The sequence below is a fragment of the Acomys russatus genome, chromosome 25 (genome assembly GCF_903995435.1).
Source record: "Acomys russatus chromosome 25, mAcoRus1.1, whole genome shotgun sequence".
NCBI classification, from domain to species: Eukaryota; Metazoa; Chordata; class Mammalia; order Rodentia; family Muridae; genus Acomys; species Acomys russatus.
In genome coordinates, this window is record NC_067161.1 from 38,898,900 (window position 1) to 39,039,584 (window position 140,685).

Here is a 140,685-nt window from a genome sequence, read left to right on the forward strand (position 1 = left end):
AGAGGCAGAGCCAGGTGGATCTCTGTGAGTTTGAGGCCAGCTTGGTCTACAAAGTGTACCAGGACAGCCAGAGCTATTACACAGAGAAACCCTGTCTCAAAAAACAAAACAAACAAACAAACCCAAAACAAAACAAAACAACAAACAAAAAACAAAAACAAAAAAAGGAAAAAAGGAAGCAGCCTGGGAATTGGGTTGGGTAGAGGAGTAGAGGAGAAGCCCATGGCCAGCGTGGAGGAGATTTGAACCAGATGATGATAAATAGCAAGAATTTAGGATTATGGATGGGAGGTAGCTTGATAGAAATTATTAGAAAATGATGGCATGGGATTGGGGCAGGGATTCCATACCCCACCCACTGTGGGAAATAGTTTATGGGATTGATATTGTCCCTGGCCCTGGTTAACTATAACAGGTGTCTTGTGTTTTGACTGATTCCTAGTAGGTTAGAAATGACTGCCCTAATTGTGGAAGGAATGTGGCCTTGCCTTAGGTAATTACATGCTGTGAGTCAGGTGTGGTTGCACACTCCTGTAATCCCAGCACAGACAGGCAGATCACTGTGAGTTTAGAGCCAGCCTGGTCTACAAAGCAAGTGCAGGACAGTCAGGGCTTCACAGATAAACCCTGTCTCAAAAGACCAAAACAAACTGACAAAAACCAAGTACATGCTGTGGTACAAAGCTTTCCATCCCTTCTGGGGACTGAACTCAGGTCCTTGTGTTTACATGGCGAGTGTTTTATTGAGCAAACCATCGCCCCAGGCCAGAGAGGCTGCTCACACTAGAAGAGACTATTGAAAGATGATTCATTTTCTTTTTTCTCTGACCTTTCCATTCTTGGGAAAACAGATAATAGAAAAAAAGAAAAAGAAAAGAAGAAGAAGAAGGAAAAAAGATGAAATTGAAAACTAAAAATGAAAAAACAAAATCAGAACCCATCTAATCCATAGAAAGTGCTGTCTTTCCCTCTTCTTGGAATTTTTCTTCTCTTCTGTTTTATATATATAATATATAAAAATACATAAATTATATATATATATATATTTTGTTTTTCAAGCAGAGTTTCTCTGTGTAGCCTTGGATATCCTAGACTTGCTTTGTAGACCAGGCTGGCCTCAAACTCACAGCAATCCACCTGCCTCTGCCTCCTGGGTGCTGGGATTAAAGGTGTGGGCAACCGCGCCAGGCCGATATAATATTTTTTCTCTTTTTTTAAATTTAATTTTTTTTCTCAAAATAATATTTTTTAAAAAGTTGCCTTATTGTGGAGCGGGAACCTGTACTAACACCCAAATGCCCGTTTTCCTTGAGCCTCCACCAGACTGCGAGGCCCCTGGGCTTGGGCTCACTAGAATTTTCCTCGGGACTGACTTGCATGGACAGGGCCTCTTGCCTGGAGGCCAGAGAGTAGGGGTAGCTCTGTCAGAGCTGTATCCAGGACACCCCTGCTGTTGCATTGTCTGAAGCTGATGTCCTGTGTCTGACCTTAAAGACCTACGGCCTCAAGGAGGTTTGTATCCCAAGGGGGAGAAAGATGCCATTCTCCAAGGGTTTGGTGTGGTCTGCCCATCTTAATACCCTCACCCCCTACAGGCCATCTCTGCCCACCGTCTCTGCCACCCTGCCTGGGATCACGGGGTGAGAGGAACCCAGGGCTGGGGATTCTGCCATTTGGTGAAGCCCCATGGCAGGAAGGTATATGTGAAAATAAAGTATACGTGTGTGTGTGTGTGTGTGTGTGTGTGTGTGTGTGTGTGTGTGTGTTTAAAGATTTCTTTATTATGTATACAGTGTTCTACCTGCATGCACACCTGCATATCAGAAGAGGGCATCAGATCACGTTATAGATGGTTATGAGCCATCATGTGTTTGCTGGAAGTTGAACTCAGGACCTCTGGAAGAGCAAGTCAGTGCTCTTAACTTCTGAGGCACCTCTCCAGCCCTCTGACTTTTCTTCTCCTTCTCCTTTTCTCCTTCTTCTTCTTGTCTTTCGAGACAGGGTCTCTCTGTGTAGCCTTGGCTGTCCTGGACTCGCTTTGTAGACCAGGCTGGCCTCGAACTCACAGCGATCCACCTGCCTCTGCCTCTCAAATGATGGAATTAAAGGTGTGCGCCACCAAACCCAGTCTGACTTCTCTTCTTCAGCCACCGACTGCCCAGGCTGCCCTGTGAGTGCCAGAGGAGTGGATGGAGGGAGGCTGCTGTGATCAGGAGCTGGGGAGGGTGATGGACTGAGCACACAGACTGGGGAGACTGCATGCTCACCCCACATGGGACCCGGGCAGCACAGGGAGGGTGTGGTCTTTTTGCTCAGTTACTGAGGCTTGTGTGGCCCTCCTCCTTATCACTGAGTTCCTCTGTTGTCCCAAAGGCTGGGACTAGGACACAGCATCCCAGGCTGGCAGGAGCTTGCCTTCTGTCTCTGGACACCTTGGTTTGAGCTCATGCCCTGCCCCACGTGGCCCTCCCAGGCCTGAGTATGTGGGAATCCTGTGTGAGTTCCTGGGACTCAGTTGTGTCCAAGGATATGGGAACAGGGTGTGCTGGAGGATTGGAGGCTTCTCCTGAGTCTGGTATCTGCCCCATGGTGCACCCTTTCCAATAGTGGGCTCCTTCTCCTTCCTTTCCTGTCCCCTTTCCTGTCCCTGCTCAGCCCTATGCTGTATATCCAGCAGCACAGAACCTCAGGGCTTGGAGGCCCAGTGTCAGGGAAGGTGGTTCCTCTTTAGACTATCCAGGCTAGGTTTGCCATCCTGTCCCAGACTCTCCCAGGCCCTCTGAGGGAGGAAGCCCCTTTGGGATGGGAAGACGAGGCTATCATCTCAACACAGGCTGAGGAGGGGTGGGAGTGTGGTTGTGTGTGCGTGCGTGTGTGTGTGTGTGTGTCTGTCTTCTGTTTGTATTTTTTTGTGACATGTTAGGAGTTGACATTGCAGTGTAGTTTACATCTTCATCTTCTGAAGACACTTGAATTTAGGACCAATGTATCTGTGACAAGTATGCCAGGTGTGGCTGGGGCCACCAACACCAAAGTCCAGCTCCGGATGAGAGTTGGGCCCCATAGAAGGGTGTGTGTAAGAGCAATGAGGGAAGAAAGAATCAGACACGGGACACCATTCAATTCTTATGATGAGAGACAGGACTGAGACGAAGCCTTAGTGGCTTTACCTGCTCTGACCACTTGTGTCTCTTTTAAGCTTTATTTATACACAAAATCATTTCCTTAAAAACTTTAATCATTGATGACACAGCTTGAAATCCTTTTGGTTCCATAAGTGTATAGGAACAAGGGGAACAAAGCAAGCAAACAGCAAATTTCCTGAGAACTCAAAATTAACTTTAGGAAAAAAATCAGCTTTCTTTTAACTTAAAACTTTCTTCCTTATGATTGGTATCTTAAAGCCTTACACTTACAAAAGGCATTAAAGCGACTCTATTTGATTTTGTTTTAAGGTGGCATATCCTTAATAGATGAAAGATCAATCCCTCCACCTGGTGCCCTAAACTTGTCCTCCTGATCCTTAATCCTTTCTTTTCCTATTTCCTATTTCAAATAAAGCCATCATTTAAAAATATTATGTAGCCTTTTTACTTGGAAGCAGCTTGTCCTCTTGTCTTCCATGAGAGCAGGAAAGTCCTGGCCTGTGGAGTTTACTCCGAAGGGCAGGCAGCTCACTGAGACAACATGCCTGTCTCTGCGACTCTGTCTTGTGCTCTTGTATCAACGCTATTTCTATCTTTACTGTGGTTTTGTAAAGAACAGAAAATTAGTAGGACTCTAGCACCGCTTTCATTGTCTTCCTTTTTTTCCCCCTAAAGATTTGTTTCTTATGTATATAGTGTTCTGCCTGCATTATGTATGCACTCCAGAAGAGGGCACCATATCCAACTATAGATGGTTATGAGCCACCATGTGGTTGCTGGGAATTGAACTCAGGACCTTTAGAAGACCAGCCAGTGCTCTTCAGCTCTGAGCCACCTCTCCATCGCCTTCATTGCCTTCCTTTAACCTCATCATGAACTTTCACTTCAGTGAAATTTCTATCTTTACTATAATCCTGTGAAGGAACATTAGAATTGTAAAACTTTTTTCTTTTGCTTATAGGTAGGCAGCAAAGTCTGTCAATAATGTTATGATCAGGATCTCTTTTCTTTCTAAACTAGTTTCTTGTTTCCCAAGCTGAGCAGAAAATCCTAGTGATTTTAGTTATAGTTTGCCAGCTTTCAAAGTTTCTCTAAATTTTTTTTCTTTATCAAGTCTTCTAAAATCCACTAAATCATTTACCAAACTCATTTATTAATAACCTAACGATGAATCTGAATACATTCTATAAAAGACTCAATTTTCTGCATAGCTGTATTTTCCCAGGGAATCACCAATAACTTTATTAGTTTTTATTAGTATCGGCTTTTACTAATTTCCAACTCTAGCCTTTGGAGAGAAGCCCCTAACAGGAACTTCTGCAGTAAAGGGTCGATCCAAGGCATCCAGGCAACTGAAACTTTGTCAAGCAGGCCTTAAGGACACCTGGTTGTTGGGGCACTGGAACTTTGTCAAGCAGTGCCCCCAGGATTCTTGGCCTCACCACACCAGAGCAAGCCTCTTCCCCATCACCATCTTCCCATGGGATCTAAGACCTGAGACAGCCTGCCATATGGAACCACCTTCATCCTCTGGCTGTGCCCACAAGGGGGCAGACTGTGATTTGCCCTCTGAGCCTCAGAGAGAATTGGCTACACATGAGAAGGCTGCCTGGCCCTGCTCCAGCCTGCACCCCAGGTTCAGACAGAGGTGCTGAGCCCATGTCAAGTTGTTAAATGTTTCTGCTGTGCAGCTCTTTCCCGCTCCCCTTTGATGACATTTACAAAAGCAAGCTACTTGGAAGGTCTGGAAGTGAGGAGAGGGCATGACGTCAAGGCTGGTGTGTGTGTGTGTGTGTATGGGGGAGCACTAGAGCCTTGGACACCCTGGCCACCTGGGTGGGACCCCAGAGTATCTCTCTTGTTAAAGCGCCCCTGGTTCTCCTCAGCCCCACCCTCTCCTCCAGCCATGGTGATGGCAGAGGCAGAAGAGAACTCTTGGCCCAGTTCTCACAGGAAAGGAAAACTCGGCGTGGGCTTCGCAGAGAAGGTTCCACCTTAACGCTCGTACCTTGTCTTTACCATGTGCTAGGATATCACATTCAACAGGACAAACAATGTAAAATACTTGAATGAGCTTGTATCATACATTAATATTATTGAGAGTGTCTGCTTCCCAGGCTGAAGTGATTCATTCATTATTCTGGTCCTGCTCTAGTCCTTTGTAATTGGTGGTAATTATTACGCTTTTCTTTTTAATACAAAAAAAAAAATGTAGGGGTTGGAGAGATGGCTCAGAAGTTAGGAGCACTATTTGCTCTTCCGAAGGTCCTGAGTTCAATTCCCAGCATCCACATGGTGGCTCACAACCACCTGTAATGAGATCTGGTGCCTTCTTCAGGTGGGCAGGCACATGTATGGACAGAATACTGTATAAATAATAAATAAATCTTTTTTAAAAAATGTATAAAAATAAAAACTTGAACAGGCAAAACACTGTAGGGTGTGAGAGAGGAGGCTGGTGTGTGTCCCCAGATGGAGGAGCCCATGCTCTGCATGTACGTGACTAACGCAGTCTTTGAGAGGAGGCTGCTCTGGCTCATCTGCAGCTGTGTCAGGCAGGGCCCATGGTGCTGCTAGTGCATCCAGTGCTGGGCAGCCTGGACCCTCTTGGCCCTGCATCCTGGGAAGCTGGGGAAAGGGTAGAGTTGGGTTTCCATGGCCCAGGGTACATGTGAGCATTCCCTGTACACTGTTTACTGTCCTCTAAGACCTAACTAGAGTTTCTTACTGTCAGATGGGTGGGTGATCACTGCCACCAGTGGCCTATATTCTGTAGGTGACCAGGTGAGCCAGACTCACCACAGTAACATTCATTAGGAGTTGCTGTGTCAGCTGCCTCCTCAATTGTGTGGCCTTGGATCCCTAGTGTTGTACAGTCAGGGGTGGGGTAGAGGGCACAACACAATCTGCTGTGTTAAGTGGGGCTTTGGTGGCACAGGGCTTTAATCCCAGCACTCTGTGGAGGCAGAGGCAGGTGGATCACTGTGAGTTGGAAGCCAGCCTGGTCTACAAAGGGAGTCCAGGACAGCCAAGGATAAACAGAGAAACTCTGTCTCAAAAAACAAAACATAACAAACAAACAGCACAATCCGCTGTGTTAAATGGAGGTTTTATTTGCATGCTTCTTAGCCATGTTTTTGTGGAGACACTCAGGTCTTAGCGATGTTGGGCCTCTGGGGACAAGCCTTGTATGGTGACAGTCCCTCACAGAGTCCATTTTTATGACTCCCTGTCCCTGCCACTTTTGATGCCACTGCAGAGAGCATTTCTCCAGATGCTGATGGGAGGAAGGCAATGGCTGCCCTGCAGTGATGGTGGTGGGGTGGGGACTGGGTTGGTGTGCGAAGGAATCTAAGGGCACAAGGTCAGAGGAGGCAGGGACTGCAAGTGCTCTGTTACCAGTGGGCACAGTCTTCTGTGGGCTTCTGTGTTATAGGATGAATCCTGCTCTGTGGTTGGTTTTACACAGCTGGTCATGCACACTTTGAGGTTTTGCCTTTGTGCAGGATGCTCTGGGCTGGGCCTATACCACGAGCAGCTGGACTACAGGACTGTGCTATTTGACTGAAGCTATAGTAGAGTTGTCCTGACTAACCTTGAACTGAAAGTGTACAATCAGCACAGTTGTGATAGAACTTAGCAAATGGTGACTGTGGCAGCCTTCCAGAGCCAACCTAGGTGCCAAAGTCTTGGGATGTCAGGGTTCTTAACATGTGCTGCCAGAGTTGGGGTTTGGTAAAACTTTACTGGAGGAGCCTATGATTACAGTGTTCTTGGGCCTGTTTACCATTGATTTACCATTTGCAGGAAGAAGGGCCTGCCTGCCCTTAGTCCATGCTTCCTGAGGCTCATTGTCCCAAGGAGAAGACTATGGTTTGGGCTTAGGGAGCAACTGACCAGAGTCCCCCTCAACATGAGCAGCCCCTGGAGCTCAGTCCTAGTGTGCACTCAGGCTAAGGCACAGGAGCTGATGAGCCTGTCAATTGAGAAGCTCCTGTGGGCTGTCCTAGTTCCTTCTGAGGGACTTGTGTTGTGGAGGGCAAAAGTAACCCAGGCTTTCTTGGAGGAAAGCAGGGACTACATCTAGCATGTCCACACATCTGACCTGTGATTACCTCAGGTTCCCTGGCTTGAGTGTGAGAAACGTTTTTGGAGCCAGAAATCCTCCAGTCCCACTGCTAACACATTCTCTATCCCACTGAGGTCACAGGGGAGCTGTGTGGGGATTGGAAGAGAGGACTAGAGGATTCTCCCAGGCTCTCTGTGATTTTTCTCCCCTACCTATGCTCCAGAAAAAATAGCTAGTTGCTTTTCCCTAAGTGAGTTCCTAGTTCTAAGTGACATGGGAAGTGTTTTGGGGGAAGCCCTGATGCTGTCACGGCTTTGTCCTGGCAGGAAGCCTGCCTTCCCTCTACCCTAATGGGACAGCCCTTAGAGTATGGGGGTCAAAGGTGGCCAGCTGCTGAGGGTGGCATGGCCCCAGGCAGTCACCACATCTTACTTCTGATGGAACAGCCCAGATGGTCCAAGGAGACTCTCTATCTTCTTTGGAGGATCAGGAATACTCTCTGAGAGTGGGGTGAAGCCCAGCAGGATGACATGTCTCTCATAGGCTTTGCTCTGCTTAAACATGATGTCAGTCCCGTGTAGGTGGTCCAGCAACCCCAGTACCCCATAGCACTGGTTGAACCTGAAGGAGGAAAGAGTATTGTGCAGCTTATGCTGGTGGGAAGCTGTGGGTCTCCCAGCCCTCCTCTCTCCTATGTAACACCACCATGCTGTGCAAGCACATCAGTAGAGCCTGGAATATTCCTTTGAATGGTTCCCTTTGTGGGTTGTTTAAGAGGCCTTTTTCCTTGTTATTGTTTTTCCTTCTTGGTTTTTTGAGACAAGGTTTTTCTCTGTAGCCTTGGCTGTCGCAGACTCACTTTGATGACCGGGCTGGCCTTGAACTCTCAGCAATCTGCCTGCCTTGGCCTCCCAAGTGCTGGGATTATAGGCGTGTGCCACCACACTCGGCCATTGAGTTTTTGTTGTTACTGTGTCTAAAAAAGTTTCACCACCAAACTGAACTCATGTGTAGCTGGCTTTGAACTGGTGCCAATGCTTCTGCCTGAACTTCCCCAATGCTGATATTTTAAGTCCACCGTGTTCTTCATGCACCTGGAGTCCACCTCTTTTGTTACTGGGGATATGGTATGCACAAGATCAAGGCTGATAGTCATGTGGCTGCTGCGCTCTCACTGTGTAGTCCAGGCTGGCCTGGAACTCTCTTCAGTGTAGACCAGGCTAACCTCACACTGGGTCCTGGAATTAAAGGCCTCCTAGCATGCCCAGCTGTAGCAATCCCCGTTTTACACTGATGAACCATCTCTGGGTCCTACCTATTCCATCATACTGTGTGTTCTGGAGTGCAGAAGTTAGAACGTCATGCAGACCAGGGACTTGTTCAGGTCGGCTGAGGGGCGCCCCGCATCAGAACATCTTGGAAGACATTAGGAGGCAGATCCCTGTGACATGCTCCACAGGTACTTGACTGGTCTGTTTGGAGGGGGCCATGAATAACTGTTCTAAGTGTGTCTGATGACCAAGGAGTAGACTGGGATGAGGCCAGCCATGTTGTTGAGCCTCAGTCCCGCAGTTAGGAGTTCGAGGCCAGCCTGGTTTACATAAGTTCCAGGACAGCCAGGGCTACATAGAGAAAAGTTGTCACAAAACAAAGAATATAGCCCACAGTGCTTAAGGGTGCCATCGTTTTCTGCACATGGTTTCTGAGGAGATGAATCAAGGGTCACGAGATTCAGCAGTTGTCGAACCCAAATTAAAATTTCCAACTGCAGGAAGGACATAGTATCAGAAAAAAAGAAGATCAAATTGGCCCTGTCCTCTCAGCATCTTTCCCAGCTGGTTCCCACAGTCAGATGGAGGCACCACTGCCCCATGAAGCACTTGAGCAAGGGTGCAGTTGTCTTACTTGAGATGGTGGTAGTCATGGAACTCAGGTGAAGGCAGGAAGGGCAAGTGGTACCCACAGTGGGAGATAGTGGTGACGATGAGAGCCAGGGACAACCACACAGTGATGGAGGACAAATGAGAGCCCACTGCTAGAGGACCCACCATAACTGGCAACATGTTGGAAGCCTGCAAAGGAAAGGATGATTCAGGAGATGGAGGGACCCAGCTGGGTATTCACTCTGCCCTTCGTGGTTGTACTTGGGACACCCTGACTTAGCTTCATATTCCTCTGCAGCCGAGTCAATTTGTAAAAGGTTGTTGGAAAGAATACGATGAGGTACACTAGGCACCTGTTACATCAAGATATGGCGGAGTTGGTTATGAGGAGAAAGCAGAGCATGAAACCAGCAGCCTCCACTACTGTACTTCAGAGTCTGTTACTTACCACGTGTTCTATGGGGTGGGCATATATTGAGATCACGCCAATGGGTGCTGTCCACTCATGATGTTTCTTGTGTATTTTCTTATACAACGTGGGGTGGTGAAGGAGCCTGGAAAAATAATTCATAGATGGGAACTGCCAACGTCCACCTCCCTCCATCCCAAGCAGATCATCAGAAAGTCAAGGTGGGAACGTGGTCCCCATCTGAGGAACAGGCATCTGTAGTCTGCGGATGATAAGTCTGGTTTCCATTGTCTCCAACCCCAGCAGAGAAATAAACTGAAACCCAGGAAGGAATAACAGGAGCTAGATGGAGACTGACCCACTCTCCCATGCAAATAGGGAAACCATTTCTTCCCTGGGCATCATGTCAAGTTGGAGAATCAGTTGTGTCTCTGGTGCTTGTTGGGTAGGGCCTGAGAATAGAGACCACAGTTCAGTGGCCTCTTGTGACCAGGGAGTTGTCCCAGGAGGAGGCCATAAACATGGAAGTAAGGAGCTCACCGGTGTGAGTAGTAGAACAAGATTTCCTCCACAAGGGTGAAAAAGGCCATCTCCAGGAGGAACCAGTGGAAGGTGGGCAGTTCTTGAGAGAAAAGGTCTCCCCTCCACTTCAAGAAAGGGTAGCAGATGGCCAGCATGGGGAGAGAGATCATGGTCTGGTTGAAAATAACGGTGCGGATAGCATGACGCAGCTTCATGGGGTCTACCTGCCAAGACACAGAAGGAACAGGGAGAGGGACATGAGAAGTAGGTCTCTACCTCACGTGCTCAGTGTGGGCTCTCGGAGTGACCGAGGTCTCCACAGTCTGGCGCTGGCCATGGGAAACAGTATAGTCCTTCTTGTCACGGCAGTGTCTCCCCCAGAGCATAGGTTCTGTGGGCTAGGGATTGTCAGTGCTGAGTTCTGGCTCACACAACACCCTGTGCTCTACAGGACAAAGAAGCAAATCCCAGTTAAACACAGGAAGGGATAAGCAGCGATGGTCACTCAACCATCTTGATGAAGGATTCCAGAAGAGGTCTGTGTGACTGAGAGCAGGCTGGCCTTCTGTAGCCTTACAAAGATAACAACACATCTGCATGGATGGGAGTGGCAACCTCCTCCAGCTCCCTCAGCTTGGGGCCAATCCAGTGAGGCTGAGAAGATGAGGATGGAAGCTTTGGATTGTCAACCTTAGAGCTGGCAGCCTCCACCCAGTGCCCTCATGGCTACTCGGTGCCTGCTGGGAAGACACGGCCTGAGAATTAGGGCACTGGTGTGGTCTACAGGAACAGGAAGGAGGAAGCAGCCTTATGGGGAAGAGACTGGAAACAGTAGTCCTCCAACGTCTCAAACTTGCAACCGGTCAGGAGAAAGTTGTAACTTGTACAGTATTTCAATGGATGAATCTGAAATGGCGTGTAGTGAGTCTCATATATTTGTCCCACATTTCTTCTGTCTGTCTGTTTGTTTGTCTGTCTGTCTAAATCTTCCTTACTTTGAAATTCATGGAAAAAGACAGCCAAGAGCAAGGACAGAGGCTGAATATACCACTCTGAGAGGCTGCATCGATGCCTCTGAGACAATACAGACAGCTCAGAGAGACTGCCAGACTGCAGAGATGACTCAGTCAGAGAACTTTGCCTCAAGGGGGAACAAATGGGTGGCACTGTGTACCTGTGTTAAGTGGGCCAAAGGATGGTTTTGGTTTTGGTTTTTGAAACAGTCTTGGGGACTAGAGAGATGACTCAGTGGTTAAGACCACTGGCTGGTTTTCCAGAGGCCCCTGAATGCATGTGGCAGCTCACAACTGTCAATCTGACATCCTCTTCTGAACTCTGTGGGTGCTACTGCATGTATGTTAAACACAGAGACACATGCAGGAAAAACACGCAAACACGTAAAGGAAATAATTGAAACAGTCTCCTGTAGCCCTTCTGAATGATTCTTCTGGCTCTGTATCAGATGCTGGGATTCCAGGTGTATGCTGCCACACCCAGGCAAAGATTGTGTGATAATATTTAGAGATGGAAAAGTTAAAGCATTGATGTGATAATGTAAAGAGAAATGAGCTAGGTTGAGAGAAAGTCAGAATGTTAGGAAAGAGGGAAGAATCCTGAAGCCATTTCCTGGAGCCAAAAGGACAGGAACCAGGAGAGGTGACAGTCACAGCCCAGGACAGACCATGAGACCCAGAGCCATGGGAGCTGAGAGTAAGGGGCCTGGCTTTCATTTCTTCAGTGTGGTGGAGGCCAGGCTAGGAAGGAGGTGTTGAGAGAGGAGAGGTGTGCAGAGGCAAGGGGGAGGTGGGAGGGTGGCTTGTGGGTAGGCCTGGACCCAAGGAATGCCAGCATCCAACAGCTCCCACTGCAGTCAGCTCAGGGATCCTGCTAAAGCCAGCACCTCCTCCAGCTATTGAGGGAGGACATGGTCCAAGGTCCTTCCTGTGGCCTCAGACAGCACTTTGAAGCTGAGACTCCCCAGGATGGTCTGGGACGTGTCTGGATGGGTAGAGTGTGTTCTTGGAGTTCTTGGAGTTGTGCTGCAGCCATCTCTGTGACAGGCTGAGGCAGTCCTTTCTCCTCCTGGTATGTTGAGCACAGTGTCACAGGGCCACCTGGGGTGGGAATCAGCTGACCAGCACTTTGGTCTAGACTAGCTGTGGGTTGAGTGGCCTTTCAATTTCTCTCTTACTTTATGTTGTCATTGTTGAGGTGTGTGTGTGTGTGTGTGTGTGTGTGTGTGTGTGTGTGTGTGTGTGTGTAAGTGCCTTGTGCCCTGGTGTGCATCTGGGGTCAGAGTAAATGGTGTTGGTTCTCTTCTTCCCCTGTGTGGGCTCCAGGGACCAGACTCAGGGCTTCAGGCTTGGTGGCCATGTCCTTACTTGCTGAACCATCTCACTGACAGGGTCTCCTGTAGCCTAAGCTACCTTCACACTTCCTGTGTAGTCAAGGATGACCTTGAACCTCTAATCCTCCTGCCTCCACTTCCTGAGTGCTTAGATTATAGCTGTGCAGCCCCACATGTGCCTTAGTCAGGGCACCCAGGGCTTCTTTCAAGCTAAACAAGCACTGTATGAACCAAATATACCCAGCACCTTCTGGATTCAGGTCACCTCAAGGGTAAGATTTGGCTTGCCTGACTTTGGTCCCTGCATTCCCAGCACGAAGAGCTGCAATGCCACTTACCGGTTCATTCTTGCCAAGTTGGATGCGGTAGCGGGAGATGGAGGAGGGCTTCCCTGTTGTGTCCACCAGCAGCAGAAGGCCATTGAGAACCCAGAAGCACAGCGCAGGTACGAGGCCAGCACCTGAGGCAGAGAGCAGAGCAACTTAGACAATGCCAGGGACACAGTGGCTCACCAGGAAGTGAATGAACAAGTGCAGGGATCACTGTCTGGCTCCCTCTCCACAGTGTTTGTGTGTGTGTGTGTGTGTGTGTGTGTGTGTGTGCGCGCATGTGAGTGTGCGTGTGAGTGTGTGTATTTGAGACAGAATCTCACTGTATAGACTTACTTGGCTATGCTGTGAACTCACAATAGATTGCCCACTGCCACTCAAATGCTGGGATTAAAGGTAGGATTAAAGCACAGCTGAGGTTTTGGGTGTGAGTTTTGTTGTTGTTTTTTACTTGTTTTGAAACAGGCCAGTTTGAACCCAGTGATAGTCCAGACAGACCCCAAACTCACAGCAAGCCCCTTGCCTCAGCCACTTGCTCGGATAACAGGTGTGGCTGCTGTATCCTCTCAGCACAGGTACTGATGACACTTCTGGTCCCCTCACAAGTCTTCCTATTAGGATGAGGAGACCATCTGACCACCTGGTCTATTACCCCCCAGTACTGATGCTCCACAAAATATTTCAGAAAATGCTGATCAAAGTCAGGAGTCTCAGAAGTTCAATGGCCGTCCTCGGCCACATAACTCATTCTTGGACTTCCTGGGATACATGAAAACCTATGCCTAGAAGAAGAAAAATAGGGCTGGAGAGATGGCTAAGAGGTTCTGAGCACTGCATGCTCATCCAGAGGTCCTGAGTTCAATTCCCAGCAACCACATGGTGGCTCACAACCATCTATAGTGAGATCTGGTGCCCTCTTCTGGCCTACAGGTGTACATGTAGACAGAATACTGTATACGTAATACATACATACATATATATACATTCATAACTCTTCTTAAAAAGAAGAAAACAGAGGGTGGCTTAGTGGGTAAGCCTGGTGACCTAAGTGCCAACCCACGAACCATGTCAAAGTGCAAAGAGCAGTAACTGCAGGGTTGTCTGCTGATCCATCCACACAGTGTGGCATGTGCATGTCCCCGCCCACATCACAACACGATAATAGATAAAAATTAAAAAGAACACCCTGACCAAGACACACTTCAGCTGGCGTTTTGTTTCACATCCCACTTCTCATGGCTTTAGTCTCCTACCTACAGCAGTCATCCAAGGGACACCGCAGTGTTATCCTATGGCACTGTAGCTCCTCCTAGATTGGAATCCCTGGGGAACAAGGACACTGTTTCCTTGACCTCTGTCTCTGTCTTCTTCCTCTAGTCCTTTCTTGCCCCATCAAACAGTGTCTGGGGTAGGCAGGACACAGGAAGGACTTGGGCAGTGTGGGAGGACCACTGTTAGAGCCATTCTGCCAGACAGTTGGGTAGAGTCTGAAGAGGAAAAGGAGACAAAGCAAGCAGACACAGGCTTGTGGGTAGAAATGCTGATAGGGAGCCTGGCATGGTGGTACATGGCTTTAATCCCAGCACTTGGGAGGCAGAGGCAGGTGGATTGATGTGAGTTTGAGGCCAGCCTGGTATGCCAAGTGATTTTAGGACTGCCATGGCTACACAATGAAACCCTGTCTTGAAACACCCTCCCCCCAAAAAAAAGAGCAGCAGGAAAAGGCCCTTGCATCCAAGCTTGACAGCCTGAGTTCAAGCCCCAGGCCCACATTCTGGAAGAAGAGGACCCACTTCAGCAAGGTGTCCTCTGACCTCCACATGCATGCTATGGCAAGCCCATGCCCCCTTCACATGCACATGGAGTCAATCCACTTCTACACTACTACTACTAGTTAATAATAATAATAATAATAATAATAATAATAATAATAATAATAATAATAATAATAATAATACCACCAACAGCAACAACAAAAGTGATGATGATGATGGTGATGAGTAGTGCAGGAAAAGAACAAATGTGGAGCCCCACACACAGCCCTCTGTCAGGAATCTCACCTATAATGAACAGGATCCACTCCTTGCCTTCAAATGGAGACAGCAGTTTCTCCCACTGGGTCTGCCAAAAGTGGCCAGAAGTACCCCAAAATGTCTGAAGATGCCTTGGAAGGAAAACCATTCAAGTTTCTGGGAGAAGGCTGAGAAGCCAGCTCTTTCTTGCTGTGCCTCTCACCCCTGAGGTCTGAAGGGAGCACACTCACCATGTGACCGAGTTCCAGAAGGCCCCAAGCAAGAGCAGCCCAGAGCCCAGGATGAGAGCTGTCCTCCTCATGGAGCCCCAGATGTGTCCCTCCTGCAGGAGTTGGGAGTGTCAGGCCTGTCAGGCTCCTACTGGGAGCAGGCTGCTGACCTACCCCACAGCTGTGGAAGGCCCTTCCCTTCCAAAGGTTACTGGCTGTGTACAGAGTCTAGGCTGGGGGAGGGAGGAGGATTGCCCCATCTCCAGCAAACCTGTTGAGTGACATTGCCGCCCACATCTGCATAGGAAAGGCTTTTCCCAGCTGTGTGTGTTGTCAGACCTCATGGCAAAGGGTTCTTCAGCACTCAGTGTGTCCTCTTCAGCACTCAGTGTGTCCTGTAGTCCCCTTCTTAATCATCACAGTTACAGTCAGGTATGGTGGGGGTACAGAACTGTAATCCCAGGTCTTGAGAGGTGGAGGTGGGAAGATTAGGGGTTCAAAGTCAGCCTGGGCTACTTGAAACTGTCTCAAAGAGAGTGGGGTGACTATCGTGGTTCGTGGTTCTTACACATTCTACAAAAACATTTGTTGAAGGTTGGTCTGATGTATTTTGGGTGCTAATTACTGCTTGCCGTCCCCATCCCCCATCTTGTACCTTGCCTAAGAGGTTTGCCAAATAAAAGGTCAGCACACCTGTGAGTTCAAGGCCAACCCAGTCTACATCCAGGGCTGGTAAGATAACAGGGAGAACCGTGTCCCAAAAAACTAAAAAATAAATAATAATAATAATAATTATAATAAATTTTTAAAAAAGGAAGAAGACGATTGTGCCACAGGTGAGGTAGAGGAGAAGCACCTGGCCAGCGTGGATGGAGACTTCGTCCAGATGATGATAATTAGCTTGTATTTGGGATTATAGATGGGAGGTGGCTTGATAGAAATCATTAGAAGCAGATTTATGGGAAATAGTTTATGCGATTAATCTCTGCCCTGCTCCAAGTTAACTAAGGCTATTTTAAAATATAACAGGTGTCAGTGCCTTGACTTATTGCTAGTGGGTTAGGAAATACTGCCCTAATAATAATTATAGGCCTGGTAATAAACATTATTAAGCCATAGTGATAAATTAACCACAACAAACATTCTCTAAATAGAAGCCATAGAAGGCAGCAAGACCAAACAGCAACCCCCCACCCCCTCCAGTTGGCACCTGGGCTCACTCCAGCTAATGACTATGACAGGCATTTGATGACACAGGCCTGAGAGGCACTACCTTCTCTCAGGCTGGTAACCTGAGGGTGTGTGGTTTCTGCTGGTCCATTCCCAGAAACCTGAATCTTCAAGTCAGCCCTCAGCCCTGTCCACTCTACTCAGCCTCAAAAGACAAAGGGTCCTTTTCATGGGCAGTGAAGGTACACACGTCCGTCAGGGTGCTGGACTCAGGAAAGCCTCACTCTCTCGTCTCCCGTTTCCTGTTCTTCTAACTCTTTATCTGCCCTCTGACAAGATTTCCTCAAACCAATGAGAATGTGTGTGTGTGTTTTGTGTATGCATGCATATGCCAAATGTCAGCCTTTGGTGCTTTTCTTCAGGAGCTGTCCACTATGGCTTTTTTTTTTTTTTTTTTTTTTTTTGAGACAGGGTTTCTCTGTGTAGCCTTAGCTGTCCTGGACTCGCTTTGTAAACCAGGCTGACTTTGAACTCACAGCAATCTGCCTGCCTCTGCCGCCCAAGTGCTGGGATTAAAGACATGCACCACCTCCGCCCAGCTCCACTTTGTCTTTTGAGATGGTCTCTAACTGGGACCTGAAGCTCACTGATGAGGCCATGTTGGCTGGCTAACCTCCATAGCTCTCTGACTGTGTTTGCCTCCTGGAGCTGGGATTACAAGTAGATGCTGTGAGTCAGGGGCGGGGGTGGGGAGTGAGGTGGTGGTGGTGGTGGCGCACTCCTGTAGTCCAGCACAGGCTGGGATTAAAGGCGTGGGCCACCACTGATGGATTCTCAAACTTTTGGAGTCAAGAGCTGGAGAGATGGTTCAGAGGTTAAGAACACTGCTCTTCCAAAGGACCTGAGTTCAATTCCCAGTAATCACATGGTGGCTCATAACCATCTACAATGAGATCTAGTGCTCTCTTCTGGCATTCAGGCAGAATGTATCTTTTTAAAAAAATAATAAATCTAAAAAACCCCGCAAAAAAAACCCTTCTGGAGTCAATAAAGTGAATTAGCCAACGAAAAGGTGACCCCACCCCTGTAATCCCAGGATTTAGGAGGCAGAGGCAGGTGGATCTCTGTGAGTTCAAGGCCAGCCCAGGCTATATAGCGAGACTTTGTGTCAAAATTAAATAAGCAAACAAGAACAAATGATAAGAGGCAAATAAATAAATAAATAAATAAGGGGCTCAGTAGTTAAGAGCACTTGTTACTCTTGCAGAGGACCCAGATTCAATTCCTAGGACCCACATGGTGGCTCGCAAGCATCCATAACCTCCATTCAAGGGGACCTGATGCCTTCTTTTGACCTCTATAGGCACCAGGCAAATATATGGTGCATGGTGCATGCAATTACTCATACACATAGAATAAATAATTTTTAAAATTACAAAAAAAAAAATAGGGCAGGCGGTGGCGCTACACACCTTTAATCCTAGCATTCAGAAAGCAGAGGCAGATGGATCTCTGTGCATTCAAGGACAGCCTGGTCTACAGATTGAGTTTCAGGACAGCCAGGACTACACAGAGAAACCCTGTCTTGAAAAAAACATTACAAAAAAATAAAAAGAAAGGCTGGATTTCATTTACAGGATTGGATTCTTTCAGCTGGGTTTTGTAATCTCTTCAGCAGGCCAGATAAAGTACAAAGGTGTCCTTGAAGTGCTGGGACATAACAGTACACAGCTGAGCTGGGTCAAAGGATGCCCCTTCATCTCTCAGTGCATGGCAGTTCTGTTATCTCTATAGCAGTTTTTCTGAAGATAAAAGCTGAGGCAGCAGAGAGCAGAGATCAATGTAGGGCAGCAGTGGCCTTTCTACTCACATAGCCCCCCACCACACACACATACCCAAGTCCTTGTGTACTTATAAATCTCTGCCCAGTCATTAAAATGAGTATATTACCTTGGAACAACCACCCCTAAAACCTTGGGGTGGATAAGAGACATAATAGAATCAGGACATGGTGGTACAGCCTTTAATTCTAGCACTCAAGAGGCAGAGGCAGATAGAACAGATTGCTGTGAGTTCAAGGCCAGCCTGGTCTACATATGTGAGTTTCATGCCAGCCAGGGCTATGAAGAGAGACCTTGTCTCAAAGAACAACAAGTGGGACTGGAGAGATGACTCAGAGGTTAAGAGCACTGACTGCTCTTCCAGAGGTCCTGAGTTCAATTCCCAGCAACTGCATGGTGGCTCACAACCAGCTATAATGGGATCTGGTGCCCTCTTCTGGCCTGCAGGTGTACATGCAGGCCACTGCATAAATAATAAATCTTAGAAAAGAAGGATAAGGAACAGGAGACGATGCTGACCCCGTCCCCTTGACTAGTGGGGGCAGCGGGCAGCTGCTTACCCAGCTGGACTTCTCATGGTATCTTGGGTTTTCTATGCTTCCTGTCATCTGGAAGATAAAATACAGGTTTTGTGGTCACTGTCACATGCAGCTGAAGAGGGGACAGTGGAGGAAGTCAAGGCTGGCACCAGACAAACTGATCCTAAAATTTATACTGCAGTAAATAGCTAGGAAATGGCCAAAAAGGAAGAGTGATAAAAGGGGCAGACACAAGGATGTGAGGTCTTCCAACTTTGAAGGCAGAGCTTCATACAAAACTGATTTGAGGCCAGGCACACGCCTTTAACCCCAGCACTCGGTAGGCAGAGGTAGGCAGATTGCTGTGAGTTTTAGGCCAGCCTGGTCTACAAAGTGAGCCCAGTACAGCCATGGTAACACAGAGAAACCCTGTCTCAAAACAAACAAACAAACAAACAAACAAAAACAAACAAACAAACAAACCAAAAAACTGATTTGAGGGGCTGGAGAGATGGCTCATTAGTTGAGAGCACTGGTTGCTCTTGCAGAGGACCCAGGTTCAGTTCCCAACACCTCCGTTATAGTTCAGAACCCTCTGTAACTCCAGGTCCATGGGATCTGGTACTATCTCCTAGCCTCCTTAGGCACTAGACATAGACGTGGGACACATACACACATGTAGACTAAACAATCATACATTTAAACCTCACAGTATTTTATGTGTGCTGTGGATGTTGCCCATGAGCACAGGTCCCCACGGAGGCCAGAAAAGGACATCAGAGAAGCTGGAGGTGGGGCTACAGGTCTTTGTGGGACACTGAATGTGGGTTCTGGGACCTGAACTGGGTCCTCTGAAAGAGCGAGCACTCTTATTGGCTAAGCCATCTCTGCAGCCCTGCCCTTTATCTTTACTGCACTTGGTGCTTCTACTCTACTCAGTTAGAAGTGTACATAAGTGCTTTCCAACAGTTGGCTTGGAGCCCCAGTTCTGTGGGAGGCACAGCATGCTGAAAGGTCCTCAGGGTCTGGTGCCTGCCTTGCTTTGCCTTTGGCCTTGTTACTATATATCCTTTTGTTTTATGACGGAGCTTTAATGAGCCCATGGAAAGATACTCGGCTTCATTAACTATAAGGACAATGAACCTGCCACCTCACACTGGTTAGGACAGCAGCTGTGAAAACCTAACACAGGGCTGAGGATGTGGCTCAGCACCTGGAGTGGTTGTGTGGCACTCAAGAAGTTCTGGGTTCCATCCCCAACAACAGGTGAGGTGATGCATAGACGCCTGTGATCCCAGCACTCAGGAGTCAGGAAGACAAGGAGTTCAAAGTAGGAAACTTAATTTGGGTCCAGGTGTGCCAGTTCACAGTGTCATCCACTTCTGGGGCATTAGAGATGGAAGGATGCCTGAGGGTCACTGGACAGCCAGCCAGTCTAGTTAAATCTGAAAATGTAGGTTCAGTGAGAGAGCCTGTCTCCAAGATTAAGGCAGATAGTCTGGGACGGTGGGGCATGCCTTTAATCTTAATTACAACTTTGGGAGGCAGCCAGGCTACATATAATAAGGTGAAAAGTAATTGGTGAAAACACCTTACTTCACCTGTAGACTCAACACTCAAACATATACGTGTGTGTGTGTGTGTGTGTGTGTGTGTGTGTGTGACCAACTCACTACCTGCCTCTGCCTCCTGAGTGCTGGGTTTAAAGGCGTGCACCACGGCAGGAAGTTTAATGACAGAAAGAAAAGAGAGACCTTGCCTCAAAGCAAGCTGAACGGAGAGAAACAATTCCTGTTCCTCTTATCACCACACTCATTATCCTGCACACATGTATACACACACACACACACACACACACACACACACACACACACACACACAAGAGTTGGCTAGATAACAGAGAAAGATCCTAACATTATCATCTAAGCAGCAGCTTCCTGTAAAGGGACAAATATTTTTGTCCCCTCAAGAGTTAATCCAAGTGGGCCTATTAATCAATTGGATTCCTGCCCAAAGACTTTAAGAAACAGAGTTGGGGAGTTGGAAAGATGGCTCAGCAGTTAAAAGCACTGACTGCAACTGGGCATGGTGGCGCAGGTCTTCAATCCCAGCAGCTGGGAGGCAGAGGCAGGCAAATCTCTCTGAGTTTGAGGCCAGCCTGGTCTACAAAGCAAGTTCCAGGACAGCCAAGGCTACACAGAAAAAACCTGTCTCAAAAAAACCAATAAACAAACAAGCAATAAAATGTAATGAAGTCTCCCTAAACATGTCCATCCTTACAGTGGTCTTTCTGGCACTGGCCACTCTCCCTTCTTTAAAGTGTTCAGGTCTCCCTCTCCTCCAGAGCGTCCTGATGTCCTTCTGTTATCAACTGTCTCTGTAGGCCACTGCACACCATTCGATTCTTCTCATGGAGATCATGTGGATCAAACATCAACTACGAGGCCGCAGAAAGATTCAGGTTTGACTCAAGTTTCACAAATTTGGTGGCAGAACTTGAATTTGGTGCTCATCATATGTACAAAGTACAGAATGCCATCGTGAGAGTGAGTGCCTCAAACTGAAGGGTACGAGGAGATGAGCCTGCTGGCCACAAACAGTGCATCAGTGTGTGTGTGTTACACTAGCAAAGAACATGTTTCTCTAGCACGTGCATCGGTTTGTCTGAGCAATGTTGCACATCAGGGCTGGCGATGCAGCTCAGGAGATGAGTTCCGGAAGCCCAGTTTTCCATTCCTGGTATTGTGTAAATTGGGTGTGGTGGCTAATGTCTGTAATCTCAGCAGTCAGGAGGCAGAGGCAAGAGGATCAGGGGTTTAGGCTCAGGTTGGGAAGATGGCCCAGTGGGCAAAGTGCTTGCTGCTCAAATGTGATAACCTGAATTCAAATCTTTAGAATCCAGGTGAAAGCCAGGCACAACAGCACACACCCATAACCCCAGAGGCATGGACAGTGAGTATTTCAGAAGCTCATGAGCCAGCTAGCCTGGGGTATGCATAGAGTGGTGAGTGATGAGACAGACCCTGTGCCGGGTAAGGTGGAAGATGAGATACACATCCTTAGATTGTCCTTATTCAGACTCACATACACGTCTAAACACACATTAAAAAAAAAAAAAAAGACTTTCAAGATCAGCATCACCCATAAATTAGGTTTGAGGCCAGTCTGAAAAATACAAGACCCTTTAAATTTAAAGAAAAGAAAGACATTTCTTGTTTCTATCTTTCAAAATAATATTATGTGACTTTTCCAGAGGACACAGTACTCCAAAGACTGAACTGTGTTTAAGATCAAGGATACATTCTGCAAAGAGAAAAGGAGACACAAAAACAAAGTTTCTAGCAGGGTGGTGGTGGCAGCCGTGGTGGCACATGCCTTTAATCTCAGCATTTGGGAAGCAGAGGCAGGTGGATCATTGTGAGTTCCAGGCCAGCCTGGTCTACAGAGTAAGTTCCAGGACAGTCAGGGTTACACAAAGAAACCCTGTCTCGAAAAACAAATAAACAAACAAAAACCAAAAGAGAGGTTTTTGCTATTATGATGAGTTGGTTCTCTCTTAAAGAGAACCTGGCTTGTACTATGATTTTTCCAAATTTAGTACTTTTCAGCTTTGATTTGAGGAAAGCTGTGCTGGCTTGCTTAAACGAACAAGCCAAACAAACCCAATTTAGATAAATTACACTTTAAGAACCTAAATATTAAGCTGGGTTTGGTGGCGCACACCTGTAATCCCAGTGTTGAGGAGACAGAGACAGGCAAATCTCTGTGAGTTCGAGGCCAGCCTGTTCTACAAAGTGAGTCCAGGATAGCCAGGGCTCCACAGAGAAAGCCTATCTCAAAAAAGAAAAAAAATGAATAAATAAAAACATAAGTGTCAGCCGGGTGTGATGGCGCACACCTTTAAACCCAGCACTCAGGAGGCAGAGGCAGGTGGATCTCTGTGAGTTCGAGGCCAGCCTGGTCTACAAAGTGAGTCCAGGACAACCAAGGCTACACAGAGAAACTCTGTCTTGAAAAAAAAAAAAACCCCACTAAGTGTCAGATGGAGGAATAGGGTGAGCACGGGCGGAATGGAGACAGTGTCATATTGAGATTTATAGGTGATCAAATTTTCCAGATTTTCTTTCAAATTCAAGGTTCCTGGGTGTTCTGTGTGAAAGAATGTCTGTTTTACAGGCTGTCAGGTCCACCCCAAACCCTACAAGACCTCCTGGGGAAGCCAGGCCTAACATTCTGTTTCAAGCTCCGTGTTCTTTAGGAGTCCAATGTCACAAGTGAGGAGATGAGAGAACCAGCATGACATTCTGCCCAGCCCACCTCTGCACAGGCTGTTTACATATTACGCACAAACTTTGCGAGACTCCCTGAACAGACCACCCAAGAGCCGAGTCCAAATGCAATCACAGAAAGTCTTTATTGCAGGTTCGAACCTGGGCCACTTCCTTGCATCTGCAGTGTCAGGCGTGGTGGTGTACCCCTGTAATTCCAGCACTGAGAAGGCAGAGGCTGGTGGATCTGAGTTTAAGGTCAGCCTGGTTTACAAAGAGAGTTCCAGCACAGCCAGGTCTATTACACAGAGAAACCCTATCTTGATAAAGAAACAAAACAAAAGAGTTTCTGGTAGCTGGGTGTGGTTGTGCACGTCTGCAATCCCAGCTACTTTGGATACTGAAGCAGGAAGTTTGCAAGTTCACAGTCATCCTGGACAACTTGGCAAAACCTTATCTCAACATAAAATTAAACAAAGAAACAAACAAAAAGGAAAATGGGTGTAGCTTGATGGTAGAACACAGGTTTAGTATCCATAGGCTCTGGGTTCTATCCCTTGTACAAATAAAAAAAAAAAAATTACAATGGCAGTGCATACCTGTTGTGTTTACAGTGGCATCAAAACACTAACCCAAAGCCTGGCATAGAGCCCACATTCAGGAAGCACTTGCTGAGTAAACACAGAGCACAAACTAAGTTTTTTCCCCCCTCCCAGATGTGCCCAGAGCTTGTGGCTGAGCACTTTTGTCTTTCCTTCCTTCTAGTGACTTGCTTGGTAAGGCAGAAGCAGACCTTCCTTGCATTTATTTTATCGAATTGACTTATCTCCCTGTCTCAGCCAGAAACATGTTTGGAATTGCAAGCAAAAGCGATAGCAACTCATAAGCCTCATAAGCACCACAGGGCTCTAGGGCCTCCCCGCAAGCCTCTTCTTCACTGCTCTGTCTCCCCAGTCAGTTTTGGTGGGAGTCCTTCTAGGATTATTGGACAAACTGATAGTCCGAAACCTGAAGCCTCCGTAGTGAAGGTGCTTTGGCCTGCCCAGCTCACAGCCCACACATCCTTTCCAGCAGTTTCTTCCGATTTTACTTCCCTTCTGGGAACAGACGTCCTGTCCTGTTGTGTTGTGCTCCCCACCCCCAACCAATTCATTACAACTAAGTCAGTTTTACAGCCCAAGCACACTTCACCAGTGGAGGACAGGAGAGGACAGGTTGATGGCAGAGGGGCACTTAGATGCAGTCTGGCCTTCCCAACAGTCCCCTGCTCACCTCTGCAGAGGGCTGTTTCCAAGTCTCCCAAGCCAAAGGTAGAGCCTGCAGTGCTTCAGGTTTTTGTGACTGCTGCATAGAAGTAGCCCTGCCTGCAGGCTAACTTTGCTGTCACCAGCTCAGCTTGGGTGGGTCAGGAGGCTGGCCCTGGTGATCACATTACACAGCTGCCGACTGGCTCTGGCTAGGCACGTGACGAGAAAAAGTTTAGGTCTGCGTGGACTGGAAACAGAACGCCTTTCTTTTGGAAGGAAATGTCCTTAATGGGAGAGGACAGCTCAAGAGCTTGGAAACAGGCCATTGGCCCAAATCTGCTTCCCTCTTTCTTCCTTGTCTTCTCTTTTAGAAACTGTTAACACACAGGAAGACAGGCTGAGAAAAAGATGTAGGTGGTTGACAATGGCACACAGTCCAAGCTGACAGAATGACTAGAGGACTGTTTCACTCTAACTTCAAGCCTGCCCTTCCTCTTTTAAAAATAGTGCATGTATTTAAATTTAAAATTTTTCTTATTTAGGGTTATCTGAGACAGAATCTTTCAGTGTAGCCCTGGCTGTCCTGGAACTCAGAGATCCCTCCCACTCACCTTTGCCTCCTAGTACTGGGATTAAAGGTGTGTCGCCACACCCGCCTCTAATTTCTTTAAATTTACCTGTATATGTGTGTATCTGCTAGTCTGTATGTACAGCACTTGACTGCAGGTACCTCAGGAGGCCAGATTCTGATTGTCTGATTACCAGAACTGGACATACAGGTTGTTGTGAGCTGCCCCGTGTGGGTGCTGGGAACTGAATTCTGATCTTCTACAAGAGAGCAAATTCTTGTAATCTCTTGCAATTTCTCCTGTCCTGTTATTATTATTATTTTTTTAAAGACACAGCCTTATTTATGTAGCCCAGACTGGCCTTGCACTCCTGACCATCCTACCTCAGATAATTTTGGAATCACAGGCATTCACTATAATGCTGGGCTACAAATTATTTAAAAAGAGTCAACTATTAGATGGCAGGCTTGCCACTTTATGACTGGGGTCACTCTTTTAAAAGGCCAGATCCTACAGCCTGCAGGGACCAAGGCTTCCTTCAGCTCCCTCTGGGAGAGTTGTGTGACTTCACAGCTCTCAGTCTAGGATACCTGGCTCCTCTGTGCTCTGGCTCCTCTGTGCTCTTTGTCACTTATTCCATGTAAATCCCTTGTTCTGAGACTTCCCATCAGTCCCCACAAACTGGAGGAAGTGCCCTGAAGACTACTTTCTTCTTCTTCTTCTTTTTTTTAAAGGATTTATTTATTTTATTTATTGCATATGAGTGCTTTATCTGTAGAAGAGGGTATCAGATTATATTATAAATGGTTGTGAGCCACCATGTGGTTGCTGGGAATTGAACTCAGGACCTCTGGAAGAGCAGGTGGCATTCCCAATCACTGAGCCATCTCTCCCGCCCCCTGAAGACTACTTTCTAAAGAGGCTTCTCTGGCCTCCCTCTCCCATTCATTTCATACAGCCTTAGCTGGTCTGGAACTTGCTATGTAGATCAGGCTGCCTGTTTCCCAAGAGCTGGGGTTTAAGGTTTGTGCTATAATGGCAGGATATTTTGTTTAGAACTCTGTATGTCTTCGTCCCTTTCTTGCTCTGTGTGTGTGTGTGTGTGTGTGTGTGTGTGTGTGTGTGTGTGTGTGTGTGTGTGTGTGTGACGTGACTGCAGTGCCCTGGATCCCAGAAGAGGCTATTGGATTCCCTGAAGTTACAGGCAGTTGTGAACACTCCATGTAGGTGCTCGGAACCAAACTCTGGACTCTGGTCCTCTGGAAGGGCAGCAAGCATTCTTTTTTCTTTTTGGTTTTTCGAGACAGGGTTTCTCTGTGTAGTCTTGGCTGTCCTAGACTCGCTTTGTAGACCAGGCTGGTCTTGAACTCACAGTGATTCCACTGTATCTGCCTCCAGAGTGCTGGAACTAAAGGTGTGTCACCACCACGCCCCGCAGGGTTTCCTTATTTTTGAGAGACACCAATATACCTTCTTCTATTTTTCAGATGTTTACATGAGCCTGTTTTGTGCACTGATCAGATAGTGTCCAGGATCCTGGTACTAACTGTAATTCAGTGGGAAGGGCACCCACCTACCACGGCAGGTGCCGAGTTCCAGTACTACCTAAACTTACTCTGGTCCTCTCCTGATTCATTACCCGATTTCCCACATGCCAAGGGTCACTGCCAAGGGGAAACTTTCATTGCTCATTTACAAAGATGCACAGGAACTTTCTGCTGTTCTCTCATCTCTGCTTGTACATCCCATTCCACTAGGGCTGTTTCTCCTGTTCTCACCCATTCTTTTTGTTTTGTTTGTTTGTTGATTGTTTGTTTTTTGAGAGAGTGCTTCTCTGTGTGGCTGTCCTGGACTCACTATGTAGACCAGGCTGGCCTCGAACTCACATTGATCTGCCTGCCTCTGCCTTCCAAGTGCTGGGATTAAAGGTGTGTGCCACAACACCCAGTTCTCTTTTAAAATATTTATTATTTATACAGTATTTTAAAATTTTTATTTATTATTTACACAGTATTCTGCCTGCCTGCGCAAGAAGGAACTAGATCTCTTTACAGATGGTCATGAGCCACCATGTGGTTGTGGAAATTGAACTTGGGACCTTGGAAGAGCAGAGGGTGCTCTCAACCTCTGAGCCATCTCTCCAGGCCTCTCACCCACTCTTATGCCTCTAGTTCTTTCTGTGGTTGGAAACTTCTGTGAAGTTCTGAAGCCTCTGGGGTCCCACTGCTACTAGAACTCTAAAAGAGATCCTAACTAAATTACCCCTGGAGACTGGTGGTGACTGGTGACCCTCCTTCCTTATGCCTTGTACAGGGTACAGAATACACCATACAAACTAGGACTGACTCTCTTTGAAATCATGTTTGGGGTGCCCTCCCCATTATCCCCAAACTAAAATCTCAATTGTTAACTGAGTTTGATAATCATGATCTGCTTTTCTCCCTTGATGCTCTGTGGGTAGCCCACAAGGACGTCTGGCCCAAACAAAAGGTGCTATACGAAACTGAGCCACCACCTGAGATACATTGCTACCAGCCTGGAGACTGGGTGTATGTCCGCAGATACCAACAGGGGACATTCCAACTGGAAGGGACCTTACGTCATGATCCTGAGCTCTCAAAGTTGATGGGATTGCCTCCTGGGCACATTACACCCATGTCTGACCAGCAGAAACATTTGCAGTTAGAGAAGACTACCTGCCAAGATGGATAGTCACCAGAGACAGCCAACCCCCTCAAACTCAGATTGCAATGCTCCTAGCAATGGCTCTAACCATATGCACCATTACAGCTAACCCCACCAGCCCTTCAACAGCTCCTGGGTAATAACTAATCCAGAGACAGGACCTGGGGTATGCCTAGCTCAATGTACTGGGCCAGGGGACCCCATGATTTCCTGATCTCACCTTTGATCTTTGTCGATTAGGCAACAACTCTTGGCCAAGTACCCAACAGACACTCAAAGACTCATACCCTAGGTGCCGATGAGAAACTTTCTATGTCTGCCCTGGGGGAAAAAGAACAAATCAATGTGGGGGATCTCAGGCTGATTACTGTGCCTCATGGGGGTGTGAGACCTCAGTGGTGACCTCAAAGGCCATTCAGGGTGCCAAATGGTCAACAGCAAAAAAAAAAAAAAAAAAAAAAAAAAAGCAAAAGAAAAGATCTCATCAAACTGGATAGAAGGGACAACTCGTCTAGGGTAACTATACAGTTTATAGACATGGGGAAAAAAAGGCCTCTGGATGGGAAGTGGGAAAATCTGGGACCTCCATTTACATGTCACTGGGGTATACTATCTGGGTCTAATATTCTTATTAGACTACAGTACCAGCCTTTCCCCGGTCCCACCAGGATAGGCCTAAATTCAGTTCTAGCTCTGAATCTGGTCCTGGCTATCCCCTTCCAGACTACTGCCTTACCCCAGGACTCCCAATGGCCTCTAAAACCTACCGCCCCAGGACTGGAGCCTGATCTGACCCATTATGGCGGCTGATGGGCAATACCTTCAAAGTCTTAAATTCCTCAATGGCAGATCTAACTACCTCCATCTGGCTATGCTATAGTCTAAGCCCTCTATTATGAAGGTGTTGCCGTGAATGGAAATTATACTGAAAGTAACACCCACTCAGATTGTAGATGGGATCAAGGAGGTCTGGCACGACTGTCTAGTCAGTGATTGGGCAAGGGCTATGCATAGGAAAGATCCCCCAATCCACCAATATTTGTGCAACCATACTCAGACAATAAATACTCCTAAGTATCTGGATCCCCCTAGTGACAGATGGTGGCCTGCTCTACCAGCCTGACTGTGTGTCCATGGCACCCTACTAAACAATTCCAAAGATTTTTGCATCTTAGTACAACTAGTGCCCTAATCACGATCACATATCCCATAAATAAGGAAGTTCAAAATGACCTAAGAGGCTGGTTTCCCTGAATAAAGAGAGAACCCATAACGGCCATCACCTTCACAATGCTATTAGGCCTGGGGCTAGTGGGAGCTGGCACAGGGACCTCAGCCCTCGCCATCCAGAACAGAAACTATCCTGACCCGAGACAGGCCATAGACTCAGACATTCAAAACCTAGAACAACCAGTTGCACACCCATGGGAATCTTTGGCTTCTTTGGCTGAGGTGGTACTGAACAACAGAAGAGGATTAGACTTCCTTTACCTCCAGTCGGGAGGCCTTTGTGCAGCTTTAAGGGAAGAATGTTGCTTTTACACAAACGACTCTGTGAGTGGTAAAAGAGTCCCTAGCCAAAGTAAGAGAGAGTCTAGCTGAGTGTAATCTCGAAAGAGAACAAGGCCAAGGATGGTTCGAGTCTTGGTTCAACTCCTCCCCATGGTTCACCACCCTAGTTTCTACCCAGCTAGGTCCCTTATTGATATTGCTCCTTCTAGTAACTTTTGGTCCTTGCATTCTCAAAAGGCTAATTTCCTTCATCTGAGAAAGAATTAACACTGTACAGTTGATGGTCCTCAGGTCACAATACCAACCCATCACTAACAGTGCAATTGAACTCACCTCCATGAACCTATGATTGGGCCCTCGGTTCCTGAGAAAGGAAGCAATGAAGAGTCTGACAAGGCTGGCAGACTCCATGAAAGGCTTCAGTTTTCACTAACACAGCATAAGGCTGAGAGCCTGTTTCCCAAGAAAAGGAACTTCAGTTTTAAAGAAAACCACAGGATGGCCTGATCAGGCATTCCCTAGTAACTGCCCCTAGCAACAGCCTATCAGAGAACGACAGGAAAGGCCTGAAGGCCAGACGGCCTAAAGTCCAGATGTGGCAAAGGACCAGGTGTACTTTTTTTTATAACATTGTGACCAGTTGTGGCTAAGGCTACATTTAGCGGCCAATCAGAAGACAAGACTCACATTAGTCCTACCTAAGCCCTAGCCAGTGATTAACACTCCCCAGTGGAATTTGCCCAGCCTGCTGTAGCCGTGATAAAAACCCTGCCTTATCTGAGTCTGACGCTCTCGTTCCCTAGCCACTGTGTAGGTGATAGGTGAGAGGCCCAGCTCAAGCTTGGAATAAAGACCCTCATGTGTTTGCATCAGAAGTGGCTCCTTGGTGGTCTCTGGGGGTGTCTGTGACCTGGGCATAACAGTGTCTAGCTAGTCAAACAATCTTAATACCTTAAGAGGCCAGCGGAGCTGCAAACCATTAACACTGTTGCAGAGAGAATTCAAGGCAGATACAGTTACTAACTGCTCAGGTCTCTTTCTTCATGGTGGTGGTTATTGCTCTAAGGTTTCATCCTCATCATAGTCTTGAGACACAGTCACCCGTGTGTCTATTTACAGATCTGGGAAGGAAAAGAAGCAAAGGCCGGGGTTCAGAAACTGCCCTTGCAATTTCTATCCCAGAGGCTGGCTGTGGGTTTTTTGTTTTTCACTTCTCCCGAGAATAGTTAATTAGCCAGGAAGTCCTATTTTGGAATCGCTTAAGGAATAAAAGTTTAAAATGAGCAGGGCACGGTGGCGCACGCCTTTAATCCCAGCACTCGGGAGGGAGAGGCAGGTGGATCTCAGTGAGTTCGAGGCCAGCCTGGTCTACAAAGCGAGTCTAGGACAGCCAAGGCTACAACACAGAGAAACCCTGTCTTGAAAAAAAAAAAAGTTTAAAATGAAAAGGGTAAAGTGACTGGGAAATGGTTTGCCAGAAGGGGACAGACACCTATTGTAAGCTTACCTACAGGCCCCTGGAGAGGAAGCATCAGGGATGGAGGCTGGAGCCTAAGTGCTCCTCACTTCCTCCCAGGGAAACGGGAGTTGTTTTGGTGATGATGCATCCCAGCAAGCACGGTCCTGTTCCCCGAGGACAGTGGGCGGAGAGTTCTCTTTGTCTCCCCGACCCCTGGCAGCCCGCTCTCTGACTCGCCCCTAGTGCTATGAGCTAGGGCCCTGGTGAAGCACTGCCCAGGCCATCTGGTTGCCATAGCAACGCTCCGTCAGGTCCTGGGAAGTCGTGCTGAACTGACCTCATCACGACTTGGTTTGGTGGTGCCTTCCCCATCCCCAGCTAACGGTCACCCAGAAGGGGTTCCGTGAGTAGATGTTCTGTGAATGAGGGGGTCCAGGTAGCTAGCGGCAATCGAGGGGTCAGGACACCCCTTGTGCGCTGCACCATCACCTCCAACCAACAGTTTCAATGCGCGTCTTGACTGGAGACTTGGTCAAAGGGGCCACGCCCGCGGGGCTGGCTCTATATTTCGTCTTTCCCGGAGGCGCGACTCAGAATACTCCAGACACCAGCTGGGGTCGTAAAGGCTCAGGCGCGGACGAAAGCTGCGCAGTCTCACACCGTCAGAGGCCGCAAGTCGCAAGTCGTTTTGCGCGCGCGCCCTCCGATCTCCGGTTTTTTTTTTTTTTTCCTCGTTCTGCGCCTGCGCAGGAAGGCGGGGTGTAGTCACCTGAGCGCGCACTGGGGGCGGAGCCGGGGCGGATGGGCCCGCGCCAGCCTAGAGTGATGCCAGAGAGTAGGCGAGTCGGGAGGGCCGAAGGGTAGAGCGGCACAGCCCTTTGGTTTGGTGCACATAGTAGGCCGCTCTGGGTGCTGGGGCTCGCGTCTCATTGGCTCGCTGGGTTCCTGGAGCGGATCCGGGGCAAGAAGGAGGAGAGAGCTCCGGGTCAAGGGCCGCTGCCGTCTGGACTGGGCCGCCAGCCCGCGCTCGGCGGGACCGCCAGCCAGGGTAAGCGGGCTGCATTGCCCAGGGTAGGAGCAAGAGGCGGAAGTGCCTCCGTGACGACCCATCCTACATACGGGAACATCGAGGCACAGAGGCCACGGCGCTCCCGGTTCCCGGAGCCCGGCCTGGAGACTTTAAGAAATGGTGGGGGAGGCAGGAGGCCGCCTTGCTTGGATCTTGGAGTGCTGCAAGCTTTGCGTGGCAGGGCCGCCCCCCGGGGTGGGGGAGTGTAGCCAGCAAGCTGGATGGGGCGCCATCAGAGTTCCGGCCTATGGCCTGGAATGCTCCGGAGGGGACCTGTTGCCATTTCTTCTAACGGGCCTCGGCTTCCTCTTGAGCCCGCCTTGCACGACAGAGCCTTTGTTTAGTCTTCTAGAACAGGGAAGTGAAGCTTATTGTTTCCTACAGGCTCTGGCGTAAACAAAACCAGACCAGCAGGAGCCACTCAGGTGAACTATCTGCAGGGCTGCCTAGGAGAGCGTGCTTCTGGCATTCGCACTACTCGCTCCTCAGAGCTCACCTGGGCGCACAGGGACCTCGTCTCCGAAGTTTGGAAAATCAGCAGCGGTCTGGGCAGATTGCTCTGCAGACTACACAGAGCAAGACTCTGTGGGTGTGTGTGTGTGTGTGTGTCTGTGTGTGTGTCTGTGTATCTGTGAACATCTTTCCCTTTGGCAGTTTCAAACGAAGCTGGTGTGGGTATCAAGTTTTAAAAGCCAGCCTGTGAGGCAAACATTGCATGGAATCAAAATTTTCCTCTAAGGGGTTGGAGAGATGACTGCGCTGCTAAAAGCACATCCTCATGTGGAGGACAGGGTCAGTACCCAGCACCCACAAACCACCCCTAATTCCAGCTTCAGAAGGTCCAACACCCTCTTTCTGACCTCTGCCTCTGCCACTGCCCCTCACATGCACATAACCCCAGCCTTCACATACTCATAAATAAAATGAATAAAAGTAAGTCTTTAAGGAAGACTTTAAGGTTCAATCTCTGAACCTTTTTGAAGAATTTCGAAGGATAACTTTTAGAGATTGATTTTATTAATGTATTGATTAATTTTAATTAATGTCACATGTGTCAAAAGTAGGCCGGAGCTGGAGCTGGAGTTACAGGCATTTGTGAGCTAACCTACATGAGTGCTGGAAGCCAAACTGGTCTTCTGGAAGAGCAGCAAGTGCTCTTAACTGTTAAGCCACCACTCCAGCCACCATCTTGTTATTGTTGTTGTTGTTATCGTTATTATTATTATTATTATATTATTTCATTATGTGCCAAGTTGCTCATGTGGAAGTCATGATAACTTGGGGGCTAAGTTCTTTTCTTCTATCAAGTGGGTTCAATCTTAAGTTGTTAGGTTTGTCAGCAAGTGCCTTTACCACCAAGCTGTCTCAGTGGTCAGTTTTATTTTGTTTTTTTGAGACAGGGTTTCTCTGTGTAGCCTTGGCTGCCCAGGGCTCACTTTGTAGATCAGGCTGGCCTTGAACTCACAGTGATCCTCCTGCCTCTGCCTTGGATTAAAGGAGTGCGCCACCATGCCTGGCTCTCAGTGGTCTGTTTTTATTTGTTTTCTTGTCTTTTAAAAATATGGTCTCGGATCAGCTGGTTGTGGTGGCACACGCCTTTACTCCCAGCACTTGTAGGCTGAGGCAGGTGGATCTCTGAGTTCAAGGCCAGCTTGATCTACATAGTAAGTTCCGGCACAGCCAGGATACATAGAAAGAACTGTCTCAAAAGACAAAAGAGAACAATAAAATAAAAGTAGGGTCTCCCACCATAGTCCTGGCTGGCCTCATATTCCTGGTGAGCCTCCTGTCTTAGCCTCCTGACTGGGATTGCTATCTTATTTCTGAGTGCATCTGAGTATGTCAGTTTCTCTTTGAGTTGTGAAAATCATTAATGTTCTTCTGCTTGTAACGTCAAATAATGAGGTTACTTTAGAGGCTGGGTTATACTAATAACTGTAATAACTGTACTTGTAAGCACAGTTCTCCTCTGTGAGGTGTGGGGGAGAGGCAGAGAAAGAGAAGTCTGTGCTGCTTCTTGGAGCCTGGGCTCCCTGGATGGAAAGTGGAGGCTCTTGGCCTTTGTGAGGTTGCTGTTTTCTCTCCCCGCTGCAACAGCATGCCCAGGAAGTTCACTTAGTTCCTCAGTTAAGTGTACATTATGTGCCCCCCCTCCCCCCCAGTATGTCTAGGGAGGATCCCTTGTAGATCTGTGAATGACAGGGTCCAAAGCTGAGGCTGGTCTGGAACTTGCTAAGTCTTAGCACAGGCTGGCCTCCTGAGGCCAGAGCCACTACTCTCCTCTTGGTTCATCTTCATTTGAAAAGCACTGCCATTCCCAGGTTGCAGTCTGCTCTTCATATTCCTACAGATTTGCTAGGGAAACCTTTGCTGCAGCAGTGTGTTGTGGGTCTTTGCTAGGGTCTGTATGCTCCTGTGTGCTAGTGTTTACGAGATAATGTAACAGTAGCTTTGAAAGTGGTTGGTTTCTTGAAACAAATTCTCTTTAATAAAAAGAGCTTTAGGCAGTTTGTTTCTTTATGCCTGGGTCCCTTTTTGCTTTAATGGAAACATCCTTCAAAAGTCCAGGAGTGACCCCCATTTCCCTGCTCTGTGTTATGGTGTGCTTAGGGAAACAAGGTTGTGGCTCCTGTTCACAGTAACTGGACATGGAAAGTGACTTTAGGAGTCAGATGAAGTGGCTCCTGCCAGTAACTGCAGCACTTGGGAGGCAGAGACAGGAGGATTTTCACAATTTCAGAGGCCAGCTTGGACAACTCTTGAGCAGACATTTTCTCAGTTGTCACAAGTTGAATTTACTGTACATTCATTGGGTAATGCATCTTTCCTGTCCTCTGTTAGTTCACTTGCAAGCCTTCATTAATAGAACAAAAACAGAAGAAATGGATGGTGCTTTTAAGAGGGAGCTGTCGTGTTTGTGTGTGTGTGTGTGTGTGTGTGTGTGTATATGTCTGTGTGTGTGAAGAGTGACCACACAGTCTACTTAAGGATTCAGGTCCAGGGAGGCATCTGTGAACAGTTGACTGCCTTGAATGAATGGTCTTTAAGAAGCAGGCAGCACTGAGGAAGATCCTCTCTTCTGGAGTCTCCACTGCACTTATCAGTTTTTTGGTTTTTTTTTTTTTTTTAATTTATTTACTGTTTTTTGTTTTGTTTTGTTTTTTGGCTTTTCAAGACAGGGTTTCTCTGTGTAGCCTTGGCTGTCCTGAACTCGCTTTGTAGACTAAGCTGGCCTCGAACTTGCAGAGATCCACCTGCCTCTGCCTCCTGAGTGCTTGGATTAAAGGCGTGTGTCACTGTGCCTTGCTGCACCCATCAGTTTTAAAGGTGGAAAACAAGTATTTCCCTTGCTCTGATATTTGGAAGCCCCTCATGCTCATGTACTGTAACTAAAACTCTTTGCCCGTGTGCATTGTAGCCCACAGTTACATATTGTGCTGAGGATCCATACAGTGGGTTTGCCTTATAAGGAAGCCCTTATTCCATTATACCCTGACCCCCATCCCAAGGTTTCCCTATATTACTACACTGGCCTCTAACTTGTGTTTGACTTCCTAAGTTAATATCAGAACTTCGTGTGTGTGTGTGTGTGTGTGTGTGTGTGTGTGTGTGTGTGTGTGTGTGTGTGTGTCTCTCGGTGTGTCGGTGTCCTAGATCAAGTCTGAGGCTGTTAAGCATGAGTTCTACCAGAGCATTTTCTGTTCTGCTAATAATGGGGCCTTTTTTGTGTTCGTTTGCTGTAGTGACAGTGTTATTCTGAGCTCAGATGATGTTAAATTTGGCCCAGCTGACCCTTCCCCCTGTGGTATACACCGTCGGCCATTCTCCTGTTAGAATTATTTTTACTGGCTACCCTCTGTTGTTGTTTTTCTTTTGTTTTGTTTTTGAGCAGGGTTTCTCTGTGTAGCCTTGGCTGTCCTGGACTCACTTTGTAGACCAGGCCAGCCTCGAACTCACAGCGATCCACCTGCCTCTGCCTCCCCAAGGGCTGAGATTACAGGCCTGTGCCACTGCTACCCCGCCTGTTCTTCTTTTTGAATAATTTTACTTTATGGGTATGAATGTTTTGCCTGCAGAACATCTTTGTAGCATGTGTTTATCTGGTGCTTGTGGAGGCTAGAAGAGGGTACAGACCCCCAGAAGTAGAATTCTGAATGGGTGTAAACCACCATTTGAGCACTAGGAACTAACCCTGGATCCTCTTAAGTGCCAGGCAAGTTCTCCAGCCCACCGCCCTCTGTTCCTATTGTGGAGTTACTGTTTAGCTTCTCTGTTAATCGTTAAAAAATAGACATCCCAGGGCTGCAAAGACGGCTCAGCAGAAAATCCAGGTTTGGTTCTCAGCACCCATACAGTGGTTCACAACCATCTTTAAGTACACCTCCAGAGACTCTGATGCCTTCTGGCCTTTATGCATTGCAAAAATAAACCTAAAAAATAGAGATACTAATACCCCAGTTGTCCCTTTTTTTGTTTTTGCTTTTGATACAGGGGTTCTCAGTGTAACACTGGCTGTCCTGAAGTTCACTCTGTAGACCAGGCTAGCCTCAGGGATCTACCTGCCTCTGCCTACTGAGTGCTGGGATTAAAGGCGTACACTACCGCACTTGGCCTGACTTCCCATTCTTAATGTCCTTGCTAAGGGTTCAGGTCAGCAGGTAGGGTGTTTCTTTGTGTTGAAAGAGAACAGATTTGACAAAGGCAAGTGTAAACTCCATAGGTGCTGAATGCACTGACTGTGGTAACGAAGGTATGGCACAACTCTGGTCTGTGTGTGTGTTTTGAGATAGGGTCTTTTTATTTTATTTTATTTTTTTAAGTTTTTGGTTTTTCGAGACAGGGTCTCTCTGTGTAGCCTTGGCTGTCCTGGACTCACTTTGTAGACCAGCCTGGCCTCGAACTCATAGTGATTCCACTGCCTCTGCCACCTAAGTGCTGGGATTAAAGGCGTGTGCCACCACACCAAGTGAGATAGGGTCTTTTTTTAAACAGTTTTTTTTTTTTTAATCTTTTTTTAAAAAATTAACTTATTTATTTTAGTATACAATGTTTTGCTTGTATGCATGCCTACACACCAGAAGAGGGCACCAGATCTCATTATAGATGGTTGTGAGCCACCATGTGGTTGCTGGGACTTGAACACAGGACCTTTGGAAGAGCAAGCAGTGCTCTTAACCTCTGAGCCATCTCTCCAGCCCGAGATAGGGTCTTATTATGTAGCCTGGGCTGGTCTTAAACTCTTCATCCTTTTGCCTTGGCCTCCTGAGTGTTATGATCTCATGTGTGAGTCACTGTATCTGGTTAAAATAGAATTTTGATGTGTTTGGTTTATTGCCATCTTGTATCACTGTGTAGACTTAATGGGATTTCAAAATGTCTTTAAATCTAGATTGGACCAGTGTGGACCATCACATTGAACGGGAGGAGGCCTGCTCTCTTACATAGTTAAAGCACAGTGGCTCCTCAGGTGCCGTCAGGATGCCTGCGGCACTTGTGGAAAACAGTCAGGTCATCTGTGAGGTGTGGGCCAGCAATCTTGAGGAGGAGATGCGGAAGATCCGCGAGATCGTCCTTAGCTACAGCTACATCGCCATGGTGAGTAGACCCGCTCCACCACCGCTGGGAAGGTTAGGTGGGTGGAAACCTGTATTGTTTTTGTGAATCAAGGTAGCCAGTGTCTCTGAGGAGGGCACAACTTCTGATACAAGTGTTCTGGCTTTTTGTTTTGTTTTGTTTTTTGTTTTTTTGTTTTTTGTTTTTGTTTTTTTTTTGGTGGAGTTTTTTGTTTGCTTGTTTGTTTTTTCGAGACAGGGTTTCTCTGTGTAGCCTTGGCTGTCCTGGACTCACTTTGTAGACTAGGCTGGACTTGAACTCCGAGATCCGTCTGCCTCTGCCTCCCGAGTGCTGGCGTCTGTTGACTTTCATATTTTTATTTTTGCTTACTTAAATAGGATCTGGATATGTAAGTCCTGGTTAGTCCAGTGCTTGCTAGGTAGCCCAGGCAGACCTTGTGGGGACCCTCCTGCTTTTGCCTTCTTAGTGCTGTGACTATAGGTATGCCCCGTTGTGCCCAGTGTGTGTGCTGCTGCACAAATGCTCTAGCATTTGACCCGCCTCAGCCTCATCGGTGTCTCTTCACACACATAACTTTTCAATTGTTTGTTTTTCCAGACAGAGTTTCTCTTTGTAGCCTAGGCTGGCCTCAAACTCACAGTGATCTACCTGCCTCTGCCTCCTGAGTGCTGGGATTACAGGTGTGTACCACTGTGCCCTGCCACACATGTGAATCTGAGCGTGTGTTTTATTTTTGAATTTGGAGACATGGTTTCATGTAACTCAGGCTCATCCTGAACTTGCTATATATCAAGAGGATGACTTGACTTTCTGACCTGCCTGTCCCCATCTTCCAAGTGCTGGGACTATAGGCACAGGCATGACTTTCAGACCCTCCTGTCCCCATCTTCCAAGTGCTGGGACTATAGACACAGGCATGCACCAACATGTCTAGCTTCTGTTTTCAAAATAGTCAAACAGTTTTTGGCTAGCACTCAAAAGGCAGGGGATGCCTACTTCCAGACCTGGCACCTCTGGGTAAAGTGGGAAGGTCTGATACTATGTGGCTCACTTTCCTGCCTGACTGGGATGAGGTGAGGCTTGTCTTAGACCAGTCCCTGAGCAAGCAGGTGCTCAGCTTACTGCTTGCCACTGTCTATCTTCAAACCCTGTGTTGGCAAGAGGCACTAGACTCACAAGCTCTCCCAGCAGGCTTAGAGACTTTCATCCCAGTAGTGGGGGTGGGGATCAGGAGTTCCAGACCAGTGAATTTAGGCCAGTCTGGGCTTCACAAAGGTGAAAAGAGTACGTGGCAGAGAGGTGGTCACACAAGAGAAAGAAAGGCTGCATTTGTCCTTAGTGGACCATGATGAGAGCTCTGACCAGCAGACTATCTCAAGGGTCAGTCATAACAAGAAGCCAGTGTGAAGGAGAGAAGCTTCTGTGAGTCACCACATCCACCTACACTGTATTTAACTCATATCAGAAGTTCCTACGTGGGGGCTGCAGAGACAGCTCAGTGGTTATGAGCACTAGCTGCTCTCCCAGAGCACCTGGGTTCAATTCCTAGCACCCAAATGGCAGCTCATAATTCTCTGTAACCCCACTTCCAGGGGGTCTGACAGCCTCACACAGTCATACATGCAGGTAAAATACCAATGCGCATGAAATAAAAATAAATTAAAAGAAAAAAAAGTCTGAACCTACCTGACTTCACATTGCTCTCCAGTTACCCAGTCACCTGTCTTGTGTCCTGTGGTGTCTCAGACATGGGCTTCTGGAAACTCAAGAGCACCCACTGTTTGGTGAGACTTACTAGTCAGAGGCTTTTGTTCCTAGGACACAGAGTTTCCGGGTGTTGTGGTTCGACCAATTGGTGAATTTCGAAGCTCCATAGATTACCAGTATCAGCTTTTGCGGTGCAATGTTGACCTTCTAAAGATCATCCAGCTGGGCCTCACGTTCACAAATGAGAAGGGGGAGTACCCTTCTGGAATCAACACGTGGCAGTTCAACTTCAAGTTCAACCTGACGTAAGTGTCTGAGAGACCCTCAGTGTTATTCTTAGGATGGGTACATTTGCTGGACTGATTGCCATAGAGGTTACTGATCGTGTGTGTGGGGGGTGGGGATGGGGTGGGAGGAGGGAGGGAGGGAGGGAGGGAGGGAAGGAGGAGAGAAGAGAGAGACACAGTGCACTTTGACTGTCCTGGAACTTGCTATGTAGACCAGACTGGCCCCACGGAGATCTGTCTGCCTGTGCCTCCAGAGTGCTATGTATTTGAGGCCCTAGGGTTAGTCCCCAGTACCACAGAAGAAAGGGAGATAACCCAGTTAAAAGTTGGCAAAAGAAGCCGGGTGTGAATCATAACACTTGGGGAGACAGAGGCAGATGGGTCTCTGTGAGTTCAAGGCCAGCCTGGTCTACAAAATCAAGTCCAGGACAGCCAAGGCTACACAGAGAAACCCTGTCTTGTGGGGGGAGGGAGGCAAAAGATAGGGTGTCATGGCACACACCTAATCCTAGGACTCAGGAGGTAGAGGCCAGCCTGATCTACAAAGAGAGTTCAGGACAGTCAAGTCCATAACACAGAGAAACCCTGTCTCAAAAAAAAATAAGGGGAGGGGATGGGGGGTGGGGCAGCTGGATAGATGATAGCCCTGGTTAGGAGCACCAGCTGTTCTTCCAGAGGTCCTGAGTTCAATTCCCTGCACCCACATGGCTGCTAACTTTCTATAATGGGATCTGAATGCCCTCTTCTGGTGTACAGACAAACGCCCATATACATAAAATAAATAAAAAATTTTAAAAGATTCAAAACAAAATAAAAAAGTGGTCTGGATGGGTGGCCCAGTGGTTAAGGCATCGTGTGCTCTAGAAGACCTGGGTGTGATTCCCAGCGCTCAGATGGCACCTCACAATTTTGCCTAAGTCATTCATTTACTTAAAAAAAAAATAAGTGAGAGAATGTAGATTTGTGTAATTAGGAAATAGAGATCTGTTGGTTTGTGGAGTGCCTCAGGGAGGCTGTTTCTGAGGTCTAAGCTAGCTGTAATGTTTCTGTTCTGTCTGCTCCACCAGAGAGGACATGTACTCCCAGGATTCCATAGACCTCCTTGCAAACTCAGGACTACAGTTCCAGAAGCATGAGGAGGAAGGGATCGACACGTTGCACTTTGCAGAGCTGCTTATGACGTCGGGAGTGGTTCTGTGTGACAACGTCAAGTGGCTTTCATTTCACAGGTCAGTCCTGGGAACCTGGCCTCTGTCTCCTCAGTGCCCTGAGGTTCAGGGTTGGCCTGAAGCTGCCTTGTGACACCGCTTCATTCTTCCCTTTAGTGGCTATGATTTTGGCTACATGGTAAAGTTGCTTACAGATTCTCGGCTGCCAGAAGAAGAGCACGAGTTTTTCCACATCCTGAATCTTTTCTTCCCATCCATTTATGATGTGAAATACCTGATGAAGAGCTGCAAAAATCTTAAGGTAATAAACAGCATTCTCCGTAATACTAGCAATAGAACAAGCAAACCCCAAACTCGGAGTAGTTTTGCTTTAATGATGAATTTGGTGTGCTCTCTTTGAGGCCTACCAGGTGCTGGACTTCTCTAGAGTGTTAATTGAGCTGAGAGGCACAGGGCTAGCTCTGTAGCTGTCTTTGTTGGTGATTTGGACATCAAAAAAAAGCCCTATTTTTTGCATTCTGCAGCTGCCTGCCTTCCTCTTAGGCCTTAGACCCTCACAAAGTACTTGGTGACACAAAGCCATGTACAGTATGTGATGACAGTCCTACAATGTCTCATGTTCTCTGAGAGTTGTTGTGTTGTGTCATCACCCACCCTCTCCCACCCTGCCGCCAAGACAGGGTTTCTCTGTGTGACCTTGTCTGGCTTGGACTTTGTAAACCAGGCTGACCTCAAACTCAGAGATCTGTCTGCCTCTCCCTCCCAAGTGCTGGGATTAAAGGTGCGCACCACCATGTCCTGCACGCTTAACTCTTGAAGTTTCAAATTGGGCCTGTGAGATGGCTCGGGGGGGTAAAGGTGCCTGCTGCCAAATGTGTTGGACCTGAATTTGATCTCTGTAACCCATGTGGTAGGAAAGAACCGTCTTGTGAAAGTTGGCTTCTCATCTCTGCATGCACACAGGGCATGCAGCAGTGTATTGTTTGGAAAGAAAAAGAGTGAAGGTCCAAAAAATGGCTACTGAGGCCTGTCAGATGAATGTCCTGTCCCACTGCTAAATGAACTCACTAGCAGCCTTTTCTGAGTCCAGGAAAATAGTGTTGGTATGTGACATTCCAGTTCTCTGTCTCCTAGGGAGGCCTTCAGGAGGTGGCTGATCAGTTGGATTTGCAGAGGATTGGAAGGCAGCATCAAGCAGGCTCAGACTCTCTGCTGACGGGGATGGCTTTCTTCAGGATGAAAGAGGTGATGCTCCAATGAGAGGCTCTCTGAGTGGGAGGCTCTCGAGCACGATGTCTTCCAAGTGTGGGGCAGCTTGAGGATGAGGCCTCTGGGTTTCGGTGTGCTGCCCAGTCCTCCCTGTACTTCCTTCTGCTTTCTACAGTAGGAATCTATCTGTTAGTCTACCCACTCAGACTGAGTTCTTTCTTTCCTTCTTTCTCTTTTATTTTTTATTTTTCAAGACAGGGTCTCTCTGTGTATCCCTGGCTGTCCTGGACTTGCTTTGTAGACCAGACTGGTCTCCAACTCACAGACATCCACCTGCCTCTGCCTCCTCTGAGTGCTGGGATTAAAGGCGTGCACCACTACGCCTGGCTTAGTCTGAGTTCTGTTAATTACTGAATATTACTTCTCTAGGAGAGAGTGAATTTCTCTTTTAGTTTATTTACCAATTCTTTAAGTTTTAAAATATATTTGAAGAGGAAGAACTTGCTTTGAAAAATTATAATGAAAACTGGTCAGTGTTGATGCATGTTTTTGATCCCAGAACTTGGGAGGCAGAGGCAGACTGGTCTGAGTTTGAGGCCAGCCTTGTCTACAGGGTGAGTTCCAGGAGTGTTCCATTGCTGTGACAAGATACCTGAGGCTGTCAACATCAAAGGATCAGATTTTAGCCAGTGGTTGGCTGGCTCTGTTCTGGTAGTCCAAACCCTCAGAATGCTAGTTCTTGGCAGAGGAGGTCTGTTCATCCTCTGGTGGCTTGGAAACAGGAAAAGGCTGAGTCCAGGGGCCAGCCCTGACAGCCTCCTCAAGGTTTTGCCATTTCCTTGTAACTGTACATCTGGCATTACTAGGGACATTTTAGATCTAAATACTAACAAGTGGCATGGTGGCACACGACTTTAATCCCAGCAATCTAGGAGGCAGAGGCAGGTGCATTGCTGTGAGTTGGAGGCCATCCTGGGCTCTACAAAATGAGGCTACCAAGAGGAGCCCTGTCTTGAAAAAACAAACAAAACAAAACAAAAAAACCCAAGTGTATTAGGTCAGTGGTTGCCAACTGGCACATTCGGTGATGCCTTGGAGATGTTTCTTGTTATACTTAGCAGAGGTGGTGCTTCTCTCCAGGGCTGTGCTCAGCATCTTGTGGTGACTGGACTGGACAGCTCCTGCCCATGACATGAGGTTGAGCTGCTTGCTGAGCGCCTAGTGTCCATGATTTCCACAGCAGTCTTTCTGCTTCTGCTTCCTGGGTGCTAGGATCACACGGATGCGCCACCACACCCGGTTTACATGACTCCATGAATAAGGGACTGTGGCGGAATGGAGATGAAGTGACTTGGCGGGCCTGAGTTCTTAGTCACGGCCTTGCTTGGCAGGGTACTTTTGATACAGAACAGCAGCCCAGGATTTCCAGCAGAGATATGTCATAGGAATGCCAAGTCCATTTAGGAAGCGGAGCCAAATGTGGAGAAAGGCACAGGAGAAGCTTGCTTGGGAGGGGCTTGGCGTCTTTGCTGAGGTAGTGTGCAGGCTGTTGAGTGTCAGGCTAAGAAGCTGGGAGGTGGCGTGACTCCTGGCCCCATTCTCAGCTGGTTCTGTCCTGTTCGCAGCTATTCTTTGAGGACAGTATTGATGATGCCAAGTACTGTGGGCGCCTCTATGGCCTGGGCACGGGAGTGGCCCAGAAGCAGAATGAGGATGTGGACTCTGCCCAGGAGAAGATGAGCATCTTGGCCATGATCAACAACATGCAGCAGTGACAGCCATGCACCACGCCACCCGTGCCACCCTCCCCAGCCATCGCCCTGCATCTGCTCCAAGCAGAGACTTTGGGTTTTTGTTTAAAGATGCCTTTATTTTAAATCCAGAAGGAGGGGGTTTGCTCTGAATTTGTAAACAAGTCTTCCTTGTCCTCATGCCCACAGCCCTCTGCTGCCTCCTGCCACCAGCAGCCATGGCTCCATGGACACCTTTTTAAATCTCCAGGATGTCTGAAACAAACCAGTAAAATGTGTATGACTCTTATGCGTTGTCATTCTTCTTCTTTTGGCTTTGCTGCCCTGATGAAGATGCTCACAGGAGCTGAGGCCACCAGGGAACAAGGTGTGTGTTCTTGGGAAGCGGTCTGCGCCTTCAGGCTCTGCCTTGCCTTGTGCTCCTGCAGGCACAGCAGCCCTGAAGTCACAGCTTTGGTGACGTTAAGCTGGCACCTGAGCCTCACCTTGTCACCGTAGTTTTCAGGTAATGAACTGCCCTCTAGCATGCTCCAAGCCCACCTTGTTCTCAGCAGGGTGGTCTCACTCAGTTGCCTGTTCCCCTGCTTTTCCATAGCAAGCCTCAGATGTGAAGATGTGGTAAAGCTGAGCTCTGGAAATTGAGTCTTAGGAAAGCCACAGGCATCACCTGTGAGCAGGGCAGTGTGGGGATTCACCTCAGACCTTGTTAGTCGTTCCCACATCGTGCTCAGAAACCTATGGCTCTTTAAGATTAGGCATTTATGAAGCACTGTTTTAAATGACTACAGAAAGGACAACTTTGGAAGGTGGGGACAGACGGCAGCAGCTCACTGGAGTGGTCTTACATTTTAAAAGCTGGTGGGAAACTGAAATGATTACAAAATGTCAACTATTAAAGCTGATATTTAAGATGCTTGTAAATATTATTTATGTTTTTAATTTTGTAAAATAAAGATTGCTTTTTAACCATTGGCATGAGGTGTGGTCTTTGGTAGCTAGGAACTGATGTCTGACAGGATTGGCTCACTTCAGAACCAATCTGAGCCATGGAAGGTCTCATTGAGGGAGCACACATGTAAAGGATTACCTGTTCACACCACACCCTGCTTTAATTGCAACCCCCGGGCTACTATTAGAGTGTGTTGGGCTCAGTGGAACTTGGTAAGACTGTCTGCCAAATATTGGGGTCCTTTTGAGTCTTGGTTACCGAGGCTGGCCCTGACCTCCCAGCCATCCTCCTGAAGAGCAAGTAGTATTGGTTTGCATCACTGTATCCAAAAGATTTAGAATTTTGTCTGGCGGGTTTGCCTTTGAAAGAGACTCGAGGGTTGTGAAGGCAGCAGAGTGGCTTGTGGTAAAGGTGCCCTAGTGTGCTGCTGGGTGTCCCAGCGGACAGACCAACCTGTCCTCTAGAGTGCTGTGATGAAAAGTGGGGCTGTCTAAGCATTACATAGTGAGGTGCTGGAGGAACGGCAGAGGCGCAAGGGGCGGGTGTCCTCTGATGGAGATGGTGCTAGCGGAGGATGAAGAGAACAGCCTTTGTGCTGCTGACCTTGGACTCTGCAGTTCTGTTAGTTTACAAGGTTGGGTATCAAATCTTAAGCCTCTTGTCAGCCAGTGCTGCCGTATGTGAGAGCTCGTGTTTGTTTCCAAACTACCATTGAGTAGTTTCCTAGTTATTCCACCAATGAGCTTTCATTAATACTAGCTACTCTAGTAGGTGTTGGGGTGTACAAGAGAAAGGACACAGTCCTCACTGCAGTAGTCTGAACTGTATCAAGTCACTGAGATTAAGGTTTAGGGATAGGGAGTGTTTTTAGGGGGAAAAAAAAAAACCTTAAGCTGAGCTTAAGGGATAGGTCAGTCAAAGTGGCAGAAGCTGAGCCAGAATTGATGCAAGGCAAGATGCCACCAACAGGAAGCCAGGAGGTCAAGGTGCAGACAGGGAAGGGAAAGCAGTCATTGCAGGAGGAGTAAGGAAATACCGAGATCCAGAGCATGAGGCAGGCAGTAAGAGGTGGGAGGTGCCTTTAATCCTAGCATTCAGGAGGCAGAGGCAGGTAGATTTTGGAGTTTGATGCCAGTCTGGTCAACTGAGTATGTTCCAGGACAGCCACGGGTAGTGGTTGTACACATTTTTGTTTTGATCCCAAGACATGAGAGATGTTTATCCACTAGATGAACCACCTCATGTGGGGGCTTGGTTTTTGCCAGTTGAAACACATCATAGTACAGACTGTGAGAGGAGATAAACATGTGGAAAACAGGAGAGGCAGGGCTTTTTTTGGGTCTTGGTATTGTTTGGCTGCTCGTCATTCCACTTCGAGACACTTCTAGAGAGACTGCTCCAGAGAACACTTCGGGCACCGGGGTCCAGCAGGAACTTTGGTTGAATTGCTGATCTGCTGAAATCCTGCAGACTACACCAGGGGAATCACTCCCAGGAATTGAGTCCAAAAAGATCTACTACTCGTGTTCCCATTAACCTCTTTTCTCTCCTGTCTAGGGCAGGTGGGTTGGAAGGGAGGTATAAGCCTTAAAGAACCCCAAATAAATAGGTTTGGAAAAGGCTGAAGCCTCCAGCCAGGGCTACACTGAGAAACCCTGACTTGGAGGAGGGATGAAGACGCACGGGAGGAGGTAGCTGGACTGGAGATCTAGACCAAATGGAATAATGACACCCCTCCCCCAAAGCAGTAATTCATGCTTTCTGCTAGAACCTTGAACGAATGCCTTGGCTTCTCTTGACTCTGTGGTTCTCATAACTAGGGATAGAGAAATGATAATATTCAAGTGGTAGCAAGGTGATAGACATTATTGAAAACAGCTGTTTAAAGAGCCAACAGTTGTCATTTTAATTTCCCCTTTGGGCAGTTTTACTTTAGGTTGTTTTCTGTGTGTATGTGTATGTACTGTGTGCATGCCTGGTGACTGTAGAGTCAGAAGAGGGTGTTGGATCCCCTTAGAACTGGATTTGTAAGCCACCATATGGGGCTGAATTTGAACCCAGGTCCTATGGAAGATAGCCAATGCTCTTAAGCCATTTCTCTAGCCTGTTAGGTTACTGTTACTATTTTGAGATAAGGTCTTGCTTCGTAGCCCAGCTTGGACTTGAATTTGGGTTCCTCCTGCCTCTGGGTCTTCCCCAGCAGTAACGGGCAGTGCGCAGGACTGCTCTCAGCAAATCACAAGGGTGAGTTTGTAGTTTACCAACTGTTCTTTATTCCAGTGGAGGGAACCAGCTTTTCTCATGTCTGTAGATGGCGTTGCCTGGAATTATCCAGTCCTCCAAGTAGTCGTGCCTACTCACATCTTTGTCAAGACTCTTGCCTTTAAGACCAATGCCTCTTCCTCGACTTCATATAATGGTACAGTGTTTCCTTTTCGGGGGCTTGGCATCTTTTTAAGACCCCAGAGGTAGGCGCATATACATACTTTAAGATATGTGTCCCGGGAATTTTCAGTTAGGAATATTTCTTGCTGCCCAAAGATGAAGCCTTCATATCGGGCCTCAGGGGAAAAGCAGAAGGAAGGTGTGTCATCATCATCCCCTCTCCCCCTCCCCCCACCGAGCACGTCTACTTTCCATGTTGCAGAAACCAGTGCCGATGGAGGCTTCAGTCTCTGGCCTATCCTGCTGGGTAGGAACGTTGGCAGCAGGCCCAGGGCTGGTGAATAAATAGTGCTTAGGGCTCCAGGGTGTAAAGTGGGGGGCTAATAACCCAGGGGGCACGTGTAAAATGAGGAATGCACCTTGCTCTCCAGGCTACGTTTCAATCAGTTCTCAATAAAAGGGGTTTAAGATCCCAAAGACTAAGAACCACCAACAGTGATTTTTTTTTTTCCTGAGCTTTCTGACCAACCTGGAGGACAACGGATGGCCTCATTAGTTCTGTTCTCAAAAAGCTTTAGCCATTTGTCCATGTAACCAACTCCATAAAAAATAGAATCACCTAGGGTTCTGAGACAGGATGGGCAAAGCTAATTCCTTCAGTCTTCGAGAGCTAGCAATATAATTAAGAACCCCCAGCTCCAACAGTGATAGGCGCATGCCAAGTGTACCTCCCACACAACAAGAAGCTTCCGATGGTGAGGATTTATAAAGGCAGCTGCATCTGGGGAAGACAGACTTTGGGTGAATACAAAGGCTTCTTTTGGGGGAAACCACTTAAGGCTTGAGACAACAGTCTTGGCAGGGGCTAGTTCTGACACTTAGGAGGCACCAGGCAGGCTCCACTGTGTAAGTAGATTCAAGCTTCACCCTCATCTGTCAGCTGGACCACAGCATCTTTCCATTGAGGGGCAAGGTGAAGGCCTGGTGAGCTGTGACTGAGGTGAAAGCTGTCCTGAGTTGTGTGGCACAGCCTTATGGCCTCTGGAAGTTCATGTGTGCAGGGTCTGGCAGTGTCTCCTGTACGCTCTAGTGTGGCCATACTTCTGAAGGAGCTTCTGGGCCTCTTGCTGCATCTCAGGGTTCACGGAGCCAGGATACTGGGATCCGATGTGAAGCAAGACCAGGCAGCACTCCAACACATCTGGGAAAGGCCAGGCCTAAAAATGACAGAACAGACAAGCATCTGTAGGGGCACACACTGACAAGTCTATGGAGAAACATGGATGAAACGGGCTTGTCTGGCAGCATGTCCTTATGGGTGAGTCTTCTAGTGCCCCCAGATCAACTCTCACACGCCACAGCCCAATATGCCGCCCCTCCATGAGTGCTGGGCACATACCACCTAACATTTGAGTTGAATGTTTTACTTCTCAACCAAACATAATTCATTTCGTTTTGCCCAGGACTGAGCTGTGAGCCTACTATGTGCTCAGTACTGCTGCTTTCACCAATCACTTCAAGTGAGCAGAGATGGCTGCCATCTTTTTGTTGTTGTTTTTTCAGATAGAGTTTTCTCTGGGTAGCCCTGGCTTTCTTGCAACTCACTATGTAGACCAGGCTGGCCTCAAACTCATAAGGATCTGTCTGCTTTGCCTCCTGAGTGCTGGGATTAAAGGCGTGAGCCACTGCACCAGCTCCTGTCCTAAAATTTTAAGCAATACAATGACAGTAGATGTAGATGGCCTTCTGGATTTGTCAGGAAGCATCTCCAAATGCCCTTACCTTTACACTCTCTGGAAACTCAGCTATCTTCTCATTTGCTTCTGTGAGCCTTCTGGTTAATTCAGGGAGAGAGACGGGCGCATTTCTTTCCTCTCTGCTAGTAAGAGTAACAATAAACTAGGTCACATATGGTCACCGAACATTTTACCCCAACGGTTTCAACTTTTAAAAAAAAGCTTTTGTTTATTGTACATCTATCTGTGCACTCGTGATTGTACCTTGCATGCCACAGTGTGGATCTTTAGAGGTCAGAAGACAACTTTTGGAAAGTGGTTCCCTCCTTCCATATGGAGGTCATCAGCCTTGGTGGCAAGTGCCTTTACCCACTAAGCAAACTGCACCCCCACTATTGTTTTTACTGTGATAAAACAATAGTTAAAACCATGCCAACCATCTAAACACAGTTCCACTTATCTGCCATGACCATCACTCCCACCCAGGACCTGAGCTTCTGAGTCCTTGTCTGGCTTGAATTTGATTTTTACATCTGGTTAGCCTAACTCTGAAATTAAAGGCATTCCCTACCACACCTGCTCAGGACCAGAGCTCCCTGGAGACTGAGCTTGCCATTCTGTGGCAATGCTCCATTCTCTGCTCTTGGCAGGTCATAATTCCTGTCTCGAGGAATCAGTATGCTGCTTACCTTGTTGATAATGCCACAATTTCCTTCCTTTCAAACACAGAGCAGTGTTTCTGCTAATCTAGTCCCTGTCCTTGGACACAGTCCTGCAGATGTTTACACAGATAGTGGGGTTTCCGCTATTCCATTGTCCCTGCCTTTGTTTATTTAGACAGGATCCTTCTGTGTAGCTCAGACTGGCTTCAAGCTTGAGGTCCTGAGTGCTGGCATTACAGAACCATGCCAGGATGCCCTCCCTGCTTCCAATTCTCCTCGCCCCTCCCCAGACAGGATTTCTTTGTGTAACCTTGGCTGTCCTGGACTCACTTTGTAGACCAGGCTGGCCTCGAATTCAGAGAGATCCACCTGCCTCTGCCCCCCCGAGTGCTGAGGTTACAGGCGGCACATGCCTGGCCCCGCTTTCAATCCTTTTGACACAGGAGTAGAATGGCTAGATCTCAAAGCGAGTCTCAATTTCTAACTCTCACCAAGTCTCATAGTGTTCTCACCAAGGACAAAGGCTCAAGCTGTGCTGCATCATTCTTGGCAGGAGCCACAGGACACTGGGAATGAAGTGGTATCTCACTGTTATTTCATTGTTTTAAATTTTTATTTATTTATTTATGTATATGAGCACTCCATTTGCATATATGCCTGGATGACAGAAGAGGACACCAGATCTTATTACAGATAATTTTGAGCCACCATGTGGTTGCTGGGAATTGAACTCAGGACCTTTGGAAGAGCAGCCAGTGCTCTTAACCTCTGAGCCGTCTCTCCAGGCCTCATTTTGTTTTTTAAAAGGCAGGGTCTAATATAGGATGGCCTTGCACTTCACTGTATAATTGAGGATGACCTTGAACTCTTGGTCCTCCTGTTTCCACCCTACCTGTGTTGGCATTATAGGCACGCATCACCACGACCATTCTATCCGTGTGATGCTAGTGACGGGATCCAGGGCTTCCTGCACATTGGACACAAGACTCTCCTTACTCAGCCATATACCTATTTGTTTTTTACCATGTCTTGGTTTGTATGTCCTCAGTGATGAGTGACAGTGACTGTCTTCCTGGTCATTTGTCTGTTCTTTTCACATTCTCTGTACTTTCTTGAATCCAGCCATTTGTTATGCCTAAGCAACTTTAACTCATAAATACAGAGATCAAAAGAAAGCAACAAAACGGGAGACACACACTTTTCTGCTACTTGAGACATAGAATATCAGGGCTTTAGAGAAAAGACAGCAGAGCAGTGTGAAAGCCAGGGGTCTCCAGGCAGTGGACAGGAATGGTGTCTAAGTCCTCACAGAGGTCCTGTGAGCAAAATGTAAGAGCCGATTTAAGGGCTTTATAGTATTTTGTTTCTAACAGCAAACCTGGCTGGGCATTGTGGTTCACAACTACTATCTGTTTGTTTTTGAGACAGGGTTTCTCTGTATAGTCTTGGATGTCCTGGAACTCTCTTTGTAGACCAGGCTAGCCTCAAACTCACAGCAACCTGCCTGCCTCTGCCTCTTTAGTGCTGGGATCACAGGCGTGCGGCACCATACCCGATGGCGGCTCACATCTATAATCCCAGCATCCGGGAGGCTGAGGAAGGACTGCTACAGGGAAAGATCGTGTCTTAAATATACAAATAAAAAGCAAGCCCGAACTGCCTACAGCAGCAGCTAGGATCTCTAAGTTACAGCAAACCATTTCCTAATTCCTTTGGAGACATTATGACATTTTCTAAGTGACCTTGAACTCCGCCTCCAGCTTTGGAGTGCTGGGATCACAGGCATGTAGTTTTTAACTTTTTGAAGATTTATCATTTCTGTGTATGCATATGTGCCTGTCATCCACCTCCAGTGGAGTCTATGTGACAAGTACTACAAAGGCCTAAGAACCAAGACCCCCAAAAAGGGGAGAGTCTCATGGATGGGGATTGATATTCCTGCCAGCAGAAACTATATTTTAATATTCTCATTGCTGGGAGCCATTTCCTATTCTCTCTAAATTCTAACTGCATTTCACTCCCAAGGTGGGACTCCTCAAGCGTAACAATGGTTGCTATGAGACCCTGGCCCAGGACTGCAGCCAGGGACTGTCTATGGCTGAAGTAATTCTGCTTCACTTCCACTTACTAAGAGACATGACTAGAAATTAATCATTAGTTAATAAGTTATACTATGGCCTACAAAGGAATGGAGTATTTTGAAAGACTCCAGGTAGAAGGGATAAGAAGAATAGAGGAGGAAAAAACATCCTGGCACACAGGTGCTGGGCACAAGCTTTGTTTATGGGAGGACACTGACCCTGGACAAAGGAAACACAGACATATTAATGTCAACCAGTAACTTAGTATGACGACGCCTTTGTCCTTTGTTCTGTACCCTGTATTGTTTCATTCAAAGCTTTAATTCAAAAAATGACAACACAATAACTTTGCATTCTGTACCTGTACTGTGTGTGCTTGAGTGCTCACTGACTTCCGCGAGACTGCTCTGTAAAACTGTAACCACCACACACAGACACACACACTCGTTTCAAAACAAAACAAAACAAAAAACCAACGTATATAAACCTAGACAGCTTGCTTAAAAAATACACTCAGATGAAAACTTTCTCGTGAGTTTCTCTGTCACCATCCCTTATCTCGTGTCCACCGATGTTCCAAGAACTCCTGACCCCAAGGACCTATCCCCGATTGAGCTGGTCCGTGACATGTGCCTATGAGTGATTATGTGCACACAAATGCAGGTGCCCATGGATGTCAGAAGAGAGCACTGGATCTTCTGGAGCTAAAGTTCCAGGCAGTTGTGAGCCCTCATGTGGGTGCTGGGAACTGAACTCAGGTCTTCTAAAAGACTGGGTGCCCAAAACTACAATCTGTCTTTCCAGCCGCATAATTTCTTAAAGTTAATATAACCTCTGTATATTTACTGAGTTTACTGGCATTTTCTAGGCCCTAGTGTTCAGAATGTAATGGAAAGGTACCAGAAGGACAGGGAGGCACAGCTGTGCTCTCACCGATGAGCGCTCCTATAGCAATCTGTAGAGCCCTGGGAGCACCACAAGGCCTGGAACCAGCTGTCTGGTCCAGGTTAGACTGGTCAGTTAGCTGCTTCTCAGAGGCCTAGACTACAGCATCACACACCTATGTGGACAACATGGCAATCCATGCTCCCAGACCTCAACTCACCTTGGGCTCTGAGATGGGGAGGAAGCCTGCTCTGCTTCCTGGCTGGGTTCTTCTCTGTTGGGGCCATTGGCCGTGGCCTTGCAGAGCTGGCTCTTTTGGTGCTGGTGGATCATTTCTGCCAGTGTCTCTTGGACTTCAGCAACAGTCCTCTGGGAGGTCTGTAGGCTGGCATGCCTTTCTGAGAAGAGCTCCTTGCAGGCACTCAGCAAACGTTCACTCTCTCCACTGAGCCTCAGGCCTGGGCCTGCAGGCTTGGAGTCTTCGGCACTAACACTGTCCTCTGGCTTGCTCTGCTCATCAGAGACTGTGCTTTTAGAAGACCAAACCCAGAGGTTTGACTCACGGCCAGGTCCACAGAGTGACCACCAGACTTCATACAGTTGCCCGTAAATAAAAAAGGCCTCCAAGCTTTTGAAAGCTGCCATGGCAGGAGATAGGTCACCAAGTTTGTCTCGTAGGTGGTCACAGCCTAGGAGAAAGGAACTTGGGATATGATATGCACTTCTCTATCTGTGAGAAACCTGGGTCCTCAGCCTTATGTTCTCTCACCCAAGAAGTCAGACCCCAGGAAAAGGGACAGCAATGTGACTCTTGGGATCATAGCCTTCTACCCAAAGCAATGGAAGTAACTTGCTTTCCTGACTTGGGATAATGTCACCAGTGCCACAGGTGACATTACAGCATAGCAGAAGAGTATTATTTTACTTAAAAGCTCCAGGGCCACAAAGATGGGGATGGGGTTGCGAGCCATACTGTGCTCTGAAAATTGAGATGAACTGCAGGGACTAATCACATAGTTAAGGATGGCCTTAAACTTACCGTGTAGCCAAAGATTACCCTAAACTACTGATCTGACCTCACCCCAATCCTACCTGCTGGGATGACTGGGTGCAGCTCAGAATTTGTGGTGATCCTCCTGCCACAGCGCCATCACCTTTTTTTTTTTTTTAAAGATTTATTTATTGTCAGGCGGTGGTGATGCATGCTTTAATACCAGCACTTGGGAGGCAGAGGCAGGCAGATCGCTGTGAGTTCGAGGCCAGCCTGGTCTACAAAGTGAGCCCAGGACAATCAAGGCTACACAGAGAAAGCCTGTCTCGGGAAAAAAACAAAAGAACAACAACAACAAAAAGATTTAACCTCTCCAGCCTGCATCATCACCTTTTAATGTTGCCACTACGAGTACAGTGCCATTTGTGGTAGCTAGGTTGTGCTATAACAGGAAGGCTCCAGGCAGAGGTAGGGGGTAGCAGGGGAGGGAAGAGATGTCACTCACCATCCGGGAGAAAGGCTGAGTAGATTTCCTGCATGAGGGTGAAGTTCCCTGAGGTATAGCTCTGAACCACAGCCTGCAACAGGGACGGCACAGCCTCCTCCCAGGAGGCAGCCTGTAGACTCAGCAGTGCCAGGGTCAGGTCATGGCAGACATGAAGCAGCAGCTGGAAAGAAACCAGAATCCCATTCACCTGCTAATGGTACCTTCCTGTGGCAGACACGTGACAAGTCTGGTCCCATACTAGGAACTGCACAGAATATCTAGCTCTGGAAAGGCTTTTTCTCCCACCCAACACCCTCGGCTGGGCAAGTCTGAGCATGCTGAGATGCACTGACAGCTGGATCACGAGATCAAAAGCAGCTTGGGTTAGATGAGGGCCTGTCTTTAAACGGTAAACAAAATGGTCGTGGTGGGGGAGGGTAGGATGCTTACTGGCAGAGCACAGGCCCTGCGCTCCAGTACCAGCACCACACACACTTGGTATGGGGACACACACCAGTAACCTTAGCACTGGGGAAGTGGAGGCAGGAGGACCAGGACTTCATAGTCATGCTCAGCTACATAAGAAGTTTGGGGCCAGCCTGGGCTATATGACACCCCATCTCAAAATGAAACAAAGAAAATCAACAGAAATAATGGGAATACAGTTGATACCAGAGCATGTGGAAGTCAGAGGTATAACCCTGACCCCTCACACTTTTATCTTTTTTGTTTTTTTGAAGACAGGGTTTCACGCTGGGCATGGTGGTGCACACCTTTAATCCAGCACTCGGGAGGCAGAGGCTGGTGGATCGCTGTGAGTTCAAGGCCAGCCTGGTCTACAAAGTGAGTCCAGGACAGCCAAGGCTACACAGAGAAACCCTGTCTCGAAAAACAAAAAACAAACAATCAAGACAGGGTTTTTGTGTAGCCTTGGTTGGCTTGGACTTACATTTTAGACTAGGTTCGCCTTGGACTCACAGAGATCCACCTGTCTCTGCTTCCTGAGTGCTGGGATTACAGTCATGCACCACTGAGCCTGGCTTGTTTGTTTTTTGAGACAAAGTGTTTTTCTTCTTTCTTTCTTTCTGTAATTTATATTTATTTTATGCACATTGGTGTCTTCCTTGCATGTATGTCTGTGTGAGGGTATCTGATCTTGGAGTTACAGACAGTTATAAGCTGCCATGTGGGTGCTGGGAATTAAACCACTGAGCCATCTCTCCAGCCCTGAGACAAGGTTTCTGTATATAGCCCTGGCTGTCCTGGAACTCACTCATGCTGGTCTCGAACTCAGAGATCCACCTGCCTCTGCCTCTGAGTACTAGGATTAAAGGAATTCAGCACCACTGCCTGGCCCTATCTTCCCTTTAAGACAGGCTTTTCACTGGACCTGAAGCTCACTGATTTGCCTAGACTGGCTTGACTGACAGCAAGCCCTGGGCTCTAGCTGCTTCTGCTTCACCAATGCTCCAAGTCAGGTATAGGCCATCCTGTCAGGGACTAAGCCAGGGCTGAGTTCAAGGCTGTTCACTACTTGCCTGTGCCATCTCTCCAGCCCTTAGCTTATGCAGTCTAAAGCATTCTTGTTAGGTTTACAGCTACAACCAAAATGAAGGCACAGATCACTTTTGTCAATCAAAATAATTCTCACAGCACCCTTTCTAGCTACTCTCCCTTACACTTCACACTCCCAGCAGCTACTTTTTTTTGTGCCACATTGGTATTTGTCCTGGAATTCATTTAAGTAGAGTCACAGTTTCACAGTTTACTGGGTTTGGGGACTGTCAGCATATTTCTAGAGTTTACTGATTTGTGCACCAGAAATCCATTCTTCCCTCATGTGGTTGTTCAGTTTGTGCTGTAGACCAAACATCTGCAAATATTTGTATGCAGGTGAGTGGCCTCCTGACTTCGAATGACACAGTCACTGAGATGGCTGGGCAGGAGTATGTTGTAAGAAACTGTATGTTTCTACTTTATATACCATGAAGAAGCCTCGCTACTCAAAAGCACAATGTCTTTTCATTTAAGAATTAAAAAGCAGGACTAGAGAGGTGGCTCACAACCATCTGTAATGCGATCTGATGCCTTCTTCTGGCGTGCAGCCATGCATGCAGGCAGAGTACTGTATAAATAATAAAGAAAAAAAATTTTAAAAAAAGGAACTAATAAGCAGACAAACGAAGCTACGTTCCCTAGATGAGCATAGTAGTTACAGTACACCAGCCTGACATTTTTGTGTCAGCACAGATAATCGTGGAGGCAGGTACTCTCTCTGGTGATTAGGGGTGGAGGGGGAATGTGGGATGGGGGAAACACCAGCTGAAGTAAAGAGGACTTCAACTTTATTATACATAGTATTTTGCCTGCATGCATGTCTGTGCATGATGTGTGTGTGCCTGGTGCCCATGAGGATCAGAAGAGGTGTTGGGTCTCTTGAAACTGGAATTACAGATGGAGATTAGCTGTGTATGGGTACTCGGCAAGAGCAGCCAGTGCTCCTAACCACTGAGCCATCAATCTAGGCCCAAACTTTCTTGTACTTTTTTGTTTGCTGTTTTTCGAGGCAGGGTTTCTCTGTGTAATTGCCCTGGCTGGCCTCGGATTCACAGAGATCTGCCTGCCTCTGCCTCCCAAGTGCTGGGATTACAATGAGAACTCCCAACGAATGGGCGCACAGCCCGAGGCTTTCACCTGTAGGGGCTTCCCGAGGCCTGGACTGCCTTGGTTTTATTGAGGTAGAAACTGTACTACTCATTTCTCTGAGGGATGAAAACCTACATAGCTGTCGTGGTTGGGACATGGCGCACCTGTCTGAAGGGAGTGTTACTTGTTGCAGATGGGTACTTGACATCCTGCAGCTTCTGCAAGGCGGCCCGACACTGCTCCGGGGTGTCCACACTGAAGGTGCTGCGCCACACACCAGTCACTCTCTGCACCAAGGTTCCCTCGGCGCCTGTGGCCCACTGGTGATAAACTGAGGAGGAGCTTCTGCCCTCTGGAGGCTGCTTGTCCTCCAGGTGCCGGCACAGAAGCTCCAGGAGGCAGAAGACCAGTCTCTGGCCCTGGGATTCCAGCAACAGAGAAGTGTGACAAAGGAAAACGCAGATGACATGATTTGTAAAGGCCTCCTTGTAAGCCTGCTGCTTCAATGGAGGTGCCTTTGTAGGTAACTTTGTAGGCCAGGAAACTGTTTGTAACACAGGATCCTGATGACACCCACAATCTCTACCCTGGAAGTCTCATCTAGGTCCAACCCCCAGTCCTATTGCCTCAGGTTCTCTCTGGCCTGGCAGTGAAGTGATGAGCAGACTCAGGCGCCGGGCAGGCACAGATCATGCCCAAGCAGGTCTGACAGAGCATCCACCAAGAACAAAAGTATAAAGAAACACTGCAGAAAGTCACTACTTGTTAGATTTCTCATTGCCACAAGATGCCTGGTGCACCCTTAGAAGTCCTCAGTTAGGTCTAGAAGGGCATTAGCACATCCACTCAAAATGACTCTAGGCTAATGAGCTGTTTTATTTTTTGCTTTGTCCAGGATGCTGCTTTGGGTAGGAAATGAACCGCTAAAGAGCTGTTGGGAAAGCCTTTTCTTAGCTGTGTGCAAATGACTATCTGGACTTGGTTATTTTATAACTAACACACCCTGGGGTCCCAGTTCTAAGGAAGCCAACCACTTATGTATCTGCCTTGGTTCTGAACACCCAGCAGGCGCTGTCTTTAGGCCCAACTCCTGTGCTAGGACAAGAGGAACTTCAGCAGTCCATGTCAGAATTGGCATGACTGCTCACACCTGGAAAGCCAACTCCAAGGTGACTGAGACAACAGGACTGTGAGTTTGAGTCCACCCCGGGCTGTGTAGTACATTTATGCTAAGTAAGCCTGGACTACACACTAGACCTCACTTCTCATGCGCCAGAAAAACCAGTCTGAATATGGCCAAAGCATGTAATATGCAAACATTAACACGTGGAATTTGCTGTCTGCACCATTTGTAGAGTTTGTTACTTGCTAAACTACTGTTAATGTCTGAAGTGTCGGGAATGGAGCCTGGGCTTCTCCCATGCCAAGGAAATGAGCTCCCACTGAGGTACATCCCACCCAAGAACAAAGCTTCCTGTCAGAGGCCAGCACTCCCCCGTAGAGAGACGATGCTAATGGAGCTGCTGGGCACACCAGCAGCTGTTCAGACGGTCTGCACAAACTTGTAAGCAGCAGGAGTCATGTGAACAGCAGTCTATCTCTTGCCGCAAACATGGTACTGAGCATGCTGTGACATAGGACAGCCACCATCGGACACTTCCTGAACTGGACGTTTATCTATTGGGGGTGAGTTTGACCAGAGAAGGACCCCACCCATCCTCAGACTCCAGAGACTGACCTGCAGGCTTTCATGCAGCCCCAAGGCTTCCTGTGCGCCCACCCAGTTCTTCACCAGGAGCAGCTCCTGGGCACATCTGAGAGCCAGGGAAGCAGCCAGCTCACTTTCTCCTGCTATGGCAGCCAGCTCTGCAGCGGTTCTAAGCGAGGCTGCATCTCCTTTTCTGGCCAGAACTTTGGCTGCATCATAGGCAGAAGTGGCTCCTAAGTAGCTGTGGCAAGAATGAAACACCGTCACCAGCCGCAATGCCCCCATGCCTCCTGTGTTCATGCCCTCTGGTGTCACTGTCCTGGCTGTCTCTGTGAGGCCAGGATGGCCACATGCTGTTGACTTGTGCACTGTAAACCTCTACAGGTGCTGACACAGAGGCCTCATCTTGGTCAGCTTAGCTGATCAACAGCAACACGTGTGACCTTGCAGTCTGCCACTGAGGTCTGTGACTGCCTGTGGCAACTCGTGGAACTGCGGGGCATGCAGCTTGGCTGAATTCCCCTTCTCTTTCCACCTCCAGCTGCTGTGCCCATCTGCACTCAGCTATTTCACCCTGCCATGCTCCTGGCAGACACTGAACTGCCCTGCCCCAGCTGCTGTGCCCATCTCTGCACTTGGCTCTTTCGCCCCGCCATGCTCCTGGCAGACACTGAGCTGCCCTGCCTTGTCCTGCTTACCACTTGGCTGCGATTGCATAGTGGCCATCTCTCTCCAGGACAGACCCCCAGCTGAGGTACAGGTCCTTCAGGACAGGGTCCTCAGGGTGTAGCCGAGCCTTGGCAACTGCAATAGCTTCTCTAAAGGCAAAAACAGGTACTTTAGCCAATCTTCGAGTGTTCCTCCACATGAGGCCTATAGTGCTCTAACTACTAATACAAACGATGAGTGCCCTGGTGAGGCAGCCAACCGATTAATTTCACTAATCCCCTCATCAGCATTTTAGACCTTAACATGACAAAATGGCAAACCATGTCAGTCACCTCTAGGGAATTTGTGAGTTCACTACAGGCTTCCTAGCTGTTTTTTACTTTTAACATTTGAGCATGTGCCTGTGCACATACACATGGCGGTCACACAGGGTGCTAGGTGTCTTCCTTTATCACTCTTCCCCTTGTTCCACTTTTAGATTGTGTGTGGAGGTCAGACAACCTCAGGAGTTGGTTCTGTTAGGCTTTCCACAGCATGGGTCCACACACTGGGCAGCAAGAGCCGTTACCTGCCGCACTATCTCACTTCTTTTTTTTTTAAGCTTTATTTATTTATTAAATATACAGTGTTTTGCCTATATGTACGCCTGCAGGCCAGGAGAGGGCACCAGATCTCATTACAGATGGTTGTGAGCCACCATGTGGTTGCTGAGAGCAGTCAGTGCTCTTCTGAGCCAACTCTCCAGCCCTACTATCTCACTTCTTTTAAGACGGGTTTTGTCACTGAACTGGCTAGGCTGCCTGGTCAGTGAGCTCCTGGGGTCCTTTTATTCCCACCCGCTGACACAGGGGTCACAGGCATAGGCAGCCATAGGCAGCTTTTCATTGGGTACTGGGATCCAGACACAGGTCTCCTGCCTGCAGGGCAGTCGTTCTCACTGACCTTGGCCACCATCTCTCCAGCCCCAGGAAGCTTCTTTCTTCATGAAAACTCATCTCTTTTTGTTTTTGTTTGGTTGGTTGGCTGATTGGTTTTTTGAGAGAGGGTTTCTCTGTGTAGCCTTGACTGTTCTGGACTTGCTTTGTAGTCCAGAGTGGCTTTGAGCTCACAGCAATCCACCTGCCTCTGTCTCCCAAGTACTGGGATTAAAGGCGTGCGCCACCACCGTGCAGCTTTCTTTTTGTTTTTGAGACAGGGTTTCTCTGTGTAGCCTTGGCTGTCCTGGACTCGCTTTGTAGACCACACTGGCCTCAAACTCACACCTGTCTCTGCCCCCTGAGTGCTGGATCACAGGCGTGCACCACCAAGCCTGGCAAAAACTCATTTCTTTTTTTCTTTTGATTTTGAGGCAGGGTTTCTCTGTGTAGCTCTGGTTGTCCTAGACTCACTTTGTAGACCAGACTGGCCTCAAACTCAGTGATCCACCTGCCTCTGCCTTCCGGGTGCTGGGATTAAAGGCGTGTGCCACCACGCCCAGCTAAAAACTAATTTCTTAAAAATGCACTGCCAGGCTCAGTGGTACTCATGTTTTGTCCCAGCACACAGAAGGAAGAAGCAGACAGATCTATGTGAATTTGAGGCTAGCCTGGTCTACATACTGAGTTCCAGAATAGTTGAGATAAAGTAAAACCCTGCCTCAAAGTACAAATAAAACTAAGATAGATAAGCTATTTAGATTTGAGTATTTTCAGATAATTTCTCAAAAATGAAAGTAAAGCATGTCACTCTATGTAGCCAATGATAAAGTTTACACTTTTTTTGGAAAATGGGATTTTCAGAAAACCTATGAGCACACTGGGGACTCAAGAACACTCCAAAGTTAAAAATATTTCCAATAAAAGCAATCTGAGACTAAAGTGTGGCACTTCTGATACTTTCAACAAAGCATCTCAGTATGCAAACGTCACCCATGCAAATCAGCTTGAGCTGCAGTCACTATAAAGCTGTAGCGGGGATGAAAAATGATCTCAAGAGCAACATTTATAACCAGGCATAATCCTTTAAACTAAAGACCTGTAGCACCAGAGGAAGAGAAAGCTGGCCACACAGAAGTGGCCAGAGCTCTGCCTGGACTATTCCTGTGTCTCTGCCATGCTGGAAACTCTGAAAGGCTGAGCACAGAACACCCATGGTGCAGAGAGCTGAGTGATGCCCAGGGTGTGCTGTGTGTGACTTGCTACTGAACAAGGCCTGCAAAACAGAGAGATGAGGAGGCAGGCGGCCCACACCAGACCACAGCATGGACTTCTCTAGTCGGCCTTCTCAAACAAGGGGAGGGCATGCAATCCCAGAATTCTAGAGGCAGACAACACGACCACAGATTTGAGGCTAGTGCCATTAGACTTTGTTGTCTGTCTCCAAAAAGAGCAAGGTGAGCCACAACAAAACTTAATGTTCTCCAAAGGAGGACAACAAAACCCAGACAAGATAAACAAAAGGACAGCCTCACATTTCACATCACTGAAAATCAGTGACAGGAAAAGGCCCAAAGAGAAAGCGTTACTGTTCTCATTCAGTACAGATGAAATACAGCTGGCACGGAGTGCACACCTGTAACTTAAGCACCTGGAAAACTAAGGCAGGAGCTTCAGGGCCAGCCTGGAGTACATAAACAAAAAAAAACCAAAACAAACCAAAAAAAAACAAAACAAAACAAAAAAAAAAACAAACAAACAAAAAAACAAAGTCAAAATCAGTAGAAAGAAGCCAGGTGTGGTGGTGCATGCCTTTAACCCCAGCATTCGGGAGGCAGAGGCCAGCCTGGTTTACAAAGTGAGTCCAGGGTAGCCAATGCTGCACAGAGAAACCAAAAACCAAAAACCAAAAACCAAAACAAACAAACAAAAAGGTAGAAAGAAAACCTGCAGTGCAGGATCCTGTAGGTTCTTGGTCCTCAAGGCGCTAGAATTACATGTGTGTATCACCATATCCGCCATTGCTCCTGGTGCTGGGTTGCAGGTGTGAACCATCACATCTGAAAACAATTATAGTTCTAAACTTGGAAATGGTCTCTTAAGATGGAGGATCTAGAGATGGCTCAGCAGCTAAGAGCACTGGCTATTCTTCCAGAGGACCCAGGTTCAATTCCCTGCATACATATGGGGGAATCACAGCCATCTGTAACTCCAGTTCTAAAGTATCTGACACCCTCATACAGATTTACATGCAGGCAAAACACCAATGTATGCGAAATAAAAATAAATTAGTTTAAAAAAAAAATGGGACTAGAGTGACGGCTCAGAGGTTAAGAGCACTGACTGCTCTTCCAGAGGTCCTGAGTTCAATTCCCAGCAACCACATGGTGGCTCACAGCCATCTATAATGCAATCTGATGCCCTCTTCTGGTGTGTAGGTGTATTGTACATTCAGACAGAACACTGTATATATAATAAATATATAAATCTTAAGAAAAAAAAGATGAAGGTGAAATTATAGGCTATCATACACAAAAAAAGTTTTGAGAATTATCAGTAGAACATATTATTTAAAAAAAAAAATCAGGAAAAACAGCTCAGTGGTTAAGAGCACTGACTGTTTCTCCAGAGGACCTGGGTCCCATTCCTAGCATCCACACAGGGGCTCACAACCATCTGTAACTCTAGCTCTAACTCTTGTGGTCTCTTCAAGCACCAGGCACACATGGTGCACAGATAAATATATGGATAAAATATCTGTATATATTAAAGTAACAAATTTCAGAATATGTCATTAGGAAGTCAGTACTGGAACTTGACCAAAACAGTCCATCCAAAAGAAAACAGGCTGGGCGGTGGTGGCACATGCCTTTAACCCCAGCATTTGGAAGGCAGAGGTAGGCAGATCTCTGTGGGTTCAAGGCCAGCCTGGTCTACAAAGCAAGTCCAGGACAGTCAGGTCTGTTACACTGAGAAAACTTATCTCAAAAACAAACGAACAAACAAAACCCAAAAGAAAACAGAAAAAAAGATACACCCGACAAACAAGACAGAAATACTGAGGTGCACAAATTCAAACCAATCACAGTAAATTAATACTCAACATCCTTGATTCAAACATCCCCACTTAATAGCAGCATGGTGACAGAGAACCAAGGGTCTAGGGTGTGCTATCTAGAATGGTCTTTTCCAATGTGTTACACTGAAGAGAGGCACCAGTCCTGCCCCCCCCACCCCCCCAAAGCAGAATAGTAGAAGGGCCTTCATCCAAGCTGAGAACTGTGTTGGCTGGTTTCTACCAACTGACATCTTTTTTTTTTTTTTTTTAATTTATTATGTATACAGTACTCTGCCTGCATATATACCTGCACACCAGAAGAGGGCATTAGATCACATTATAGATGGTTGTGAGCCACTATGTGGTTGCTGGGAATTGAACTCAGGACCTCTAGAAGAGCAGTCAGTGTTCTTAACATTTGAGCCATCTCCCCAGCACCCCTAACTGACATCTTAATGAGAAAACACCTCCATAAGACTGGCCTGAAGGCAAGCCTGTGGACACTGTCTTAATTTTTTTTCATAAACATTAAAAAAAATTATTTACCTTTATTTTATGCGCACTGGTGTTTTGCCTGCATGTGAGTGTCAGATCTTGTAGCTACAGACAGTTGTGAGTGGCCATGTGGGTGCTGGGATTCGAACCCAGGTCCTCTGGAAAAGCAGTCAGAGCCCTTAACTGCAGGGCCATCTCTCTAGCCCAGGACTATCTTAACTAATGATTGACATGGGAGAGGCCAGCCCATTGGAGATAGTGCCACCCTGGACAGGTGGTCCTGGGCTATATAACAAAACAAACTGAAGAAGCCAAAGGGAACAAGGAAGCAAACAGTGCTCCTCCATGGCCTCTGCTTCAGCTCCTCCCTCCAGGGACCTGCCGTGAGGCCCTGCCCTGCCTTCCCTCAGCAATTGAGACTTTACAGCTGTAAGCTGAAATAAACTTTCTTCCCCAAGTTGCTGTCAGTCATGGTGGTTATTGTAGCAATATAGAAGCTAAAACAGAAGCAGGGCGTGGTGGTGCATGCCTATAATCCCAGCACTCAGGAGGCAGAGGCAGGTAGATCCCTGTGAGTTCGAGGCCAGCCTGGTCTACAAAGTGAGTCCAGGATAGCCAAGGCTACACAGAGAGACCCTGTCTCAAAAACATAACAACCACCACCACCACCACCACCACCACCAAACACTGAGACAGGAATGTTGACATTTTCTTAAAGGAAAAAAGAAGTTGGGGAGAGGACCAGAGAAATTGCTCAGCAGTGAGGAGCACTTACTGCTCTCCCGCAGAAGACCAAAGGTTGGTTCCCAGCATGTCAGTTAGCTGGCTCATAACCTTCTGTAATTTCAGCTCCAGGGGGATCCACTGGCTCTGGCCCCTGCTGGCACCTTCGGTCATGTGCACATAGCCACACACATACACATAAAATCTTTAAGGGAGCTCCCTTTGTGAGTCATCAAGACCCCCAACTAGTTTTCTGCTGTTTTCTCTGTTCCCATTGCTTCATCAACAAGCTTAGATCACAGTATGTTGGATTCTATTTGAGGGCCAAACTGCACTGACCTGTAGAAATGGTTTGACTTGAGAAGTTCCACAGCTTCGTACACTTTGTGAATGGAGAGCAGGTAAGAGGCAGCCTTGACGTACTGATCCTGGAAACACAGCTGCTTGGCAAAGGCTTCCACTGCCCACAACCACACACTGTAGCCAGCTTAAAAAAAAAAAAAAAAGAGAGAGAGAGAGAGAGAGAGAGAGAGAGAGAGTGGGTGCATAAAAGGCACACTTGAGATAAAAATGCCTGGTTTTTGTCACTCCAGTATGCTGACCAATCAATCAGGTACAACTTCAAATGCCACTGTGGCTCTTCTGCCTCACTTCCCTCCCCACATCCCTATGCTGAAACAAGAAGTTTCTTTGACTATATCATGTGAGAGGCTCCGGGAACCTTTCTGGGTGGGGACAGAGAGTGACAGGGAGACAGCGTGGCCGCGCACACCTTCAGCAGCACACCTTCAGCTTCGGGCTGGGTTGATGAGACCTGTGCACTGAGTTATGTGTGGCCCTCTGAGGCACGCATCCCAGCACCAACAGCATCCACCTCACATATACTCAACCATGGGGCCCCTACTCTAAGGTACTCATTCAGAAGACATTTTTTAAAAAAAATTCACCTTCCACCCTGGTGCCAGCAGACTTCCTGTGCCCACTTCATCTTTGCAGTCTTGGTGATACATGGCTGCTTTTTGCTGCCATTTCTCACGTTTATACTTTTGAGACAGGGTCTTGCTACATAGCCCAGGCTGGCCTGGAACTCAGAGAGATCCACCTGCCTTCGCTTCCCAGAATTGGGACTAGAGTTCAACAGCATGTCTAGCTTTTTTTGGCTACATCTCCAATGGCGACGGAATGACGGTCTTTGAAGGGCATCGGGGCCCTTCCTCCTTGCTTCCTTGAGCTGCACATCACCCTTCCTTTCCTAGCCATGGTGCAATGTACATGCCTGGCTTTGTCTTTCCCCTCTCACAGCACTTCTTAGAAAACTACAAAATCGGCGAGGATGCTAGAGTTTTCTTATGTTCTTCTCTGCAAATTTACATAGAGAAGGCATAAGCAGACATCTTGCCCTTGGTTTCTTGGGGTCACCTTCAGCCATCCAGATTGAATGGTTCACAGTACAGCACAGGGCACAGGATGGTGCTCTCAGGTTCCTGCTAGCTGTCTCCATGAGCGCCACCTTGACTCTTCTCTCATATCTGGAGCTCACTCGTGGTAGGAGCATACACGTCTGCCTCAGTGTCTGGGCAGCACCTGGGAGGGTTTCACTCCACATGATTTGACAGGTCACTTATTTATGGATATGTGGGTCCTTACAGTCTTTTGTTACGTCAGTGAGTGAGAACTGAGTGTACTTTAATTTCTGTCACTAGAACTGCTGGGCCAAACATTTTCAGCATTTTCAAATTTGTCATATAATAGTCCAAACTGTCCTTTGATATGTGGTTTCTGCACTAGTAGTTTATGTCCAAGAGGCGTCTACAGAAGTTGGGAGGACAGTAATTAAGAAACAGGCAGTGTCCCTGGATAGACTGAACTGCTGATGTGTGGAACCGAATAATTGCCAGGAGTTGTTAGGAAAGAGTGAGACCTGGCTCACCTGCCCCGCCCTCAAAGCCAGCCTGTCCTGTGCCTGGTCTCAGGTGCTCGTCTTATCAAATGCTCACTGTGCTGCTGCTGACCAGGAGGCCTGGCCAGAACTGAGCGATGCTAGCTCTGGCTTCCTAGCCTCTACAACTATAGCACAAAGAGGCTCCTGTTTTACTATTCCATCTGGACAGCACACAATGCGCAGCGTGTCTCCAGCCTTTGCCTTGCTACAGAGCCATCTTCTTCTTTTTTTAAAAATAATTTATTTAATTTTATTTTAGCATGAGGGTGCCAGAGTCATTGGAACTGGAATTACAGACAGTTGTGAGCTGCCATGTGGTGGCTGGGAATTGAACCCGGGTCCTTTGGAAGAGCAGATAGTGCTCCTAACCACTGAGCCATCTCTCCAGCCCCTCTAGAGCCATCTTCTGCAGATCCATCCATTTGTGAGCAGCTAAGCTTAAGGCAAACACTGCCAACTCATCTTTTTTTTTCTTTTTGGCCCTAATTGGTGATTCTTCTGCCCCAGTCTCCCAGGTGCTGGTACTGCAGCGGTGTGCCTCCACAACACCATACAAGTGTTGAGGCATCTTTAATGGGTACATCCTGGAGGTGACACATTTCTTCAAAAAGCACATACCTACTGGTGCCACAGCCACAAGACTGTCGGTCAGCTCGCCTCTCTCTGCTGCTGCCTGGAGAACACCTTTCAGATCTCCCTTCCAGAGCATGAGCTGGTGAAAAAGTTCAGGGTGGCCACTTTCCAAGTGACCTTTTCCTGTTTAGAAAAGACAGTGGTTGAAGCTGTTTTGATCTTTATAGAATGAAAGTCACATTGGAAGAAAAGTATATAGGTGCTACTGATCAGAATTTGTAAGACTGTAAATCTTCCCGTTGGCTTTGTGTCCTGGGCAGGGTCTCTGTCCCTGCACTATGACAGCAGCTGGAAGCTTACCCTCCTGCCTCTGCTCCCCACTTTGTAGGAGTGTTAGGATGGCAGTGCTCAGCTATGTGTGCTGAGGACTAAATTCAGGTAAGGGTTACACTTTTACCTGCTAAGCCAGCCATCTCCTGCCTGGCTCTTTTTTGGGGGACACAGGTGCTCTTTTTTAGGGACACAGGTTCTCACCATGTAGCCCAGGTTGGCCTCAAACTCACAGAGATCCACCTGCCTCTGCCTCCCAAGTGCTGGGATTAAAGGATGCACCACCACTGTATGCTTTAAAAAAAAAGTTTCCTCATGGCTTAGGGTGCCCTAGAACTCACTGGAGAGACATACAGGATGGCTTCAACCTTGTGATGTCCCTGCTTTAGTCCACACACAAAACCCACTACATATGAATGGGACCGGAGCCCAGCTGACCACTGTCACCCAGCTGGAGCCTGCTAAGCCACTGTCCCCAGTGGCCTTCATATCTATCACACCAGCTAGTGGCTACTGTTTGGAGTTTGATGACCACAAAGAGGACATAGGGGTGTAGCTAAGATGGCAACATGTTTGTAAACAGACTGAGTGGCATGGTGTGGGGAGCCAAGACCATAGCCGGCAAGCATCTTGGACCTTGGCATAATATATCGAGTGGACCTGGGGCAGGCTGCCTTGTGACCTCTTTACCTCCTTGCCTCAGGATACATTCCAGAAGGCTGCCTGGTAACCTCTTCCCCTCCCTCAAGGTACTCTCCAGCTGTTCTCAGTATTCCCTGATTTACAGAGGCCTTCAGAGGACGAGCGAAACAAAGTCTATAGATAATACCTTGTGGTTCCAGATGCCTAACAATTCCACCCAGCCCCAGAACCACAGGGGCCCTCGCCCTACCAAACTTCCTGACTTCCCCCACCCAGATCACCCCACTCAGCCTCCTGCTTCAACAGTATATAACTGCCTGTGAGAAAATAAAAATTTGTTAGCTTGATCAGACTCCTTGACTTGCTGTTTGTTCTTTGCGTCTCTTGTCCCCCATTCTCTCCCTAGGCGGCCGAGGGGCCCAGTTGACTGTCCAGCGGGTCCGGACAGCATGGCATGACAATGCATGCGCTGACAGCCACACAGAGGCGTATGTCAAAATGATCGCGAGTGAAGACAGATAGGGCTCTGTGGACTGAGTAGGCCTTACCTTCTGTTTCCATCATCCTGTACAGAGTGGCCCTGTCAGTGAAAAGCCCCAGGTGGAATCGTTCCTCAAGGTCAACAGACACATCTTCATTTAGTTCTCCTAATTTAAAATGGGAAAAGTCAACACAGGAAGTGATTTCTGGATACATGACCCTATACTTACTTTAGAGACAAAACAACAACAACAAAAAACAAACAAACAAAATCACACCACTAGGCCCCATTCACTCTACCCAGGAACCCTATAATTACAGGAACACTTTGGAGCCTTTAAAACTCAGCTTGGGCAAAATCCAATGAGACAATATTTGTGTTGACAAAGGCTTGAGGGGAAAATATTAAAAGATAATTCTGAATTCAACATGTCTTAAAAACACTGTTAAAAGGGGTCTGGAGAGATGGCTTAGAGGTTAAGAGCACTGCTTGCTCTTCCAAAGGTCTTGAGTTCAATTCCCAGCAACTACATGGTGGCTCACAATCATCTATGATGAGATCTGGTGCCCTCTTCTGGTTTGCAGGTCTACATGCAGGCAAAACACTGTATACTTCATAAATAAATAAATATTAAAAAAAAAAAAAAGTATAGCTAGGCATGGTGGCACATGCCTTTAATCCTAGCAGAGGCAGAGGCAGACAGATCTCTGAGTTCGAGGCCAGGACAGCCAGGGCTGTTACACAGAGAAGCCCTGTCTCAAAAAACAAAACAACAACAACAACAACAAAATACTGTTAAAAATGAATCCAAATTAACCAGAGTATCCCAAGAATTCCCTAGAAGCCAGGTGTGCTAGTATACGCCTTTAATCCCAGAGGCAGGAGGATCTCTTAAACAAACAAACAAACAAACAAAAAACAAACCAAGTAACACTTTGAGCCCTATCACAAAAGGATAAAAAACAAAAAAAACCAAACTTGAGACCTATCACAAAAGGATTCAGTATTCACTCTCTACCCTTTAAAAATAGTTACGCCTGTGTGTCTCAGTGGTAGGGGACCCACGTAGCATGTGAAGGGCCCGGGTTCCATCTAGAGCACTCACTCCACCTGAGAATATGAAAACCCAATCTCCAGCAAGTTTAACTACTGTTAACCAAAGCCGCTTTAGGCTGCCTCAAAATTCAAAAAACAAGCCACATATATAAAAAGCATAAGAGAAAACAGCAGTAGGCAGTGGAGTGGGCAGGGGCAGAGTGGGCAGGGGACCCACTTTCTTCTGATTCTTTGGACTGTTTTGTTGTGCTGATCTTTAACACATCAAATTCAAAACAGAAACACTAAGTTGCTCAAACACCAAAATAATGCGCTGTGACAAACAAAACCAAAACTCATTTAAAAAAACCTCAGCTGGGCAATGATGGCGCACGTCTTTAGTCTCAGCACTTGGGAGGCAGAGGCAGGCAGATCTCTGAGTTCGAGGCCAGCCTGGTCTACAAAGTGAGTCCAGGATAGCCAAGGCTACACAGAGAAACCCTGTCTAAAAAACAAAACAACAACAACAAAATCCTAACACCCGCCCCCCCCAAAAAAACTTCCATCAAATACTTTAACTGCTACATTATGGAGCATCTCTAATGAGAAAACACCCTGGTAGGGAAGACTGGAAAGCAGATATACACAAGGTGTGCTGAATGTGGCACAAAGATGGCTAGTGACAGATGGGACGCTGGGAACAGTGAGTGCAGGATAGGGGTATGGCAGTGGGGCTGGGAGAAAGGCACAGTAGTCTTAGACACGTGCTTGTTTACGTAAGGCACAGCGCCATTCTCAACTGAGCAAGAGCAGGTGCGAGGAGCAGCGCGTGGTACCTTTGGCATGTGTTGCAGTTGCTAGTAACAAGCAGTCGCGGTGAAGCTCCTCTTTGGACCTGTGGTCTAAGCTGGTGCTCAGCGGGAGCATGGAGCGAGCCTTCCTCTTCTTGAGCAAGGCTTCTAGAATGCAACAACAGCACATGGTATCAGAACAACAGATCAGAGACAGAACTGAAGGACCACAAATGCGGGCAGTGAGGGTGAGGCCTGCAGGAAGGGGTCACTCAGCAAGCCTCACTCCCAGACAGCAGTTTTTACAGCACACTGGCTGGTTCACAAAACATGCCAAATGCCCTTGCCAACATTGTATCGACAACTATAAGATATTTCAAGTGCTCAGCAGTGTGAGAGAAAACAAAACCCAAGATGATGACGAGCAGCGCACGCAGAGCCCCACACCTGGGCACAGAAGCTTTAGTACACTGCTGACAGAACACACTCACCTGGCTTCTCTTTAGGTGGCTCCTTTTTCAGTGACGTGGCTTTGCTATTAACAGTGACTTTTGACTTTTCAAAGGCTAAGGGAACAGCAGTGCAGGAAACAGGTTCTCCACAAACTACAACAAGGGGAAAACACCAGAAAAGCTTTGAGACAAGAACAATATAAAAGACAGTAGGCATGGGTGGGCTCACACCTGTAACCTCAGCAGTCTGGATACTGAACAGGATAACCACAGGTTGAGGCCAGCCTGGGCTACACTGCGAGTCCCAGGAAAAGCAACAGTGGTGAGAGTGAGGCCCTGTTTCAAAACACACTGTAGAGTCTAGTTGTGGTTTTAAGAGCATTAACAGGCTCAGCAATGCAATTCCAGCTACCGTGCCTTACCTGTTTTACAGACTGACTGAGGAATGTCTAAGCCTGTCACTCAGAGCTCTGACATTTGATTTGGAAACTCTCCTAGCAAGTTACCTGTCAGATAATTTAGCTTCACAGCCCAGCACAAAGAGGAAAAGGCTTCCCTAACAGAGAACATGACAGTCACAATCACAGACAAGCTGTTTTCTGACCTCCAGGGGCAAAGGCCATTCTGTGTAGCCCCCATACGGACAATTATTATTGTCTCTGTATGTGCTCTGTTGTATATGTGGACAGTTCCTTGTAGTCAGGTGTCTCCTTCTACCTTTCAATCCCAGGACTGTCTGGCAAGCCCTTTACCCACTGGGCCATCTCATCATCCCCCAAGATAAGGGCATTCTGATAAGCCAAAGTACAAACGTGGTAAGCTCTTAGTAAGTTATCTACCCAAATCATGGGTCTGCCAGCCACAGTCTGGGATGAGGGGTCAATGACACCTCTGCTTTGGCTGTTTCCATTCTGCCAAATGGACATATCAGAGATCAGCATGAATCAATTTATACTCGATGGTACTTAATCATTTTAATAGATGTAAACAGAAGACACCTAAAGTATTAAGAGAATAAAAGTGGCATCCTCTCTATAAACAACCATTTCTCTTCCAACATGCACAAGATTACAGTATGACAGCTAGTGACACATTCATTCCATGAGAACTGGACAAATAAATGACAGCTGATGATCCTCTGTGATGGTCCAAAAAAGGATAGCCCCCATAGGCTCATAGAGGAAGTGTGTCACTGGGGGCGGGCCCTTGCTAGGCCCACTCTCCCTCTCCTCTGCCTGTGGATCAGGATGTTGCTCTCGGCTACCGCTCCAGAGCCATGGTGCTGCCATGCTCCCCCCCATGATGATAACTGACTAAGCCTCTGAAACCATAAGCTAGCTCCCAGTTAAATGCTTTCTTTTATAAGACCTAGTCATGGTTTCTTGTGACAGCGAAAGAACAGTGACTAAGAGACCGTTCTTAGCTGTTCTCTGGTAAGAGAAAGCTAAGCACAACCTCAGGGTGGATGGGGGAGCTTGCTTGCTCCCATGTAAGTAAGAACATTTAAATTCATCTGTTGCAGGATACTGATCCCACTGTGAACCTCAACAAACAACCTGTTTCTAGTTGTGGTGTGGCTCAGCCCTGGAGCACACCTTTAATCCATGTAGTTTCTGTAAACAGGATTAAATAAAGTCAACCATAGGTTAAGAGGCGGGGCAAGCAACCAGTTGACAGGAAGTGAACACAGGAAAAACCCAGAGAGAGTAAGAGGAAGTCTGGAGGAGAGAGAGACGCACAGGAAGTAGAAAGGAGGGATATTCAGGTTGATGGGTTATTAAGGCCGCGTGGAGAAGGGGATTTTTTCTTCTGGGATGTTGGTTGAGAAGGAAAGTCACCTGGGTGCTTTCTCTGCCTCTCTGAGCTAGCAGGCTTTCACCCGGCTACGCTCTCAGTCTTTATTGAAAAACCAACATTTGGGATGTTGTTTAAAAAACAACATTGTTTCATGGGTGTGTCCTTTCCACTCACACCTCTGCTCACACACTGCCCTTTTTCACCATGCCCCGAAGCTGTTCCGTAATTACTGTCTCCACCCCAATCATCAGCTACTTCTCCTGTAACACTTCAAAGAGGAATTTAGAGACTTAACCTTTTAAAGAGATGGAGAGATGGCTCAGAGGTCAAGAGCCGGTGGCTGCTCTTGCAGAGAGGACCTGGGTTCAGTTCCCAGTATGCAGATGGTAGGTCACAACTGTCTATAATTCCAGTTCTAGGGGTCCCATAGGCACTGCACTCTTGTGATACACAGACATAGATGCAGGTGAAAACCTCATATACATGAAACAAAAATAAATCTTAAAAATTTAAACAAAACATACTCCTTTAAAAAGTGTTAACAGTTTGCAACGGCTCCCTGAGACAGAAGCTACACATTGAGGAAGGGCCTGCTCTAAGACACCAGGGAGCTGGTGTTGTAGAAGCACCTACCCGCTGGAGAGGGCGGCAGCTCTGGCTCCTGGGCTTCCTCCTCACCATCCTGGTCTGACACGCCGTTCTCAACAGGTCCTGAGTTCTCCCTTATACTCTCATCTTCATTGCAAATGGATGAATCTTGCTTCACAGGCAGTCGCAAGGTGGCCTTTTTCTTCTTTTTAAGCTTTGGCTTAGGTTGAGAGAGGCGTTTTTTCTCTAGTTCAATACTTTTTTTTCCTACAAAGACCACAATAAATAGATGATGGGTGCTGTGGTGCACACCTCTCAGGAGGCAGAGGCAGGTGGATCTCTGTGAGTTTGAGGCCAGCCTGGTCTACAAAGTGAGCCCAGGACAGCCAAGGGCACATGGGGAAACCCTGTCTTTAAAAGAAAAGAAAAGAAAGAAAGAAAGAAAAACAAAACAAAAAACCAGAATGGCCTAAAGCGCAACTGGTCAGAAGCGCCTGGGGAAATCCTCCGGAGCCACAAACCACTCTTGTGATAGCCTCACACACCTTCCTGCCTTCCCCATGGCTTCTTGGCTACACTCTTCATCAGAGGCCAAATCCTCATCATTAATTTCACTCATGTCTGCCCACACTTCAAGGGATGCAGACTACATTTTCAGCTGGCCATAGAGGCAAGACTTCCTCTAGGGTACCTGAGAGACAGTACCTGCGTTTTAATCTGTCCTTTTGTTATTTTAGTCATGAGAGGGTGTCCTGACAATGTCTGCTGCCCATTACCACACTCTGGACTCCCTAGTTCCAGCACCAGCTTCCTGACATTGTACGGTCACTATCCCACCGTTTATTTTCTTTATATTAAAAAAAATATTTAAATTTATAAAACTTACATTTATTTTTATAAATCATGAATTTTACACGTAAACTATAAACACTACAGCCATATGACTATGTCTCTGACAGAGAGAAAGAGGAGGAGAGCTCTATCCATCAGAGCACAGCTTGTGGCACTTAGTCCTTTCCTCCCACTATGTGGGTCCTCGGGATCAGACTCAGGCTGTCAGGCTTAGCAGCAAGTACTTTCATACCCAATGTTGTCTAACAGTTTCCTCTGAGATTGAAACATTCCACCCTGCAGGGAAGCTCTTAAAGCAGGAGGTAAACAACTCAAAAAAGCTTCTGGAAGTCCCTGAAACTGGCAGGAATTACTAGGTTCCCTCCTTGCCAAGAGTAAACGGAGTCTCCCTCTGAGGAGGAGAAGCTGTGCTGCAAAGACTCTGGAAAAAGTAGAAACTAGCCACGTCGCCTGGAAGAGGTTCAGATTAGTCGCTTGGAAAGGATGAGCTTCAACCTGCTGAGCTCCCCGCAGGCTGTGGAGCGTGCCTCAGGCCCCCATCTTCTGTGAGCTGTCACCCATGCTGGAGTAGGCTGTGGCGATGCAGCTGTCTTTTGAGTTACTTCCATTCCTGTAAGTAATCCCAATAAACCTCACGGGATCACTCTATGGATAACACTGGTGTTATCTGTAAGTTAGCTTGCTGTGAGCCCCATCATTTATATATTTTATATTAATAATAAACAATGAATATACAGCACTCATGATCACCCAGGCAGGCTACAACATGCCTGTAAAAGTCACAGGACAACTCTGGAGTCAGGTCCCTCTTTCCACCTAGAGAAAGTTCCAGAGTTCTAGAGTCTGAACTCAGGTTGACAGGCGTGCATGGCAAGCCCCTTTACCCAGTGATGGCCAATCTTGGTTGCCAACCTGACTATATCTACAATCAACCAAAACTCAAGAAGTGGGGGCAGGCACACCTGTGAGCAATGCTCTCTGTCTTTTTTTGTTTTAAGACAGTGCTGTCCTGGAGCTTGCTATATGGACCAGGCTGGCCTTGAAGTCACCAAGTTCCTCATGCCTCTGCCTCCCAGGTGCTAAGATTAAAGGTGTGGGCTACTACGCTGAGCTCTGTGAGGATTTTGATGGGATCTCAAGTTAGAAGACCCATCAAAATCTGGCCCACACCTCTGGGCCTACATAAAAGGACATAGAAAGAGACAGCCTTTGCTTTTGCCTGCTTGCCCTCACTCTTGTCAGAGTTAGAGCTTACTTCTTTAGGATCCCAACAGACTGAAGACAGTCAGCTCTCTGGGAGTCTTTCCAGGCTCCAGCACCAGATTTGCAGCTGTCGGGCAGTCTTGTGGACTGAGGAAGCACTGGAGTTTTGGCCTTCCCATCAGAGATAGCCGTTGTTAAATTTCACGGACCACAAGCCTGTCAGCCACTCTAACTAATCCTGTGTGTGTGCTGCACTCCATCAGTTCAGCTCCTTTAGAGAATCCTGACTAATCCCCTCATCCTCAGACATCCTGCTGGCCCTCCTGTCAACCTCACTCTTGTTCAGCAAGGGCCCCTTGAAGCTACTGTCCTGTCCTTTGAGTGCCTCAGTTCTCTGAGTGCACCCTTTCTTTCTGGTGTAAGCTGTTGTGGTTTCTTTTCATTTCCTAATGCCCTCCTAGTGAGATTGAGGCCTAACAGCCCCAGGGAGAGTGCAACCACACTTGTTACAACCTGGCAGTGTTATCCTTGGCATCCTACTGGTGCTGAAAAGGTCAGAGAAAGAACAAACAGTATGTAGGCCCCCAACCTTTCCTGACCAACCTTGAGGAGGCCGGGAATGGTCCTGCATGGAGGTCAGCCACCTGTACACACAGAAGTCATCTGCACCGGAGTAGATGCATTCTGGGTCCACTGGGGACCATGCCACACACAGCAGCCGGCCTCGATGTCCTCGGAAATTGAACAAAGGCTCTTCTCGGAGGGCGTCCCACACCTACAACAGTGTGGGACAGAAAGGCAATTGCTGGTTATTCTACTATTCGGGACTTAAATTGCTAAATTAAAAATAAACTCACAATGGGCTTTTATTTCTCATGTGATTTTCAGTGTATCTGAGGCATTCATGTGACAACACTTTCACAGAGAAGGAACATCCAGGAAAGACTTTCCTATGGAGATGACCCACGCGTGTTCTATGGACCACAGTGTCTCAATCCACAACTGTGTTAATATTTGTCCTGGGCAGCTGGCACGGTGGCCCACAAGTACAATCACAGCATGGAAGGCTGAGGCAAAAGAATTAAAGCTCTGAGGGCAGGATGGTGAGACAGTTCAGGGGAAAAGGCACTTGCTGCCAAGTCTGATGACTTGAGTTGAATCCCTAGGACCTACATAATGGGAGAGAGCACCAACTCCTGCAAGTTTTCCTAGCTCCTCCAGTACACACACACACACACACACACATCCCAACCTCCACACCAAACAAATGTAATTTAAAAAACTAAACCAGCTGGGTGGTGGTGCCATGCACCTTTGACCCTAACAATCAGGAGGCAGAGGCAGGCAAATCTCTGAGCCTGAGTCCAGCCTGGTCTACACAGATATCCTATCTTGAAAACAAAAGAAAAACCAAAATAATACAAAATACAAAGAGTTGAACAGCACTCCTTGCAGAGCAAGGCCCTGTAGGAGAAGCCCAAACAAAAAAACTGTTTACAGTTAGCTAATATCTTTGTGTTCGTTTGGTTGAAGGAGACTTTTTGGGCTACTTGGGTCCACCACAGAGAGTAATGAGAATTCACCACGCTGACTCTAAGTCAAAAGGACCTGTGCTGTGATGAAACTCCAATGTTCTAGTTCAGACAATCTTCTGTAGGTGACAGAAGGGAAATGAAAACAACCCAAAACAGAGAGGGAAGAGAAAAAAATTTCAGCTGAAATAAGTCAGTGAGAGACCCCTGGCTCAAGGACACACAGTACCTGAGCTGTGCCATCATAGCAAGCAGATACCAGCCTTCCATCGTGATGTGGGCTCCATGCCAGACTGGTGACCTTGGCTGTGTGCCCCGAGAGGGTCCGGTAGGGCTCTGTGATGGTTACTGCAGACTCAGGGTTACTCTCTAAAGGGTGAGAGGAAGAAGTCATGACAACAGCCACAGAAGGGATGCACAGCAGACACAGCACGGTAAGAAGCAAGGCTCTGTGAGATCCTGAAGACTTAGAATGTAGCTCACTAGATGGTAAGAGCCAGAGTCAGAGAATTTGCTGTGAGATTGTGTCTCCTCTAACCAGTATGGCTGCCCAAACATGACCTGAACAAAGATGACACCACTAGACATGCTAATATAGAAGGGAGGAGGCTTGAATGTACGAGGGGAAAGGCTCATGAGGCCAACACTAGAAGAGAGCTACAGGCAACTAAGAGATACTGAGAGAGGAAGAAACAGCCTTCCCCAGGGAAGAACACATCAATTGGTTATCCAACACCAAACTGTTAACCCTTAAACATAAACATACTAACAACATTATATGGACTGGGCAGGTTACACTAATGTATTAGGAATATATATGGACAACAATTAAAGAAAAAAAAGAGCCCAAGAATTTGAGAGTGAGGTGGGTACACGGAGGGGTTTAGAGTGAGGAAAGAAAGAGGAAATTATATAAAATTATTTTTTAAAAAATGAATGTAGGGGCTGGAGAGATGGCTCAGTGGTTAAGAGCGCAGCCTGCTCTTCCAGAGGTCCTGAGTTCAATTCCCAGCAACCACATGGTAGCTCACAACCATCTATAATGTAATCTGATATCCTCTTCTGCAGATAAAGCACATATGTAATAAATAAAATAAATAAATCTTAAAAAATAAATAAATAAAAATAAAAATAAAAAATGAATGTAGCTCACTGACAGGGCCTGACATGCAGCTTACTATAGGAAGCATGTTAGGTAAAGGCCACCAACACATACATCTGTACTCAGACAGCATTCTAGGTAGTAACAGATCATCTGAAGCTACTTGTGAGAAAATACCAGAGAAAACCAAACTGCAGAAACAATAGCTGTTCTGTGCTTCTAGTCACTGTCAGTTCCTTTACCTGAAGAAACCCAACAGGTTTTGGTAATATGGTCTTCTCTGCTGCTGCTAAATTCTCTCATCTTAAAAAAAAAAAAAAAATCAACCTGAAGCCTCTCATTTTGCCTGTATTTTAAAGGATCTTCCCTAGGCATAGGGTCCCAGAATAGTTAAGACACGGAAGTGCCAGGTGCAACCCAGCGACTAGAAGGCACAGGCAGGAGAGTGTTTAAGGTGATCCTTGGGTACCCGAGGCCGGCCTGGGCAACATGAGACTGTCTCGAAAGTTCCGAGTCACCCCAGCACAGAAGTCAGTGTTACCAGTGTTACCTAGGACAGTTCTCAGGCTGTGCACGTAGATGACTGCACTGTTGGAGCCGGAAGCCAGGAGGCAGTTCAGTTCTGGACGGCTGCCGTGCTCATGGTGCCAGGCGATGGCGTTCACAAGCTTGTGGTGCTGCTGGATGGTGCAGAGCAGTCTCAAGTTGGGGACTTGGAATATTTCTATTGATCTGGAACAAGCCATAGCAGGATGAGAACCGTGGCTGGTGGAGTTTTGTCTTGTGCTAATAGCCCTCCCCTTTCCTCTCAGTCCAGGGAAGGGGAGATAGAAAGCACTCTATCCCTGACAGAGGTCCTTCTCTCTGGAGGAACCAGGAACTAGCTGTCAGTGGAGGTATGGGTGAGAGAATTAAGAGCTTATGTCTGAAACAAAATAAAGCAAAACAAAAACCCCCAAAACTATGACTATAGTGAACAATGAACAAAATACAGTGAGATTCCAATAGCCATCACTGAGTTGTAAAGACTCAAATAATTCTGTGTTCGCAAAGATGTGGAGTCCAGATCAGCTGAGGAGATGCACAGTGAATCCTAAGACAGAACATATGGGACTACTACTGGGCATCGCATAGCCCTTGGCCAGCCAGGGAGAGTTGCAATCATAGAGCTTTCTGTGAGGGACACACTCACCCATCTTCATTGCCAAGGGCCATGACTTTGCCATCTCCTTTCCAGCTGATCTCTGTGTGAACCGGCAGCTTGTACTAGAAAGCAAACAAGTCAGGCGTGGGCATGAGCATTTTCTTTCTACTCTTCATCTTACAAATCAATGGCATCATGAGGAAAAAGAAAATTGCTGGGGTGGGGCTGGAGAGATGGCTCAGAGGTTAAGAGCACTGGTTGCTCTTCCAAAGGTCCTGAGTTCAATTTCCAGCAACCACATGGTGGCTCACAACCATCTATAATATGATCTGATGTCCTCTTCTGGCTTGCAGATGTACATGCAGGCAGAACACTGTATACATAATAACTAAATCTTTAAAAATAAAAGCCAGGCGTGGTAGTGCAGGCCTTTAATCCCAGCACTGGGAGGCAGAGGCAGGCGTATTGCTGTGAGTTTGAGGCTAGCCAGGTCTACAAAGTGAGTCCAGGACAGTCAAGGCTACACAGAGAAACCTTGTCTTGAAAAAGGAAAAAACAACCAAACAAACAAACAAAAAAAAACAACCAAAAAACAAACAAACACACAAACCAAGCCAAGCATTGTGGTGCATACCTATTAGATCTTGCTCAAAAAAAAAAAAAAAAAAAAAAAGAAGAAGAAGAAAAAGAAAAGTCGACTCATACAAATACACTGACACAAGAGTTACAGCAAATGTGACTGAATGTGAGATCTAGGCAAAGGACTCAAGAGAATTTTCTGTATTGTTGTGCATGTACAACTGAGTGCAGCAGGCCCATTTCTGCAATCCCAGCACGTGGGAGGCTGAGGAAGGAGGATGGGGAACTTGAAGGCAGCCTGGGCTAATGAGAAGTTGAGCACCACCATATGCAGTCACTATCAGCAGAGCACTCTAGATGAAAGGGGTAGAGTTAAAAGGATGCCCATCTTTACTCCCAGCACTTAAGATCTCTATGAATCTGAGAACAGGCTGGTCTACATGGTGAGTTCCAGGCCATCCAGGACTATATATGCTGAAGCCTGTCTCAAAAAGAAACATAAAAGAAAGAAATAAAAAAAAAAAAAAAAAAAAAAAAAAAAAAAAAAAAAAAAAAAAAAAGGAAAGAAATAGAAAGGAAAGGGTGCTTCCCAGTGAAGATAGTGAAGATTTTCTTTACCATCACCACTGCAATTTTAGCCTCCCCACCTCCACTTAGTTCTTTGCTTTACTCAATGACAAAGACCTCTGAGGTCTAGCAGGCAACCTACAAATTCACAGTAGCTTTTTCAACTATCTGAGAAGTCTGGGCTAAGCACAATGGCATCTTTACAGATGTCCTTGAGTAAGGGAGACACACCAGGGGAAGCTGAGTGGACGTCAGCCCGCTGGAACTTACTCTAATGGAATTGGTGTCCCGCACGAGTTTGTTGATGTCGAAGGCCTCTCCGCTGAGCTTCCAGGGGTTGTGCTGCAGCACAACGCCTTCCCCGCCACAGCTGTACAACGTGAGGGAAGGTCTGTCTCCTTCTCCTCCTACAAAAGAGAAGCTCTTGAGTCTCTCACTTCACCAGCGCAGCTGCTTCCAAAGCTACACTGTTAGCACAGTGCATTGCACTGTTAGCACGAGGAAGGCTTTATGTGGGAAGTGATTCAGCATGCTGGGACAAAGCCAAGCCGAAAGCAATGCGGACAGAATACTGTTCACTGTGAAGACTTTCTGACATTTAAGAGCAGTGACACTCAAGATATGATCAGAGAAATCTTTATGATCTCAAATAAAAGCTTCTGACAATGTAGCTTTTCTTCCAGAAATGAGATCCTTACTGTTTGTGTAAACACAGAGTTCAGGACATCTTATGACCAAGGCATGGTCTCAGGGCACAGCTCTCATTTGCCTTGCAAACAGGAGGTTTGCAGAGCAACTCTCTTGTCTCTGCATAAAGCTGGCACTAAGGACTCCAGACACTTCAGCGCAGGAAGAAAGAGTGTGGAAAATTCTGACGCATTTTAAAAGCTATTAAGAAAGACAGATTACTTTAGGGAAAGTGAGGAGGGGTAGAACGACAGGAGAGAATGCTGCAGAGCTGAGTAATCAAAGGGCAGCACCCAGCCTGAGTGTACTCTGCACAGTATAAGACCCAGCTCAGAAAGAAGCGCAATACTTCAGTGCTGGGGGAGGCAGAAGTCAAGGCTTTCCTTTAGCATGACCACTCACCTCTGCTGTTCTCATAGACCACACACACTACACAAACACATACCAGACAGACATACACATACACACACCACACACACACACAACTGCACCAGAACATTTATGACCTCAGCTTTCAGACTCTAGATTTAAAGTAGAAGAATATACCCATGTGTATTAACTTAATACACTCACTTACCAAGTGACATAGGGGGGACTGGTGGCCCCCAAGCCAACCTGTATACAGTCTTCTTATGATACGTGCTTGAAATCTGTGGAGGTCTGTGGATGGGAAACAGGATGATGTGAAGAAAAAGGCCCACTAGGAAACAGACCACCTTTCTCTGAAAGGCCCCTTCTTATACACACAGTTGTGGGTATTAGAGAAAAACAACTTAACTTAGCAAGCACTTGACTTAACATGTAATAATAACCACTACCAAGACAAGTCCCAACTGTACCGCACATCCAGGCCAGCTAGGAGCATTTTTCTCTTCTGTTTCTCTAAAGAACCCGTAACAATGCTTCTGTAGCTTTGAAGGGGTACTGAGGCTGTTACAAACAGTCACCCAACCTCAGGCTGAAGATGAGAGACCACTCAACCTCCACCCCCTTCTGAAATAGGCTGTAGATCTGGATGTCCTGGAACTCAGAGACCCATCTGCCTGTCTCCTGAGTGCTGGGACTAGAGGTGTGACCACCATGCCAAACTAGGCAGCACCACATCCTTACACGGCAGTAAAACCAGAAGGTAGCTAGCTAGCTGTGGGTGCACTGGGAAGAGACGGCACTGTTGTGACTTTTAGTGTCAACCATGATCTAGCTGGTATGGATTTAGAACTCCAGAACCTGTGGCTGTGGGAGCTACGCTGCAGACTGAATATCACACACTTAGAGCACTCTGAGAGACAATACAAACCTCTTTGGCTCAAGGCAACATCCTACCACACAGCTTAACTACCAGTGGGATGACTACTCAGCTTATGGGGTGATTTAGTGCTACTTAAATCAGCAAAGTTTTGTTTAGTTACATACCCCTTTGAAGACGCTTTTAAGCAGGAAAGGAGAAATAGTCAAGCACAGGTAGGCTCTGCACGAATACTTAAAGCACTGCACATAGAGGCGGGGAGTTGACTTGGATGATCAGCACTCACAAGGCCTGATGGTGGTCCCCACTTGTGGAACTGCTTGGGAAGGTGTGGCCTTGATCAAAGTGTGTCCCTGGGGGCAGGCTTTGAGGTTTCAAAATCCAGCACCATTCTGTTAGCTCTGTCTCCTACTTGCGGATTAAGATGTGAGCTCTCAGCTACTGCTCAGTGCCATGCCTGCCTGCCTGCCTGCTGCCATGCCAGTCATGAACTGTGAACCCCAAATTAAACTTTTTTTTTTGTAAGTTATCTTGGTAATGGTGTCTTATCACAGCAGTGGAAAAGTGCCTAAGACAGATCCCTAGCACAGCAAAGAAAAGAGAAGAGACAGAGAGGAGGGTGTGCAGACTAGAAATGGCTCTCATATCTTTTTTCATAATGAGACAGTGAGCAGGTCAGGCTTTGCAGCCATGTGGTCTGCCAATCACTACCAGTTAACTGTTTTCCTAGTTCTGCCCTGATTCACACGGCACATCAAGAACCACAGATAAAGCAGAACAGGCACATTTGCTTCTACACTAATCTTTCAGCTTCATGTGTATCTGAAAACTTTTGTACAAAAAGTCACTGGTTTATTTTGGTGTTTCTTAAATACCAGACAGGCTACACTATCCTCACCTGAAAAACTAATTCTTCTTCTTTCTTTCTTCTTCTTGAGACATGATCTCTGTGTAGACAAGGCTGGCTTATAACTCTTGGTCTTTCTGCTTTTACTTGCTAAATGCTGGAGTCCCAGGTGTGCACCTGTCCTCCAGTTTATGAGGTCTTAGATATTAAGCCCAGGACTTCGTGAATGCTAATCAAGGTCTCTATCACTGAGCTACGTCCTCAACCCCTCAAAAAAAATTTTTTTTAAAAGAAATTTCTGGGAGCTGGAGAGATGGCTCAGAGGTTAAGAGCACTGGCTGCTCTTCCAGCAGTCCTGAGTTCAATTCCCAGCACCCACATGGCAGCTCACAGCCATCTATAGTGAGATCTGGTGCCCCCTTCTGGCAGGCACACACGCAGCCAGGATGTTGTATACATAAATCAATCAATCCTTAAAAAAAAAAAAAAAAAAAAAAAAAAAGAAAGAAACTTCTGAGTTTTAAACCTTAGTATCAGCTTTTACTCTATAACAGCTGTATCGTATGCCAGGTTGATGAACTACAAGTTAAGCTTTACACACAGATGCTCTGGTCACTAAGCAGGAGAGAGTCATACTTACTTGTTGGAGCAGGTGTCATACAAGCCCACTTTCCCGTCATCAGTTCCGAAGGCTAAGCAGCCTTCCTTGTTTGGGTGCCAGCATAGCTACAAGAGAAGGATCCAGATGGGAGTGAGTCGAGTGCACAGCAAGGAGTCTGTATGCAGCCCTGATTGTCTCCTGGGAAACTTTCTTCTTTTTTAAAAAAAGACTTATGTATCTATTTTATGTATGAGTGCTCTATCTGCATGTACACCTACACGCCAGAAGAGGGCATCAGAACTCACTATAGATGGTTGTGAGGCACCATGTCGTTGCCAGGAATTGAACTCAGGACCTCTGGAAGAGCAGACAGTGCTCTTAACCACTGAGCCATCTCTCCAGCCCCTGGAAACTTTGTTGCTCTTCATTTAATTCTCATTGTTAATTAAGGGCCTGTAGTAACTCGGCAGGAGAAAGCCCTTGTCCCCACGCCTTCACTACCGACGGAGGGAAGAACTGACTGCAGCTCGCTGCACTCTCACTGTCAGCACAACCCAGGGCTAATGCACATCCCTTAAACATACAAGTGCCGTGCACAGCACTCTGTGAACTGAAGAAAGATTCTAACACAGTGAGAAGTTCATGCTTCAGCATGTTTAAACATCCTTTGATTTCCAACAGAATTCACACAAATTAGCAGTGTCGAAAGTCTCCTTTTCAGACTCTTCACTAAAAGCTTGCATGGAAAAGTCCCCCAGAAGGCCCCTTACCGCCGTAACCTTGGACTTGACTCCTTGCCAGAAGTTTTTCACATCGTAGTTGTTCTTTATGGAGAGTGTATTCCACACCCGGATCATGCCATCCCCAACACCTATGGCCAGGCAGCCCACGTCCACAGGAGAAAAAGCCAGGCTGTAGGCAAAGCCTCCGAGAGAAGGCAAAGTCCAGCAGCACTCCAGGGTGGCCATGTCCCAACACTTTACCTAAGACAAGTAAAGGTTAGAAAAAGCACAAAAATGGGGTTAGGCATTAAATAGTTCACCCCCCCCCCATCAGTCCCCTCACAAGACAGGGTTTCCCCGTGTAGCCCTGTTTTTCCTGGAACTGCTGTCCTCAAACTCGAAGATTCATCTGCCTCTGTTTCCCAAATACTGGAATTAAAGGCATGTCACACCATCTAGCTAGAATTGAATGTTTCTTTCTTTCTTTTCTTTTTTCATTGTTTCAAGACAGGGTTTTTCTGTGTAGCCCTAGCTATCCTGGACTCGCTTTGTAGACCAGGCTGGCCTCGAAGTCACAGAGATCCACTTGCTTCTGCCTCCCAAATCCTGGGATTAAAGGCGTGTGCCACCACACTAGGCTAGAATTAAATATTTCAAATGAGATTTAATTCTTCCACAGGGAACTGGAAGAAGCTTCTCTCATGAGAAATCTGCAGTATCTCATAAAGCTCAAAGCAATCCGGGAGCACTCTTACTCCCAGATGTGTTTAGTGGAGTCAGCTTGCTGCTGTGCATGGATGGAGAACGCAGGCTTGCCACCTCCCAGGTCACAGCACTGCTAACCTCCTCTTCCAACTCCGGATGGATGTGCATGGCCTCCCCAAGGACTATCAAGAGCTGCTGCCTGCTGAGCCATGCACTTCACACCCAGGATGAAATTAGGGGCTGGGGGGCCACAGCTCTGTTGGAAGAGCACCTGCTTAGCATGAAGCCATGGCTCCAATCCCCACTGTGGTGGGTGGCTCATGTCTGTAACTTTAGCACTTGGAAGGCACAGGCAAAAGGTCAGAAGTTCAAGGTAATGGGGAACTCAAAGCCAGCCTGGGCTGGAGAGCTGACTCTAGTAGCTTCTCACAGGACTGCGGTTGCCATAGCCAGTGCACTTGCCCGCAGAGGTTCTGAACTAGAAGGTAGGACTGACACCTTCCATCCCACCCCTGTGACACACTATTTCTCTGAACAAAGGCAGAAGCCAGGTCTTACATCTCTGTCCATGGAGGTGGACAGCAGCAGCTGCTTGCCATCCTCAGTCTTCAGAGGACACAAGTTGAAGACTATTCTGGAATGATTCTGTCCTTCTGCTGAGGTGCTGAAGAGTGTGTACTTCCGTCTCCAAGACTGGGTGAGGTCCCACAGCAGCAGCTCGCCTCTGAAATAATAAGAGCATACTTCTACCAGCTAGCCAGACTGTGGCCATATAGCCAGGTGTGGAACCTCAGTTGTAAGGAACATGCTAAATGCTCCCTTGGTAACTTAAAAGTCCAAAAGAGTAGTGTGGTCAAGAGAGAAACTAAATCCACTTCTTAGCTCAAGAGGCTCAGACAGGAAGCAGAACACTATACTGCTCTCACAGGAATGGAAAGTGCCACGGGGAATACTCTTTCAGAATTAACAGTGGGCTGATCTGTTTCTGACAGAATTTACAATCAACTTAGACTGTCAGTCCCAACTGCTGGGCCTGCCTTGGGCACACTTTCTGTTTTACAAATTTATTATATGCCCAACTAGAACTGTTTTTATGCTGGGTGTGGTGGCACATGCCTTTAATCCCAACACTCGGGAGGCAGAGGCAGGCAGATTGCTGTGAGTTCGAGGCCAGCTTGGTCTACAAAGAGTTCCAGGACAGGCAGGAAGGACTAAACAGAGAAACCCTTTCTCAAAAAACCCAAACCACAACTTTTTTGTGCTAGGTATGGTAGTGTGTACCTTTCTCAACACAGTTATTAAGAAGGCTGAGGCAGAAGGATTACAAAATCAAGGACAGCTCTACTATAAATTGAGAGCCCACCTCTGCCCCAGCTCCGGCCACAAATGAAATCCGGCGTGGTGAGACACACCCTTGATGCCAGCACTTGCAAGGCAGAGGCAGGTGGATGTCTATGAGCTTGAGATCATCCTGATCTATGTAGACTTCCAGAACAGCCACAGCTACAAAGTGAGGCCCCTTGCCAACAAACAAATATCAACAACAGAAAATAAACAAGGAGCGGATGGTGGCTAGGTGGGCAGAATACTTGCCTCCAAGCCTGCCCTGAGTCCTGCCCCTGGAAGCCACATGATGGAAAGAGAGAAAAAAATCCTAAAAGTTGTCCCTCAACACGCTGTGGTGTGTTTGTGCAAACACACACAATAAATAAGCAAACAAGTGTCTGAAATGTTTTGAAAGAAAGCAAAGAGCCGGGCGTGGTGGCACACGCCTTTAATCCCAGCACTCGGGAGGCAGAGGCAGGTGGATCGCTGTGAGTTCGAGGCCCGCCTGGTCTACAAAGCGAGTCCAGGACAGCCAGGGCTACACAGAGAAACCCTGTCTCAAAAAAAAAGCAAAGAAACTGCAGTGCACAGCACCTCTCCTTTATGTCCAGGAAGGGAGAGGAGGTGCCTCTGGAAGGTAGCAGAGGGAAGGACTGCCTTCTTAAAAACGTGTTTTGGGGGTTGGAGAGATTAGTGGTAATGAGCACTGGCTGCTAGTCCAGAGGACCTGAGTTCAATTCCCAGTACCCACACGGCAGCTCACAACTGTCTGTAACTCCAGTTCCAGGAAATCCAGCACCCTCACACAGATATACAGGGAGACAAAAAGCCAATGCATATAAAATAAATAAATCTTTAAAAGAAGTTTTTAAGACAGAGTCTTGCTATATATAATCCCATACTGGCCTGGAACTCACTATGTAGTCCATGCTAGCATTAAGATCTTCCTGCCTCAGCTGCTGGAGGATTGGTATTTTTCAGGCATGGGCTACCACATCCATGTACTATCTTTTAAAGACATTTCTCTTCATATTTAGCTTTAATTTGTAAGTCAACCATAACTTGCAAACTTCAAGATCTGTCGTAAGCTGGGTGGTGGCATGTACACCTTTAGTCTCAGTACCTGGGAGGCAGAGGTAGACAGATAGATCTCTGTGAGTTGAGCAAACTCCAGGATAGCCAGGGCCACACAGAGAAACCCTGTCTTGAAAAAAAAAAAAAAAAAAAGAAAGAAAGAAAGAAAGAAAGAAAATGAAAACAATCCTGGGTTCAATTCCCAGCAACCACATGGTGGCTCATAATCATCTATAATGGGATCTGGTGCCCTCTTCTGGCAGTCAGGCACACGTGCAGGCAGAATATTGTATACATAATAATAAATCTTTTTAAAAAGGGGAGGGGGGGGCTGGAGAGATGGCTCAGTGGTTAAGAGAGCACTGCTTGCTTTTCCAAAAGTCCTGAGTTGAATTCCCAGCAACCACATGGTAGCTCACAACCATCTGTAATAAGATCTGGTACCCATACATGCAGAAAAAGTACTCTGTACATAATAAATAATTTTTTTTAAGGCTTATGAACTTCTCTCAGTGTCTCTGGCAACCAGGGAAGCTTGGCAGGGCGGCATACATATTTAGCCTTTGTTCTTTTCTGTCAGGTGTCTCTGCAAGTATCTTTTTGCACTTTAAGCTATTATCTACAGTGTCTAGGTAGCTTCAAGATGTGGGCTTGTCACTCAGCAGAGCCAGACAGGACCGAGGTGTGACATGTAGTGCCAGTTCCATCTTAGGGGAGGGGTCAAGATAAGCTGATTACCGATGGCCAAGGCTGCCATCAATCACATGTATGCAATGAAGATCCCATAAAACCCAAAGAGGGAATAGACACGCCCTCTCTTCCCATGCTGCCTTGCGCATCTCAACGGTACCTTGAATGTCCTTATAAAGAGCTGAGTTCTCTGAATGGCTCATGCCAATGAACTGACCAGGGGGTGGGGTTGCGGGAACCCTAGTTTATAGAGCAGCTCAACCCACACCACATAGGGTTTTCAACTAGCATGTTTAAGTGTGTGTGTAGTGGTGGCGGGACACAGACAGGTGGCTTAGCCTGTAATGACAGCATGAGGAGTCACTGCTATGAAGAGGCCCAGGATCACGAATGTTCCCCTCTATCATTTCATGCTAAGATGGCTGGGCAAGGTAAGGCACTTGAGAGCCTGAGGCAGGGGGAGCCTGAGTTCTAGGCCAATCTATGCCACAAGTGAGACTCCATCTTAAACAATGATCACATAAACCCTGGTTGGTTCTCCATTTTTCTGAATGTACAATAAGCCTAGAAATCTCTAGATCTGAACAGAAAAATAGTATTTATTAGAAAGCATGACCTCAACACTTACCCAAAACAACTGGATACCAGCTGGGTTGGTTGATTCTCAGGCCAATGAAGGGTCAACCAAAGACGTTCTTTAACTGTTGGGTCCACACCCCCTCCTCTTCTCTTCAGAAAGGGCAATTTCAAAACCATTACACCTGTAGATTAGAAAAGCCAATGTACTTTCAAGACAGTGAGCCTCCCAGGAGCCTGCCAGAAATCCTTAGTTAGCTCTCTGTTGTTTGCTTAAGTAACAGGAAAACCTTAGGGGGCTGGAGTGATTAGTGTTTGCCATGCGAGCATGAAGCCCTCACTCAGCTCAGGCCCCAGCACCTAGCAACCCACACCAGACACAGGCAGACCCCCTGGAGCTTGCTGACCAGCCGCTAGTCCGGCCTCATCGCTGAGCTGCAGTTCCCAAGATCCTATCTCAAAAAACAAGGCTGAGAGAAAAAACAAAAACAAAAGCAAAAGCAAACAAACAAGAACTGGGGAAGACACCCAACATCTCCTCCACACACACTCGCACCCACAAGAAAGACCGTCTCCTTCATTACAGAGCCATTACTAAGGTAGAGGTCAACACCAGTCTAGCCACATTTAGGCCAAGAAAGCCTCTACAGGCTAGCTTAGAAACTTGAAAAACCTTCTCTTTGTCTGGGGAAGGCTGGGGAGACAGCCCAGTTCACAAAGTGCTTGTCTTGCAAGCCTCAGGATTTGAGTTTGATCCCCAGGACCCACATAAAAAGCCAAGCACATGCTTGTCCAAGGGCTAGGGAGGCAGAAATAGGGCTCTCTGGCCGAGCATCCGGCCCAGTTGACTTGTCAAGTTCCAAGTCAGTGAAATCTTGTCTTTAATTGGTGTCTGAGGAGTGACACTGAAGGTTATCCTTTGACCTGCAGATACATGTGCACACACAAACATGCACACATGCCAGTGTCTGTGTGGAAATCGAGTTCCTAATTAGAATGAGAACCTAACCTGAGATTTTCAACAAACGCAGGACAACAGACTCCTCCTAAGGGACTCCTCCTAGTTCAGCGGTTCCCAGTCTTCTTAGCGCTACAGCCCTGAAATACAGCCCCTCACGTTGTGGTGACCTCCAACCATAAAATTGTTTTCACTGCTACTCTGTAACTGTAATTCTGCTGTGATATCTGATATGCCATCCCTGTGAAAGGGTGGTTCAACCCTCAAAGGGAAACCCTCAGCAGCACTGACCCAGACATCATCGGTACTGATCATCAGAACTACAATACAAGCACAGCTTTAAAAACACACATGCCAGCTGGGTGTGGTGGCAAAGGCAGGCAGATCTCTGAGTTCAAGGCCAGTGTGGTCTACAAAGCAAGTTCAAGGGCAGCCAGGGCTACACAGAAACCTTGGCCAAAAAAAAAAAAAAAAAAAAAAAAAGCAAGCCAGGGTTCAAGTTCAGAGATGTGACTCAGGAGGTTCCAAATGGAGTCCATAAAGCTGCACTTCTTCAGCACCCTCTAGCAGGTCTGCTGTACAAGGGGAGCACAAGGCCACTGTGGACAGCCATCATAGTCAGGGAGCCTCACACAGGCGTCTTGGGTGGAGGGGAGGACATCTAGCCTAATGTGAACAAGGTGATGGTCCTGGCAAGCTAGCTCAGCGGGCAAAGTGCTAGCCATACAAATCTGATGACCTGAGTCTGATCCCTTGAACCCACATGAAGGTAGGAGGCGAGCACTGGCTGCTCACACGCACACACCCTCTACCCCACAGCAATAGGTAGACATCTGGAGACAATGTGAGCACAGCCAGCGTGTCCATGTGCTCTCGCACATGCTAAATCTGAATCACTCATTCTGCATTTGTCTCTAGGAGTACAGCTCAAGTTTTCATTCTTGAGGGTCAAAGTCAGTCCATTGTTTCTGTTCTTATGATGAAGAAGGTGGATATCTGTGAATTTGAGGCCAGCTTGGTCTACACAGCAAGTTCTAGGACAGCCTTATTCTACATGGCAGGCAGGGCTCCTCAGCAAAGCAGGGGTCCTTGCCTTCTGGAAGGCACCAGAAAACAGACACAAAAGCCAGATGTCCAGAACAGAGAGCTACAAGAACCAGAACCAAGCTACAAGGACAGCAACTTTCTAGTAAGATTTTGGGCCGGGCGTGGTGGGGCACACCTTTAATCCCAGCATTCGGGAGGCAGAGGCAGGTGGATTGCTGTGAGTTCAAGGGCAGCCTGGTCTATAAAGTGAGTCCAGGATAGCCAAGGCTAACACAGAGAGACCTGTCTCAAAACCTGGCCCCCACCTACAAAAAACAAAACAAAACAACAACAACAAAAAAAACCAACAAGACAAGACAAAACTTCGGACAGATATTCTTGGAACAAGATGAGACAAACAAGTAGCTAATTGTACTGTATCCACACACAGACATTTGTGTAAGAATATGTAGTGCAGGCTTTGCCGCCGAAGAGACACAGTCTCCAGAAACCGGAGTAGGACAGACAGTGCGTCCACCTTACCCCGGCCCCGGGAACAGCTCCAGATTCGAATGGTCTGGTCCTTGCCGCCCGTGGCTAAGTAGCAGCCTTTTGTGATGGGGGCTTCTGCGGGAAACTTCCCATTGGGAATGTCAGGTTCTTCTAGGAAAGAGATGGAGATTTTATTTTAAACTTACACTGAACATGCACTTGTGATTAAAAAGTTACTTCCAAACTCAGCTCTCCCTTTCCTGGTCTGATCCGTGAGGCTCACACTCTAAGTATAACTCAGAAGTTGCAAGTCTAATTTAGTTCTTTAAGTCTAAAAAGAACAGAGGTAGCCTTCAGTCTCTCACCTGCACTTTCCTCTTGGCTTATGGATAAACAGTCTTCACCAGACAGAGGACACCAGGCGATGGAGTGGATTTCATCATCGTGGCCCCGAAGCCTGTGAATAACGTCTCCTTTTTTACTGATGTCAATGATAACCACTATGCCATCCTTGTAGCTGAAAAGTAAGTTAGAAACATTTCAGGGGCCCGCAGATTCGCACTGGCAACACTCTCACCTTTTTGACTCTAACCCAGGTAGCGTAACTCTCCCCTCTCTTCCTTCCTGTCTCTTCAGATCCCAGCTCAAATCGTGTGCATGCTTGCCCTGAGACTCTTAAACTCTGCACTCCTTCTCTGAAGAGCCCTTTCCACCACGCCTATTCTCCTGCTCCAGCTGTTTGCAGACCTCCAGGGCTGACCTAACTCCAGAGACAGGACTTCTCCCCTGCCCCTCCCCCCTCTCCCAGCATCTGCTGGATTTACAGCTTATCGGTACTGCTGCTGCTCTGAAGGGGGAGAATTAAAAATAAAGACAGCTAGCTAATAAACGTTTTTTTCCCTTTTTTGTGACAGCCATCATGCATTGCAGACTGGTCACAAATCCACTATATACGAAGGATGATCCTCTATCTTCCTGCATTCACCTCCCAAGTGCTGAGGCCACAGGCACGAGCCAACGTGCCTACTTTATGCAGTGTTGGGACCTGAATGCAGGACTCTGTGCATGCTGGACAAGCGCTCTGCCCGAGAGCCACATCCTCCACACGATACTACTTTCTGACTACAGACCGAACAAGAACTGTTACTCTGTACCCTAGAACTGTTTCTGTTCTAACTGTCAATCTATGAATTCAGCAGAAACTGAGAAATTCTAATAGCTTTTTAAAAAGTGAATTATTTCACCGGGCGTGGTGGTGCACACCTTTAATCCCAGCACTTGGGAGGCAGAGGTAGAGGCAGGAGGATCACTGTGAGTTCAAGGCCAGCCTGGTCTATAAAACAAGTCCAGGACAGCCAAGGCTACACAGAGACAGCCTGTCTCAAAAAACAAAACAAAACAAAACAAAAAAAGTGAATTATTTTAGACATATTAAAAAATATCTACTGGGGGCTGGAGAGATGGCTCAGCAGTTGAAAGCACTGGCTGCTCTTCCAGAGGCTCTAAAGTCCCAGCATCCACAAGGCAGCTCATACCCATCTGTCACTCCAGTCCCAGAGGATATGATGGCCTCTTCTGGTCTCCCAGGGCACTGCAAACACACAGTGCACACACATACACACACGCAGGCAAAATATCCATATACAAAAAAAGACAACAAACAAACAAAACCCTAACCAAACCAAAAACCCTTTAATCTTTAAGAATTAAAGAATCTACTACTTAGCTTAAAACAAAACCCAGAAACAACCACCAAAACAGCTTACACCTACTCCTACCAAACTTCTGCTTTGCTTTCCTAGAGGCAGCCAATGTTTTTGACTTAAAATCTAGCACCTCTAGCCTTTCTTTAGAAATGTTCCCAAGTAAGGCACAAACTTATTTTGTACATCCAAAGGTTTCATAAATAGTTTCATGGAGCTGGCTTTCTCTATCAGTCCTGTTTGTGAAGTAACTGTCAGGATATTTACGTCCCTAGTTCATATATGTAAAGCAAAGTCATGTGACATTCGAATTAATGCCATATCCAAGGGTAGTCCAAGTTAGCCAACAGAAAAGACACTTCTAAAATTTGTAAGATGGCTGGAAAAATTAGACAGGAAGAGGGAAAAAAATAAAACATAGTATCATGGGAAGAGAGAGAATGGAGAAAAGTCTGGATCTAGATAGAGATCCCAGGAACACATGGCACCCAGGGCTGCCATCTTCCTCTGAGGACCGAGGCACACAGGCAAGCAAATGAAAAGCAGGATCATAAATTAAGCGAAACCATCAGCAGGCGGCACAGGACTCAGTACTCACCCAATGGCCACTAAATCTTCATGATGAGGTGAACAAGTAAGACAGAAAATGGTCCTGGGCTCCGGAAAGAGGTGCTGGCTGTCATTTCTGTTAAGCCAGTAACAGTAAACAACTCCTTTTTCATCCCCAGAGACTATTAAGTCCTTAACTGTTGGAGACCAATGCAGCGCTGATATTGTGTGCTTCAAACAAAGCAAAGCCAGATGAGTGAATGTTGTATTATAAAGCAGACTAATGCTAGGCACATTATAGGCACTTAAGAAATATGCTGTAACTACTTGTACAGCAATACAGTAAATCTAAAGTTAGAACTTTTTGTGTGTTTTTTGAGACAGTCTCACTTTGTGGTTCAGCCCGGCCTGGTACTCAAGGTGATCCTCCTGCCTCTGTCTCTTGAGTACTAGAATTGCAGCCATACAACACTGTGCCAGGGGACAGGGATACAGACATAAACACACACTCCCTAGCTAGTATATATTTACTTTTACGTATGTGCACGTGCGAGTGTGTGTGTGCGTGTGCGCGCGCGTGCACGCCAGAAGAGGGCACTGAATTCCCTGGAGCTAGAGTTAGTTATGGGTCACCCCACAAGGGTGATGGGAACCCAACTTGGGCCCTTTGGGTCAGACAGTAGAAAGTACTCTTAACTGATGAACCATCTCTCCAGCCCCTACGTTTTATATTTATTGTTTTGGGGGAGAATATTCCAGAGCTGAGTGTGTGGAAGGCAGATGACTCCTTCAGGGAGCCAGTTCTCTCCTACTTTTATGTGGGTTCCAGAGATTAAACTACTCAGGGGGCTGGAGAGATGGCTCAGGGGTGAAGAGCACTTGCTGCTCTTGCAGAGCTTTGGTTCCCAGCACTCATCAGTAACTTCAGTTTTCACCTCTTCTCACCACCACATACACCAGGCATGTAGACAAAACACACACATATAAAGTAAAATTAATGAAACAAAATATCAAAGCTCAAATTAAGTCACCAGGCTTACAAGGCAAGCACTCGGAAAGTCCAAGTCTCTATCTGCTTGCCAGGTGGGGTGGGTGGGGTTATTTTATAGGACTCTCTTGACTCTGTTAGACTTTGTAGGCCAAGCTGTCAGTCACTGTTCCTCAGCTCTGTTGTTAAATTATGAAAGCAGCCACAGACAAGAGTTAGTGACTAGAGGGTAGAGATGGTTCACTAGTTAAAGGCATTGGCTGCTGTTCCAGAGCTGCTGGGATCGATTCCCAGAGCTCACATGGCAACTTTTGACCGTCTATAACGGGATCTGAATGTCCTCTTCCGGTGCACAGACATATGAAAGACGTAGTGACTAGATGTAGCCATCCTTTAATATTACTTTCAGAAATAGGTAGCATAGTTAACTTGTGGTGTCTCTTTTTTTTCTGTTCCCCCCCCCTTTCTCTCAGACAGGAGATCCTGTAGCCCAGGCTGGCCTTGAACAACCAATAATTCTGCCTCCAGTTCCCAAGTACTATGATTTATCGGTGTGTACAATTTATGCAGTCCTGGGGACTGAGCCCTAGAGCTTTGAGTACGCTAGGCAAGCAGTCTGCACCCCCTACCCGAAACGCTTGCTTTCTAAACAAAAACATGCACTGTAATTATTTTTTTTTTTAAGGTTTTGAGGGACCTTCCAACATATCTAACTTATGAACACATATTAAAACACTCTATGAGGACTCAGGCCAAACTGTTACCTGATGGAGCGCGTGCTCTGTCACTACAGCCTTGGTCTCTACATCCCAGATTTTCACAGTCCCATCATCTGAGCTGGTGGCACAGAGGTTGTTTTGCCCGAGGTGATGAGAAAAAGTGAAGCCAGATACTCTTTCAGTGTGTCCCACCAACTCTCCTACAACTGCAAGTGAAACGAGACTTGGTTAACTACACCATTATCAAATCAGACAGCACGGTGCTGGATGAACAAGAAGTTATATGGGGAGTCACTTAACACACGTGGAACGAAAGCATCTTAGACTCCTAACATAAATGCCAGGTGCCAGTGGTGCCTGTACCCAGGCTTGTTTTCTTCGTACCTCAGCATCTTATCTATAAAGCAATGTTCACGTCCTTTGTTGAGCCAAGTTCACAGGCTGAGGACCTGGTGAACGTGAAAGCCCTACTCACTTAATCTTGCCACGGGTCATAAGGAGTAGAGTAAATTGGTATTTCGTATCGCAAGGCATAAGCAAATCTTGGTTTTAGTTTGTTTCATTTCCTTTCGAGTCACGATCTTGCTATGGAACCTTGGTAGGCCTGGAACTCGTGTGGCCCTAGGCTGGCTTTGAACGCGCGGCAATCCTCCAGCCTCAGCCTCCCGAGTAGCTGGGATCACAGACAAGCATCACCGCATCTGGCACAAATTCAGACTCATCCCATTCATCCTACAGAAAAGTAGCATCTTGTAATTGCCCAGCGGGAGCAGGAACCGAGAACAGCCCCCTACTCCAGAGGTAGGAAGGCCAGGAGCGCGGTAAACGCTGGATCTAGCTTGGGCTAGCCCCTCTGAGTGTATGGAGCCCACGTGCGCCCGCGGCCGGAGCCGGCGACCTACAGACTCCCGGGGAGCGCGGCGGGAAGAACTGCGCCGGCCCGTGAGGGGCTCACCTCGAAACGGGGGCGCCCCTGGGCTCGCTCCCGCGCCCGGGCCCACGCGGACGAGAAAGACGGAGGTCCGCGCGGCGAAGCCAAAGATGCCTCCGGGCGCCGCGTCGCTGCAGCGCGCGCAGTACCAGTTGGGGGACGGCGGCAGCGTCCGCGGCTCTGGTTTCATCTCCGCGGCCGCCGAGGCTCAGCCGAGCAGCTCCGGTGCGGTGGTTCGCAACCGCGGCGTGTAGCGGAGGGGGCGGGACCGAATTGAACCCCGCCCCCGAAGGTGGGCGCTACGGAGAGCGCCGAAGCCCAAGCCGCGCCAGTCGCTCGCGTGCGTTCCTGGGACTGAATTCTAGGCCCTAAGGTTAAACATTTCCCTTAATTAAGGGATAAGACTGGTGGAACCCGCCAACCAGCCACTGACGGTTAATCCTCAGGGCAGTTCAGTATCCCAAGCCCGTATTTATATATTATATATAATTATAAATATATAAATATAAAGTATATATATATTAACCCCCTTTGGTAAACAGTACATTGCGGGGTACTTTTGCCAGGGAGGTGTTTTAAAGACAGTTGCTAGGAAGATATTTAACTAGCTCTGTCACAAACTCCAACACTTGAGAAGCTGAGGCGAGAGAATAGCCGTGCCTCCTCTGGCTGATGGGCGTTCCAATGCTATGAAAGAGAACCGCGTGTGGTTAGTGACTGGGGGGGGGGGGGGGGGGAGGGCGGGGCAGCATGTGCATTTTGCTGTACTTCTGTATTGCCGGTTGCCCTTCCTGAATGGGGCATATGAAAACTTGTGATGTCTAACATTTATAGAGAGCCCTTACTTATGGCAGCGCAGCCTAAGGACACCATTCAGAGTCACCAAGCCCCACGTTGATGACTAGTTCTGCCAGTAGCTCAGGTCAGACTCGTCTCAGATGTTTTTCTCTGGATAATGCTTGCCTTGCCTTGCTGGAGCGCTGGACAAGATAAGATCTAGTAAAATGAAAGTATATTCGATGGCAGGTGCACACAACCTACTAGGTCATCTCTTAATCAGCCTGGACAGGCTATGTACATGATGTTTGAGCCATCAGTCTTTATTATTTATAGTGTCTGTGTGTGCGCGCGCGCGCATGCGCACATGCATGCTCCTATAGCATCATGTGTACGTGTGAAGGTCAGAGGACAACTTTCGGGAGTTGGTTCTCTCCCTCCACAATATGGGGCCCGGAGACTGCATTGAGCGTCTCAGGCTTGGCAGAAAGGTCTTTAACCAGCTGAGCCGTCATCTCCCCTCCCCTTCCCCTCCCCCCCCAATTTGGTTATTCACTTTGAGACAGTGTCTCATTATACAGCTCTGACTAGCCTAGAACTTGCTTCGTAGGCCGAGATGGTATTGAACTACCTTCCCGAGTGCTGGGATTGAAAGTGTGGGCCACCATGCAAGACAATTTGATTTTTGAAAGTCTTCTCGGTAATGTCTACAAACTCGTGTAACTACAGTGACCCTTCTTTCTTTCCTCTGTGTTTCTTTCTTTCTTTTCTTTTCTTTTTATTTTTCTTCTTTTGAGATAGAGTCTCACTATATAGTTCTGGAGGGCCTGGAATTTGTAGCCCGGGGTGACCTCAAACTTGTGATCTTCCTGCATCAGCTTCTCATATGCTGTGACTGCAAACATGGGCCACCGTGCCAGTCTTCTTTTCTTCTGAAAGAGCCTGGCTTGTGCATCAGTGTGTCCCTGCTCTCTTGACTCTTTATCCCCAGTCTCCTACATGCTGATGTTACAGCTGGTGGTCCCCGAGGCCCACTGGGGACACAGTGTCATGAACCAGCCTGCCTCCATCCTAGGCTTAAAAGCCTTCTTATAGTAAAGACGAACTAGGTTTATTCCTGTTTATGACTAAACCTCTGTTTCTCATGGACTGGGTTATGTCCCGTCTTCGACCTTAACTACAAATGGTTCTGTACTGCCAGTTCCAGGAAAGGCAAGGATGGCTTTGCTCCCTCGTTAGGACCACTTTGCGATCATGTCTTTGTTTCAGGAGATCATTGTGACTAACTAATTATGCTTATGTTCTGCTCCTGTGACCCCCACCTATTTTGCTTGCCAAATCCCGTTTGGACTCCTAAAGCTATTAAAAACCTTGTCCTCCTTGTGTCCAGTGCTGCCTTCTCAAACGCCGCCGTCGTGGGAGGCAGCTCATATATACGAATAAAAGAGCTTGCTTTAATCAATTGCTTGCTTTAATTAATTTGGCCATGATGATTTGAATCGGTAGCCTTTCTGCTACCTATGGCCTCAAATCTTTGGGAATTAACCGGTCCCCTGCTGTCTTCAGGGTGTTTATGAGGTGAGGCCATAATTTTTCTGAATCCAGGCGTATTTCCGGAAACCCACAGATTTTCTGTCTTTATGAGGTCATTCACTCCAAAACAAGGCTGATTTGACCGGACTTTACGCTTGGATCGCGCATTCTTGGTTTCCATGACAACGCACTCGAGGCGGGAGTGGCAGGCCTCGGACTGCGCGTGCGTGCAGTCAGCCAGCGTTTGAACTCCGAGGCTTCCGTAGGGCCAAACATGGCGGCCGCCGTGCTGCGAGAGTTGGGTAAGGCATAAAGGTTTCTTAGAATTTGGGCATGGGGGAAGACTGTGAGAATCAGAGTTGACATCTCGTATTCGTGTTGCAGGTGCACTGTGGGTACCTAACCTGAGGATCTGGGCAACACAGACGCTGCGGTAAGTCTCCTGCCAGGGAGAGTCTAGCAAGGCTGCGCCTCGTCTGCGTTCCTCGCTGGGCGCTTGTGTGCCAGGCTTGAGGCCTCGGGTGAAGGGCTGCACTGCCCGACGCTGCGATGAGACCCTGTGAGAACTGTTGCTCCCGAGGGCTCCAGTGTTTCCTGAACAGCCTTTCCCTAGTCTCTGGCCACTATTCGACTCTTCCACGTCGTGTGGTTTACCAGCAAACGTTCCTAGTTATTTCTTCCGGTTCCTCACGCGGGCGGGGACTGCCCCTCAGACAACTGGAGTTTTGAACCTTTTGCTCGGCAGAGCGTTCTAGAGCCTCTCGAGAAAAGCTTGTTGTTTGTTTGAGTCGCTCCACATAGGTCAGGGTGACCTCCACTAACCAATCATAGGCTGGGATCTCAGGCCATGCAGCAGCCCTGCCAGGTAGCGTTCTGGTGTAGAAATTAAGGAATGCAGTTGAGTTAGCCCTAGCATGGAGCCATAAGGTGCTTAGGATGTTTTGATTACATACTTGTAGATTAGTTGCTTTACTTGGAGTAATATTTTACTTTAATTATGGGAGTTTGGTATTTACTTGGTTCAGTTTAAGACCCATTTCAGACTTGAAAATGTTGTGTGTATTAATAAAACTTTGTCATTATTAATTCATGGCATACTTAATTTACATATATACTATTTTCTTATGCCTCTGGAAGAGCAGAAAGTGCTTTAAACAAAGATTTATTTATTTATTATATATACAGTGTTCTGCCTGCATGTGTGCCTGCACACCAGAAGAGGGCATGAGATCGCGTTATAGATGGTTATAAGCCACTATGTGGTTGCTGGGAATTGAACTCAGGACCTCTGAAAGAGCAGTCAGTGCTCTTAACCGCTGAGCCATCTCTCCAGCCCAGAAAGTGCTTAAAAAAAAAAAAAAAAGATTTATTTATTTATTATGTATAAAGTGTTCTGCCTACATGTACACCTGCTTACCAGAAGAGGACACCAGATCTCATTACAGATGGTTGTGAGCCACCATGTGGTTGCTGGGTATTGAACTCAGGACTTTTGGAAGAGCAGCCAGTACTCTAACCTCTGAGCCATCTCTCCAACCCCCAAGCATTATATTTAATTTGCCAAATCTGTATTGAGGATTTGAGAAATTCAAGACACTGCTTCATGAGGAGATGTCAGGCAGCATGTACCTCGAAGTGAAGAAATCTTGTTTATCACAGTGGCTTTCTAGAAGGATTGCAGTCAGAGCTGAGCAGCTCATGGTTCTGTCATCCTGTTGTGAGTGGTGATGTGAAACATCAGAGCCCATTGTAATGGCGCACGCCTTTAATCCCAGCACTCAGGGAAGCAGAGGCAGGTGGATTGATGTGAGTTCTACAAAGCGAGTCTAGGACAAAGTGAATCCAGGACAGCCAGGGCTACGAGGAAAAAACCATGTCTTGAAAAACCCTAAACAAACAAAAAAGCAAACAAAAAAAGCTAGAAGCCTTTTAAGAAATAAGCCCATTCCTCTTTCTGATTTTTTTTTTTTGGGGGGGGCGGGGGATTCAAGACAGGGTCTCTCTGTGTAGCCTTGGCTGTCCTAGACTCGCTTTGTAGACTAGGCTGGCCTCGAACTTAAAGTGATCCACCTGCCTCTGCCTCCCGAGTGCTGGATTAAAGGCATGAGTCACCACACCCTGCCCATTCCTCTTTCTTACACATATGAAAACCAAGACCCACGGAAGTGACCGTCTACCCACTGGTTTTAACTATGTAGAAATATAAACATCCGTGACTCAAACCGGAAAAGGAAACTTGGCTGGGCACTGTAAGATGCAGAGAGCACAGGTATATCTGGAGGGAGGCAGGACAGAGACCTATTCAGGGGGCCTCATTTTCAATAACACAGTCCATCAGTGCTGTGCTATGTTAGGTAGATGCTGCAGGGTGTGACGTGTTAATTTGTCATCTAACAACAACAGAATGGAGTTCATTTTACCTCTCATACTGCATGTAATTATATCTGAAACTTACTGAGAGTCCTGCCAGGCTAAGCATTTTACTGGCAATGTCTCATTTGTGCTAGTTCATTATGGCTTTAAATATATTTGATAGGTTTCAAGCCCCTGAAGCTGTTATCTTGACTGATGCTGTGGGGTTGTCCATAGGTGGCTTCCAAGTCCCCTGTGCTTCTGTGGTCTGTGCTGGCTTGCTTGGTTTGTGGTCTGGAAAACCATTTCTTGCCTGTCTTGTGACTTTCTGCTTAGGATCTTGTGACGAGCCATTTTCTCCAGAAGTCAGGTTGTTATCAGTAGGAAATATTTCAAGGACATAATCTGGGGACTAGGGTACTCATCGATTTCAGACGGGTCACTGTTTTTAGGCTTAATTTAGTATAGGGCATGTCAGTCCTCCTCTTATGTAGGTATTTGCTGGCTCCCACACCAAGACTCTCAGCTGCCAGTGACACTGAGAAAGAGATAGAATTATAAATAAAAGAAGGATATACTCATGGAGAGATTGCTCAGTGGTTATAGCCCTGGTTGCTCTTCCAGACGACCTGGGTCTAATTCCCCAAACCACAAGTTGGATGTCTGTAACTCCAATTCCAGGGCATCTATTGCCCTCTTGTGGCCTCCGAGGGTATTGCATATCCATGGTGCAGACACACAGGCAAAATACCCATACACACAGAATAAGAGTAAGTCTATGATATATAAAGACTGGGCCTGTGGCGCACACCTTTAACCCCAGCACTCGGGAGGCAGAGGCAGGTGGATCTCTGTGAGTTTGAGGCCAGCCTGGTCTATAAAGTGAGTCCAGGATAGCCAATACCTTTCCAGATGCGGTGGCACACAGATTCATAGTGAGTTCCAGGCCAGCCTGACTTACATAGGGAGGGCCTGTCTAGAGTCCACCCCTCCCCACCAAAAGAGGTCACCCAGAACCGCTCTGAACGGCTCTGCAGTCTTTCCTGTGCTTTAGTTTTATATTGTCCTCCAGTTGTCTTATTTCTTTGCCTTGCGTATGTAACAAAGTTGGGTAACTGCGCAGGTCAGATAAGGATTCAGTCCCTTGGATCGTCTTTCAGTCTTTCCTTAGGACTAAACTGACTCAGCGTAGAGAGTCATCACCCACCGATCGGTCGGGGCAGAGTGTGGGTTAATGCTCAGCATTTGGCCTACACAAGTCACTATCAGTCACTCTTAGCCTCCGTTACACTAGCCCTGTAGTGTCTAGATAAAGCATTCTCCCTGCTCGTGAACTTCCAGTGGAGAGCGTGACGTTGTCTAGATGGTAGCAGTGTGATTCCCAGGAATGCCAAGTTTCTGTTGTCTTACGGCTTCTTTCCTTTCAGAGTTTTGCCCCAGTCATGTATCCACACAAGTGCTTCTCTTGACATTTCTCGAAAATGGGAGAAGAAGAATAAAATTGTTTACCCACCTCAACTGCCTGGCGAACCTCGGAGACCAGCAGTAAGTTCATGGGTAGAAATAATCTAGTTTATTGTTTTGTTTTGTTTTCTGAGACAGGGTCTCTATATAGCCTTGGCTGTCCTGGACTCTCTTTGTAGACCAGGTTGGCCTCGAACTCACAGCGATCCGCCTGCCTCTGCCTCCCGAGTGCTGGGATTAAAGGCGTGCGCCACCACGCTCAGCTTTGAGTCAGGTCTTATGCAGTATAGGCTGGTACTGATTTCAACGCTTAGCCCAGGCTGACTTTGAACTCACAGAAATCTGCCTGCCTTTGCCTCCCAAGTGCTGGCGTTGAAGGTGTGCACCACCACGCCCAGCCTGACCAGTACTCCTGTTCTTCTTTGTCCCCATGTTAAAGGGGAATTGTGCAGTAATCTACACATTCTAATGAACTGACCTAGCTGTACTAGCTTGCCTCTGTGTCTTAGATTACCTCTGCAGTGGCTTATTTGCTTGTTTTTATTCGGCCTCCTGAACTGACCTAAGGGCTTGAGAGGCTGATTTTTTGGTTGTATGAGGCTTGTTAGTGGCATATGACGATGGCGATGATGCTTTTTACATGATACAGAGCCCATGTATGCCTGGTTGTTCTCACTATATAGACCAGGCTGGCTTCAAACTCACAAAGATCTGCCTGCTTCTGTCTCCTGAGTGCAGCTGATAGATTATTGACTGTGAACCATAATGACTTGGCAAGAGTTCCCTGAGCCATTATGTATCTCAAGTTAGGCACAATTACATTTTTCTTTTATATATATATATATATATATATATATATATATATATATACACACATATACACACACACACACACACACACACACACACACACACTTCAGGTTGTGTTGAATCATTGGATGCCTACCAAAGATATATCTTATTCTTAGCTGCTCGGTAATGACATCACCACTTCACATACTTGAAGCTGTCAGAGATCGCTCTAGCCTGAGCTACAGAGCAACCTCGAGCTTGAAGTGAATTTATGACGGCATGCACACACATCTGCTAAACGGGTGAGCATGGCTGCATTCAGCGTTTACAGTGCTGGGGCTCAAGGCCAGGGCGGGGCGAGCATTCTAACAACTGAGCCACAACTCCAACCATCTAATTAAAACAATTTTTAGTTAAAAATATTTTTTAAAAGTTTTTTTTAAGTGGTAGTAGGGCTCATAGTAGGAAGGAGGTGGACTTTGGAGTCTGCGGAGAGCTTTAGGAGAGCCTTAGGGTGAAGAGACACCATGGCCACGACAGCTCTTTGTTGTTGTTTTGTTTTGTTTCTACCCATTACAACTCTCATAAAGGAAAACATTTAACTGGTCCTGGCTTACAGTTCAGAAATTTGGTCCCTTGTTGTCATGGTGGGCAGCATGGCTGCATGCAGACAGATGTGGTGCTGAACAGGTAGCTGCGAGCTCTGCATCCAGATCAGTAGACAGCAGGAAGAGAGTGAGACATTGGGCCTGGCTTGCGCTCCTGCAACCTCAAAGCCTAGTGACATACTTCATCCAGCAAGACCAGACCACCCCTACTCCAACAAGGCCACGAGGTGTCCTAACCCTGTCGAATAATGATGCTCCCTGTCAGCCTATGGGGGCCATTCCATTCAGATCACCCCAGGAGGTCTGGATCCCTCCCATGCCTGGCTTCTCCCTCTGCTCATAGCTTTTCAGGTCTTGAGCAAACCACTTGGTTTGTCAGTTTCAGTTTACGAAAGGTGGCTCCTCCTCCCAACTCAACTTACTAAAAAGTGCTTTGTGAACTGTGAGTTGTTAAATATCTTCTACTTGATTAAAACATTTTTTTTAGTTTCAGGGTTAGAGTGGTAGCTCACTGATTAAGAACACTTACTAGAGCTGTGGTGGTGATGGCGCACGCCTTTAATCACAGCTCTTGGGAGGCAGAGGCAGGCAGATCGCTGTGAGTTCGAGGCCAGCCTGGTCTACAAAGAGAGTCAAGGACAGCTAAGGCTACACAGAAAAACCCTGTCTTGAAAAAAAACAAAAAACAAAAAAACAGAACACTTACTGTTCTTGCAGAGGACCTGAGTTCAATTCCCATCACCCACATGTAATCCCAGTTGCAGGGGAGCTGATGCCTTCTGACCGCCAAGGGCGCTAGGCATGCACCTGATCCACATATATAAACCCAGGCAAAACATTTGTATACATAAAGTAAAAAGTCATAGTTTTTATTTCTTCCTTACTAATCTTTTAACATAGTGAGACTTTGAAAAAAAAAACAAATTTGTCTAAAAAGTCTCTTTGTAGTGTTTTATTTCCTGTGACAACAGTTTTGTCATTGGGCATGGAGTATAGGAACTAATAGCTGTGTCACTGTCATTGTAATAAACCTGCTATAACATGTTTTTTTTCTCCTACTTGGAAGGAAATTTACCATTGTCGGAGGCAAATAAAATACAGCAAGGACAAGATGTGGTATCTGGCAAAACTGGTAAGCTGACATGACTGCTCTCACTTGGTACCCAGGCAGAGCAGCTGTGGTTCCCCCTGAAGACTTGAAGATGAGTGATTACTATCCAATTTTCCCAAAAAGTAGGGAATATTGTTGTGTGTTCAGTGACCAGCAGGTCATCTAGAGAGACTAAGTCACAGTGGAAATACACACTTGAAGCAAGGGCACAGAATTGGCAACAGCCAGAGGACCCAGGGCGCTTGCTGCTCACCTGTCATTTTTAATGTTGTGATACAGTAGGTTCGTGTGCTTATCCTGGTGAAGAGGAGCGGGAGAAGCCAGGGCACTCGCTCGCTCGCTCTCCTGTACAAACAGGCTCAGCCCTAGGACACTGCTGTTCTCATGTAGTCTCCTTGGTGAGGAGGAGAGAGAAGCGTAGCAGATGCAGAATCATTTGTTCCATGTGAGGAGGAGGAGTGTGGTTGGCATCAGCCTGTCTCTCAGGCACATCTGCCTTCTGAAACTGCTGTACATCAAACTGTTGGTTTTATGCTTGCAGCATTTCAGTTTGATTTTAACTAAAAGATAGGATTCCTTTCAACCCTCTTTTTTATATTTTGCTTGGGTTTAACTCAAAGTTTCTAGAGTTCTACTGAGTGTGTAGGGCTCTTGCTGTCGTTGGACGGGAACATCGCTTTTGAGAAGGAGTTTGTTCATTCACCTCTCCTCCTTCAGATACGAGGCATGTCCATCGATCAAGCTTTGGCTCAGTTGGAGTTCAATGATAAAAAGGGGGCTGAAATAATTAAAGAGGTAAGACTTAGTGGCTGGGAGGAATGAATGTGCAGCCATCTTTAACCATCTTTAAACTTAAATCCTAGGTTCCTGAAATTTGTGGTGTAAATGTATTCTTTTTTTAATGAGATACAGATTTAGTGCTCCCAGTTTTTATTAAATTCCGTAAGTCCTTTATTCCTCAAATGGTGCTTTTCACACATTTTTCTTCAGGTTCTTATTGTTGATGGAATGATTAGAAGCCTTTTAAAAACATGACTTGGGCCTTATTTAGGAGTAATGCTGAAGGTTAAACTCAGAGAGCCAGGGAGGCGCTCCACTGCTAAGCTGCACTTCAAGCACAGACTTGGCATGGCGTTTGTTTTTGTTTTTTAAAAGAGTCCATTTTGAGGACTGGGGAGCCACCTTCCACATTGACAGCTTATGATTTTATGTGAGTAATTAAATCAAAGAAGCTCTGGCATGGCACCCTGGAGACCGGGAAGCGTGTTGTCTCTTGTGGTCATGGCTTTATATTTGCACATAGGTGGGCCCTAGGGTCGCCAGCACCTCACCAGGTACATGCTAATGTGCTAGGCGCATGGCTGGAGTCCTGACTCAGACTCAGTGTTCCTTGCCATCGGCATGGCCTGGGGTGTGGCCTGCATGGTGGGGCCTGTGTTAGTTCTTAGAAAGGGTGGGCGTGGTTACACATGCCTTTAATCCCAGCCCTCTTGGGGGACAGAGGCAGGCCAATCTCTGTGAGTCCTAAGGCAGCCAGAGCTACATAGTGAGACCTTGTCTCAAAAAACAAAATAAAACCTACAAATAAATAAAATGTTTTACTGTGAGTTGTAGGTTTGATTGCGTACATTTTCGGTAATAAAAGATGAGCTGTTTAATCCCACTGTGTGAGCAGGCCTTCCTTGTTGTTTAGGTTCTTCTAGAAGCACAAGACATGGCTGTGAGAGACCATAACGTGGAATTCAGATCCAACTTATATGTAGGTAAGACTTCTTCCATCTTCAACACCGAGCATGTCTTTCACTTGATGCCAAATTTGGTGAAAATGGTCTCTAGCGTCTGAATACTTAAGCCAGTCGCCTGCTCTGGTGAAAACCTTCTTCGGTCCTCAGCACTTCAGAGTTTACCTGTCATGCATGATGAGTGTGCTGCCTTCTCACCACCTCTTCTGAGTGGGGCTGAGGCCGTGAATTATCTCACCAGTGCTTACTACACATGGATTTTAGAACTGGCTCACACTGTCACCCTTTAGTCACAGTTAAACTGAGAGTGACCACAAATTATCTAAAAGATGGATTAAAGATACAAACTTTTAGTACCAGCACCTAGTAGGCAGAGGTAGGCGGCTCTCTTAGTTCAAGACCAGTCTGGTCTACATAGCAAGTTCCAACACAGCCAGGGCTGCTTAGACTGTGAGGTTGTGGGGACAAAAGATAGATGAATTGTCAAGTGGAAGGAGAGTAAGGCATCACATGTAAACTTTAAGGGTCATTTTGTGATGTGCCACACTTGTGCCTCTATTGTTTTTAAATTATCTGTATGGCCTAATAATTGTTATTACTTAAGTATTATTAGTATGGCTAATAATCTGTGTTATCAGTAGGGCCTAATAAGTGTTTATTATCAGGCCTATAATTATTATTACTTCAGTGTAACTGGGTAGCAATCAATTAAGACACAGATACTCGTTATATTTTAAAATAGCCTTAGTTAACCTGAGGCAGGGCAGATACCAATCTTTTAAACTACTTCCCATAGTGGGGCAGGTTTGTGATACCTGCCCTAATCCCATGCTGTACTTGCTAATGTTCTTCGTCTGGGCCAAATCTCCATCCATGCTGGCCATGTGTTTCTCCTCCATCTAACCCGTGATGGCAAGGCCTCCTTCCTTCTCCATGGTGGTCTTTCTTCTCCTTCCCAGGACTGCTCTCTCCCTACCTACCTCCAAGTCTGGGAACCTTAGCCACACCTTTATCCTCTGCCCTGCCCAGGTAGGATGGCTTTTTATTAATTAGCATAAAAATATATCAGACCATCCCTCAACATGCCTCTATCCTAAGAGTGACTGACATGGAGCCTTCTAGCAATCAGGATGAGAGGCCTACTCATTCTACAAAAGAGAGAGAAACACAGACAGACCAGAACTGCTGAATCATCCAGTCAATGAATCACACAGTTCTTAAGAGAAAAATATAAAATACATGAAAAAAAGGTTCAACACCCTCTGCCAGGTTGGGCAGTGAGAGCCTTAGCCACTCTTGGTGGGAATGTGAGCTATGGAGCCACCATGGAAATCAATATGAAGAGTCCTCAAAAACAGAAAACAGACCGCCCACCCAGTGTAGCCGCGCTGCTCCTGAGCACACACCCAAAGGACTGAGTCAGCATGCCATAGCCATCTGCACACCCATGTCACTGGGGCACTGTTCAGAATATTCCAGGTAGAACACATTCACAGGCCACAGTGCACCATCACTTACCTGTGGATCATGAGACGGTTCAGCTGAGTCACATCTCTGCACATTTATGTGGATTCCAAGGGCAGATTCGTGTCAGTGGTGGGTGACGTGCTTTATGTAGGGAGCCGTTTCCAGTCCTGTTCCTGCCTCCTTTCCCTCAGTGTTAGGGATGGGAGTTTCCTCCACCTGCAGGACCGTCTGTTGTCTGACCCCCATGCTCATCTCTCCGCTTGTGTGTGTGTGCCTTCTAAACACGCTAGTGTCAGTGTGCCCCTTTGTCTTCCTAAGCCAGCTGAGTGTCCTCGCATCAGGTGTGTTTGCTGCCATCCGACAGGAACGGATGGAGGGTGGTTCTTTCACAGGTCGTTTCTCTTCCTTGGCGTGGACTCTTATTTTTATTTCTAAGATTTAGTCTCATGTAGCTGAGACTGGCCTCACGCTTGCTTAGTTAGGGCTGACCTTGAAATCCTGCTCCCCCTGCCTCTGCCTCCTGGGTTACAGGCACCAGCACCATGCCTCGCTTCAGGCATGCGTCTTGGCATCTCCACCGTCCCATCAGTCTGTGTCACCTTAGTCAGATTTGTTTAGTTCACAACACTTGTCATTAGCTGAAGTTATTACTGTATTTTGTCTTTCCCTCCAGCATAAGCTGAGAGGTAGCGGGGTCCGTGCTTCTCCAGCAGTGCGTGGTTGCAAGGGAGTGCTTGAGATGCCGGTGGGCTAGCCAGCCAGCCAGCACTCTGAGGGTCTAGGGAAAGATGAGTTCAGGACCTGCTCGGCTGGACGGATGCAGTCCTGAGGAGAGCAGGCATTTCCCATAATTCTGTTTCCTCTCTCTGTAGCTGAGTCTACCTCAGGTCGAGGCCAGTGCCTAAAGCGCATCCGTTACCATGGCCGAGGTCGCTTTGGCATCATGGAGAAGGTTTATTGCCACTATTTTGTGAAGCTGGTGGAAGGACCCCCACCTCCTCCAGAAGCGCCCAAGACAGCGGTCGACCACGCCAAGGAGTATATTCAGCAGCTGCGCAGCCGGACCATCATCCACACTCTGTGACAGTCGATCTGGCTCCTCAGTGTATATAGTTTACATTTATTTTAAAAAGTAAAAACAAATGATTTTTATGCGTGTTCATTGAATTATTGGAGTGCAGTGTATAACTTAAAGGTTGTGTGTGTGTGTGTGTGTGTGTGTGTGTGTGCGCGTGCGCGTGCGCGTGCATGCGCACATTTATCCCTACGTCCATGTACAGGGACCAGAGGATGTTTTGCTTTACTCCTCAAGATGAAGAGGACTTGACCTAACCTTAGCATTGCATTCTAAAAGTAGACAGTAGGTGGCGCACTCCTCATGGCAGAAGTCAGATATCTCACAGATCTCTTCGTCCCTCCTACTCTATGCAGAATGGCATTGACATTTTAATGTGGATTGCTTGAATCTGTGTGTTACTCATTATAGTAGGAACACTAACCAAATCCTCAGTTCCAGGCTCTCCCTTTTTGTTTTTTGTTTTGTTGTTTTTCGAGACAGGGTTTCTCTGTGTAGCTCTGGCTGTCTTGGAATTCACCACACTTCCTAATCCTAATCAACTAGCTGGGGCTCCAATATTGTGATATATGGACCTATGGGGCCGTTCTTCCTCAAACTACCACACTTTCTTTTTAAATTTTTATTATTTTTAATTACATTATGATTATTATATTATTTTTTAATTTTATTATTTTATGTGTGTGGATATTTTGCCTGTGTATGTCTGTGCACCATGTGTGTGCAGTGCTGGTAGAGGTCAGGAGACGGCTTCAGATTCCCTAGAACTGCAGTTACAGATGGTTGGGAGCTGCCATGTGGGTGCTGGGAATTGAACCCAGGGCCTCTGGAAGGAGCAGATAGTGCTCTTAGCTGCTGTGCTATCTCTCCAACCTGCACACATATTCTTGACAAAGGCACCAGAAACAAGGAGAAATGACAGATAAGGTGTGGTGCTAGGGAAACTGGGTGAGCACGCACAGAAGAATAAAATGTCTGCCTCTCAGCCTGGGCAAAAGGCAACTCGGAATGGATCACAGTCCCAAGTGCAGTTAGAAATGGGGAGTAAGGGAAACCAATGTTCAAGACATTGGTAAAGAAGAGCTTCTGTCAGGTAACAGCATCCAAACAGCGGAGGGCCGCTGCGTGAGCAGAGCCCCTAGTGAGACAGTAGAACCCACATCCACAGAGAATGCAAGGGGATCCTGTTTGAGCCACGGAGGTGGCACACGCCTTTAGTCCCAGCACTCAGGAGGCAGAGCCAAGTGGGTCTCTGTGAGTTTGAGGCCAGCCCGAATAACCCTTTATGGAAAAGGGAGCTGAGAGCCGATGTGGTGAGGAGCGCCCTTGGGTCCAACCCTGTCACTCCGGGGGAGACACACAAGGGGTGTCTGGACAAAATTGACACAGCAGTTAGCACCTGCAGACAAGAGGAGACAGCTTTTCACATAGGAAGGCATGAAAGACAAGATCCTGTTTACAGCAAAATGAGTGAAAACAGAAGACCCTGTGTTTAGTCACGGGAGACTGTGACAGTGTGCTTTCTCACAGAGGAAACTAAGTGAGGTATTGAAAGTGGTCTCAGGTGGGGTGGGGTCTGGGAAGGGCAGTCTGGGTGCACTGGCAGGCAGCACACATGCTGGCAGTAAGTGTGGAAAGGCCGAATTGAACGCTAGGCAAATGAAGACAAAAAGCAGTAGGGCTAAATAAATATCCAATATATTGTGCACATGCAGGCCCTGTCGTGGAACCATGTGTGTAGTTAGAATATGCTAATGTATTTCACAGGAAAATGTACAGTCAATCTAAGTGTCAATAAAAAGAGAAAAAAATCAAATTCTTTTGAAAGAATCTCAATGGTACTCCATGATGAAGTAAAAAAGTGCAGGGCTGTGGGCAGCTGGGTGGGCGCTGAGCTGCTTAGGGTGGGGAGCACCATGCACGGGTGGGTGCTGGGCTGCAGGCATCAGAGCTGTGAGGCTCTCCTAGTCCTTCCGTGCTCTCATTTCCCACAGCTGGTTTTAGATGCATTCTCTGGGTCAGTAGGAAGTCTGGTCAGGAGGAGGGAGATGACTTTAGGAATTTCACAGGAGGTTGATATGTTGGTGGTGGGATAAAGACCACAAAAGGGAACCGGAAGACATGTACAAATTAGAAAGTCAGGAAACCACTGCCGCTTCTTAGATAACAAGGGAAAAGAAAGACCTAGCAGAGCCGAGTGCTTGGGGCTCCCTACCAAAAGCTAGAGGCTTTTTCTGTGGTGCTAGGGCTCCTCACAGTCCTCCAGGGTGAGCTGGCCGCTCCTGAGACAGTGAGACCGCCTGGCCTTGTGCGAAGACGGCAGCTTCCTCACCAAAAGGGGTTTTTATCATTTCAAAGTTGTTTTCGGAGAGTCGCCGGTTTCATCTTCAGGTTTGCCAGCACACATCGGCGTGAACTATTTCCTTCTGTGTTTTCGATAATCAGAATTATGCAACATGCCCCGCCCTCAAAGACACCCACATTCTCATCCCTAGAACACTGAGTGTGCTGGGAAAATGCAGGGTGACAACGGGGATGTACCCCTACTGGGGAAGCTGAAGTGTACCCAGTGTGCATGTTAGGAGAGCTGCTGTTTCCCTAGTGATCACAGAGGTTTTAAAACTGGAAGAGCCGGGCACACCCTTAATCCCCAGCACTCAGGAGACAGAGGCAGGTGGAGCTCTGTGGCTTTGAGGCCAGCCTGGTCTACAAAGTGAGCCCAGGACAGCCAAGGTTACACAGAGAAACGCTGTTTCAAAAAACAAAAAGACAAAACAAAACAAAACAAACAGACAAACAAAAAACCAGCCAGACATGGTGGCACACGCCTTTAATCCCAGCATTTGGGAGGCAGAGGCCTGTGTATCCCTGTGAGTTTGAGGCCAGCCTGGTCTACAAAGTGAGCCCAGAACAGCCAAGGCTACACAGATAAACTCTGTCTCAGAAACACACACACACACACACACACACACACACACACACACACACACACACGGAAAACCTGGAAGAAGGAGGCAGAAGGGAAGATCAGGATGGCATGGTCACTGTGGTGTGGTCAGAAAATGCCGCTTTGCTGGCTTGAAAGAGGGCCAAGGAATCTGAGAAACTTCTAGAACTAGCAAAACAGAAATCTTCTCCTATGATCTCTAGAAAATAAAACAGCAGATGTCTGTCCCTCTGAGGGTCTTCCCTGCCCACCCCCCCCCACCCGGCTCCCTTCTAGACCAGCCCTATGTGTCCTCTTTACAATAAAACTTAAGTTGTAAATCTAGCACTTTTCTGAGTACTGAGACCTATTCTAGCAAATTGCCTGAGCAAACGTTTCTTTTGTTTTGTTTTTTCTTCCTATGTGGGACCTCAAGGTTTGCTGGGAGCCCATAGTGAGTTAATGAGGAGACTCAGAGAGCTTCAGAAGTCTGCTCCCAGGACAGGGTGTGGAAAGTAAACACATTCTTACATTATCTCCATGGAGGTTAGTTGTGCAGAGGGAGAAGCCAGGCCATAGGTGAGCTTGTGGGATCTGGCTTCTGAGCTCTTTGAAGGCATGAATACAACCTGAGGTCTAGGTGAAACGACCCCTCCCCAGTCACTGCACACTCCCCTGGTTACCATGCCAAAAGCAAGCCGACCTCAACCCTATGGCCCTGGTGGCTTTCGGTTTCTATGCCTAGAAATTGTTATGTTATGAGACGTTTACTTTCATTTTCATGCTCCAGGAAGTTCCTACTCTGCCCTTTAGAGTGTTCCCCTCCCTCTCTTGGCTAGACTCCTAGGAAAGCAGCGCAGCCGCTAGGGGTAAACCTCCAAACTTTTCATACCCAGCTCAGCCTCCGCTGCAGCAGTCACACAAGCACAGCATACTTGGAGTTGCAGGTAAAGATCCATCTGTGCAGGTCTGTGTGCACCTGCTATGCCCAGTGCAGCGGGAAGATCTTCACTGGACCCATTCTCGACTCTTCCAGAGGGAAGATTAGGAGCTCAAATCTCTTTTCCTCAAAGGACCTGGTGAGTGAGACAGTATATATGTTTTTAAATTAATACAGTTCTACAAATAGGCTATATTATAGGCTGTAGGTCTGAAGGTGGAACTTGATTTGGTTGAGGTGCCGTGGGCTTAGGATGGATGGCAGGATGGGTGGCGGGGCCAGCTAAAAGCCACTCAGAGAACTTAATACCTGGGGTATTTTCAGAGACCAGTTATATCCAGGCTGTGGAAAAAAAAAAAAAAAACAGGCATATCAGTGGATAGAACTGCACTGGGGGGGTCACCTGATACCAGATATGCCCTACCCAATAGCTAACCACCTTTTCCTTGGAAGGCAAACAAAACCATAAACTCAAGAGTTCATGTGTTTTCCTGAGCTCTGACTCCTCCACTAAACTGTGGGCTTGGCTTTGGCCTCTGCAGAGAACCCGGCCCACAGAGGGACTAACTTCAACCTTGAAATCCCTCCTGCATGTCTCTTAACTTCTCAGGGTTTTTTGTTGTTCTGTTTGTTTGTTTTTAAATCTTTAACTTTATGGCAGAGGAGGCTGGGATGATGCCCAGTGGTAGGGTACTTGCCTAGCACGCACAAGGCCAATGGGTTCAAGCCTTAGGATCCTACAAAAGACTGCTCCATTTGAAGGTGAAAGTCATTACACTGTGTTTCCAGGGGTGTGGAGACGAAGGGCAGCTGTGTGCAGAGGCACACTTGAGGTTCATGGGCCACATTCCCAGCACCCCCTCGCATCTTGCCCTGGCCTGTTCTTGGTGGACAGATGCACTGCGAAGGGTTAGAAGACAAGGTTGTGCGTGCACACCCTTTTTGTACCCAGACTTGCTCATTCTAACACTTAGCTCACACTCTCAGAGCTGTTGTAGATGGCATGTGGTCTGCACATGCTGGGTGCCTAAGAATTCCCTTTGCTTATTAGATGGTGCCGTGTCCAAACTTTTTTTTTTTTTCAAAATATTGAAAATAAAACAAGACGAAAGCCTAGAAAAGAGCCTAGAAAGTATGGCTTGAGAAATCAGATCTTGAAATTTAACGAACAATCTCTTGAGAAAGCAAATTGGCCAAGTCCTAGAAACATCAGTGAACCGAGCAAGCAGGGAACTTGTTCCCAGTCCTGGTTTGAGTTTACAGAGCAACCTCTGCCCTAGCTGCAGCGTTGAGCCCTTCCATGCTGTGTTAATCTTTGACCTCCTTTCCCACTGCTGCCTTCCCTCCAGCATCCTCTGCAGCCCACAGCCATGGGTCAGTCTTCTTCTGTGCCCGACGAAAAGGCCCACAACTTGGCCTCCAGTTTTAATTCATTCTTCAAGACTTTCAAGATGGAAAGTCAAGTCATTTCCGAGGAGACCATCAGTTCAATCCAGTTGCTTGTTCAGGAAGGGGACATGGAGAAGACGATTTCCGTGATCAACGCTGCCTTGACAGACATTGCGAATGCCCCCCTGAGCATCGCAGTGACAGGGGAGACTGGGGCAGGAAAGTCCACTTTCATCAATGCCCTGCGGGGAGTAGGGCATGAGGAGGAGGACGCAGCTATGAGCGGAGTAGTGGAGACGACCATGAAGAGAAAGAAATATGTCCACCCTAAGTTTCCTAACGTGGCCCTTTGGGATCTCCCTGGGGTCGGATCATGTAACTTCAAGCCAAAAGACTATCTGAAGAAAATGGAGTTTCAGGAGTATGACTTCTTTCTTATCATCTCATCTACTCGCTTTAAAGAGAACGATGCCCAGTTGGCCAAAGCCATTGGAAAAATGAAGAAGAAGTTTTATTTTGTTCGAACGAAAATTGACAGTGATTTGTATAATCAGAAAAGGTGTGCACCCACGACCTACAATAAGGAAACTATCCTGCAGGCTATCCGGAAAGACTGCGAGGAAAAGCTCCAGATCGCCAAGGTAGACTCCGCTCGGGTCTTCCTGGTCTCTAGTGTTGAGGTAGCGCAGTTTGATTTTCCTCACCTGGAGTCCACCCTTTTGAAAGAGCTGCCTGCACACAAACGGTACGTCTTCCTGCAGTGCCTCCCCACCGTTACGGAGACTGCTATTGACCGCAGGAAAGATTGCCTAAGACAGAAGATCTGGCTGGATGCTCTGAAGGCTGGAGCGTCGGCCACCGTCCCTATGATGTCTTTCTTCAAGGACGACATCGAGGAGCTGGAGAAAACCCTGACCTATTACAGGTCTTGCTTTGGGCTGGAGGACACGTCACTGGAAAACATGGCCAGGGAATGGTCCCTCTCTGTGGAGGAGCTCAAATCCACCATTAGGTCACCCCATTTGTTGTCAGCTGAGGCAGATGAGTCTGTGGGAGACAAGTTGGTGAAATACATGGAGAAGGTTTTTGCTGTCACCGGCGGGTTCATAGCCACTGGCCTTTTCTTTAGAAAGAGTTACTACATGCAAAATTACTTTCTTGACATAGTGGCAGATGATGCCAGAGTTCTACTCCAGAAAAGTCTTTCTGAGGGGCAGTGTGGACTCTGAGTAAAGATGGGAAGAATGAGGCAGCTGGCCTGCGACTTAGGTGATGTTAGTGTTTTCAGGACACTGGAGGGATGGAGGGGTGGTTTAGGGTGTTCCTGAAGCCAGGTCGTGATATTTCTTAGGCTTTGTGACCCTTGGGAATTATGCTGCATGGCTCATGCCCAGCATGAGTCTAATGATAATATGCTAGTACTTTCTGGGCAGAAGGTTTTTGGAATTTTTTTTTTTTTGGTTTGTTGTTTGTTTGTTTGTTTAGACAAGGTTTCACTATGTAGCCATGGCTGTCCTGAAACTCCTTCTGTAGACCAGGTTGACCTTGAACTCACATAGGAATCTTCCTGTTTCTGCCTTTTAAGTGCTGGGATTAAAGGTGCATACTACCACCCCTGGAAGAAGTGTTTTTTTTTTTTTTTTTTCTAGACAGGGTTTCTCTGTGTAGCCTTGGCTGTCCTGGAATCGCTTTGTAGACCATGCTGGCCTCGAACTCACAGCAGTCTGCCTGCCTCTGCCTCCCGAGTGCTGGGATTAAAGGGGTGCACCACCATAAAGATGACATTTCTAGGAGTAGAATAAGAAATAAATCTAATTGTGCTTGTTGGCATGAGCAAAGATTATTTTAAGATTGAAAAAATACATTCATATGAAAGTAAGCTTCTAGCTGAATATATTCCAAGGGCATAAATAAAACCAAGAGATCTTAAGCTCTTTAGTAGCAATACCGATCATAACAATAGCTGTCACAGCACCATTGCTTTACTGCAGTGTGGGATACTGTCACATGACCAAGCCAATAGTGTTAATAGCAGAGTGACAAGAATAGCAGAATAAACAGAATATTCTCTGAATATTCAGAATATTCCCTAAATAGAGAGAATAACAGAATATTCTCAGCAGAGAAGACATGCAAAGGGTGGTGCAGAATTTCCTCAGGAGTGAGGAGCAATTGCTGCTTTTAAAGTGGAGATTCCAAGTTTGTTTTGAGCACTTAGTTTGGATGGCCCACAACTATCTGCAGCTCCAGCTCCAGAGGATCCAATGCCCTCTGACCTCCACTGGCACCCACATGCACATAACCACACACAGACATACATGTGTAACACAGTTAAAAAAAAAAAAACAAGAAAGAAAGCCGTGTTTTAACTCTGTGTACCAAATAGGCTGGTCAACAGTGAGTGCTCTCTGCAGGAGTGGTGGGCATTCTTAGCGCGATGCTCGGGTTTAGAACTCTGCCCTGCAGTGATTAGTTGGGCAGTGACCGGAGGCAGAGTTTTAAGTGAAACAGAGGAAAAGGATAACTGTGCTGTAGGGACCCAAGGAACCGTTAAAGCCAGGATGGGCTAGGGGAAGTGGGGCACAGCTTGAGACTTTCTGCTGAACAAACACAGGCTGATTCGAGACCCATGTGTGTGACGAGTGTGTGGAAACTGAAGCATCAGATAAAACCAACAATGTCATAGTAAAACCAAGATCCCACTGTCAACTCTGAAATACACCAAGGAAACTGCATAAGAAGGAAGAAATCAGGGGCTGGAGAGATGGCTCAGAGGTTAAGAGCACTGTCTGTTCTTCCAAAGGTCCTGAGTTTAAGACTCAGCAACAACATGGTGGCTCACAACTATCTATAATGAGATTTGGTGCCTTCCTCTGGCCTGCAGGCACACATGTGGGTAGAATACGGTACAAATAATAAATAAATAAATCTTAAAAAAAGGAAAGAAATCAATGTGTACTGCTTATTATCATGAAAGTGTTTAGCTTACCTTACCTGTAGAGATTGTACACAAAAAAAGTTGAAGGGATCTCTCTTTCTGTCTGTCTGTCTGTCTGTCTGTCTGTCTCTCTCCCTCCCTCCCTCCCTCCCTCCCTCTGAGACAAGGTCTCACTATGCAGTCCTGGAGCTCACTATGTAGACCAGGCTGGCCTTGAACTTACAGAGATCTGCTTGCCTCTGCTTCCTGAGTACTGGGATTAAAGGTGTGCACCACCACCAAACTGTGACCAAACTGTGTTTTTTTTTTTTTGTCAATTATGCCTCAATAAAGTGTGTAGAAACAGAAACAGGTCTAGACTGTGATTCATTGCCTGTGGTTACTTTCTGTTGCTTCAGGAGGGGGTCCTTGGTAGTGTGGCTCACCAGAGGTGGGGGTGCCAGGGGTGAAGTCACCATAAATGGAGGTAAGTCCTCAGGGGTGAGGCCACCATGGGTCGGGTAACCAGGAGTAGGACTCTCAGGGTTGGAGGTTCTTGGGGGTGCATTACTCAGGAGTGAGGTCCTTGGGACTTGGATTCATCAGAGGTGAGGGTCCTTACAGGTGGGGTCCTTAAGGGTGAGATCACCAGGGGTGGGAGTTCTCAGACATGGGGTACTCGGGGGGCTAGAGTTCATTAGGGATGGGAGTCCTTAGTGGTTGGGTCATAGTAATCTCAACAGACAGTATTTGTTTTGTGATTACCTAAAAAAATTATACAAAGTCATGAACCCAGCAGTCTACAGTGAGCATTGTGTGGTTCTCCATGAGAGGCCTTTAACTTTCGAGCTAAACAGCAAGCATCTTCAGACTTAGGCTCAGTGGAAAGACAGTAGCCTGACACCAGGTCTGTCTGGTAGCGTCGCCCTCAGTGCTCCAAGCACAAAGTGGCCCACTCTGTCTATAGGTCCAAAGGGTTTTCTTTTTCTATGTTTGATTACATTTTTATTCATTTATTTGTTCTCTGTGTGGGGAGCACACATGTGTGCCGCCGTGCACATGTTAGAGAACAACTTTGTGAAATTGTTTTTTTTTTTTTTCCTCAGTGTGGGACCCAGGAATTGAACTCAGGTCACCAGGTGTAGCAGCTTTTACCCTGAGCTGCCTTCTCTCTGCCCTTCAGAGGGTTTTCTCACTGGCCATACTCAGAAAAAAGAAAGGAACAAAAAACCCAAAAACTCACTGGGTGGTGGCGCATGCCTTTAATCCCAGCACTCGGGAGGGAGGCAGAGGCAGGTGGATTGCTATGAGTTCGAGGTCAGCCTGGTCTACAAATCGAGTCCAGGACAGCCAAGGCTTCACAGAGAGACCTTGTCTCGGGCAAACAAACAAACAAACAAAAACAAAAAACAAAACAAAACAAAACAACCCAAAAAACTTGCCACCAACTAGATCCAAAATTTTAATGCTAAGTCTCTTGAAGTGTCCCTTGCAGCACAGGTCTCCGTGAGCACCCCACAGATTTGGCTCCCCAGAAAAGCACACACCCCTGGGTCAACACAGAAAGCAGGACCAGGGGAAGATATGAGGGCACTGGAATGAGATTGGAAGAAAGGCCTGGAACAGTCTGTGGCCTGTATCCTTCTGTCCCTGTGAGTAAATATCACTCAAATTCACAAACATTAACAATGAAAACCAGCCAGGCAAACTTTAGTTTCTTTCTGGGCAGCACAAACATTTCCAGGAAAAGAAAACCGCTTTTGTGATTTCAGAACCCTGAGACATGGAGGAAGACCTGAACTTGGGACTCCTGAGCACCTAGACCTGCAATAAATTGTACATCAATAATATATAACCACACGGAATCAACAGCCGCAAAAACCCTACAGAAAGATAAGGACCACCCAAAGCAACAGCAGGACATCGGGTCGGGGGACAAAGGTCCAAGGTGAATTGCTGATTATTGCCCACAGCTACAAAGCCCATCTTGCTCTCTGGTCTGGAACTTAGGATACTAAGTACTCATAAGAAGGCTGTGGACAAATGCTTAGCAGGATGGGGGATGTGTTCCAAGTGGATGCACCTGTTGGTAGCTAGGCACCTGTCCATCATCCCTGTGCTCACCCATCCTGACCCACAGTGTGGGCAGACAGTCCGGGCTTTACTGTGGATCAGGGGGGAGTGAAGAAAGGAAAAATAGCTGTCGTGATTGCAGATGAGTTTCGGAGATACATTTTCTTCCTTGTGAAATACACACATAGTAGCAGTCTGAAGTCAGCGTTACATAGGAAGCCCTTAAAACGAAAGTGATCTCCTCTTAATCTGGGAAGCATGGCTCTATTTGTGTAGCGAGAAACTTGAGCCACAGTGAGATTTTAATACACACTGTTGGAAGACGCTCGTATAGGCAGACACCTACTTATCAGATAGCGGAACACACCCGAAAGCCCTTGTTGGTGGGTTGGTTTGTTGTTTTTGTTTTGTTTTCATGTTCAGAAGCTTGCATTATTGACCTTTAATGGGGACGTTATTTTATCTTGAATATTTTTATTAGCAAATTGAATTGTCTATTTTCTACCTCAATTTATTTTATTTTTAAAGATTTAATTTTAAATATGTGTATATGTGTGTTTGGGGATTGGGTTCATAGCTGTGATTACATATGCCTATGGAGGCCCAAACCACTGGATTCGTTGGAGCTGGAGTTATGAGGGGGTTGTAAACTGCGTGACATGGGTGCTGGGAACCAACCCCAGTCCCCCTCAAGAGTCATATTAACAGCTAAGCCGTCTCTCTAGCCATTCTCACATTATTTTAGAAGGTTTAAAAATGCAGCAGCATGAGTAACTGACACACACATGAGAAAAATGTATTTTGGAAGCTGGCAAACTATTTACCAGCAAAGGGAACATGGTCTGTTGGTTTCTAAGAACCATCTGCATTGAAATTCAAGTTTTTCTTGTACAACAGAAAGCTCCCACACCCCAGCTGTGAGTCATCAAGACACCCGGGAAGGACAGATGAGAATTAAAGAAACAGCTGTGCCCAGGAACAACCAAGACACCAGGCTAAGACTGTCTGGGGATCTGGCTCAGTGGGCAGAGTGCTTCCTGTGCAAGTGGGCTGAGCTGAGGTTGATTCCCCAGAACCCACATAAAATCCAGACACAATGTGAACACCCAGAAATCCTAAAAGTTCCTGCCAAGAGACGAGAGGCGGAGATGGCAGAGACTGTGGAAAACGAAGGCCAGTTGGCCTGAGAACACAGAGGAAAAAAACAATAAAGAAATCCTGCTTCAAAACTAGGTAGAAGGTGAGCACTGATATCTATGTACACTCTGTGGCATGTGTACACCTGCACTCACACACGTGAACACACAAACAGATCATATATATGTGTGTGTGTGTGTGTGTGTGTGTGTGTGTGTATATTAGATTTAAGAAATAATAAAGACTATGAAAAACCACTGCCATTTCCTTCCTATCCACCCAGCCCCTTCCTTTTCTTTCTTTGGTCTAGTGGCCTGTGCATTCAGGGCACTGCAGAATGCTCAGCGTGTGACCTAACACCATGAGCCAGGCCTATTGCAGCCAACCTCCGTGATCAAGGAGCTTTCTCAGCCAGGTGTGTGTCAGGGTTGGGCTGGGGGTGGACAGACCTCAGATTATCACCCATAAGCGCCAACCAAGAAGACAGTAGTCCCTGGAAAACCAGCACAGCGTCTGCTCTTTCAGGCGAAATCCTACAAGCCAGAGGTCTACAGAGTCACTGTCCCCCAGCACAGAGCTGCCCTCTAGGACAGGACCTGGACAGAGTCCAGCAGAGTGTAGAAATGGGCAGCCTAGACTACGGAGCACACTTGGCAACATTTTTCTGAAACTGGGTTTTTCTCTTTAGACTAATCTATCTCTTAGAGCCCAAGAAACTGGGCTCAAAACAAACCAAACAGCCGGGCGTGGTGGTTTGCCTTTAACCCCAGCACTCAGGAGGCATAGGTTTTGGACCCTAGAGTCCACTCGGGTAGGGGGTCGTCACGAGAGACCACTTGAGGACCACAGTGTTGATGCAAAAGCACAACGTTTATTGCTGATGTGCGTCAGGGGACCTCAGCACTCACTTGGGAGGGAGGCACCCGGAGTCACTGTTACAGGCTACTTTTAAAGGCTAAAACCGCAAAGGTTAGGAGGGGCTGCATGCCTTATGTTAGGATTGGCTCTGGTGGTCGCTAAGGGTGCTTGTCTAAATGTTATTGGCTATTGCAGGGGTCATTGGTCTTGGGGGCTATTCTTGGCAAGGAGGGGTGTTGGGGAGTTTCCAGAGAATTTCCAGATGGTATTTTTCTGAGAATTGTTTACCTTAGTTGAAATGGTTTATCTCAGTTGGCCACCTTGATCTCAGAAACTGAAACTGGCCTTTTATTTTTTTCTGGGTCACTTTCCCAAGCTTGTCTGGGTCACGTTCCCAGGCTTAGGCTGAGAGAGAGAGAGAGGGAGCCTTACATAGGCAGTCAGATCGCTGTGAGTTTGAGGCCAGCCTGGTCTACAAAGTGACTCCAGGACAGCCAAGGCTACACAGAGAGACCCTGTCTCAAAAAAACAAACAAACAAATAAATAAATAAAAACCAAAACAAACAAATACCCCTCAAGGTCCTGCCAGTGGCTCAGCTTTTCTTTGGGGTATGTGGCCTTCTGGCTTCCCCAACTTCTGGAAGAGAATCTCACCCCATGTAATGTGAATTATTGTGTCTTCATTAGCTGAACCCTGGCAGTCCTGGAGGGCGTGACCAGGAGGCTGAGGACATAACTGCCTCTGGCCGGGCTAGAGATCAAGGTCAGCCATTCAGAACAGGAGGGTGGAGAGAAAGATCAGCATCAAATGGTCTCACACTCTCAGGTTGGGCTGTGGCCAGCTGGCTTCAGGCCCAGCTTGTATAGAAAATCCTTCTAAGCAGTTACCTTACTGTGGTAACCTTGCTGAAATATTAGGATCCTTTTTGAACCTTTAAAGTTAGGCAGAGTCAGGGCTGGAGAGATGGCTCAGCAGTTAAGAGAAGTGACTGCTCTTCCAGTGGTGCTGAGTTCAATTCCCAGCAACCACATGGTAGCTCATAACCATCTGTAATGTGATCTGATGGCCTCTTCCGGCCTCCAGGTGTGCATGCATGAAGAGCACTAGATACATAATAATAAACAAATAAATCTTAAAGTTAGCCAAAATCTTTGGTGGGTATATTATATGTGTCGGGTACTAACTAGCCTCAGGTTATGAAGAATTGAGACAGACTATACTGGGCAATAACACCTAGCTGTAAAAACAAATAAAAACAGAAAAACAAAAACAAAAACAAAAAAGCTTTAGCCTCAGCATCATTGCTCTGCTCCATCTGCAGAAACAATGTGCCTGGGTCTCAAAAACAACCCACCCTGCTCACAGTCAAATCACAGAAGGGTAGCTGTAACTTCCTGGTAGCTACCTACACATAAGTACCAGCCCCGCAGCCCTTCCCCTCTTAATGTGCTCAACACTCATCATTCGGAAGGGGGTGGGGGAGCCCATGCTGTTCAGTAAGGCAGTCTCAGCCTGATGAGGTCAGCATGTCTGCCTCGTTTTCACTTTTCTTACAATTTGGCCAGCTAGACAAACCTCTGAAAATGTAAATTCTCTTTCAGCAAGCGCTCCTGAAGATCAGGCAGGCCAGCAGAGAACTCCGGGCCTTTAAGGGGGAGAGATGATTCAGAAAGAAGCCAGATCTGTGTCTTCTAACCTAATCCATGCCATCTCTACCTTCTTCAAGGCACCTGGCCACCACCACTTAGATAAATGGAGATCTATTCTTTTTTTTTTTTTTTTTTTAAAGCAAGCAACAAAAAGTTTCTTTTTGGCTGAAGTACACCCCAAGTTATTGAGACCAGGACACTCCCCTCCAAGGGGCAGGCAGGGTTAGAAGCATGCTCACCAGTTTTGCATCATAGACTCCTGGGGTTACTATCTAATCTGGGGGTACAGACAGGAGGAGGTGAACTTATCTTTGGACCCCACTATGAACTTTCCCCTTATCTTGAACTGGGGAGCAGCCAGCTGGCTTTATGCTAACTGGGGCCCTGACTCTGGTGGTTTGTGGGGTGAAGAGCACAGAGACGCCAGCCCAGTCTACAGAACAAGTTCTGGGCCAGCCAGTTCCCTCAGAGCCACAGAGAGTTTCCACGTCACAGTGAGACAAGTCAGGTATGAGTTTGGGGTCACATGTGGGAACCATGTCAATGAGACACCAAATCTGCTTGACCTGGAGCTAACATTCCCCCCCACCGACACCCCCAACCTCTGAGAGACACACCAGGACCCTTTCTTTAGTTTCAAAGCAAATGATAGGCGACTTTACCAACATGGACCACAGGAAAGGGACGGCTGTGTGTCTGCCTACACACAGGCACATGTGTGAGTGTATACATGTGTTGAGTGTTTTCATGTGTGACGCATGTTCCAGAGCATGTAGCTATATGCAAACATCTGGGAGTGGGCTACAGCACCCACAATCCCTAAGAAGTGTCAGCGATGCTCCCGTGCACAGGATAGCACAGCACACAGCAGAACTGACAAGCCAGACTTTTCACTTGTTGCTGAGTGAAGGCAGCAAGGAAGAAGTGATGAATTTAAGTGACTGGCTCCCATGCTCCTTCCATGGCAACATGATCCACAAACACTGCTTCTAAGTGGGCAACCATGTGCAGGAGGGTACACAGCCCTGGTCCCAGGATGAAACCCTAACTCTAGACTGGCACAGCTGGAAGGAGATTTCTGGGTAAATAGCTTCTTCAAGAACAGGCTGTGTATGCTCTGCGTACCCTGTGAGCACAGACTGCATCCATCTGCTGCTGCCCTTGATCTTTTACCAGGTACCCAGTGCATAAGTGCACCCTGCCTGCCGCCCCATCCAGGGCCCTTCCCAGAGAGCACTGGCTATATTCATTCTTGGGAGGGATGCTCGAGTGACCAGAGCCCCTGAGTTGGAATGCTGGGATCACTAAAATGTAAGAGTCTAAAGCATTCTTCTTGTACTTGGGGACACATTCTACTTGGCTCATGTAGATGCTCCATTTAGAACAGGACGTGGAAAAGGCTGGTGCCAGGGACTGAGTGCCTATTTACAGCAGCCACGCCTTCTTAGGCTTCCTGTGGGGGTGCTGGCTTCCTCTGCAGAGGAGGGCCTCTAGCACAAGAATTGAGATGTGAAAACAGACCACAGTTGTCCCTCCCTCCCTCCGTCCCTCCCTCTCTTCCTCCCTCCCTCCCTTTCTTCTTTCTTTTTTTCTTTCAGTTTTTTGAGACCTGGTTTCTCTGTGTTGCCCTGGCTGTCCCAGAACTTGTTGTGTAGACCGGGCTGGCCTCGAGCTCACAGAGATCCACCCTCCTCTGCCTCCGGAGTGTTGGGATTAAAGGTGTGTGCCACCGTGCCCAGCCTTTTTGGACTCTTATGAAACTGAAATCTTTCTGTGGCCCAGCAGGGGCCTGTCTTGCTTCTTGCTCTTGCTCTGGTGACAGTAAGGAAGTAGAGACCATCTATAAGGGCAAAGGGCAGAAAAGAACACAAGTGAATAGTGGCAATCCTGGTGATGTCCCCGGGGTGGCAAATGTCCCCCACATGGGAGAGATTATGGGGAAGTTCCCATGCATAGCAGTGGCCAATGGGTTTCAGAGATAGAGGCAGCTGGGACCCAGGGGCCTAGTATACCTTCTTTGTAAATCATTGTGTGTGTGTGTGTGTGTGTGTGTGTGTGTGTGCAGGCACATGTGGAGGCTAGAGGACAACTCGGGCTGTTGTTCCTCAGATGTTGTCTGCTTTGTTTATTGAGGTCTCTCACTGTAACTGCTGCTTACCAAATAGGCTAAGCTGGCTGGCCATCAGCCTGTCTCCCTCTCTCCAGTGCTGCAATTACTAGCACACAGATCACCATGTCTAGGTTTTTGGGGTTTTCTTTTCTTTTTCTTTTTCTTTTTTTCAAGACAGGGTTTCTCAATGCAGCCCTGGCTGTCCTGGACTCACTTTGTAGACCAAGTTGACCTCGAACTCACAGAGATCTGCCTGCCTCTGCCTCTCGAGTGCTGGGATTAAAGGCATGTGCCACCACACCCGGCTCATGCCTAGCTTTTGATGTGGGTTCTGGAGGATTCAACTCAGGTCCCTTTGCTTGTTCAGTAGGTACCTTTCTGACTTCATCTCCTCGGCCTGTCAATCATCTACTGACTGAGTTCATCAGTCAGGAACACCGCTGTGTGAGGGCATTTTGCAGTACACTGCATGCTGTCATTTTCGGAGTGAGAGAAGTCAAGGGTGGCAGAGACACTTAAAAAGAAAAATCTCTCAGCCAGTCTCCCTCTGTCACTCTATGCCAACAGAGCCCTTGCCCTAGGCCCCACCCCTTTTCCTGACCCCAGGGAGGTTTCCCCACAGATTCCCACAGTGGAGCAAAGCTCTGAAGAGCTGGAGAGATGGCTCAGCGGTTGAGAGTATTTGTTCTTGCAGAGGACTTAGGTTGATTCATAGCATCCATATTGTGACTCACAACTGCCTCTTCCGACCTCTATGGGCACTAGGACACACACATGGTACACAGATATACATGCAAGCAAAACATTTATACACATAAGATAAGCAAATCTTTTTTTTTTTTTTCCCCGAGATAGGGTTTTTCTGTGTAGCCTTGGCTGTCCTGGACTCACTTTGTTGACCAGGCTGGCCTCGAACTTACAGCGATCCACCTAAAATAAGCAAATCTTTATAAAGTATTTTATTGTTATTATTTTAAAGAAGAAGGAGGCTGTGATATACTAGGGCAGGTGCCAGGGGTGCCCGCTTTGGGAACTCAAGCCCCGCTCGTATTTTCAGGTGAAACAGTTAGCATAGTCCAGATCTTAGCCCCAGTACAGAGTTAAGTCCTGGGCCCGGCAGGGATTTCTGAGGCTGCAATCAGATCATAGACACTGAGAAAGCTGCTAAAGTGGGGGTGTGGGTGGCCAGAAACCTGTCCCATGAAGGTGACGGGAAGGGCAGAAGGACCCAAAATCAACAAGCAGCTGGGGGCACAGAGGCTTTGTCACACTGTGCACTATTGGCCCATTACGAAGGTGCAGCCCTGAGGACCGCTGCTCTTCCTGTAGTGGAGTCGGTGTATCTAACAGCTGTTGCGGTTCAGAAACATGAAGAAGGGGCTGGCGCTGTTGCTCTTGCTGAGGTCCTAAGTTCAATAGTCAGCTTCCGCATGGCAGCTGACCACGACCTGTAACTCCAGTTTCAGGGGCTCCAATACCCTCCTCTGACCTCTAAGGCTCATGCCTGCATGTGGTGCACATACAGACACCTGGGCACAGATATTGACAGAAAGGGTGGGGGATGGAGGGAGACAGTGAGTGGGTGCAGGACAATTACATACACTCCCGACCAGCCACTGTGTCTTGTCCTACCAAACAGCAATGCCGAGAAACTAGCCCGTTCCCCTCTACCTGGGCACTCAGTGGTCCAGGACATCACTGAACAAAAATGATGCCCAGGACTTGGCAAGTGAGCACACAGCAAAGAGTGATTAAAAAAAAAAAAAATCATTCCTGAACTCAGAGAAACCGATGGGAAGAAGGAGGTCACTTAAAGGTGACATATTCTAGCTGGGTGGTGGTGGCGCACACCTTTGATCCCGGTACTCTGGAGGCAGAGGCAGGCAGATCTCTGTGAGTTGCAGGCCAGTCTGGTCTACAAATCGAGTCCAGGGCAGCTAAGGCTAACTCAGAGAAACCCTATCTCAAAAAAACCAACACCTCCTCCCATCCCAAAAAAGGTGGCACATTCTGTTGGGACCACATCCCTTGCTTGGTCCTGACTAGATGACAGGATTGCAGCAGGGCAGAGGTTTCCTAGTAGATGGGACTTCTGCACCTGAGCTGAGAGGGAGGGAGGGAGGGAGCCAGTGAACACGTGACAGCAGCAGAGATGGCAGCCCCCGGGAGCGGTGTTCTGCAGGGTCTGCTGCTCCCTAAGCTCTGGGCTCACTGCATCTGAAGGTGGGCATTTCCCAGGGTTAGGTGCCATCATGTGAGCAAGATCGGGCTCCAGGAAGGGAGGCCGCAAGGTCAGACCAGGCGGCTCCGGCTCCGATTACAATTTGGATGGCATGGTTCCTGGGCAGACTTCTGACCTCCCAGCCTGGCCAGCAGGCAGAGCTCCTCCCCCTCTTTGAAGGAGATTGTGGAGTCCCTGAGCCTAAATCCTTAAAACCAGCCATTTCCAGGAACTGAAACTGAAAGTTGTTCAGACAGCAGGCCCCGCCCCTTGGGGGGAGGGGGCAGGCAGGGTTCATGTTTAGAAGTTGAGGAGTTGCAACAAGGGCGAGAGTGGAGCAGAGTCTGAGAGGAAACCCAGGAGCTCAGACTGCCTGTCAGCTGCTCCCCTCCCCTCTACTCGCTCTTCCCGAAGGACCCCCCTGGCCTCCACGTCTCAATCCTCTCCCTCCTGAACGTCCTGGGCTTGGACTGCAGCTTTGTAAGGCTTCTGAGCAGGTAGGTGAGGGGTTCCTAAGTGCAGCTTGACCTATAACCCTGCTCAGGACAGGAAGAGTCTGGGATCAGGTGCTCCTCTCAGGCACCCCCTGACTGTTTTCAGGACCATGGAGTGTCTGGTGTGTTGGTTGGCCCGAGTCCTTCCGACTCACCAGCAGAGAGGCGGTGCGCCCCTTTCTTGGTTGGGGATCCCTGGCTTTGTGGGTCTTCAGATGGGGCTGGTTTAGAGAAAGCAGGTGGAATTTTCTGCATATTTTCTCAGCTACTCTTTCGATGTTCTATTTGGAGCTGGTGTCCCAGATCAGAACTTCCACTGGCCATATTGGCATGGCCTGGGATTATGTAAAGAGGCGAGGACTCCTGGCTTGGAAGGCTGGGCTCTTAGGTGAATGTTTTTGTCTAATTCAGTTGAGTTTTTGTTTTGTTTTGTTTTTAATCTGCATTGGAGAAGCTGGCTCTTCACCAGGGTGCCAGCATTCATCTTTAACCTTTCGGAGAAGAATACAACAAAACACAACTACAACTTCACAGCACACAGTAACACAGAGCAGACCTAAGGGTGGCCACGTAATGTGTGTAGATGACCTTTTCATGCATGTGTGAGACTGTGTTGCATGCGTGGATGTGTGCATGTGTGAGTGGGCATGTGCACACGTGTCTGCTTGCCAGTGCCTGTGTGTATGTGGGTGTGTGACTCGCAGAGGCTGATGTCAAGATGTCCTCCACAGTCACTCTCACCTTTATTTGTTTGCATGAGAATCTCTCAATGAACCTTGTGGCAAAACTGGCTGGCTAGCAAGTCCCTCCCCTCCCGCCTCAGGATCCTTCTATCTCCTCCCCAATCCCCCACCCCCTTCGTGGGTATTTTAGGCACGAGCTTTTAGACTGGCTTTTAGGTGGATGCAAGAGATTCAAACACATCTCCCTGCTCTCTCAAGGCAAGCACTGCCCACTGAGCCATCTCTCTCATTTCCCTCCTCTGGGAGTATTTAAAGAGATCTGGATCCATATGGGGGTGGGGGTGGGCGGGGGGCTTGTCATCACCATTAGACCTATCAGAAGAATGGCCAGGGACTGCTTTGTGTAATTCAAGGTTTCTCCCTTTTATTTTTGTTTTTGTGGGTTTTTTTTTCCCCCAACAGTCCACGAAAGCTGCTGCTTTTGCCACTGCCGCCTCCTCTTCCTCCTCCTCTTCCATCATTTTTCGAGACTGGATTTTTCTACATAGCCTTTCTCTCAGTAGCCTTAGCTGTATGGGGCTCACTTTGTAGGCCAGGCTGGCCTCGAACTCACAGTGATCCACCCGCCTCTGCCTCTGAGTGCTGGGATTAAAGGCGCGCGCAACCAAAGGCTTCTTATTTATGTGTTTTACATCTCTAGAAAGAGAATCCCAGGATTTTTCCTCCTATGTGTTTTGTTGAACATTTATTATACTCCAGAGGGCTTTTCTATGACCCAGCTAGTCCCCCAATAATGGAGACAGAGAGCTATTGGTTTATTTAAACAAGCCTTATGCACAATAACTGGGCAGGTATGATTTAAATCAATTTTCTAAGCTAGTCTGGCTCTCCCAGCTGCACTTGCCAAGTTATTTGCCAATATGTCGTCCTGTCTGGGCTGGGTCTGCTCCATCAGGCCATGTCTTCTCTCTCCATCATCTTTCCTTCTTCTCTTCTCTTCACCTGCTTCCTCCCCGTGGCCTCGTGGTCCCTAGCTGAGACCACCCAGCCTAGGAACTGCAGCTCCTCCTCCCTCTCTTCTGCTCTCTATTGGCTGTCAGCAACTTTGCTAACCCAATCAGAGATAATTGGGGAGCAAAGTTTACACAGCATCACTTGGGGTATGTGAGAATGTGCTCATCTGGCCTGCACCCAGATCTTGGGGGCCCTAATTTAGCACTGGAATGCACAGCAGTGCCAGACCAACCCCCAACACCACCATCCTGCGTGGTCTTTTTTTTTTTTTTTTCTTTCTTCTTCATGGTCCATGATGCCAGATGACGTGGTCAGCACGATGAAGCCAAACTAATGGGATGGGAGCAGATCATTCTGCCATTTTTCTTGGTCTTTGAGTTGAACATCAAATCTAGGGCTGATCACTCCACACTTGTTCAACTTGCCTGTGAGGCTCACAATGATTTTCCAAGCTCTGTGATCATCAGTGATTAAAAAAAAATTGTTTATTTTTAATATGTTCACTTTACATCCTGATTGTAGCCACCCCCATCTTCTCCCGATCCTACCCTCCCTCCTTCTCCCCCCTCCTTCCTCCCATAGTCTGCAGAAAGGAGAAGCCCTTCTCCCTTACCATCTGACCCCAGCCTATCACGTCTCATCTGGACCGCCTGCATCCTCTTTCTCTATGGCTGGCATGGCCGCCCCACCAGGGGGAAGTGATTATAGAGCCCATATCAGAGGCAGCCCCCTGCTGCCCATATTGTGGGGGTCTGTGTTGCCTATCTACTACATCTGAGCGGGAGCTCTAGGTGCTTTCCATGTGTGGTCCTTGGTTGGTGCATCAGTTTCTGCAGGTCCCCCTGGACCCAGATTTGTTTCCATCAGTGACTCAAATGCACTGATGTAACCGTTCTCCATCATCGCAGTTAGGAGCCAAAAGATGACTTTGCAGCATGGCCTGATGAAGACCTGGTGCTTGCCTCTCTTATCAGCGTTGTTGATGCGCTCTGCATCTGCCAAGACATTCACGTGCACCACGGTGATGGCTCAGAAAGATGGCACAACGGGCTCCTGATTTATTTCTAACCATATATGTCCCCACCCGTAACCAGGGGTTGTACTATCATTTTCCTAATAGGTTCTGAGGAAGATTGGCCATCATAAGGCTTGTATGAGACCCACAGACACAGACCTCCATATTCCATAAAGCTGAAGGGGGAAGGGAGAACTGGAGGAACAGCAGCTCAGAGATCTGAGTTGAAATTCCGGGGCATTCAGCCAGACAGCAGAGAGGTGTGGAGAGAGCATCCCATGGATTCACTCATGACGTTGCCATACAAGGCCTGGAAGGTGGGTAGCATGGTTTTGTCAGCGCATGATCAGACAACTTGAGACTTCAGAAACTTGTTGTCTTTAAACACAGGTTTGATTCCCTCCATGTGGAGGTCAGGTCCAGGCCCAGCAACTGTGTAAGTAGCAGCAAGGCAGTGTTTTGGGAGCAGAGCTGGAGTCTGTTCCCAGGATGGGAACCAAGGGAGGAAGCATCCCAGGGGAGGGTCGAGGGGAGAGGCCACCTGAGGAGAGGAGAAAGGAGAGAAGCCATGGGGTGGGGGGTGGGGGGGCACACCTCTGGAGAGAATTGGGCGGATCAACTACAGGAAACTTAGCAACCTCAGAAGTTGGACCTTGGAAATGGTCCCACAGGTGGAACAGTGGGCCTATGGGCAGACACAGGACAGGGCAAGTGTCCGGTTGCTTCATGGGATCCCAAGGGGTGGGCCTGGCTGGGAGCTCTTCAATGAACTGCTGTACACTGTGTGAATCAAAGAGATGGTCTTGAGTTTTGAAGTTTCTGTGTATTTGTCTTGTTTATTTCTGTTTCTGTTTTGTTTTGGGTTTTTGTTTTTTTTGAGACAGGTTTTTTTTCTGTTCAGCCTTGGCTGTTCTGGACTCGCTTTGTAGACCAGGCTGGCCTCGAACTCACAGCGATCTGCCTGCCTCTACCTCTCTAGTGCTGGGATTAAAGGCGTGTGCCATCACGCCCAGCTTGTTTGTTTATTTTTGAGGCAGGGTTTCTCTGTGTAACCTTAGCTGTCCTGGAAAGCTGTAGACCAGGCTGGCCTCGAACTCAGAGATGTGTCTACCTCTGCTGGAATGAAGGGCATTCACTACCATATCTGGCTGCATTTTGAAGCTTTTAAATGTTGGTGGCACTGGGCAGTGGTGGCACATGCCTTCAATCCCAGCACTTGGGAAGCAGAGGCAGGCGGATCTCTGTGAGTTCGAGGCCAGCCTGGTCTACAAAGTGAGTCCAGGACAGTCAAGTTCTGGGAATGCAAGCCTTTGACACCATGCCTAATTTTCTGTGGAGCTAGGAACGTCATGCATGCTATGCGTGCACTCTTATTAACTGAGTTACACCCCCAGCTCTTGAGTTTAATTTTTTTTAGAACATTGGTGGTGATGCACAAAGGAGAGCTTTGATTGATTTCCAAGCGACCCCTGCCCCCTGCTTTTTTTGCCCCCCCTCCTTTAAGGAAGTATGATGTCGTTTATTCTGGAGCCATTTTGAGTTACCATGGCCCAGGAATGGAGATTTAGGTTACCACACATTCATGGTAACCTGACATGGAAGCCTCCTCAAGTTTTTATAGTTTTACAGAGCAACAGCAGCAGCAGCAGCAACAACAACAAAAGCCATAAATCAAGGTAAACTTAAAATACAGTAGTGGATAAGTCAGAGAGGTGGGATAGAGGAACTCTCCTGTGGCCCGAGGTGCCATCTGATCATTTTAGTAGACTTTTTCCCTTTCTAAGGGAACTTAGAGAGAGTTTGTTCTGGAGCCATTTTGATCGTGGCCCTGGAAGACAGATTTAGTTTCCCGAAATTTCATGTTCCAATAATCCCAGTTCATGGTGGCATTGTGAGGCAGGCCTGCCACCTAGGAATAGCGCGAGTGTCCTGATCTTCCTCACATCCCACCAGGTCACCTAACCCAATTCTCTTTACAACCCTGGCTCATAAGTGCTTGATGTTGGGGTAAGGATTCAGCCAGCCCCGGTTTGCAGAGCAGTTTGAATCTTTGTATTAGTACCAGTGTCAACACGTACGGACAATGTCAACACAAATCTTAGTGCTTATGAATAAGAATCAGTAGTCAGGGCTTGGAGAGAGGCCACAGTAGTTATGCAGACTAGCTGCTCCTGCAAAAGACCTGGGTTCTATTCCCAGCACTCACCCTGTGGCTCAAAACTGTCTGTAACGCCTGTCTGACGGGATCTGATCCCCTCTTCCAATTTCCAAGGGAACAGGGTACACGTGCAGGCAAAAAAACACATACAAATAAATTTAAAGAACAAACACACAAACAACCTGAATCATTAGGTCATTTGGGAGGTTTGACCTGACCTCTGTGCTGCAGTTGACAGGTCACAGTTTTTTCCCATGCACACAGTTACTGGTGATAGCATCCCAATTTTCACAGTGTGATTAGAAACAGTTAATTTATCCTGCTTGGATAGACGACTCAGTCAACAGGGTATATAGTACCTGAGTTCAATTCTCAGAACCCACATTTTAAAAACTGAGTGTAGTGGTGTACATCTTTAATCCCAGCACTCTGGAGGCAGAGGCAGGTGGATCTCTGTGAGTTTAAGACCAGCCTGATCTATATAGTGAGTTCCAGAACAGCCAGAGCTACATAGTGATACCCTGCCTAGAAAACCAAACCAAACCAAACGAAAAAGGTGGATGTGGCAAAATGGGTTTGTAATCCCAGGGCTGGACAGGTGGAAACAGTCGGATTGCTGGGCTCCCTGGCCAACCAATGTAACCTCATCAATGAACCACAGGTTCCAGCGAGAGATCCTGCCCTAAAAACAAGGGCTGGAGAGAAGGCTCATCTGTTGAGCATTGGCTGGTCTTCCAGAGCCAACACCTTTTCTGGTCTCCAAAAGTGTCAGACACACACGGGGTACACAAATATACACTTTGGCAAAGTACTCATGCACATAAGAAATAAAATAAATGAAAAAACAAATAGGGTGAGTGGCTCCTGAGGATTAACACCCAAGGTAGACACTCATCCCACGCATACCCACCTACATACACACCACACACAGCACTCACATGCACAGGTACGCACATGCATACGTGTGCACCTGCAGACACAAGATATATAAAATAAAAATTTTTTTTGAGACAGGCTTTCACTCTGTAGTCCTGGAATTCGGTGTGTAGGCCAAGCTGGCCTTGAACTCACAGAGACCTGCCTGCTTCTGCCTCCCAAGGGCTGGGACTAAAGGTATACACCACCACACCCAGCTGAATACTTGACCCATAAGGAGAACCATAGTGGGCTGGGTGTGGAGAGCTGGTGTTGGCAGTGGTCAGACCTGCCCATCCTTTTCCCCACTGAAGGACCCAGCTGCTGTTCTGCAGCTCAGGTCCCAGTCACTGTAAGGCATGTACCGTGAGAGGCTGTACAGCTGCAGAGCAACTCTGTCCCCGGAGGACCGGCCATGCCCTGTTCAAGTGTGAGGTGCCTTTGCTGTCTCTGGTGGCAAATCTGAAAGCCATGGCTGGAGTGTGTGAGTCCTGTGGCGTCCTGTGTCATTCATCGTAAGTCTGACTCTCTGGCTCTTCTCTTCCACAGACTTTTACATTTCTCATAAGCATGGCAAAATCCCTCATCAGTCCGTCCTCTAAATCCATCGCTGATGGCGAATCATTCTATAGTAGCCAGGTCAGCTTCTCCCAAGAAATCACTGAGAAAATTGCCAGGGCTGTGATGGAGGGGAAGTTACCGAAAGCGGTACTTATAGTCAAAGATGAAATGCAGAGGATGTCTACATACCCAGTGAAAATCGCTGTGACTGGGGACTCTGGCAATGGCATGTCATCCTTCATCAATGCTCTTAGAAACATTGGACATGAGGAGGAGGACTCAGCTCCCACTGGGGTGGTGAGGACCACCGAGAAACCGGCCTGTTACTACTCCAATTTCCCCAACGTGGAGCTGTGGGACCTGCCTGGCACAGGGACCACAGCCCAGAGCATGGAGGACTACATAGATGAGATGCAGTTCGACACATACGACCTGGTCATCATCATCGCTTCTGAGCAGTTTAGCTCGAACCATGTGAAGCTGGCCAAAGCTATGCAGAGCATGAGGAAGAGGTTCTATGTCGTGTGGACCAAGCTGGACAGGGACCTCAGCACAAGTGCCCTCGCTGAACCCCAGCTACTGCAGAGTATCCAAAGGAATATCCAGGAGAACCTCCAGAAGGAGGAGGTGAGGGAGCCCCCCACGTTCCTGGTATCCAACTTTACCCCCTTTTTCCACGACTTCCCAAAGCTTAGAAACACACTGCAAAGAGACATCTCCAACATCAGGTACAGAGATCCCTTAGAGACCCTTTCTCAAATCTGTGACATGAGCATCAGTGATAAGGCCATCTCTCTGAAGGGTCAGATACTCCCAAAACATCTGGATACTGTTGACCTCGAGGAGAGTCTTGAAACCTACCAGAAGCTCTTTGGTGTGGACGACCTGGTACGTCAGCAGGTAGTCCAGAGTACAGGGACACTGGCATTGTCCAGGACCATGCAGTGCCAGGACGTGGTCAAAATGAGCAGGATGCTGGGACTGATGACGTCTCTTCCTGTGACCATGGTCCTCACATTTCTTGCACACCGGTGGTGGTGGGGATTGTGGAATTTTGCCATCCGTTTCTTCAGACACCAGAGATGCAAGCTCATCATTGGGGTAGTTGCTAAGAACACCAAGACCAGCCTGAGGAGAGCTCTAAAGGACTATACCCTCCCTCCTGAAATCCACACACCCTCAAGTGCGATTCAGGCTGCCTCAGGGGCTTCTTTTTGCTTAGTGCCCTAGCTGTCTACTCGAAATCAAGAACTGTAGTAATGCTTTGTAATGATGCTTAGTATTTTTAGAGGAGTTAAGTAAATCGCTCACCTTCCTGTGCTCAACTCTAATACCCTGTTCCTCCAAAGAGCAAGTATCTGACAAGATAATCAGCCACGTTTTCCTAGTTCAGTACATAGATTTTCTTTTCATTGTGATGCATGTTTAAGTCAAATGGTTTCCCTCCTAAGCCATTAAAGTTTCCTTCTTTAAAACTGTTTTTTGTTTGTTTGTTTAGTTGTTGTTGTTGTTTTAGTTTTTTGAGACAGAGTTTCTTTGTGTTGTTTTGGCTGTCCTGGATTCACTTTGTAGACCAGGCTGGCTTCAAACTCATAGCGATCCACCTGCTTCTGCCTCCCGAGTGCTGGGATTACAGGTGTAAACCACCACACCTGGCTCGTTAATACTGTTTTATTCGTATCTTTATCTTCTTCTAGATACCCCTGGTGGTGAGTCAGCTGGCCCAGATGGCACTTGTAAATTCAGAGGGAGGAGAGGGTGGTGGCAAGTGACCCTTCAAATCTGCTGCTTGTTGGGGCTGTGTGCATACACCTGCGAGTGCGTGCCTGCGTGCATGCGTGCGTGCATGCCTGCGTGTTTGCATGTACTCCACAGCAGGTGGAGTCGGTTTTCGCCTCCCACCATTGTAGGTTCTGAGGACTGAGCGCAAGTCATCAGGCTTGGCAGTGAGCCCCTTTACCTACTGAGCCATCTCGATGGCCTGCTAAAGAGGTCTTTGAGGGATGCCATCTATGCTCAAGGAGATCACTAAGGGTGTTGAGCCCTGTGGCGACACAGGGTAAGAGTGGCTTCCTCAAGGCCTAGACATCAAGGTCTTAGTATATTTTCTGGTGCTCCAACAAAACAACTGGGATTAGGTGATATAAAAGGAAATATGGTTTATTAACTCCTAGTCCTGGAGCCTGGGGGTTCCCCACGGGTGACCCATCAAGTTAGCCTCTGGTGATGCCATCCAATAGGATGAACTCACGTGGAAAAGACCAGAAGCATAAAAGATGCAGGGGCCAGGCTCCTCTTTTTTATTTTTTTATTTTTTAAAAAATTTTTTACAAAGACCCGTTCCTATGAGATGCCACTGAGCCCAAGAGAACCTAATTAGACCCTTACTATGACCTAATTTTCTCCCACTATGATCCTAATTATCTCGTGTGTGTGTGTGTGTGTGTGTGTGTGTGTGTGTGTGTGTGTGTTGCATGTGGGTTGCATGTAGGTGGAGGTTGTAACAGGCCCCTAGACCTTAGCACAACTGATTAGAAAATGGAGGTACCATTTAGGTCATAACACTCAGCATGTAGACTGCACCACCTGCCAAAACTGAAACAAAGACCTAACCCATCAAAGTCCACAATTCTGGCAAAGTCTCTAAATGTACAATCCTTGCTTTTTGGCTTCCGTAGTTCCACTTCTGGCTAACTGTTCTTGTTAACTGAAGTATGTCTACCCAGGACACAGTTTTTGTGCTGAAAACTCCACCCTGAATCCACACTGGACTCTAGGACCCCCGGTGTCATCACCACCCGGCTAATTGGCTGTGGAGGACATAGTGGGCGGAAATAGGTTTCGACTCCATGTGCCCACAGCTGGGCGGTTCCTGATCCGTTCATCAGGTAGAAGCATTCAGAAGTCCTTTTTTCTTCTTGCTGCTGCAACGGTGCTGAGACAGAGTCTTGTGTGTCCTAGGATATAGCTGAGAATGGCTTTGCATTTCTGATCCTCCTGCCTCTATTTCTCAAATGTAAGATTACAAGAGCATGCCACCGTGCCCAGTGTTGTGCAGTACCAATGATGCAACCCTGGGCGCTGTGCATGGCAGGGCAGGCACCATGCCAACTGGGCCACACCTTCAACTTCCCAGAGGCTCATTACAGGACATATTGCTTATCTGCAAAGGAGAGGGTGCTTGGGGTAATGACATTCTCTTTTGTTTGTCATTTGAGACAGGGTCTAGACCTGAGTGTCCTGGAACTCACTATATAAACCAGACTGTCTATGAGCTACACAAGACTCACCTGCATGTCTCCCAAGTGCCAGGAGTAAACCTGTGTCCCACCCCAACTTGCCAGGAATTGCACCTTTTTTTTTTTTTTTTTCTAGATAGGGTTTCTCTGTGTAACAGCCCTGCCTGTCCTGGAACTATCCTTATAGACCAGGCTGTCCTTGAACTCAAAGAGTTCCTTCTGCCTCTCTTCCCCCTAGTGCTGAAATTAAAGGTGTATGCCACCATGTTGGGCAGGAATTACATTCATTTTTGTTGTTGTTGTTTGAGACAGGGTCTCTCTGTGTTAGCCTTGGCTGTCCTGGACTCCCTTTGTAGACCAGGCTGGCCTCCACCTCACAGCGATCCACCTGCCTCAGCTACCTGAGTGCTGGGATTAAAGGCATGCACCACCATGCCTGGCGCAGGAATTACATTCTTAATGCCTCTTCCTGAGGACCTGTGTGGTGGTCTTGGAGGAGGTTCCATTCTGAGGTGAGGGGAGGATAGGAAACCCCTCAGGCCCTCATCCCAGATCCTCATCTGCAACCTGTCCCCTAGGATGGCTCACATTCTCCTGTTGCGGATGGATGCCCGGAGCTGATTCATGACTCAGGGAAACACACTCAGAGAGCACGCTCGTTTCCCTGTCACCCATGCCATGAGCTTCTGCTGTGTCTAATTCTGAAAGTGATGCTCCCAAGAGTGAGATCTACTGTCTTAGATAGTAACTTAAACTCCCTGCCCCCCCTGTACCCCACGTGTGTGTGTGTGTGTGTGTGTGTGTGTGTGTGTGTGTGTGTGTGCAGGTCCCAGAACACCATGCTGGACCCCCCTAGAGCTAAAGTTACACACAGTTGTGAGCTGCCTCATGTGGGTGCTGGGAACTGAACTCTCCTCTTCTGGAGGAGCAGCAAATGGTATCGATCATTCATTCCATCACTCTGCTATAATTCTTTTTTTCTGCCCCTTCTCCTGGCTACCAATGCCCTATGTAGGCTTTTAAGAGAACAGTTATTTTATTTATGCAGACGTGCCTATGACACCATGTGTGTATGGGTGACTTTGGAGGCCATCTGCAGTTACAGGCAGTTACAGGCTGCTGAGAACTGACCTCCTGGTCCTTCTGCCTCTACATCCTCTTGTGTCAACTTTTGATTTTCTCCAATTTTCCTGAAGAGCGTGGAGACGGTGTCTTTGGGGTCCACAAGTCACAAACTATGTGGTTTGATCCAGGGAGAACACTGGGAAATCTGAGTCCAATGTGTCCTAGGACAAGGCAGGGGACAACGTTTACCTGTCCTTTGGTCTTAGACCTCACTGAGTGTGTTTATGCACACAGAGCACCAGGGCGGTGCATGAAGATGCGCCCTCTGCTTCCGAACAGGCACAACCCAGCCTCCAGGTCTAACCTGTCTTGCTGTCTGTGAAGAGCTGCATCCTCTAGGGCTGAGGCAGACTTTCTCAGGAGGATCCTTGTCCATCCCTCGCTGCTGCCTAAAACTGAAGCACATGAGCAGCCTGGCCTGGTTTAGGCCTTTTCTAACTTTGTCTCTCAGCTGTTTGGAGCTGCAGGCACACAGGGCTTCCTAACTCCTTATTGGCATCTGCAGTTTCTCCTCAAAGGAGCTGAAAGTAAACTGCTAAGTCACCTCATCACCTTTCTATTTTGCTTTATTTGTGCCACCCTACTACCTGGCTCTACACACCACTCTTCCTGGCTACCAATGCCCTACACAGATTTTTTTTAAAGAGAAGAATTGTTTTATTTATGCATATATGCCTATGACACCATGTGTGTATGGGTGCCTTCGCGGGGGGGGGGTGGCATCTGCAGTTACAGGCAGCTGTGAGATGCCTGACATGGTTGCTGAGAACTGAACTCAGGTTCTCTGGATTAGCAATAGCGCTCTCTCTCTCTCTCTCTCTCTCTCTCTCTCTCTCTCTCTCTCTCTCTCTCTCTCTCGGTACATGTGTACATAGGGTCTCTTGTTTCCCAGGCTGGCCTCCATGTAGACGTAGATGGCCTTGAAGTCCTGGTCCTTCTGCCTCTACCGCCTCCTGTGTGCTGAGACGAGAGACATGCAGTGCCCTCCTGAGTGGATTTTGTCATTGCTGTTTTGTTTGAGACATGGTCTCTGTATGTAGCTCTTGCTATGTAGTCCAGGCTGTCCCGAAACTCACGGAGACATATCTGCCTCTGTCTTCAGAGTCCTGGGAGTAAAGGCATAACCCAGGATTATGTGGTGCTGCAGATAGAACCTGTGGCCTGTGCATGCTAAGCTACATTCTTTGTCACCTAAGGCATGGCCCAGCTCTAATTATTAACACACAGTAGCTGCTTAAATGAGATTCCCTGTGAAGTACCCTCCCCCCAAGTACAAGGTCATGCCCATCCACTGCTCCCAGATTCGGATGAAGAGGTGAGCTCTGTGGAGGGGTTAAGGAGCTCTGCTGGGTCTCACAGGCAGCAGGAATCCCTGCAGGGTCTCCAGCTTCTTCTTTTACTATTTTCTGGTGATTCAGTTGACCTACTTTTGGTCCAGGACATGTGCATAAAGGTGAGCTACCCGGTAGGTGTGAGGTGGGAGTTGCTGACCCACATAAGCATGAAGCTCACAGACTCTAAAGAGCTGGGCTGGGTGTATAATTCTGGGAAGGAGAACCAGGTGCCTAGGGAGCTGTTAATAGCGTCCTGGGATAGGGCAGCTGTCTCCTGGAGGCCACCCAGGCTGAAGGCTAGAGGGGAGGATGGAGTTGTGTGGCTGTGGAAATCCCTTTTCCATTTCATGTGGTCCACGGGATACCCTTGCAGGCTCAATAGTTACATATTTCTCTATTCCCAAAGTCATCAGTATCCCAGGGCATTTCTTTTCCTGAAGAAAGATATTGCCTACTACAGTGGCAATTGATCGTGTGATCAGGGCAAGGCGAGCCAAGTACCGTGTGTCTCCTGAACTGTGAGGGATTTGAAGTGAGAAGATACAGCGCAGGAGACAGCAGAGTCTGGAGGTAGGGTGGATTAGAGGGGCTCCCTAGTGGAGGGAATCATGCACCCAAGCTGAGTGGGAGGGAGGGAGTGAACACGTGAGCAGAGACCGGCTGCCCCCCAGGAGCGGTCTCCTGCTCTCTAAGCGCTGGGCTCACTGCATCTGAAGGTGGGCATTTCCCAGGGTTAGGTGCCATTATGTGAGCAAGATCGGGCTCCAGGAAGGGAGGCCGCAGGGTCAGACCAGGCGACTCCGATTGCAATTTGGATGGCATGGTTCCTGGGCAGACTTCTGACCTCCCAGCCTGGCCAGCAGGCAGAGCTCCTCCCCCTCTCTGAAGGAGAATGTGGAGTCCCTGAGAACCTGAATCCCGAAAACTAGCCATTTCCAGGAACTGAAACTGAAAGCTGTTCAGACAGCAGGCCCCGCCCCTAGGGGCGGGCGGAGCGGGGGCGGGGGGGGGGGGGCGTCGTCCGGGGAAGCAGGCAGAGGGTTCCTGCTTAGAAGTTGAGTTGGATCAAGGGTAGAGTGCAGCAGAGTCTGAGAGGAGACCCAGGAGCTCAGACTGCCTTTCAGCTGCTCCCCTCCCCTCTACTCGCTCTTCCCAGAAGGACACTCCCCACACTCCCAGCCTTGCACACCTCAATCCTCTCCCTCCTGAACGTCCTGGGCTTGGACTGCAGCTTTGTAAGGCTTCTGAGCAGGTAGGTGAGGGGCTCCTAAGTGCAGCTTGATCTATAACCCTGCTCAGGACAGGAGAGTCTGGGGTCAGGTGCTCCTTTCAGGCACCCCCTGACTGTTTTCAGGACCATGGAGTGTCTGGTGTGTTGGCTGGCTCAAGTCGTGCCCCTTTCTTAGCTGCGGATCCCTGGCTTTGTGGGTCTTCTGATGGGGCTGGTTTAGAGAAAGCAGGTGGGATTTTCCTCAGTCTCTAAGCTACTGGCCAGAGTCCAGGATCAGAACTACCCACACGTCATATACGAGTGTCTGGGGTTAAGTAAACACATTCCTGCTTTCTTTAGAACACACAATGACTGGCATTTGAAAGACTGACTTCTTTTTATTTTTTATTTTTATTTATTTATTTACTTGGTTTTTTGAGGCAGGGTCTCTCTGTGTAGCCTTGGCTGTCCTGGATTCACTTTGTAGACCAGGCTGGCCTCGAACTCACAGCGATCTGCCTGCCTCTGCCTCCCGAGTGCTGAGATTAAAAGTGTGTGCCACCACCGCCTGGCCGAAAGACTAATTTCTTGAGGAAACTTTTTGCATAGCTCAGTTGAATTATTTTTGTCGAGTCTCTCTCTCTCTCTCTCTCTCTCTCTCTCTCTCTCTCTCTCTCTCTCTGTCTGTGTGTGTGAAGGTCAGGGGATGACGTGTACAGCTGATTCTCTCCCACAATCGAGCTCACATTGTCAGCCTTGGTGGCAAGTGTTGTTTACTTAATCTGTGAAGCCACTTCACTGGACCTTTTAAAACACACCAAAACCAAACCAAGCCAAACCAACCAACCAAATAACAAACAAACAAACAAACAAATAAAAATGAAAACAAGACCAAAAAAAAAAAAAAAAAAAAAAACCCAAGAAACAGTTCAAATATTTCATCTGCACTAGAGAAGCTGGCACACCACAGGCA

The 140,685-nt window shown here is 47.4% G+C and overlaps 7 protein-coding genes across 8 annotated transcripts in view; 5 read left to right on the forward strand and 2 right to left on the reverse strand.

Annotated features, from left to right (window-relative positions):
- Nucleotides 1-7,528: 7,528 nt before the first annotated feature.
- Nucleotides 7,529-15,161, reverse strand: LOC127208468 (fatty acid hydroxylase domain-containing protein 2-like). Its single transcript, XM_051167932.1, has 7 exons — nt 14,969-15,161; nt 14,766-14,869; nt 12,715-12,836; nt 10,048-10,253; nt 9,547-9,652; nt 9,121-9,287; nt 7,529-7,836 (listed from the first exon to the last, which is right to left on the reverse strand). Exons 1-7 carry the CDS (start codon nt 15,037-15,039, stop codon nt 7,644-7,646), a joined length of 969 nt encoding a protein of 322 aa, XP_051023889.1. The 5' UTR covers nt 15,040-15,161; the 3' UTR covers nt 7,529-7,643.
- A 15,843-nt stretch (nt 15,162-31,004) lies between these two features.
- Cnot8 (CCR4-NOT transcription complex subunit 8) lies at nt 31,005-43,545 on the forward strand. Its single transcript, XM_051167593.1, has 7 exons — nt 31,005-31,264; nt 36,675-36,880; nt 38,678-38,871; nt 39,921-40,082; nt 40,179-40,323; nt 41,157-41,267; nt 42,857-43,545. Exons 2-7 carry the CDS (start codon nt 36,764-36,766, stop codon nt 43,004-43,006), a joined length of 879 nt encoding a protein of 292 aa, XP_051023550.1. The 5' UTR covers nt 31,005-31,264; nt 36,675-36,763; the 3' UTR covers nt 43,007-43,545.
- A 3,652-nt stretch (nt 43,546-47,197) lies between these two features.
- On the reverse strand, nt 47,198-95,082 carry Gemin5 (gem nuclear organelle associated protein 5). 2 transcript variants are annotated; one of them, XM_051167411.1, is made up of 28 exons: nt 94,846-95,082; nt 93,936-94,096; nt 92,233-92,414; nt 90,297-90,448; nt 89,983-90,102; nt 87,508-87,640; nt 84,348-84,513; nt 83,133-83,345; nt 82,402-82,487; nt 80,246-80,328; nt 79,252-79,388; nt 77,884-77,957; nt 77,242-77,423; nt 75,819-75,958; nt 74,661-74,832; nt 72,048-72,269; nt 69,657-69,770; nt 69,211-69,333; nt 67,407-67,505; nt 65,932-66,069; nt 63,711-63,858; nt 58,211-58,330; nt 57,543-57,753; nt 55,969-56,223; nt 53,177-53,339; nt 51,901-52,369; nt 48,099-48,192; nt 47,198-47,533 (listed from the first exon to the last, which is right to left on the reverse strand). In XM_051167411.1, exons 1-28 carry the CDS (start codon nt 95,009-95,011, stop codon nt 47,366-47,368), a joined length of 4,491 nt encoding a protein of 1,496 aa, XP_051023368.1. In that variant the 5' UTR covers nt 95,012-95,082; the 3' UTR covers nt 47,198-47,365. The 2 variants fall into 2 exon arrangements, with proteins under 2 accessions (XP_051023368.1, XP_051023367.1); XM_051167410.1 differs by having other exon boundaries at nt 48,099-48,195.
- Nucleotides 95,083-97,324: 2,242 nt separating this feature from the next.
- Mrpl22 (mitochondrial ribosomal protein L22) lies at nt 97,325-107,849 on the forward strand. The gene is made up of 7 exons (XM_051167898.1): nt 97,325-97,433; nt 97,516-97,564; nt 100,911-101,028; nt 103,414-103,479; nt 104,176-104,253; nt 105,152-105,221; nt 107,540-107,849. Exons 1-7 carry the CDS (start codon nt 97,406-97,408, stop codon nt 107,749-107,751), a joined length of 621 nt encoding a protein of 206 aa, XP_051023855.1. The 5' UTR covers nt 97,325-97,405; the 3' UTR covers nt 107,752-107,849.
- Nucleotides 107,850-112,687: 4,838 nt separating this feature from the next.
- LOC127208464 (T-cell-specific guanine nucleotide triphosphate-binding protein 2-like) lies at nt 112,688-114,227 on the forward strand. Its single transcript, XM_051167927.1, has one exon. The coding sequence runs from the start codon at nt 112,979-112,981 to the stop codon at nt 114,224-114,226; it is 1,248 nt and encodes a 415-aa protein (XP_051023884.1). The 5' UTR covers nt 112,688-112,978; the 3' UTR covers nt 114,227.
- A 15,020-nt stretch (nt 114,228-129,247) lies between these two features.
- Nucleotides 129,248-134,278, forward strand: LOC127208273 (immunity-related GTPase family M protein-like). The gene is made up of 2 exons (XM_051167666.1): nt 129,248-129,487; nt 132,793-134,278. The coding sequence occupies exons 1-2, from the start codon at nt 129,449-129,451 to the stop codon at nt 134,032-134,034; spliced, it is 1,281 nt and encodes a 426-aa protein (XP_051023623.1). The 5' UTR covers nt 129,248-129,448; the 3' UTR covers nt 134,035-134,278.
- Nucleotides 134,279-139,699: 5,421 nt separating this feature from the next.
- LOC127208300 (immunity-related GTPase family M protein-like) overlaps nt 139,700-140,685 on the forward strand; it is a 7,629-nt gene continuing 6,643 nt past the window's right edge. Inside the window, exon 1 of the mRNA XM_051167702.1 lies at nt 139,700-139,754. The gene's annotated coding sequence lies outside the window, so the exon portion shown is untranslated. The remainder of the gene's footprint in view (nt 139,755-140,685) is intronic.

Coding starts and splice junctions, on each gene's coding strand:
- LOC127208468 (XM_051167932.1), bottom strand. CDS start 15,039: ATGAGGAGGACAGCTCTCATCCTGGGCTCTGGGCTGCTCTTGCTTGGG. Junction 14,870..14,968: donor TTCTGGAACTCGGTCACATG/GTGAGTGTGCTC, acceptor TTTCCTTCCAAG/GCATCTTCAGACATTTTGGG. Junction 9,653..10,047: donor TTGTTCTACTACTCACACCG/GTGAGCTCCTTA, acceptor TTATTTTTCCAG/GCTCCTTCACCACCCCACGT.
- Cnot8 (XM_051167593.1), top strand. CDS start 36,764: ATGCCTGCGGCACTTGTGGAAAACAGTCAGGTCATCTGTGAGGTGTGG. Junction 38,872..39,920: donor AACTTCAAGTTCAACCTGAC/GTAAGTGTCTGA, acceptor CTGCTCCACCAG/AGAGGACATGTACTCCCAGG. Junction 40,083..40,178: donor AAGTGGCTTTCATTTCACAG/GTCAGTCCTGGG, acceptor TCTTCCCTTTAG/TGGCTATGATTTTGGCTACA.
- Gemin5 (XM_051167410.1), bottom strand. CDS start 95,011: ATGAAACCAGAGCCGCGGACGCTGCCGCCGTCCCCCAACTGGTACTGC. Junction 77,424..77,883: donor GCCCTTGGCAATGAAGATGG/GTGAGTGTGTCC, acceptor GGCTTGTTCCAG/ATCAATAGAAATATTCCAAG. Junction 56,224..57,542: donor GGCTGCATGAAAGCCTGCAG/GTCAGTCTCTGG, acceptor CTGGAATCCCAG/GGCCAGAGACTGGTCTTCTG.
- Mrpl22 (XM_051167898.1), top strand. CDS start 97,406: ATGGCGGCCGCCGTGCTGCGAGAGTTGG. Junction 97,434..97,515: donor CGCCGTGCTGCGAGAGTTGG/GTAAGGCATAAA, acceptor TTCGTGTTGCAG/GTGCACTGTGGGTACCTAAC. Junction 103,480..104,175: donor TGTGGTATCTGGCAAAACTG/GTAAGCTGACAT, acceptor CTCCTCCTTCAG/ATACGAGGCATGTCCATCGA.
- LOC127208464 (XM_051167927.1), top strand. CDS start 112,979: ATGGGTCAGTCTTCTTCTGTGCCCGACGAAAAGGCCCACAACTTGGCC.
- LOC127208273 (XM_051167666.1), top strand. CDS start 129,449: ATGGATTCACTCATGACGTTGCCATACAAGGCCTGGAAG. Junction 129,488..132,792: donor TGCCATACAAGGCCTGGAAG/GTGGGTAGCATG, acceptor TCTCTTCCACAG/ACTTTTACATTTCTCATAAG.